We start from the raw sequence: 144,179 nt of genomic DNA, 5'->3' as shown, positions 1-144,179 counted from the left end.
ATTTCTGGAGTATGTAGTAACACTGGGATGGAAAAGCTTCCTTCTCCTTCTTAAATTTCTAAGTTCCTCCGCTTTTTTCTTTCTCATTTCCAAGCAACAATCTGAATAAATTGACTTTTTTGTTTGTGCACTTTATTTTTACTTCTCTTAATAACTTTGTCTTGGGTTCTGGTACTAGGAATGCCTTCTCACTGGAAATTTTGTTTTACAACTATGCTGTAGCACAATAATGGTCAGCAAAATGCCTTCTATAAGAAAGAAACATGTTTCTATATTCAGTTCTGCAGTTGGCATTGCTGGTTCCAACTAGCCTCTCCTGGGAAGGTCCCCTGATCACTGGCAGAACTTGGTTGTCTCAAAGTTGTAGGCAATATTCTGATAGCTAGCTAGCTAGTTTCTTAAAGCAATAACAGGAGGATAGAAGCATGGGAAACAGATCTACAGATAAAAGCAAGAAACAGCATCATTAGTAGTAATTTTATTTTTCATACAACTGTAATTATGCCACAGAAAAGATGCTGGCACAAAACAAGTGGCATCTATCACCTGATTTCAGAAACAGTACTATAAAACAGCTTCGGTAAATGTTGGCGTGGCACCTATTCTTTTTGTCTTTGATACTTAGAAATTATACTAACACCACATAGACAGGAATTGCAGGCCTCTCTTGTACACTTATCCTACTTTAGGCTTCCCCCCCCCCAGTGAGAACATGTGCTGCACTTCTGTAAAGGGGGTAATCTTTTTCCACTACATGGGATTCCTTACCACCCGTTTTACTCCCAGCTCCTGTGCTCAGTTTCAGCTCTCTTTTCTTTCTGGATCCAGGGAGATAGAGCGTATGCCAACAGTCTTGTCTTCTCCACCTTTTATAGGTTTAGATTTTCTTGTAATGCTTCCAAAGTCCTTGTATTTGAAGATGCATTACACAATATCCAATTTTATCATATCACCATAACTGCAGTTACCAAGAAAGACTTTAAAGAGGTAAGTTCACTATTACATCATCATAGCCATGGAATTATTGAAATAAAAGTCTGTTTATTTTCATGTTTCATAATCAACTTTCCTTTTTCCATCTCTCATTTGCAAGCCATTTTATTTTACTTTTATGGAGAAAGAATGAAAAGTTGTTGTCACTTCACAGCCCAGTACAGTGAGGAGTAGGAACTATGGGCTCAAAAGATACTCAGTTATTAGCTATCCTGCTGACAGCAAGAGTGAATAGTGGCTGGCATTCTCCACACGCCCCAGCTTAGAAAAATATACGGTAGACAGGCTGTAGATTGTTGTGCTATAAATAGCTGTATAGAATTGAAAAAGTAAAGGCATTTAAATGTGTACAGCAGGCTAAAGACTGGAGAAACAGATAGGCAGGTGGTCTAAAGAGCTTCTAAGGATCAAACCAGATGCTGATGTTAAACTGCTGCCTGTCTGTCAATGAAATGGCAGAAAGGTATGCTGGCATAGATAGTACTGTCCACATTGCCGATCTATATTCTGCTAAGAGAACATATTCTGATATTCTTATTTTGTGCAGTATAATTTAAGGAAAGCAATTAGTGAATTCCCTTCCTACCAATGATGTCTGCCAGCAGGAAAAAAATGACACCTATCGTTTTTGGAATGGTGTTTATCTACCTGATCAGCTGCCTGACATCAAGTCATAGACATGGAGGTTCTCAATGCTTGTGGTCTGTTAGGCTATTTCTAAACACAAGCTTTTTGAAAAAGCATTAATTCTGTGTTCAAAATTAATATGGTTGATAGGGTAATAAGGGGAGGGAAGGGTCTTGTGTAGTTTAAAGATCGAGTGATTGATACAAGTGACTTTCATCTTCAACTGGTAACTGCAAGTGACCAAGAAATCCAGTCCTGCCTTTATGAACCAGCAACACCCCCAAGTAGCCAGTAAACACAAAGTGTCTGACTGGCATAATAAGAATGGGCATCAAATAATGCCTGGTGCTGTCAAAGCAGAAATGGAAAACAAAATGCTGCCAACCTCACCCTGCTCTCAAATAATCAAAAGAATAAATAATACGTATGGCCACACAAACCCCTCTGTGGTGACCGAACTAGAACACACAACTTGGGCAGAAGAGAGGGTGTCTTCAGCTCATCTATTTGCTTATTTGTACACTCAAACATTCAATAAAAAATATGACGAAACCCTTTTAATGTTGTGAAAAAATAACAACTGGGAAAGATCTGGAAATGGGGGAGAGAAAACTGATAGAATTATATGAGATTGATTGAATGCAGGAAATACTGCTGGAACAATTGATTGCTGAAATGACCAGCTCAATCTCCATTCTAACACTTTTATTTTATGAGGTCTTTGCTGCTAGTCCCTCTCTTTTCTCCTTTTCCGAAACCACCTCAAAAGGATTGTTCCACTGAAAAGCTGAATGTAGTTATAACTTGAAAGTTGCTTTGTTCTCCATTCAAGCTAATCTCCTCTTTTCAGATGAATGTCCTAACAACCATCAATGTTGAGATTGTGTATATTAAGAGCTGGCACAAAGATGGCTAACCACTGTCACTTCATACTTGTTCATTAGTAATTTACTTTGGGGTCAAACACATATTTCCAGATTAGAAACAGAGTATACCATATGAATTTGTATGGCACCACAACATGTTGATATTTGAGGGAGAATAAGACTTCCTCAGCAATTGCCATCCTATTCTCTCCCCGAGATTCACTGATGATTTTTAGTTGGATTCATAAACAATGGACCCCAACAAGTTTAATTAATAATTCTAACATACCAATTCCTGCATAGACTTTTTTTCTGGACATTACCATAAATCTATATAATGAATATTTAAACACTGTCAAGAAAACCAGCTGACTGCTATACATACTTACAGTACAATGACTGCAGCTCCAGCAACTACATCAATTCAAACCCAGCCTCAACTTTGCCAAACATAATTATTTTTTCTAGTTTATTGTCATGTCTAAGTACATGAATTTCTGATTGCCTCAGGGGATAATTATTAGTTATTTTGGTAGTATATGGTACCCTTAGTAGCCATTTCCAAATACATAATTTAAAAATATTTACCTCATTTCTTATACTCACTTTTAGTGTCCAGTTTCACAGTTGTATATCACATTGAACAGATTATTGCTTTAACTATTGTGATCTTTGCATATTGAAATGTCTTTATCCTTCATGAACTTGCCTATTATTGCTTACTATCTAGGATTAATCTTGTCCTTACAACAGCACATTGTCCATCTTTATTCTTGATCTTAAGAAAACAAGGTTACAGTATTACCACTTCATTTCTTTGTTGTCAACTGCAAATGCACTAAACACAAGATTTGATGTTACACTGAGCATGTAGTTATCAATATTCAGCAATTAACTTGGAATTTCCACTGTCCATTTTTATTTTCATAATGAGCTACATGAATATATAAAATTGTTAGCATTTTAGTCTCAGAAAATGGAACTACACAGCCATGCTGCTTTCAGGAACATGTTTAGAACACAGATCCAAAAGATAAAATAATCAATTTGGAGTTTTTCATTCTCCCTCAAGAAATTTTTTTCCTTTGTAGCTCTTTAATGGGAAAGTGAGATCGTTTTACAGTTTTCTCAAAGAAATTAGGGGTTTAAACCAGTGGTGAAATCCAATTTTTTTTACTACCAGTTCTGTGGGTGTAGCTTGGTGGGCGCGGCTTGGTGGGCATGGCAGGGGAAGGATACTGCAAAATCTTCATTCCCATCCCACTCTATGGAAAGAATATTGCAAAATCTCCATTCCCACCCCACTCTGGGGCTAGCCAGAGGTGGCATTTGCCAGTTCTCCGAACTACTGAAAATTTCCGCTACCGGTTCTCCAAACTGCTCAAAATTTCTACTACCAGTTCTCCAGAACCTGTCAGAATCTGCTGGATTTCAGCCCTGGTTTAAACCCCAGCATATATCAGTCCTCCATCTTTTAAATTTGATTTAATTTTGCTGGGAATTGATATCTTTTTCTCCGTTTTATCTATCTATCCATCCATCCATCTATCCACAACACAGATCCCAAAAAGAAAATAAGAGTACATTATTACCTACAACTCTCAGTTACATAAACTATCCTTTAAATCAAGCTCAATTTGTGTGTGTCCTTACAGTTTGCTTGGCAATTGTTCAGAAATAATTTGCCATTATTTTCTCCCTGCCCCCAACTTCCGTTGAATTTCTTCGTAATATAAATAAATCAAAATTGTAACCATATTTGATTCTGGTTATTTCATTTTTTTTTAATTAGGAAAATCAATTTGAACCTACCATCTGGCTAAACTTAAATTACCAGTTAAGGCCATTCAAATATTTCATCGGTGATCTTCAAGGCATCATTAATACAGGTGTTTCCCTTTCAAAAGTCTTAAGTAGTAGATGTACTACTACATAAATAAATGCTTACAGGTAGGCAACTAATCTAAAAGTATAAGTAGCCAGCACATACAGATGCCAAATTCTTTGTCAAACCAAGATTCCATCTGTCCAATATTTATTGTTGCACGTGTGTGCATGCACAGCCCACAGCATTATAGGATGACCGGGAGGAATGTTTTTTAATTTCATTTGAATTTCCTAAGCTAGTAAATTGTTCCATTCCATTTGATTCTTAGCTGTTGATCATTGTCATTGCCATTGTAACTGCAATGTCTGAAATCAGAAATTAAGGAACAATTATTAGCTGATTTTTTTTTTCATTCATTCTCAATGCTTCCCAAATACTGTAACCTAGAGTGTGAGTTAACTACAGCAGTAGGGGCCTCCTCTTGGTGCAGACGATCAAAATAAATTTTGTTATCTATGCTGGTATGTGGGAGAATTTTTAAGGCATGCTTGACCTGGGAGTATGCTGCTTGTAGGTTCAAGCTCTAAATCATCACTATCCTAGGGATTGGGATATTTCTCAACCTAGGCTGTGTGAGAAAAGCATGTTGATATGCTCTTATAGTTATCTGATTCAGCTGGGTGTGTCTTGTTAGACTTTGATATTGATGTTTGTGATTCATCTGAGCTCTTTTCAGGTTTATCTATTAGTAAGTCATTAGTCCTGGTCTGTACATTTTTGAAATCAAATGGTGTCTTTGTCAAATACATTCATTCCATTGGAGGGAGGGGTCCCTCTGGTAGAAATGTGTCCACCAGGCTTCCACGCATTCCATCAGCCGAGGTCACAGGGGAGGGGCGGGGGAGTAGCGGTTATTATTAGAGAAGGTTTTAGGCCGAGGGAGGCCACTGTTCCTCAGACGGCCGGTTGTGAGACCCTCCTTGTGAAGTGGGGTCATGGGGTTCAGATGGGCTTGCTGATCACGTACCTGGCTCCCTGCCACGTGGCAGCAGCCCTGCCCGAGCTACTCAATGTTATCGCCGCGGTGGCGGTTGATACCCCCAGACTTATGGTCATGGGGGATTTCAACCTGCCGTCCGTGGGTGAGACATCTGAGGTGGCTCGGGAGTTCATGGCTTCCATGACGGCCATGGATCTGACCCAGCTAATTCATGGCCCTACGCACATGGGGGGAAACACACTGGACTTGATTTTTGTCTCTGGACAGTGGCTGAGTGATCTTGAGATAGGGGACATAGTCATCGAGCCCTTGTCATGGTTGGATCACTCTCTCCTTCACCTTGACCTTCAAACTGCTGCACCCTGCCGCAGGGAGGCGGAACCGATAAGATGGTACCGCCTCAGGCGCCTGATGGAACCTGATAGGTTCCAGATGGAGCTTGGGCCAATCCCTGAGGTCCTGGCTCACGCCTCAACTGGAGACCTAGTGGCCGCCTGGGATAGGGCGGCCGCTGGAGCTCTGGATCGAGTCGTGCCTTTGCGGCCTCTGACCCGGCGCCGATCTCACCTGGCTCCTTGGTTTACTGAGGAGCTGAGGGAGATGAAGCGCCAGAAAAGACACCTAGAGAGTAGTTGGAGGGCCAGTCGTACTGAATCCGACCGGACACTGGTAAGATCTCATATTAAGAATTACCTAGTGGCGATAAAAGCAGCGAAATGCACTTATCTTGCTGCTCTTATTGCGTCATCAGATAACCGCCCGGCTGCCCTGTTTAGGGTGACCCGCTCCCTGCTCCACCAGGAAGCGCGGGAGGACCCCTTGGAGGGAAGAGCCGAGGATTTTGTTCAGTATCTGTATGACAAAATCACTCAGATTCGGGAAGATCTGGACTCCGACTGGGTAGATCCAGCGGGGATGACAGAGGCAGGTCCTGAGAATGTTATCTGGGATGAGTTTGATTCTGTGACCCCTGAGGACGTGGACAGGATTCTGGGTAGACTGAATGTGACCACATGTTTGTTGGACCCGTGCCCCTCCTGGTTAGTGCTGGCTTCCCGGGAGGTGACGCGAGGCTGGCTCCAGGGGATTATAAATGTTTCATTGGGTGAGGGTGTCTTTCCCGCTGCCTTGAAAGAGGCGGTGGTGAGACCTCTCCTCAAGAAGCCTTTCCTGGACCCGGCAATATTGGCTAATTATCGTCCAGTCTCCAACCTTCGCTTTGTGGCGAAGGTTGTTGAGAGTGTGGTGGCACAACAGTTTCCCCAGTACCTGGATGAAACGACGTATCTAGATCCGTTCCAGTCGGGTTTCAGGCCTGGGGGCAGCACGGAAACGGCATTGGTCGCGTTGGTGGATGATCTCTGGAGGGCTTGGGACAGAGGTTGTTCCTCTGTCCTGGTCCTATTAGATCTCTCAGCAGCTTTTGATACCATCGACCATGGTATCATGCTGCACCGGTTGGAAGAGTTGGGGGTGGGAGGCACCGTGTTATGGTGGTTCTCCTCCTTTCTCTCCAACCGGTCGCAGTCTGTGTTGACAGGGGGGCAGAGGTCGACCCCGAGGCCCCTTATATGTGGGGTGCCACAAGGATCGGTCCTCTCGCCCCTTTTGTTCAACATTTATGTGAAGCCGCTGGGCGAGATCATCCGTGGTTTCGGGGTGGAGTACCATCAGTACGCTGACGACACCCAGCTGTACATCTCCACCCAGACCACCCCAACGATGCCCTTGAAGTGATGTCCCGGTGCCTGGAGGCCGTACGAATCTGGATGGGGAGAAACAGGCTCAGGCTCAACCCATCCAAGACCGAGTGGCTGTGGTTTCCGACGTCCCGATATAGTCAGCTGGTGCCATCGCTGATTATTGGGGGCGAAGCATTGGCCCCCACGGAAAGGGCTCGCAACTTGGGTGTCCTCCTGGATTCACGGCTGTCTTTAGAAGAGCACTTGACGGCCGTGACCGGGAGGATTTTTCATCAGGTCCACCTGATCTGCCAGTTGCGTCCCTTTCTGGATCGGGACTCGTTACGCACGGTCACTCATGCCCTCGTCACCTCCCGTCTGGACTATTGTAATGCTCTCTACATGGGGCTCCCCTTGAGGAGCACTCGGAGGCTCCAACTGGCGTAGAGTGTGGCCGCGCGGGTGGTGATGGGAGCGACGTGGTGCTCCCATGTAACGCCTCTCCTGCGCGAGCTGCACTGGCTCCCGGTGGTCTTCCGAGTGCGCTTCAAGGTTTTGGTTATCACCTTCAGAGCGCTCCATGGCTTAGGACCTGGCTATTTGCAGGACCACCTGCTACCACCAATAGCCTCCCACCGATCAGTACGCTCCCATAGAGAGGGGCTCCTCCGGGTGCCGTTGGCCAAACAATGTCGACTGGCGGCCCCCAGAGGGAGAGCCTTCTCTGTGGGGGCACCTACAATCTGGAACGAGCTCCCCCCTGAGATACGGAGGATTCCGGATCTGCGTACCTTCCGCCGTGCGCTTAAGACGTTCCTATTCCATCAAGCTGGCCTGACCTAAACTTTTCCTCTTTTAAATGGGAATTTTAAATTCGGTTTTAAATTGGGGTTTTAAAATGGTTCAGCCAAATTTATTTAATTTGTTTTATCTCTATTTTAAATTTTGTATTTATATGTTTTATTTTATGGCTGTTCACCGCCCTGAGTCCTTCGGGAGTAGGGCGGTATACAAATTTAATAAAATGAAAAATGAAATGTATGAGGTGAGAAAAGTACAAAGTACTTGATCACAAAGTAAAAATAGGAATCCATTCAAATATTACTATCTAAAAATGGTAATGCAGTATCACAGCAGTTCTCAAACATTTCAGTTTCAGGACTCCTTTACACTCTTAAAAATGAGGAGCCCTTCATATTCTTAAAAAAAAAAAAAATCTAACGATTCTATTATAATTATCTATTGTCTAGATTATTTTATTAGTAATTATCTGTTACATTTCTATATTTATTTATTTGACTTCAAATTCGCTGAAAGGGTCCCAAGGACCCCTCCCCCCCCAGATCTCTACACCACACTTTGAGGAACTTCTGTAGTATCAAGTTAATGCAGTGGTTATCTAGGTAACCATTGCTAATCACAGATGGACAAAGCACGTTGTATTGCATCCTGATGGCATATAATGTATACTCTATCCTGAAATACCATGGGTGATATTGACACTTATAAATTGGGGTTTTAGTAACAACAAGAAGTGAGACTGGCCAGAAAATCTTTCAGCATAGCCATCTCCTTATGAAAAGAATGTGATTGTTCAGATAGTTCATCTACCAGCTGTCTGGATTTCCAGAACCAGAGGCTGTTGAAGCCATTTACAACATTTTATTCTTCTCTCTAGTTCTTTTGCTTTCCTTTCCCAATTGATCCTAAATGTTCCTGACCTAATGGTTCTATCTTTATTTGACTGGATTATTAAAAATCCAATGATTATTTTTTTTTTAAATCAGGCTCCAAAAACCAAGAAAGACATGCAAAATTACTTCTAAGCAGTTTCCTTTATTGTTCCTCATCTATATCTTGACCAACTAAAGCAAATTCTGAGAGTTTTTAGAAAGGAACTATCTTAATCCTATTTCTCTCAACCAAACTCTCTAAACTTTGCTGTCTCTTGGTCTTCTGGAATGCAACTCCTCCTTCCTGGAAATCCATACTACATTCCACCACATCTTTTTAAAACAATAATTTGCAATTTCTTTTTTTTAATAAATTTTATTTATTTAAAAATACAAACAAAACAAAACAAGTAACAACAAAACATACAGAACAGGTAAACAAAAATTCAATATACATCTTATCAAAGTTGTTGCAATTTCTAAGTTATTGATATTTAGACTTGTTTCTCATAGAGGTATGGTCTGGGAAATAACTTGGGGGAATCTGGGTCCACCTTCAGACTCTGAGTGGAAACGATCATGCTAAATGGCCACAGAACCTATGTTTTAGGGAAAACTGGAATACTACAAGAAGGGAGATGAAGAAGAGGCATAACTGCTTGGCTGGAATTTAGCAGAACAAGGTTTAAAGCTACAACTAAACATTGTTCTGCTGAATTTCCAGTCAAGCAGTTATGCCTCTTAGGCACCCTTTCTTTCCTATGTTCCAGTTTAAAATTGCAGTATCAAAATTTACAGGAAACAAGTGTAATGCATATTAGCTTATTGTTTTTCCCCAACTTTTTTCCCCATCTCTTTCCATTAGAATGGAAGAGTTTGAGCTCCATTTCCACATTTTAATCGGAAATGAAGTTGAGTGCATTGGGCTCCAAGATTCATATACTGCCAAGTCGGCTCATTATTGCTTATTTAGTTAGCAGGAAGTCTGTAAATCTGCTTATCAATTGGCATACAGTATTCCTTGGCACTGCCAAGTCTTTCTGAGTGAGGATCTATTCATTCCACCCAGATAAAAATTTATCTTCTGCCTTTAACCTGCAAAAACAAAAATCAGCTGTTATAAATCACGTACGCTTGAACTGAAAGGCACATGGTAGAACAGACTGCTTGTTATGTAAGACTTCTAAAATGGAAATAATTACGATTCATGCCACTGGCAATGACATTTTCTAGTATCATTTTTTGGTAAGAATGTAACTTCAGTTATGCAAGGGTGTTCTAAATTATATGCAGGAGTTTTTGTTGCCTTGATTTAGATTCATGAAATACAGCTTTCCGGGGGGGGGGGGGATATCTGCTATTATATACAGCTTTTTCTAACTTTGTATCATTTTCCTGTTACCTCAGCTATAAGAAAAGCAGTAACTTAGTGATAGAGTTTATGCAGATGGTTTTGGAATACCAAGACACAACTGGAAAAGACTCCTGTCTGAAAGAATACAAAGTCTTCCATCTCTATCCAGTCTGGGTGTCCTCCACTAGCTGGGTGAACTTTAACCCCAGAAATCTCAACAATAGCCAGGTTGGCTAGAGGATCCTGGGAGCTGAAGTGCACAGAGTCTTGGGCAAGGTTGGAGAAAATATACTATGCTAAATGGATCAGTCTGACCTGGAATAAAGTTCTTATCTCCTCATGTTGGGCAATCTAGGCAACTTTGCTTCATGGGAACAAATGAATCCTAATGGGTTTAGAACTCTACATGTAAATTTGCAGTTCTTCTTCAGATCATGACCTTTATTTACTCTATCAAATGCCTGTCTCTGGATAATTATCTGTACCTGCTTCTCTAGATCTCTGGCTTTGTCTCATTTCTTTTGGAATTGACTTTTTGAGTATTTTAGCTGTCATCTCACCACTGTACATATCTCCTATGTACCTGAATTTGACTTACCAAGTTACATGCTCTGTTTCCACCCATGGATAGGGTGTACACCACTGGTTCATTGCACTGCCTGCTTCAAAATGGTAAAAAACTATGGGGAACAGCAACAACAGCCTAAAATTGCCTTTGTTTTTCATGTCTAGAAAAATAATGTATGTAATGTGAAGAATGAGAGCTCTGTCCCACCCACCCCCTTCCAAACTTTCCTGCTCCAGCCTTGCTTCATTTCAGTGGTCGCTACAGGTGTAGGAGTGGGGAAGGGAGGAAAGAGCAGAGTAGAGCAGAGGTCTTGAGCCCATGAGTACCACTTCACTTCTGTCATTTTAATAAGACATTGTTGAAGTAAAATACATTAAAGGGACATTGGTTTTAAGCAGAAGGGCTGGCGGAATACCAGACACAAATGTACTTAGAAAGAGGGTCAGAGGGTAGCATCCCGAATGCCCCATATGAGATTTCTCTGTGAGAATTGAGCCTCTTATGAAAACTCAGTGATCTTCAAGCAATGGACACCCATCCAGACCAGATATCAAGGAGATTTAGGGCTTGTTCTGATGTGAATCTTAGTTGGAAGGAACTATATGAGAGTTTTATTTATCTGTACTATATGAGAGTTTTACTTATAACCTAATAGGATTTTAAAATAAAATCTCAGTATTGCCTTTCTAACCCTAAGATGCAGACTTTTTCCAGGCCTTCTTCATTTAATAATAGCACTGAAAATGATTGAACATCCTGGAAATGTTTGACTTAATATTGCTCAAAACCAACTTGTGTAATCAGAGTGTGCTCTGTGATCTAAAGTAACATTGTGCCATTTCAGACTTCTGGCTTGTATTCTGGCCCTTCCCAGCTGTGCCTGAATGACTTAATTCTGATAAAGACATGAATATGAGGCAACTAGTAAAATCTGCAAACAGGTTTTCACAGGGCATTATATTTGAATAGGACTATGTAGAGAAAATAATTAATGAGCTAATTATTGTCTGTATATACAAATATGGTTCAAGATTAACATATTAGAAGCAATCATATTTCAGAGTTCCCTTTTATTCTTTTCTTTATTCCACAGACTTGGAATAACACATCAGGCAACATCAGGCAAGATGGCCAGGCATTGAATAGGTGGTATCTGGCTCAACAGCTGTAACTGTAAGAGAGATGTAGGAGTCCTAATGGACAATCAGTTAAATATGAGCCAGCAGTTTGCTGCAACTGCCAAAAAAACCATCAAATGCAGTCCTAGGCTGCATCTACAGAAGGAGAGTATCAAGGTCATATTCTGCTTTACACTGCTTTAGTAAGACCACACCTGGAATACTGTGTCCAGATTTGATCAATACAAAATATATTGAGACTCTAGAAAGAATGAAGAGAATGTTAGGGAGTTGGAGGCTAAAACAGTTCATGAATGGTTGCAGGAATTGCCTATGTCTAACAAAGAGAAGGGCTAGGGATAACATGGTAGCAGTCTTCTAATATTTAAGGCGTTGTCACAGAGAAGAGGAGAGCAACCTATTTTCTAAATCACGTGCAGGACAAGAAGTAACAGAAAGAGAGCTCCAACCTAGAATTAAGGAGAAATTTCCTGATAGTGAGAAAAATTAATCAGTGAAACAGCTTGCCTCCAGAAGTTGTGAGAATTCCATCACTAGATTTTTAAAGAAGATATTAGACAGCCGTTTGTCTGCAGTGGTATAAATCTGCTTGAGCAAGGGAGTGGACTAGAAAACTCAAGGTCTAACTCTAATTTGCATGTCATACTCATAACACAGACTCAAATCTATAAAAACATTTTCTGTCATCATCTATCAGGTGCCATGGAGCTCCTGGAAGTTAAACCATTAAGTCAGCAAATCCATTATTGAAACACATATTTATTTTTGTTTCCTAACAACAAATGTTTGCATTACAGAAATAGTTTAGGGTGGGGTTAAATGTTTCTCCTTGTTCCAGAATCATTTGAAGGATCATTAGGAAAAGAATGAGAAAGTAAAACTTCCTATAGAATAATACTCTACAGTATGCCATAGTTTTACACAGGTCTGTGTGATCAAAACCCCCAACCATTTTGCACTTGCATTGACATTACTAAGGGATGGAGCTTAAATCACATTATGATGATTATTGCCGTGACTTTTTTGACCCCCCCCCAGTTAAGACATCCTTCATATTACATATCATTAAACAATATAATTCTCCTATCTGATGTAGAAATGATGGCCAACTTAAATAGTTTTCAAAAGTGGTTAGATAAAACCATGTAGGCTAAACTTCAGCAACACAGGCATTTTGCTTTTCTACCAGCCACTGGACTACAAGCCAGAAAATGTTACTGGGCTTTTGTGTGAAGTTTCCGAAAGATGCCCTAATTAATTCATGAGCCATGAGCCGAACTTCAAAAGAATTCTCCCGAATCGTATGACAGCGAGGCCGCGGCTGAAGATGACCCAATGGTGAGTGGACCCATCCACTCTTTTCTCTTCCCTATACGCCTAACAGCCCCAAAAACAGGGACCCAAGGGACTTTCCAAGTCCTAATAGATTCGGGCTGCACAAAATGCCTGATTAACCTACCCACAGTCCTAAAATTGGGGATCCGAGTCAAAAAGCTCAACCACCCAATCCGATTTGAACAAGTTGATGGATCTCTAGTGGGGGGAACTTACGCCACACACCTGACCGAACCAGTGAAGCTGGAGCTAGCAGATCACTGGGAAACGATTCGGTTGATAATAGCCCCCCAAATGACAGATCCAGTCATACTGGGTCTCTCTTGGCTAGACAAATGGGGCCCCATCCTGCTCATGGCAACTTGAAAGCTTTGCAAGTTGACATTTTGTTTCTGTAAGGTTCTTACCGGGCTTCCTGGATATGAAAATGGTCAAACAAATTCTACTGTGTGAATGAGTGTGAAAATATTTTTTAAAAGATGGACAATCCACTCAGTGCATAACAAATAGAGGGGGCACAACTGATTCATATAAATCAACAATTGAGAAATGTGAGATAGATTAGATTAGACAGACACACAGACAGATAGAAAGATAGCAGTTTGTGTCTATATCTGTGTGCATACATACACATACACAAATGCAGTAGGGTGAGTTAGTTTTTACAAGATGTAAATGTCATTTGCTAAATCTCACATCAGGAGGCCTCTTTACAGTTCATCTCTGTGTCCATAACAGAAGTAGCAATGTGTAGCACTGGTGGATATTCCCCAGGCTTTCTGAAAATACAGTATCACTTCTGAATGTGGGATTTGTTGGCTGCTGTAAATAGCTTAGTTTGGATTTACAGATTTTGACAAGCAGCTATTCATAGAAAGTTATTTTGTTCATCCAAGAGAGGTGTTAGGCTAAAATCAATCAGGATACCAATGACAGCAGCTGAAAATGACACATGCTACTTTTCTTTAGAGTCTGTTTCTTTGATCATTATCAGCATCATTGTCATTTCATGATCTTCCAGGCTCTGTTTTACAGTCTATGCGTTCGCATGAATTACAAGATAAAATTACCCTAGATGGTATCATTTCAGACTGCAAGCAGATACAGAATGTTCATACCTTTCTGAGCTATATTTAAGATACTTCTTTTTTACCTTTAATGATGTGAGCACCTCAACTGGTTCCTTGAGTTCAACCCGAACCATCACCTGCCTTAGAAAATAGGATTTATGGAAAGATGTTGATGCAATCCACAGTAGCTGTAACCAGTGGTGGGATTCAATTTTTTAAACAACTGGTTCTGTGGGCGTGGTTTATTTGGAGGTGTGGCTTGGTGGGCATGGCTGGGTGGGCATGGCTAACTGGTCATGTGACTAGATGGGCATGGCTATATGCACTTATTGCCCCAATAAGGATAGCCAGTAACTCGGCAAGGAAAGAGGGTTGCTCCATTTCATCCTGTGGAGGTTCTATTATCAAGCAAGAAATTCTTCTGGAATGGTAGGGATAGCTCAGACCTCCTGACCCAGACATGGCTATCTTAGACTTATCAATACCCTGAAAAATTCCCAAAGCATCTGGGAATGTGACACAAAGCTTCAAAATCAAGCTGATCATCTTGATTTCAAGTTCAGATCATGTTTCCTCACATGTTGATCAACAAGTGAGGTTCAACATCTTCTTGGTGTGAAAGGTGGCCTCCTGAACACCAGCCAAAACTTTTCCAAATCTACAAAACTAATTTTGCACGTAATCAAGCAAAAGCTAAGATGGGTTGTTTTGTTCTAATTTAGACTGTATATTTGTAGAGTCTACCTTCTTGGATTAAACATGTTTCGTGCCCGGAGGACAGCAGAAAGCTGGCTGAGATACAAATCTGTTACATAAGGATTAAAACCAAACTAATCAGCAGCAGCCTCAGACCTCTGCCAGCTTGGTCTGTTCAAACATGCTTCTTTTTTTTAACCCTTGCACAAGTTTTGTACTCAGGAAGATTGGGCTATTTTTGCTAATGTATATGTCAGGGTTCCGACGGATGCCCTAATTACAGTATACACATATACCATATTTGTAATTCTATATACATACACACATAACATATACATATTATATGCTTTAAAATATTCATTGTGGTTATTTGATATTGTATATCTCTATCTGCACAAGCTTTGTGTTCAGGAAGAATAGGCAATTTTTGCTTACACACACAAAATATATAATATATACATGCTATGTGTTTTTAAATGATTCATTATGGATATTTTTGCAAACAGGTAAGAACTCTTTATATAACTGAATGAATAGGTGAGGTCCCCAAGCAAATACATAGAGCAATTATCTCCCAGTCTGAGAAGTAAAAAGCAACTTTTAAGAATACAGTATGGAGATTGTGCACAATAGGTGCTGGGCGAGGTATCCTGCCCATTCACAGCAAAAAATTATTTACAGAACTCCTTTGAGCAACCCTTCTAGCCTCCCTTCCTCTTGCAGGTCCCTTTCAGTACAGTATTGCCTTTCCTGGGCAGCTGACGCAACTCAGAAAAAAGCACAGGTTTGCAACCACTTCCCATTTTCTTCCCTTTATTAAAATTTCTATGGCATATTCAGGGTACTTTGTGTGGCTTGCAAAGATTTTTTTTGCCCTAGAGGTAACTGTAGGGAAATCTACCGTGTTTCCCAAAAAATAAGACCTTGTCTCATATTTTTTTTAAACCCTGAAATAAGCACTTGGCCTTATTGCCATGTGCTCAAAAGCCTGATTGGGCTTATTATCAGAGGATGTCTTATTTTGGGGGAAACAGGGTATAGGTACAGGTAGTCCTCGACATATGACCACAATTGAGCCCAAAAGTGAGACAGTTGTTAAGTGAGTTTTGCCCCTCACTTAACAACTGTCTCACTTTTTAAAAAGATCTTTCTTGCCACAGTTGTTAAGTGAATCACCACAGTTGTTAAGTTAGTAACATGGTTGTTAAGTGAATCTGGCTTCCCCATTGACTTTGCTTGTCAGAAGATTGCAAAAGGTGATCACATGATCCTGGGACACTGCAACCATTGTAAGTATGAGCCAGTTGCCAAGTGTCGGATTTTTGATCACGGACTGATCACGGAGGCTGCAACAGTCATAAGTGTGAAAAAGGGTCATAAATCACTTTTTTCAGTGCTGTTGTCACTGTAAAGGTCACTAAATGAAAGGCTGTAAAGTTGAGGACTACCTGTACCATGTTCAACCAGGAATGGTTTCAATTTTACAGGGACATCTGAACAGCATATCTGCTGAATCAGAGCAAAAGTTGGACCAGTAGAGTCAAAGGCAGCCGAGTATCAAAATCTGCCTCGTTAAAATAGTTTGGCTAGCATCACTCCTCTAGCCTGCTAATTTTAGGTACCAGGACCTGGAGGAGGAAATAAAGAGGCTGTGGAAAGTCAAGGCCAAAGTGGTCCCAGTCAGTGGTGAAATGTAAAATTTGTTACTACCGGTTCTGTGAGCATGGTTTGGTGGTGGTGGTGGTGGTGGGTGTAATATAACTGAGTGGGCATGGCCAACTTTTTTTTTTTACTTTTAAAACCATCTTTTCTACAACCTCTTCAGCTGAAGAGGTTGTAAAAAAAAATGCTTTTAAAAGCCTCTGACGATTCCAGCTGACTTGCGTGATCGGCAGAGGCTTTTTTTCCTTTTCAAAACATTTTTTCTAGTAGAAAAAAAATGCTTTTAAAAGCCTCTGATGATCCCAGCTGAGCCGCACAATCATCAGAGCCTTCTTTTTTACTTTTAAAAGCATTTTTTTGGCCAAAGAGATTGTAGAAAAAATGCTTTTAATTTTTTTTTAAAAAGCCTCTGATGATTGCGCGGCTCAGCTGGGCAATGGGGGGGGGAGAGATTTTTGCTACTGGTTCTCCGAATCACCCACCTCCATCGCTATTGGATCGGGTGATCTGGTCCGAACCAAGAGCATTTCACCCCTGATCCCAGTGGTGGTAGGAACACTTGGGGCTGTGACTCCTAAGATGGGAGAGTGGCTCCAACAGATCGCAAGAGCAACATCCAAGCTCTCTGCCCAGAAGAGTGCGGTGCCAGGAAAAGATTCCGTGCCGAACCCTGTAACTCCCAGGCCTCTGGTAGAGGACCTGAGATAAGGAAAACAAATACCCCTCATACGGGTGAGAAGGAAATGTATATATCTCTGCCCACATTAGAGTGCAGGAATTGGAAAACTAAGCTGGAGACATAGGGGTTTACTTTACAGCTAATGCGTGTCTCTGGTTCAGGGGAAAAAAACTGAATGGGACATTGTAGACTTAGCCAATGGGTAAACTACCTTTCTGCTCTAATGAATAATTACAGCCTAGGCAGGAGTCCCACTGAACTGGCTAAATGTGGACTATGCTGTAATGTTCTATCCTAGCATGAAGCAGATTATATATAACCATCTGTTATGTAATTGCTTATGTATGGAAGAAGGCTGGGTGATTTGGGGAGAGTTACTTTTTCTTTCTCTCTCAGCAGTACTGTAGACTAGAAAATCAAAAAAATATTATCTACCGCTCCATACTGGATCACCATAGTAGGTTTTGGTATATACTCTTCATTGAAGAGGTCTCCCTCCCCCACTCTCTGTCAGGGCAAGGCAAGAGTGAACGGCTCAGAAAAGGATAAAAATGTCCAATTCTGGTTTAGCCAATACTGGTATGAAATTTGGTCAATCATAAACTCTGCTGACATATAATGCTTTTAATGAGTAGGTCTTTATAGAACTGAAGTTATCATCTTCCATAAAAATTTTGTCTAGCAAGGAAGAATTATAGCTATGGAAAAAAATTGAGAATGGATTGAGAATAGAGAATGAACAAAATTGAACTGAGCTGAGAAAGGCAAATCCAGACAAAGTTATACCCATTGTTTATAAATGCAAGAGGTATTCTGACAAGTAGCATAAATGAATAGATGGGATTGCTCTAACTGTGCCCAGACTTTAAGGAATGTCTCAAATTTTCAAGTCAATATTTATTTTAGAGTAATGCCCCATGGGCCTCATTGTGCTACACCCTAAGCAAACACCACACAAGAAGTAGTTCAAGATACCCTCATAAACAGGAGTTGCTTGATATGTAATATGATGCCCACGGCAACCAGCTAATGTACTTCCAGTTCCCACTTTTTGAATCTGGGGGATAGTCTTTCTCAGTCCAGGTTAAAATGCACTTAAGATTGATTTAGATGCCTTTGGCTATTTGCAGATCTATGTGGGTATGAGCATAGTCATGTCTATTTTTAAGCTGTGTTAGTGCCCAAAGTTGGCAAGCCATATAATCCAAACAAACAAGTATCATCACTCAAATTAGTGTGCATTTTCTGATCAATAATTGAATACAAAGATCTGTCAATCATTTAGTATTTTCTTTCTATCATTCAAGATGGCAAATAGCTGAGTAACCTCACCCTGCCTCATCAGATTCTTTTGAGTCCAAACCTGAACTAGCATTCTGTCCCATCGTCATAGAAAGAAAGTAAATTGTTAGCATGTTCCAGTTCCTATATTAGATCTCTCTACATAGAATTTCATGAGAGTCACTTTCATATAGTGATTAAGGCATCAGACTGGAAATTGTGAAACTGTGAATTTTAGTCCAACCTTAGATGCAAAGTCAGCTGAGTGACCTTGGGCTAGGACCTCTTTCTCAACTCTAGAAAGAAGGCAATAGCAAATCACTTTGCAAAACCTTGCTAAGAAAAACCACAGGAACTTGACCGAGCAGTTGCAAGGAATCAGAAATGACTCAAAATAACCACTACCACCACCAAAAAAGCTTCTCGTATTTAGATTAATGCACTACGCTTGATATGAGATTGCCTTGGAAATGTCTTTGAAACTGCAATCACAACTGCAACACCTTGGCAATGATGAAAGAGGAATAGGTTTAGTAATGATACCCCTATTTTCCTCTTGTGCCATCTGATGCCAAATAGAAAGCCAAGCAAATAACATTTGAAAAACTTTATTGTCATATCATAAACTTACTGGTAATAATTTGGAATTAGGTACTAATTAGCCAGAGAGCACTTGAGACATGGCAAATTGAAAGGAGTGACAATGTGCTTTTTATATCATGAATTGTATAGCTAGCAGGATAAAGTAAGAGCCATAACAGCTGTTTGTATGAATTCATGAGTTGAATTCTACAAACTGGTTCTCTGAATGCAAGGCCTGGAACAAGAGCAACAGCGGCAACCATCTGGATTTGGAGAGTTGGGGCTGGAGACTAACATGGCTTGATTAGGGCTGTAGTTGTTTTCTTTTCTGAAGAAGACATGCTGATTGTCTTTGCTGAACCCTTGGTAGCCATGACATCTGCTTGGATTAAGTACCCTGCCAGAATTTGGCCCCTCGTTATCAGAATGGAGTTTTGTCTCATATCCATTGCCTCTTGAAATTGCTATGTCTTATTGCCTGCTGGCTCTTAAGTCTGAGTGTCTGCCTGGTCTGCCTCTTCAGCCTCTGACTGAAGCATTCAAATGACATATACTAATGTTCTTTGGTTGCCATATCTTCTAGGTTCATTCAAGATGTTGGTTTTCACCAATGAAGCTTTATATGCCTTTGCACCTGATATTTATCGTCTCTCCCACTGAGTTCCACCTTGGCTGATATGTGCACCCTGAGAAATACTGTTGATAATTCCTATCTTCATGGCCTGAGAAAAATGGGATTCCCTATGTTATGGAGTCAAACCCAGTTTATCTCTGTCTAATGCTATCAAACCCAAATTGACTCTCCCTGCCCCCAAAGCCTCCTGAAATCCCATCTAAAGCAGACTAGAAGTCTCTTTGCCAGTTCACAGTACAGCTTGGGAGCAGCTTTTACAAGAAATTGCAGCATAGAAACCCCAACATTTATTTATATTGCAATGATCATTGTAATAAATATGGTTCCTCTCCTCAATGTTGTGTTCCTTCTTCAGACTAAATTCATAGATTAAATTCTAATAGACTAGATTCATAGTCTATTTCTTTAGACGAAACAATTCAGAGGCAACTTCCAGAAAACTGTATCATGGGAGATACATTAAGAATACAAACAAATTCAGAAAAATGTTCAAAAATGTCCTACGCATAATGCAGTAAACATTGACTGCTTTTCATACTCATGTTATTTCTATTGCCAGCATATCAGTATATTCTGCATTTCCTAGGACATTACTATGATTGGGATTAAGAGGTGGAAGAAGCCAATAACACCAGCCATTGGGAGTACAGATAATACAAGCCACTTGATAGTTTGCAGTTTCTGGAGTGATATTCAGCGAACTTAAATGATATTCATTGAGCATTTTATCTAGCAAGGAAAAAATAGCATTGGCGCAAGAATAGGTCAACCCCCCTCCCATGATATTCTGGATTCAGATGAGTGGGTACTGTAGGTGGGATGAGAAATCACTCCAACAGTGGGAATGCATCATCATATGATGGCTGCGGTGGCACAGTGGTTAGAGTGCAGTACTGCAGGCTTCTTCTGCTGATTGCTGTCTGCCTGCAATTTGGCAGTTGAAATCTCACCAGGCTCAAGGTTGACTCAGCCTTCCATCCTTCTGAGGTGGGTAAGATGAGGGCACAAATTGTAGGTTGACTCTGTAAACCACTTAGAGAGGGCTGTAAAAGCACTGTAAAGCAGTATATAAGTCTAAGTGCTATTGCTATATAGAAAATCCTAAATCAGGAGAGGAAAGAATACCTGCCTTATGTGATTCAGGGAAATAGATTAGAACATATTTAGGAAAATCATTGCTTTAATAAAATATTTCTTATTGTATAGGTTTAGTATATTTTAAAAACATTTTAATCAGTAGTGTGAGTTAGGATTGCAAAAGAGCTCACTGTAAAAGAGCAGTCAGTAGAGAAAAATTTAAATGTCAAAAAATGCAATATAATGTGGAGGAAGTTGGAGAAATATTGCTGTAGACTAAGTATAGTTTCAGGTATTAATATCTGCAGATTATTCATATTGCTACCATAACTTTGTTCACTTCCTGATAAGGATCTATACCAGTGAATTGAGATAACTTTCCAAAATACAAATGTAGGTACATGACCTATTTTAGAACATGACCAAGAGGAACCCACTAAACAGAGCAGGAAGTGCTAGAAAGTCTATTAATATAAATGCTGCAGGTTCTTTTGCTGCTATGTATGAGTGAAGATATTTTTTAATTTCAATTTGCATCAAATAATGTACAAAGGTATAATTTATTATTCTTTTGTTCCTCTTCATCTGTTTGAATTTTCTAAGAAATCAATGCAAATCAGCCCGTCCATCCCCCACTTATAGAATATAATAATCATGGGTGTTTCTTCCTCATTTCCTTGGTGTTCCACCCATTTTCTAGTGAATTTTACAACCGGATTTTGCCAGAAAACTTTCCCTAGTCATTTTTATTTTTAATTTCTTATTCACTTCACAATAGCAATCTTCCTGGCTTGATATCCACAGTTTATGCAAGGAAAGTATATATTCTCCTATCATTGTTCCCCAAATATAACTGACAGTATTATAGCTTTGAAACAACAGAGTGGAAACTGTAGTTGTACAACAGATCGGTTACAAATGGAGTTGGGAGAAATTGATTGTTGAGGGGCAGCAATATCAGAAGAATGTATTGCTGTGACCTCTTGAAGAAAAGGCAGAATGTAAATCTAACAAACATGTAATTGTAATTGAAGTGGTTCGGGAATAACGAGAGGCACAACAAGCAAGTGACAACAGCTCTTTAATATACAGTGAGACTTCAGCAAAAACTCAGAGGCTGCAGCCCTCCTTATATACAATCCTGGAGGGACTGTCAGCCAATCAGAACTTAGGCAGGTTTGAAACTCCCGCTGAAAAGTATCAATACATAACACCCCTCCCTTCCCAGAAGGCACTAACATTCAAATATTTACATAAGTACACACAAAATCTCGCAGGTGCCCTGGCCGAGTTCTCGTTCTAGTTGATCTGCGCAGTTCAGTGTTTGGTGGGGCGCCGAGCTGGTCAGAAGGACTTTCTGTCTCTCCCGGCTCCGCCAATGGAACCTCCTGGATTTTGTCCGGGGCGTGGTTATTCCTGGTTGGGAGTGGCGACTCGCTGGGGCAGCGCTGGAACCAGGGCTTGTCAGCTAAGTATTCTCTCGAACCCGGGCTTGAGTTAGCTGTTTTGGGAAAGTTGTTGTAGTTAGGTTCGGAGATGTCTAAATTGATGTTTGCTTCACTGACTATTCTTTTTCTAAGTTGGTCTATGTGGCGTTTCCAGAGTCTGTCCACCCCTACGTCTACCGTGTATGATTTTGGGCCCGTTATGCCCACTATAGTTCCTGCAACCCATAGAGGTCCGCTAGCAAAATTGCGAGCAAACACCGGGGACCCCACCTGGAACTGTCTTAGTCTGGTGGTCTCTCCCTTGAAATTCTCATGTGTGTAATTGGGGTGAAGCCTGTCTAACACGCACCGAAGCTTCCTGCCCATGAGGAGTTCGGCTGGGCTTCTCCCTGTGGCCGTGCATGGTGTGGCATGCTGGACAGCTAGAAATTGGTCTATCCTGGCCTCCCAGCCCCCGTTATCTAGCCTGGACAATGCTTCTTTGGCCGTTCTTACGAAACGTTCATCCAAGCCATTAGAAGCCGGATGGAATGGGGCCGATAGGGCATGGCGGATGCCCAGTCCGGCCAGGTAGCCCTCAAACAGGGTCGCTGTGAATTGAGGGCCGTTGTCAGATACCAGAGTATCCGGTAGGCCATGGGTGGCAAATAGTTTGCGAAGGACTTTGATGACTGCCTCGGCTGTGGTTGAGGGCATTAGTATTATTTTGAGCCATTTCGAAAAGGCATCGATTACGATTAAAAATGTTTGCCCGTGGAAGGGGCTGGCAAAGTCAATATGGATCCTCCCCTATGGCCCTTTTGGTTTCTCCCACTCTCGGATGGGCACTATCGGGGGATCGGGCCGAGACTCCTGACAGGGTCTGCACTTCCCCACCCACTCGGATATGACTTGGTCCATGTTGGGCCACCAGACGTAACTGCGGGCTAAACTTTTCGTTCGGACAATCCCTGGGTGCCCCTCGTGCAGTAACTCCAAGACCCTCGTTCTCAGTTTCGTTGGTATTACCACCCTATCACCCCACAACAAACAACACCCTTGCATAAATAATTCGTTACGTTTGTTAACATAACCCTGGTACTCCCCACCAACCGCCTTGACCGGCCACCCCTTAAGGACCCAACCCATTATGGTACAAATTACAGGGTCCCTAGCAGAGGCTTTCGCCACTTCGCCAGAGGAGATAGATCCCAAAGTCATAGCGTCGATCAGCAGAATGGGGGTCTCCGGCGTGGGGTTGACCAGCAAATTGGGGAGGGGGCAGCGGCTGAGGGTGTCCGCGTGGCCCAAGGTCCGTCCGGGTCGATGGACAAGCTGATATGAATAGGCCGATAGGAAAATGGCCCACCTGGTCAACCGTGGGGACAGGGCAGTGGGGGTGGGCTTGTCACCGGCCAAAAGTCCCAGCAGGGGCCGGTGGTCAGTCACAAGTTCGAATTGACGGCCATAGAGGTATTCATGGAACTTTTTAACCCCCGCAATTGCAGCCAGAGCCTCTCTGTCCAACTGACTATAGTTCCGCTCTGCGCTTGACAGGGTGCGAGAGTAAAACGCAATGGGAGCCTCTAGGCCATTTGGTAGTCTATGGCCTAGGACAGCACCAACTCCTACGGGGGAGGCGTCACAAACCAATACAAGCGGTAGCGCTGCGTTGTATTGGATTAGGAAACTGTCTTTGGATAGAAGTCTCTTTACAGCCTCAAAAGCGGCTGCTTGTGCTTTTCCCCAAACCCAAGGTACATTTTTCCCTAAGAGTTTGTGTAGGGGATCTGCGACTGTAGCCTTATCCTTCAAAAACATTGAATAGAAATTGAGCAGTCCAAGGAAGGCTTGGAGCTCCGCTTTGGTTTTGGGGGCTGGTGCGTTTTTGATAGCTCTCACTTTGCTTTCGGTGGGGTGGATGCCTGTGCCATCCACCCTGTACCCCAAAAATTTGACGGAGGGGACAGCGATCATGCACTTATTTTTCTTTAATTTAAGTCCCGCTTCCCTAAATCTGGAAAGGACGTTCCTCACTCTGTCCCCTAGTTGACGTTCATCCTGAGCGCTGATTAAAACGTCGTCAAAATAGGGCACCACCCCCGGTAGCCCTTGCAAGAGGCGCTCCATGGTGCTTTGAAAAAGGCCAGGTGCGACGCTCACCCCAAACTGGAGCCTGGTGCATTTGAATGCACCCCTATGAGTTACAATTGTCTGTGCCTCTGCCGTGGCGTCGTCGACTGGCAATTGTTGGTAGGCCTGAGCTAGGTTTAATTTGGCAAAAATTTTGCCGGGCCCCAGGGAGTGTAGTAGATCAGTGGTCCCCAACCTTTTTATCGCCGCGGACCAATCAGCCTTTGATAATTTTACCGTGGCCCGCTGAGCGCGCGCAGGGGTGGGGAGCGTTGTTCGCGACGACACATTGATTGTTTATATATCAGATTGTTTTGATTAAACAACTTTTATTTTATTGTATTTATTGTAGAGGCGCAGGAACACCGGGGAGACGTCTTCTGAGCGAGGCGTTTTCTGTAGAGCCGCAGGGAGACTGGGGAGACGTCTGCAGGGTCGCAGGTACACGTCAGCTTTGGGCCACACGTGCGTACCTGCGCGGGGCTCTCTTCCCTGGAGCCTTTGCGCACGGCCCAGGAGCCTTTGCGCTGCAGCGTTCATGTCCCCCGGCCGCTGCAGCGATCATGTCCCCCGGCCGCTGCAGCGATCATGTCCCCCGGCCGCTGCAGCGATCATGGCCCCCGGCCGCTGCATCGATCATGGCCCCCGGCCGCTGCAGCGATCATGTCCCCCGGCCACTGCAGCGATCATGTCCCCCGGCCGCTGCAGCGATCATGGCCCCCGGCCGCTGTGCGGCCCGGTGCCAGGTACTCCACGGCCCGGCACCGGTCCGCGGACCGGGGGTTGGGGACCACTGTAGTAGATGATGCACAATCGGCACCGGATAGGCGCTCGGCTGCAAAGCCTTGTTGATCGTGCACTTGTAGTCGGCGCAAATTCTGATTGAGCCATCAGATTTAACTGGGGTCACTATGGGGGTCTCCCATTTCGCATGGTCAACGGGGACCAACACCCCTTGTTTAATTAATTTGTCCAGTTCCGCATCGATCTTTGGTTTCAATGCGAAAGGCACCCGTCTGGCTTTAAATCTTATTTGGGCTACGTTGGGGTCTAAGTTTAGGGAGATAGGGGTCCCCACATACTTGCCCAACGTGTCCCTGAAGACGTCTTGGAACTCGTTCAGGAGGCTGTCCTTCAGTGACGGCTCAGACATTCGGTGGACGCCGGTGAAACCCATGCCAAGGGCTCGGAACCACCCCATGCCTAGAAGGCTAGGTAGCTGCTTTGTGACGATAGTCAGCGGCAGGTCTTTTTCGTAGTCTCCGTAGGTGACTCGGAACGTGCCCACGCCTTCGAGGGGGACCCAGTTCCCCTGGTAGTCTAGGATGCACAGTCTTTGCTTGGATAGCTGGTCCTTTCGGAATGACAGCAGGATGGTCTTCAGGGTCGCCCACGACATTATGGAGAGAGCTGATCCGGTGTCGATCTCCATCGAGCATGGCTTGCCGTTGATTTCGACCACCGTGCTGACTTTGTCCTCGATCACCGTGCTGGCCTGGTCTATGTATATGCTGCGGCCATCTCGCGGTTCAAATTCGCGCCGTTTCTTCGCGCCACCTTCTCTCATTGGATGCTTCTGGCGCGTCGATTCTGGTTGGCTGCGGCGCTCACGTGGTTGGTGTTTTCTGGGCAGAATGGCTCTACAGACTTGCGCCAAGTGCCCTTTTTTCTCGCAACGCCTGCAAATAGTCTCTCTGTATTTGCAGGACAGTCTATCATGGTGCCCGCAACAGCTGGGGCAGTTTCGCCAAGGGCTGCCTGCTTCTTTTCTGTGGTGCTCTGTTCGGAAGACGTCCTCATCAGACTCGGACTCAGAGCTGGATCCGGCGTCTTCCCTGTGCACTGGTGTGGACTTGGGACTGTCTTTGCTGGTCAGCGGACGCTGCAGCATTTCTGTGGCTTTTGTAGAAGCTTCATGAGCCCTGGCCTCGTCTAGGCCTCCAGCAAGCGTTAAATCAGGCTTGGCGAGCAGACGCCTTTGTAGCCTTATGTCTCGAACACCACAGATTAGTTGCTCAAGCAATGCATCGTCCAAGTCCCTATAGTCGCAGTGTGTTGCGGCTTTACGCAGGCTCGCCATGTAAGCGCTGACTGGTTCTCCCTCTCGTTGTACGCGCTGTCTGAGTTGGTATTGTTGCACGAACTTGGAGGGCACGGGAGCGTAGTGAGCCCGGAGAGTTGCCATCAGGGTGTCCCAGGAAACGGTCTGGACCGGTGTTGGCTCACAAAGTGACTCCGCCATCTCGAACACGTCCGGTCTGCAGTGGCTTAAGAAGAGGGCTCTCTTCCGATTAGCGGAGAGTCCTTGCATGTCGCTGGCTTCAAGCGAGCACTCAAACCGTGTTAGGTACGAGACCCATTTTTCACGGGTCGGATCAAAAGGCTTGGGCGGAACATAGGCAGACATATTCGGTATGCCTCCTGTAGTTCGCCTCGTCGCCTAGCTGAAGCTTGTGGTCTCACTGGTTCGCTTCTTGTGGCCTCTATCCCACCTTCGTCGCCAATGAAGTGGTTCGGGAATAACGAGAGGCACAACAAGCAAGTGACAACAGCTCTTTAATATACAGTGAGACTTCAGCAAAAACTCAGAGGCTGCATCCCTCCTTATATACAATCCTGGAGGGACTGTCAGCCAATCAGAACTTAGGCAGGTTTGAAACTCCCGCTGAAAAGTATCAATACATAACAGTAATATGTTGTCATTGTAATATGAACAGTGACAGTGTGTTCCAGAAATAAAGCATTTGTTGCTTTATTTGCTTTGTCAAATGCACACTGCCCTGTTCCCAGTTAACCTTGAACCTTCATATAACTGTCACCCTGAACATATATTTTTCTTGTTTTTTCTTGTTTATTTGAAATTACGGTAGAGCAAACTAGAATACTTTTTCTCCTATCAGTAATGCTTTGAAGTGTTTCCGCTACTGCTTTTGCCCTTGCCACACTGTAGTTCCCAGCTACTGAGGCACAAGTAAGCTCTTGCTTAAGACCTATTTTAAGCGAAGCTAGAGAAAGTGTATAAGCACCCTTATTAGTGAACCTGATTTAAATCCTTTTAGTCAAGGGGTACTTATTTTCATTGTCTTTATAAATAAGTGGAGTTGTGGTGGGGAGGGGAATGATGGAAAGTAATAAAACATATTCCATGATGCAAACTTTGGCCTTGTGTTGTAACAACTTACAGTATGCGAGTACCTTAGGAGCAGAGCTTGCATCATGCATCGTGACATGTTTGTAATTTTGGTAAGTTCATTACTAGCCTCTGCCTCTGTCTATAAAAAACTTGCCTAGTCTGATTTTTTCAGTATTAAGCAGAGTGCTTCAACAATTTTGCTGGGCTTTTTGTCATTGTTGTTTGATTTTGCCCTTGCAAAATTATGAAATATATACAGCATAAATGTACTGAAAACATGGATGGAGCACATTAATAGTTTATTAGTGCATGTATGTCCATGAGCAGCAGAATTTGCAAGTTGATCTATTGGCCAGCTGAAAGGAGAACTGATTGGCTGCTTGGTTTTAGCATCTGAAAGTCAGCAGGATTGGAAACATCAGAGAGTTGGCTATATACTGGTTATATGGGATTGTTGTGCACCTTACAATTAATTGCACCTTTCAATTAAAGTATCTGGCTCTCTTTCAGGTGTTACACCTTCTTTTGAGAAGTAGACAAAGAGTTTCTTTAAAAAACCCTGATCCAAAGACTTGCCAAAAAAAAAAAAAGCTCAAAACCCAATATGGATGGTCTATATCCGTGATGGCGAACCTATGGCATGCGTGTCACAGGTGGCATGCAGAGCCATATCTTTGGGACATGAGCCATTGCCCTAGCTCAGCTGCAGTGCGCATGCATGTGCCGGCCACCTGATTTTCTGGCCTTCTGGGCCCACTGTACGTCGGGAAACGGACTGTTTCTGGCCTCTGGGTGTGGGAGGGGAAGGCCATTTTCGCCCTCCCCAGGCTCCTAGAAAGCTTCTAGAGCCTGGGGAGAGTGAAAAACTGGCCTTCTGGTCCCACAGGAATTTGGGAAATGGGCCATTTCCAGCCTCCGGAGGGTCTCCAGGGAGCTGGGGAAGGCCGTTTTCACTCTCCCCAGGCTCCTAGAAAGCTTCTGGAGCCTGGGGAGAGTGAAAAACGGGCCTTCCGGTCCCACTGGAACTTGGGAAATAGGCCATTTCTGGCCTCCGGAGGGTCTCTGGGAGGCTGGGGAAGGCAGTTTTCACCCTCTCCAGGCTCCTAGAAAGACTCTGGAGCTGGGGAGGGTGAAAAACGGGCCTTCCTGTCCCACCGTGCCATCATGCATGGAGCACATTGAATTATGGGTGTGGGCACGCACGCATGCAACCCCCCTGCATTCCCCCCACTTTTGGCACGCAATGGCAAACAGGTTAGCCATCACTGGTCTATATAATTCTTAAGAGTCAAGATCAATTCAAAGGTAATTTTATTTTGTTCTGTCCTAAATTTTCCAAAAAATTCTACTGATGTTATGTCACATTTTACTGCCAAGGGTTTAACTGATGAGAACTAACTTCTCTGATAGACCCATTTTATATTACATGCCTTCTGTTAATAATGATTATTTATTTATTTAATTTCTGTAGCTGCCCAATTATGCCAGACATCACCTAAAACTGATATTCCTACAATTCACAACTCATATCTGGGTGCCCCATGGGTTACAAATCGCCTAACCCAGCATATGTACTCGCACATATAACACATTCAGACATACAATACTTTTTATGGTGTGGTTTTCAATGATGAGACACGAGCAAAATAAATATTTAAGTTTCCTTTTTCTAATTCATTGAAATAATTTTTCAAAGTTTCCATGACAAGCATCTATTTTGTAACAGGTAACAGCAAAAAAAAAGTAAAAAAGTTACTAGCATGTGCACTGACATAGAGATGTACAAATCAGATGGTCAGTTTGGCTATCTATTCAGTGAGCCTTCCAAAAGAAAGACTGAAGTAGCAAGAGATTGAAAGGCAAGGAGACTAGGAAGTCTGTCTGAGAGTTGAAGACAGATGTCACACTTTAAAGTACAGAGGATTCCTCTTTTATATTGTAATGAAGTTATCTATTGTTCATTTTCAGGTAGTCATTGAGTAATGTTCAGCAACTGAACCTCAGCAAAACAGAAGGACAGAATAAATGTAAGGACACAGAAATGGAGATTCAAATACTTTTGCAAAATGAGAACTTATCTTACCCTTTCAGATTATTGGCATTTCACATAACATTGGGATTGTCATGAAACACTGAACATAGAAACATAGGGCTTGAAGGGACTTCGGAGGACTTCTAGTCTAACACCCTGCCAATGGCAGGGGATCTTATACAATCCTGGTAAAATGGTGGTTCCCATCTATTTTTGAAATAGTGCACTCACAACCCCAGGAGGCAAGCTATTTCAATTATTAATTATTCTCATTGTCAGAATTTTTTTTTTACTTCTTGGTTGGATCGCTCTGACAATTTCCCATCCATTACTGCAGATTGGAACTGCTAGAGAGAAGCTATCTGAATCCTCTTCCTGTCACCCAAACTTTCAAAACTCTGCAGTCTTTTTGCCTTCTGGAATGCAACTCCTCTATCCTGGAAATCCAGACTACATTCTACCACAGAATGGTATATTTCTATTGTTTCTTTCTATGTCTACTTCTATTTCTCACAGGTTCATGCAGCCAATAGGACTGTGCACATTACCAGAAACATTTGGAGATGCTTCAGCCCAGTTTGATCACTTTTTCTTTATTACAGCAGCTCCTCTTTATTTTTGAGGTTTCTGTGTAAGACTGAAAAAAAGTGCATTAATTAAAATTAAGAGCAATTTATAGAGCAGCTAAAATTATTTTTCAGGCTCAAACAGAAACAGGAAAAAGTAGGAATTACTTTAACTAATAGCCGATAGATGAATGAATTGCCATCAAGTAGTTGTCAGAAGTAGAATGTTCCTATTCTGTTATTTCAATTAGAAGGCAAAACTGTGCAGTGGGAACAATACAGTTCTCGGGTATCATTAATACAGAAGTAGAAACTCAATGTTTAGGGGTGCATAAGCTGAAAGTCTACATTCAGCATGCATAAAATATCTGCATAAAGTGAACATATAAAGTAAGTTTGGGTTTTATCCATTGCTTGGTGCATTTAGCATATTTTTTTGTGAGGTGAACTCCCCCCCCCATTTTAGCAGTTTTCATGATGTCAGCTCTTTATGCATCACTGCATATTGTGCACACACTCAACATACACACACCCACAACCCACACACACGTACACAAAGATAAATTGCAAAATAATAAAAAGTATTTCAGATCATAAGTTGCTGAGAGGAATCCACTCCCACTAAATAATCTTTTGATCTTTAGTTCATTGAGATTGACTTCCTTTCTTCTTCCTCCAGCTGATACTCAGCTTGGTAAATATTTTTTCTATGAAAGAATTGGAATAAAGTAACTTTCCTTGATACTGGAAGCCCAGCTTACAATAAGTAAACAGTTACAATAAGTACCCTTGGCGAGGAGATTTTTCAATCTATACTAAGTATTTTCAAGGAGGCAGGGTTTTCCTCCCAAGAAAATGGAGAGATGTAGCAGCCTTTTATTAGAAAAGAAAACACTCCTTTACTAAAAACTCAATTAAGTGAAGGAAGAAACTGTTCCTGGCTGTAGATTTAATCATCTTAACAAAAACTGATAACATTAGATAACAGATCTATAATTAATGTAGTTCTAATTACTAGAAGACTGGTCAGCAGATAGGCACATTGCTGCTTGAGTCCAGCAATATCTACACCTTGAATTTCTAAACTATTTTTTTTCCCGAGGCAACAATCCCTTCTCACAAATACAGATTTAAAAATAAATGAATTGCAAGTTTTCTTCTCTGGGTAGATCAGTCACTGTTAGGCCTATTCTTTGATTAAAAACCCAAAGTTCAGGAACAAATATTTCTTATACAAAAGTATGGGAAAAGATTTTTATCCTGCATTTCAGCTTGAAGACCATCTCTTCTTTAAAAAATGGAAATGAGAAATTATAGCTCATGAAACTAACTGCCCCTCTTGTGGACAGTTTAGCAACTCAGTTACTAGTACTAGCATAACTGTGGTTATAGGATGGTCTGAGAAATTGAAAAGAATCTCAGGAGGCAATAGAAAACTTCTTGAGTACTAGTGCCAAGAAAACTGCATGGATGTGTGCATGAAACCACTAGGAACCAAGCTCAACTTAAACTTTATCTGACTAACAAGAAGCACACAGAAAAACAATTGTAAGGTAGCCACAGAAGAAAGAGAGGTATCATCCTCTTGCCTTTATATATGAATTTCCTGAATTTATTTGGTTATTCAGAGAAGAAATATGTTGGATTAAATGGGCCTTTATTCTAATTCTGCAAGTTTTAAAAATACGTTTCTAAATCCTACACTTAACAGTAATATTTAATAGTAGAAAAGACTCAGAATATATAGTTGAATACATTTATTTCAAAAATGCAAGATTGCCACCTTGTGGTTATTTCAGTAACTTACTATCCTGACAAGATCTCTTCTATTTACTTGGGAGTAACCACAACTAAATACTGTTTATTTCTTAATAAGGCTTAATTAGTCTGAAAGATATTTTAAGGCGTTTTTCCAGACAAAAATATTTCAGACAGTTTTCTTCCCTAGCCTCTTTTGAGTCAGTGTTAAAACTAAGGTACTTTCTGCCCCAATACTGAACCTAATTGTGAATGCCTCATAGTTTTATGAGATGTAGTGTTTCATTGTAGCACCTTATTGTAAGCAGACTTAGAGGTTTCAGTACAGAACCAAAAGGCAAACTCACGCTTTTTCTTTAGACATGCGAATGGATCCTTTAAACATACGGTATTTTAAATGAATTTATTAAATAATAAAACGTGTGCTAATACACCGTGACTGTAATAGTACCGAAGATGCTAATCTAATTGCAGTTTCACTTTGAGGTACTTATAAACCGTCTTATTTGGCCTCAAAACCCCAGTTTTTGTAGTTATGTAGTTTTGGATTATTTTCCTCAACGAACCAATAAACTAGTGTTTTGAACTCCTGTGTTCAACGGTTGTTTTTTTTAAAAAAAATCTAGTTTTAGGACTTGGGCGGAGAACAGATCACGTTTTCAGTTCATGTTTATGCAGAAATAAGGAAAATTCAAAAGCGTTTACAAAACACTGTAAACTGGGTTAGGCACACTAGATTAGAATTATGGTGAGGGGGAAAAAATCTGAAGAAAGCAGCGGCAAAGTATTCTCTTGAGCAGGGGGTCTCCAACCTTGGCAACTGGCTTCCCCAGCTGGCTGGGGAATTCTGGGAGTTGAAGTCCGCCAGGCTTAAAGTTGCCAAGGTTGGAGACCCCCTGCTCGAGGACTCAATTGAAACCACCAGCAATACAAGAGTTCACTCCTAAACCAGCAAACGCCCGAGGAAAGAGTTCCGCTTTCGTCTTCCGTCATCTCACTGCCTTCACGTCACTTCCCCCCTCGCCGTCCCACGATTGGCTGCACGGAGCCGGATGCGAGGGCGGGCAATCCTTCCCCGTTGCCGCAGTGACAGGACCAGAGCACTCTTGGAGCGGGGGAAATGGCGGCGGCATCATCGTCGTCGCGTCGCTCGCAGCAGCATCATCACCATCACCCCGCTCACCCTCCAAGTCATCACTCAGTCCAGACGCCCGTATCTCCGCCTCGCAGCCCCAACCTTTCTCCCACCGGAGCTTCCCCTCAGCAGCGGCCCACTCTGGCCGGACTCGAGGGCGAGGCCCCCGCCAACAGCGGCCGGGAAGGGACGGCGGGAACCGAGAGGCCTTTTTCTCCAGAGAGCGCCTGCGAAAGCTCCGGGCCTCCGCCGCCTCCGGGCTCCGGAGCCAGCAGCGTCGCCACCACTAGCAGCAGCAGCAGCAGCTCCGCGTCTTCGTCTTCCTCCTCTGCGGCCTCCAGCCCGGCTGCTCCCGACAGCCCCGACCCACCCCCTCCGCCGTTGCAGCCCCTTCCTCCGCCCGTGGGAAGCGGCGCTTTTCGGGAGCTGCTCGAAGCCTGCCGCAATGGGGACGTAACTCGGGTCAGGCGCTTGGTGGATGCTACCAACGTCAACGCCAAAGATATGGCCGGGCGGAAATCCACCCCTTTGCACTTCGCGGCAGGTGAGAGTCCCGTGGGGCGGAGCGGGGCGGGGGGGAACTCAAAGTATAGCGCCGGGCCCGCCGTTTGGTTGAGATGCTTTTGCCACCGGCTCTGAGGTGAACAAACAGCCGCTCACCGTCCAAGGCCTCTAAGGCCAACGGCCCCAACTCCTTCTTGACCAAAAAAGAGGTAGTAGTAAGCCACAATTGGCTTCAGGCTTTCCGTCGCCTGCATGGAGCAAGGAGAAAAGCCTTGCACAGGAGGCAGCAAAAACGACTAGTTTCCTTCTGTGGGAACCATCCCCTCTGCTCTTGTCTGAGCCGCTGAGGGTAAAGGAGGGTTTGCCCTGCTCAGACTGGCTCTTGTACTGTCCAGTGAAGAATGTAGGAGGTTGTGCCTGCCTTCTTTGGCTTTTCATTCTTTCTGGGGGTTCAGGAAAGAGACAAACAGATAAATCAGGGAAGGGGTGAGGCGTTGCGCAGTGGGAAAGAATAGAATAGAATTTTTTATTGGCCAAGTGTGATTGGACACACAAGGAATTTGTCTTGGTGCATACGCTCTCAGTGTTATACTGTTAGAGCAAAGTAGGCTTGCACATTGTATTAAAATCATAAAATAGTTAATTGGTCAGATTTCAACTTAGTCTATGATGTGAATCCAGCCATTGTGTTAATATGGCGAAGGAACCAAGAAAAGTGTGAGGGTTTGGCTCAGAAGGGCTGCCTGGAGAATGCCCATTCTGAATGGATCCTTTGATGAAGAAATGTATAGTTCCTAAGGATGAGAATAAGGAGTTCTTGGAAAAGGATTCTCTATATAACTTGGAATCATTCCTGGAAGGGTGAACAGTCCTGTATCCCTGACTATAGCATTCATTTAAAGAACAAGGAATGTAGAGCGTTTTAGGATTTTAATCCCAGTTTAGCAATAGTTGTTTCTAAGGCTCACTCCTCACATTGTGTTTTTCAGCCTATGGCTTTCATTAAATGTACAGTAATGTGAACTTATAATTATGCAGAAGATGTATCATCAGAAATTTTTATACGGTGTCTCAAAGATCATGTGGTATAGAGTTTCATAAATTAGACTTGGTAAAATCAATTGCATATGAAATTATTCCATTGAGTGGTCTATGTAGTATGAAGTAACAGAAATAAATTTTATTTTATTTATTTTATTTCGAATTTATATACCGCACCTTCTCCCAAGGGACTCAGGGCGGTGTACAGCCAGATAAAAATATGCAATACAAACATTAAAAAACAATTAAAAGGATATATATTAATTTGGCCCCAATTTAAGATAACAAACCAATTAAAAATTAAAAATATGTTAAAAAATATGTTAAGCCAGCCCGGCTTGCTGAAAAAAGAAAGTTTTAAGGGCACGGCGGAAGGCACCGAGGTCTTGGATTCTCCTTATCTCTGGGGGCAGCTGATTCCAGAGGGTAGGTGCCCCCACAGAGAAGGCCCTCCTCCTGGGGGTCACCAGCCGACATTGTTTGGCTGATGGCACCCCGAGGAGGCCTTCTCTGTGGGAGCGCACAAGTCGGTGGGAGGCCATCGGTAGCAGCAGGCGGTCTCGAAGATAACTAGGTCCTATGCCATGGAGCGCTTTAAAGGTGGTAACCAACACCTTGAAGCGCACCCGGAAGACCACTGGGAGCCAGTGCAGCTCACGCAGGAACGGTGTTATGTGGGAGCGCCAGGCAGCTCCCGTAATTACCCGCACGGCCGCATTCTGGACCAGTTGGAGCCTCCGGGTGCTCCTCAAGGGGAGCCCCATGTAGAGAGCGTTGCAGTAGTCCAGGCGCGAGGTGACGAGGGCGTGAGTGACTGTGCACAGGGAATCCCGATCAAGAAAGGGCTGATCAAGAAATTGATTTGCGATTTCACATTCCAAGAAAGAAATGGGAAAAGTAGTGGAAAAGCATAAAAACTTGAAAGTGTGATTCTTGCAATAATTTTACTTAAACAATTATTTATGGAATTGAATGGTTGATTTTGAAGAGCTAACTCAAAGACTGATTACATAACTGGCATTTTTAGTTTTGTTATATAAAATGTGAGAAACAATATGCCCAGAAATAATGGTTTTCTCTTTTCGGAAGCACTGTTTATAATTACAGCAAATGTTTTAAAAGTTTCCAAAAGAGGGACTTAAAGGATAGATCACATGCTTAAATCAGTTTAATAGACTTTGTCCCCCCAAACTGCTATTTCCAGTATTTTCTTGTTGGTCAGTATGAAACAAATACAGTATTATTTCCACAACCACATTTGGTACATAACTGGGAAAAAAATCCTCCCATTTATTACCCTGTTTGGACCAACAATATGGAAAACACATGTTTATGTTTGAATGCAGACTATCCAAAACCAGCTGTTCTCCCTTTATTGGTAAAACTCCACGACTTTTTTAAAAAAAGTTTTTGCTTGCTTTTCTGAGATGCATAAGATAAAATGAGGTAAAGCTATTTCAAATTGCTCCCATCATCTTCCTTCTGTTATCCAAATATTTTGTATTGTCAGTATTTTAAAGAAAAACCTTCTGGAGGTTCTAATATTTGTTCCAGTAATGTAGTGTAGTTTGCCCTGATAGCATATCCTGAATATATAGGGGTGCATAGATACATTAAGGGGGACGGTTTGATGTCGTGATTGTCAGGATAAAAACTGGGAGACTGAATTCTAGTGCTGTCTTAGGCACAAAGCCAGCTGGATAATCTTGGAAAAATCACTTTCCTCCAAGAAGGGAGGCAATGACAGACCACTTCCAAAACACCTTTCTGAGAAAATTGCAGGGACTTACTTATCCAGGCAGTCATTAGGAGTCAAAAACTAGCTTGAAGGCATAAACACATAATAAATGCATTGGAGATGATGCTCTGAGTTTGTATGTAATATTGATTAGGTCTCACCTGCAATAATCTGTGAAATTCCACCCAATCTGCATCAAATAGTTATAGGTTCAGTAATAGGGCATTGATGTGCGAATAGTTTTTTGACACTAGTCAGCAGTGCCATTGTATTAAAAATTACTTTAGAGGAATAAATAATATTAGATTCAGGAATGATATGACTTGTGGTAGGTTAGATTCATACTGGTAATACCAAGCAGTAAAATGGTGTTTTTGATGTGTGAAATAGTGTGGAACACAATTTGTTTTAGGATTACACTGTAATTCTAACCCATGGTATCAGAACCTTTAATCTACAGAGATGTAGGAATAGGTAGCTGAGGGAATAAAATAAACCAGAAATTGGTCAAGGAAACAATCATTATTTTATATTATATTATTTTAATTTACATAAGTGATTAGAAAACCCAAACATTCACGAAGCACAGAAAATGTAACACTCAAAGTGAATCAATTTTTTTTTTTTACTCCAAACCGTGGCAAATAAATTCATGTCCTAAGTTCTAATAATGTGCTTCATAGGAGATGTTAAAAATATAAAGTAAGGATGACAGAATTAATTGAACTGAATGTGCAACTCTTTCTAAGCCTATAGATAGAATAAGGGATGCACTTCAGAAACTAGTGTGAGGAGCCAGGACAAAAACTAATTTAAAGTAATTAGATTTAATTAAGATAACTGTAGATAATATGATTGTTCTAATAAAGTATTTAGTGATTTTTCCCTTCTATCATATAAAAACTAGTTTCGTAAAATTTTTAAGGTCTCTGGAGTTGGATATGCAAGACTTTCAGGGGCTCTTTGGGGTTGTGCATCTCTGCCCTATAATCTTGCTTGAGTGTTACAGAAATAATGTTGCTATTGAAGTTTTGATTGAAGGAATTAAATTCTGATGTACACGATAATGATACATAGCTAGTAGATTTAAATCTGTTTATTACTTGGTTTAGATCAGGGTGGATTTGATTTAAATCAACTCGATTTAAATCATTATTTTTAAAGAGCAACTGTCATTCCTGTCCCCCAGCAGCTCCTCCTCTGACCGATAATCCCAACATTGCAGAATATACAGCCTCATACTACATAACTAAGCTCCATTTCATGCTGAATAAACTAAATTATTAATGTATCTTAAATAGAAAACTATCTTTAGATAGATTTTTTACTCCAAAAGCATTTTATTAAAATAAATGTGATTAAAAAATCAATTTAAATTTTAAAAATCTGATTTTTTTGATTTAAAAAAAAAATCTTGATTTTTATCCATCCTAGTTTGGATGTTATTACTGTAGATGTGCACTTTGATATATAGCTATTTTTAAATAACAACTCTAGAAAGTTTCTGATCTGAATTAAAGTAACAGGCCAGTGAAGTAAATTAGATTATCTTATATATTTTAACACTGTTTGCTGTGGGAAAGGATTTTAGCAAGAAAGAAAAGAGGTTAGAAATATTTTTTGATTGGCATTTGTACACTTTTTTAAAACCAACAAAGCAAAATAGAGCTATACTATTTGCAGTGTATTAGCAACAGAGTAAATTATAAATGCAGTAAAATTTATTTTAGAGAGTTATACTCCTGTGTGTCATATAAAGTGGTAATATTTATGCATTTTATATTGCATTAATTCAACTTCTTTTCTAGGTTTTGGAAGAAAGGATGTTGTGGAACACTTGTTACAAACAGGAGCTAATGTCCATGCTCGTGATGATGGTGGACTGATACCTCTTCACAATGCCTGTTCCTTTGGTCATGCTGAGGTAGTTAGTCTCTTGCTGTGTCAAGGAGCAGAACCAAATGCCAGAGACAATTGGAACTATACTCCTCTGCATGAAGCTGCAATCAAAGGCAAGATAGATGTGTGTATTGGTAAGTACACCTTTGTTCAAAACACCTTAACTGTTTTTTTATGTTAAAAAATTGGTAAATATCAAAGCCAAAGCTCATTTAGAAAATCCATTGAGTAGTCTGTACAAATAATCTAACTGCATTTTATAGCTCATAATCCATGGTTCTTACTGTGTAATACAAAAAATAGAAATAGAATGAAACTTAATCAGCCAAAACAATGAATACATTCAGCACTGCCAAATTCAGTTTAAATATAAAATGCTACCATCTGTGGACTGAAAAATCTTGATATTTGATTCATAGAATGTTTGGGAATAACTTGCAACTTTTCTAAATGTAAGATAAGAGATAGCTGTCTATCCTTACCATATGTAAAATTTAAGAATACTTTTTATAATGTTTTCAGCAGGTTTTGTAGTTGTAATGCTGAATTACCATCATCATAAGACACTAATGTGCATAAATAATATTTGATTGTAGTTTAACCTCTATATCAGTTAGGTTTTGATATTAAACTTAATTTTCCTTTCCTTTATTGATTATTAAATTCTTGATTTGACAGTTTTTTTTCCAGTATAGTAAGTAAGTTTAATTGTAGTCATAGGTCATAAAATATAAAACATATCATAAAATACAATATAATAAAATAACTGGAATACTGTTTGTATTATAGCATGAAGTTATAAAACAGTATCGAATGTAAAAAAGTTAAACAAGATAAATCTGAGGCTACAAATAAAAAATATTTCTAAGTTTTGAATTTTGAATTAGTGATATCTCACTTTACTTTGTGTTTTAGAACAAATATTTGTATTAGCTAAATTGTTAATTTTACTATGAAGATCAAGAATAGATAAAAATGCTTCTTAGTTATCTGTATTATTAAAAGAAAATAGTTTGGGCTTCTTGTTTTTGAAAGTCTATGAGTATTTGGTAAAGTAAAATAGATAACTGCAACTTATTTGCAGAAAGTAAAGCTAATTAAGCTCCTAAAAATCAGCATTATTAGTGTTTTAACACTACAAAATACAATTATCACATACTTATTTGCAATAAAATATAGCAATTTTCAATATTGTTTAGGGATAATTATTGTTAATTTTGTGTTAGCAAAGTGACAGATGACTGCATGTTTATGATGCTTGGTATATTTTAGAAGAATCAATGTAACAGACAATCTGCTTACTCAGAAAACTTTGTAACAAATTATATGTGCATATTTTCTAGACAGTAGATGTGTTCATGGCAAAATACTTTTTGAAACTTTTACACCAAATGTCAGTTAAAGGAGATAGAGAATGTGCTCTGTACATTCATGTCAATTCTGTATTGTCAATAATTAGTTTAGAGAAAATTTGCAGTCTAATAGTAGATTTATGGGTCTAAATTGTTATGTGATATAAGGAGGGATGTTCACCCTTGAGGAAAAACCAGTCAGTAGTTGAATAGTCTATTAAACAAAAGCAGCTTTCTGGATTATGATCTTTGTTGGAAAAAATTGGCAGCATGATCAGTGTATATGTTTATTGGCAGTTGCATTTATTCTATATGCCAAATGTTTGAGAATTATTATTATTTCTTTATTCAGTACTGCTGCAACATGGAGCTGATCCAAATATTCGGAATACAGATGGAAAATCAGCTTTAGATCTTGCAGATCCTTCTGCAAAAGCTGTACTTACTGGTGAGTACATATGATTGTTAAGACATATAATTAGCTTCTAAAATTCTATCTAGATTTTCTGGGATAAAAACAGAACACTGTATGTGTTGATTTACTGCTATTAAGGGATCAAAATCTACTTTGCTTATTGTGTTTACTTTTAGGCATATGATAGGACTTGGAACTTGTAATTTAATGATTTTGGTTAAAGTTTACGTAACTATAAGTATTCTTTAAGAAATCTGCAAAGGTTTAGGATGGAAATGGCACAGAATTGTACAGAAGTGACATTAATTGCATGCGTGGATACTTCTATGGTGTGAGTACAATCCTCATCGTGTTGCGTTATCTCTAAGTGGCTTTCCATATTACTATATCCTGGGCTTTCACCAATGGTTGGGAGTAGGAGGCTGTGAGTTGCAGAAGTTTTGCTTCTTAGACTGTTGGTTCCAATTGGTGATGATAAGGGAAAAGTCCATTTCATTACTCCTTAATTGTGGCGTACCATAGTGGTCAGTGCTCTTTCCTTTCTTCAAGAAACTCAAAAAAATTCATGAAGCCCTGGGTGAGGCCATCTTTCAACACAGGCTCTGATGTCATCAATATATTGATGATACTTAATTTCCCATCTTGACTTTGAGCCAAGCATGTAATACCATTGACGTGTTGTATTGGTATCTAGTGGCTGACAGAGTCTGAATAGAGAAAACAGAGTTATGCTTGGGTTTGGAAGCTATCCAATTCCAGAGAATTATCAGCTTTACTACTGGATGAAATCACACTCCTTCTTATGGAACTGACTTGTAAAAGGGATTCTTCTGGTCTTTTAGGTTCTGCTGGTTGAGTAGGTTACAGTTACGTCCAAGAAAACTTTGTACAATTAAATTTATTGCAACTCCACTGGCTCTAATCATAGTCACGCCTCATTTACTGTTTCACTGACTATACTATCACTTTGTACTCTACAGTGGGCTGTCTTGTAAAGTAATGAGAAGCTATAGTTGGTCTCTAATATAGTGCTATCAGGGCTTCTACAGGAAGTAGTGCAAATTGAAGATGGTTCTGCAAAAAGTGGGACTGACAACCATGGTGAAGAACGGAGAGCTAGCGAGTAGACTGATTCTCCTCAGACAAGAAGAGGATAGATTACCCACATGCAAGACAGCAGTCCCTGGCCGATTTTGAGCACTGGGAGATGATGGGAATAGCCATCTTGCTTGCAACCACGGTCAGTGCCTTTGAAAAAACACTAAGTTTGAAGGCTCTCTTACAATTTAGAAATTATGTTTGGAAATTGCTTGTTAACTACTACTAAGCTATTGAAGACCTTCAGATCAACAAATGTGAAAAATTCAGATGAGTTTGCCTTCAATTCTTAATGAAAGAAAATTTTAATCATAAGCTTAAGTATTTTTTAAAAATTGATATTAACAGCAAAAGCTGAATAAAACATTGATCCTTGAAAGTTATAAACTGATTAATTTTAAGTAACTTTAAAAATTGGACACGAGAGAATTAAATATTTTAATTAAGGGAGACGAATATACAGGCCTGATTGACAGGAAATTAACTAGGACTTATTAAGTGATGCAAAACATAAAGTGAAAGTACTGAAGGACACTTTTGAAAAACAGAATCAGAAGTTGATATCAACAGTGTCAATAGCAAGTGTTTGCTTCTACAGATAGACTATGTCCAAAATATGTTATGGAAGAAATAGCAGATGAGAAACAAGTTTTATTTGACATGATAGAGATGGCATTGAAAATGGATCTATAAATGACATTCTATGAACATGACATGGAAAAGAATGTGCCACTGGACATAACAAATGTGCCACTGGACATAACAAAAGAAACTGGTTGATGTTTCAAAAAATACAAATAATGAACAAGGAGAGTAACCTGAATAATTTTTATATTGGATTTACAAACAAGGATTGTTAAAGCTTTGAGAAGAAGAGGCAAAGAATAAATAAAAAGAAACCATATTTTATTTGATTGGATTAAAAATTAAGACTGTTTAAAGTAAAAAAAAATGAAATTGGTTTATTTGATCAAGGTTAAAATAAAATACGTTGCTATTTTGATAAACCTTAATTCATTAACTTTCTGGTGTTACCAAGACTGAAAATATCATGCTTTGTGGATTTGTCTATAGATAAGAGATGGAATATGGATGAAGAGGTCATGCATTGTAAACGAAGAGGGAATGAGGAGTTACTAAAATTATTTATAATTGAACTGAAGGCTGAAGGTCACCCTTTTCCTTCTTGTTATTATATTCTTTCTTTTTTTCTTCCCATTTTCTGATTTTTCCTTTTGTACCTTTCACTCTTTTTATTTTTTTAGTTTTACACACATACGCATACATACATACTGTCTTTCGTAATTAAGGTCACTTTCATATGAAGAACAGTTGCAGGAATTGGGTATGTCTAGTTCAATGAAAAGAAGGATTAAGGGTGACAGCAATGTTCTAAGGAGCTGCCACAAAGCACCAAGAGGTAGGACAGGAAGCAATGGATGGAAACTAATCAAAAAGGGAACCAATCTAGAACTAAGGAGAAATTTCCTGACAGAACAATTAATCAGTGGAATGGGCGTTGGACTTACCTGATACGCCTCTTCTCTGTCTGGCGCCCATGGCAGTCATGCCTGGGTAATGACACGGCTGTCATCCAATGACCGAGTCTCCTGGAACTTTCAGCACCGCCCCTTCCTGCTGTATTCCAGTTTTGAGGCGAGGCTGTCCAGAAGACTGGAGTGTCTGTAGAGATAAAGCAGATAGTAAAAGCACCTTCCCACCCCCAGGACCCAGGGACGGCCGGAACGGGTGGGGCTGACTGCCATGGGCGCCAGACAGAGAAGAGGCGTATCAGGTAAGTCCAACGCCCATTCTCCTGCAGGGCGCCCATGGCAGTCATGCCTGGGACATACCAAAGCATGGTGTCTCCTAGGGAGGGAGAGGCCGGACCTGCTGTAGAACTCTCCTGCCAAAGGCAGCGTCCGCCGACGCGTAGACATCCAGACGGTAATGCCGGATGAAGGGAGAGACAGACGACCACGTAGCGGCCCGACAAATCTCGTCCAAAGGAGCCTGCGTGGACCAGGCGGCGGTGGTGGAGGCGCTTCTTGTGGAATGTGCTGTAATATTCGCAGGGACCTGTAGGGACTGAGCCTCGTAGGCTAATGCAATCGTAGCTCTGATCCACCGTCCAATGGCAACAGAGGAGACCCGAGATCCCATAGTCGAAGGTTGAAAGGACAGGAAAAGAGCTTCTGACCTCCGAAAGGTAGCAGTACGAGCCACATAAATCTTGAGAGCCCTGCGGACGTCCAGCTTATGCCATATGAATTCCTGGCGACAGCGAGGCGAAGGGCAGAAGTTCGGAAGTGTGAGCTCCTGTGACCTGTGGAAGATGGTGTTGATCTTCGGCACGAAGGCCGGGTCGAGGCGAAGCACCACCCTGTCCGAATGAAATATGCAGAGGTCGGACCGCACTGACAGGGCAGCGAGCTCAGAAATCCGCCTGGCGGAAGTAACAGCAACTAGGAAGGAAACCTTGAACGATAAAAACTTGAGTCCAACATCTCTCAAGGGTTCAAACGGGGGACCCGTCAGAGCAGAAAGAACCTTGTTCAGGTCCCACGAAGGGAAGCGGTGAACCGTTGGAGGACGGAGATTGGTAGCACCCTTCAAAAAAGATCGAATTAGAGGATCTGTGGAGATAGGAGAGGAGGATGAGCATGAAAGGATCGACGATAAAGCAGCCACCTGGCGTCGAAGGGTATTAGGTGCGAGGCCCGCATCGAAACCATGGTGAAGGAATTCCAGAAGGTGAGGAATAGACGCTTCCGTAGGGGAAATCCCTTTTTTTCGACACCAAGAGGAGAACACCCGCCAGGTGGAGCCGTAGATCCGCAGTGTGGATGGTCGGCGTGCGGCCTGAATGATGGGGATTGCCCCCGGAGGAACGTGAGCCCTCACTAAAAGGAGCCGCTCAGTCTCCATACGGTCAGTTGAAAGGACCGAGGATTCGGGTGGAGGATGGGCCCCTGGTGGAGAGAGATCCGATCGTCTGGGATTCTCCAGTGTGGAGCGACGGACAGGTCCAAGAGGTCGGCAAACCACGGTTGGCGTGGCCAGTGTGGTGCCAACAGGAGAACTTCCGCTTGCTCCGCTACTATCTTCCGGACGACCTTGGGAACCAGAGGCAGAGGAGGGAAGGCGTAGAGCAGCTGATTCCGCGGCCAAGGACTCCGAAGTGCATCCACCGCCTCCGCTCCCGGACAGGGGAACCGAGAGAAAAAGCGGGGAAGCTGTTGATTGCCTGGAGCTGCAAACAGGTCCACCGACGGGGAACCGTACCGGATGCACAGGTCCTTGAACAGGAGAGGGTGCAGGCTCCATTCGGCCGGATTGATGAGAGAACGGCTTAAGGAGTCCGCTTGGATGTTTGTAGCTCCCGAAATGTGCTCGGCCCGTAGCGAAGACAGGTGAGACTCCGCCCAGAGACACAGCTGGAGGGACTCCTGCATCAGGTGACGTGAGCGAGTTCCCCCCTGGCGGTTGACATGAGCCTTGGCCGAGACATTGTCCGTGAGGACGAGGACATCCCGACCAAGGACATGAGGCTCGAACTTGAGGAGAGCGAGACGGATAGCCCTCAGTTCCAGGGTGTTGATATTCATGCGTCGTTCGTGCTGGGACCAGAGGCCCTGGGCTATGTGCGACTCCAGATGAGCCCCCCAGCCCAAAAGGCTGGCATCTGTGGTGACTACAGTCCTGAGCTGGTCTCCGAACGAAGAGCCCCGGGATATGGCTGACGATGTCCACCAATCGAGAGAGTCTAGGACCGATGGAGGAAGAGCAATTCTGGAGGCCGAGGTGCTGGTGAACCGCCGCTGGTAAGGAAGTAACAGCCACTGCAGCTCCCTGCTGTGGAGACGAGACCATGGCACGATGTCGTAAGTAGAGACCATTTTACCCAGAAGGGTCGAGAGACCCAGAAGAGAGGCGGAGCCCCGCCTCCGGAACCTCAAGGCCATGTCAGAAAGGCTTGTCTGGCGGTCCTGAGACAGGGAAACTTGGAGAGTGGCTGAATTAATGACGGCCCCCAGATGTTGCAGGGACGTAGAAGGAGCCAGATGGCTTTTGGACCAATTAATGGAAAAACCATGCCTTTGTAGAATGGACACCACCGAAGCTATGTCCTCATGGGCCGAAGGTAGAGATTTAGAGAGGATGAGGATATCATCCAAATAAAAAAGAGTACGAATAGGGATCGAACTAATGTGGGCCATAAGGGCTGCCATCACCTTAGTAAATACCCTGGGAGCAGAGGAAAGGCCAAAGGGTAAGGCAGCATACTGGAAATGCTGACCATTATATGAAAACCTAAGAAATTTGCGGTGGGCCGGAAGTATGGGGATATGGAGGTAAGCCTCCGTCAAATCAATGGAAGACATGAAGTCCCCGGTTCTAATGCAGAGCAGAATAGTTCGGAGTGACTGCATTTTAAAACGGCGGTATTTAACGTGCCGATTTAGAGACTTCAAGTCAAGGATAGCCCTCCAACCTCCCGAAGATTTAGGGACAAGAAAAAGGCGGGAATAAAAGCCCTGGCCACGTTCTTGAGGTGGAACAGGTTGAATGGCTTTAATGGCCCGGAGGTGTTGGATAGCTTGAAAAACTCTAGCCCTTTTAACGGGGTCCAGAGAAACAGGGCAACGGATAAAATGGGTGGGAGGGGAGGAACGAAATTCAATCCTAAGGCCAAATCGAATAGTGTCCCTAACCCAAACGTCAGAGACGGATAAATCCCACTGGTCTGAAAAAAGAGATAATCGGCCGCCCAGTGAAGGATCCGCACGATCATTAGCGTGCCCGCCTAAAGGGACGACCCCTCCCTCCCCGAAAGGGGGACTTAGAAGCGAAACGGGGCCCTTGTCTGACCTGGTTTCCGAATTGCTGGGGAGGCCTGGAGGTAAAGGAGCGGTGAGGCCGGTGCTGAAAGTAGGTGGGGTCGGAACCTCGAAAGGAAGAAGGACGAAAGGAGCCTTGAGATCGGTGATCAGACCTACGAGTCATGGAGGGAAGGATTTTGCGGTGGTCTTTTGTCTCAATTAATAGAGGATCCAGAGGAGCTCCAAATAATTTGTCAGCTGCGTAGGGAGAGGATGCCAGGCGCCATTTATTTCGGGCATCCGCCTGCCAATTCCGGAGCCACAGAAGGCGTCTTGATGTAATAGAAGTGCCAATGGCCTTGGCTGAAATTCGGGAGGCATTAAGTGTCGCATCAGCGGAGAACTCGGTCGCCGCGATGATTTTATTAATGTCCTGGTGTGATCGATGGTCCGAGGCAGGGATGCGATCTTGCAGCTGACGTAACCACAATATAGATGCACGGTTAAAGAAAGATGCGGCTGAGGATGCTTGGATAGACCAAGCAGATGCTTGGTGACCTTTGATGAGGGTCCTCTCAGCCTTCTTTTCATCAGGCCGTAAATATTCCTCCGAAGGACCTGTGGGAGGCGAGGACGTAGCCAATGAGACGATGGCAGGGTCTACCGTAGGAACCTGTAAAAGGGAGGAGAATTCCGATGCCATGTTGTAGAATTTTTTATCTAAGTTGTTCGGAATAGGTCCGGAGCTAGGAGAGGACCACTGGCGTCTCAAGACCTCAGAAAATAATTTTGGAGCCGGAACAGTGTCGGACTGCACCTTAGGTTCCTGGAAGAGGATCGATGTAGGATCAGCCGGCACAGAAGAGGAAGAAGAGGAAGATCCCTCAATCCCTAGACGAGTTGTTGTTTTAGCCTTATAAAGTAAAGATCGAAACATATGGGGTTTAAACAGCCCCACAAAGGCTGGTTGATCAGGTTCCAGCCCTTCATCCTCAGACAAGTCCTGGTCAGGTAACTCCCCTTCCTCAGACAGAGAATCCTGACTAACGGAATCTTGGTCAGAAGCATCGGCAGTGGATTCCTCGAGAGAAGATCGAAGGCGGGAGTGAGAGGACACTCTGTCAGCCTTCCTATTGAAGGAGGAATGCCCCCTGGAAGGATGTTGTTGAAGGCCCTGGGCAATTCCCTGCCGAATGGCCTCTGAAATAAGTTCAGCCAGGGGAGCCTGCATGTCCTGAGGCAAGTTAGTTGCTTGCAAGAAGGCTTGAGGAACAGTATTAGATAGACAGGAACCCTGCGGTTCTTGGTCAGGAAGTGGTGAGCACTCGTTTTGTGCCTGACTATCCACCGTCTCAGATGGGAAGACGGATGCCACCTCCACTGTATTAATGCCATCGCCCTGAATAGACCTGTCAGGCGACAAGTCACGAGAAGAGCCAGAATGGGTAGGAGGTTCAATGGGAGGAGGGGCAGGTTGACCTTGAATTGCTTTGGAATGCGCCCTCTCGAAGGCCTTCTCCATGGCCTTGTGGCGCCTGTCTTCGTCCCTGGTAGGGGCTGAGGACCTAGAGGGGGCAGAACGGTGAGAGGAGGTAGCCCTGATTTTGCCCCTGTGGCCAGTAGAAGGGCCCTCTTCAGGATCGTCATTATGGCGACGCTTCCCTTTAGATTTGGACCGAGAGGGAACGTCCGCCATCTTGAATGACTGCGGCTCTTAAAATGGCGCCGAGACTCTCCAATAAACAATTTTTATGGCGCCGGCTTCTCGCTAGCCTGGAGGCTTGAAGGCGAGGCTCTCAAGTGGCGCGGGGATTTCCCTCGCGCCAACCAGCTGGAGAGGGGAGATTCCGCCCGACTAAAAAAAACCCCTCCGATACCTGAAGAGAGGCTTGCCCTTCTGCTCGGAGTCCTCACACTCACACACACACCGAGCGGAAGGGGCAGGAGCGCGGAGATCAGCGTCGCGCTTGAAGCGAAAGGACTGCTCGCTCGAGTATGCAAATGCCGCCCGGATTTGACAGGCAGCACTAAAAGGGCGCGAAACTCCTGTAGCGCTCGTCAGCTGAGAAGCGCTTTGGGGAGGGGGGGAGGCGCCTCCAATCGCCGTCGTTAAGGGCTCCTTAGTGCGATAATTGCGGCGGAGCCAGCGATTGAGCTCGTGCGCTTGTATAGAGCCCCTCAGCTGTTCAGCGCTTTCAGGGAGGGGGCGCTCCCAACCGCCGCTGTAGAAAAACCTCCTGACGATCCTTGCGGCGGAGCAAGCAAAGCGAGCTCGTGCGCAGGCAATTTTGAGGGAAGCTGCAGTCTCAGTCAAACCCAAACTGCATCAGAAGTTAATGTTTTAAATTAGTAAGGAACTAAGAGAAATCTACAGACACGACTGTCAGGAACAGACCGAGTCGAAAAACTGGAATACAGCAGGAAGGGGCGGTGCTGAAAGTTCCAGGAGACTCGGTCATTGGATGACAGCCGTGTCATTACCCAGGCATGACTGCCATGGGCGCCCTGCAGGAGAACAACTTCTTTCCAGAAATTGTGGGTGCTCCAACACTGAAAGTTTTTAAGAAGAAACTGGACAACCATTTGTCTGAAATAGTATAGGGCAGGAGTGTCAAACTCGTGGTCCACAGGCTGGATGCCACGCCCATCCCCAGTTTAGCAAAGGGAAAAAAGTCATGATATGTCATGTAACGACAATGTGACGCCACGAGTTTGACACCCCTGGTATAGGGTCTTCTGCTGTTGGACTAGAAGACCTCCAAGATCCCTCCCAACTCTGTTATTCTGATATTCATCCTTTGTTTACATAACACCACAATTTTAAGAGTTACACTGATCGTCATCTGACTGAGTGCCATTCAAGGTGGTAGTTAGAATCTTTGGTTTTCTCTAGGCTTGGTTGTTTTCTTGCAGAAATTTTATTACCTAATTAAGTAACATCTTCAGTGTTAGAAGAGGTTTGCTCGTATTTATATACAGTATTTTTATTTATTTGTTTATTTGTCTATTATTTTTACAAATAACTAAAGGTGGTGAACTTACACAACACACCTTCCTCCTCCTATTTTTATACAGTAGCTTTCCTTTTCAGTGTTAGTGGGCAACTCTTTATGGTTCAGGATTTGGATTTTGGCAGTAGTCCTGTCCTCATACCGTAATATAATCAAGTAGGGTGGGCTTGCTCACAATCTTAGTTTCTTTGCTCATCAATTACCTATTTACTCATAAACTGCCATTTTCAAGGATCACAGAGACAAGCCTTCTCAGTTGCTGCCCCCTTTGAAGTCAGCCCTTCAGTATATACCAGACTAGGAAACTAAAATTATGAATGCTAGTACTACTTTTTTATTTTTTTTATTTTTTTTTATTTTTTTATTTTTATTATAATTTTTAATTTTTTTATTTATTTTTATTTTTTTTTATTTCATTTCATTTCATTTTATTATTTTATTTTTTTATTTCATTTGCCACCCTTTTCATTTTGAAGTGATTCTTTTATTATAGGTTTATAGTAATAGAATTTTGTAAGACTAATGCACTTACCCTCTCCTGCCTTTATCTTTAAGGAAACTAGGGATGGTCAATTTTGAGACATTTTCTCTAAATTACTTTTCTGCTTTGTTTTTATTTGATTGTTGCCTTGGTTGCAACTCTTCCTCCTATTTTTTTCAGGGTTATTCTTACACCCCATTACATCTAGACAAAAATATTCCCCTGGATATCTGAATGGCCTGCTTAGCTAAATTCCATCCAGTCACATCCAAACAAATTTTGTACAATTGTTTCAACAAAAAGTCAAAACATTTTATTAAATACATGATTATTTTTCTCCTATAGATTGTCATTTCAAATTAGGGCAAATGGGATTTGTTTGAGAATTGCTTAATATAGGCCCTAAACTCTTTGATTAAAGAAGTCAGTCTTAATCCTAGACAAGGCCCTGATGACACATCTTTCATTTTAATAATGCAGGCCCTAAATCCAACAGATTATCCTAAATTAGACCTACTCGTAGACAAAGGAAACAGTGGAGAGGTATGAAGGTTGGTATAATTAGCCATGAAATTTGATTGATTGATTGATTCAAATTGGAGTAGTCAATGGAAGATAGGGGTGTTAGTACGATAATACCCTCATCTCTCTCTGCCAGTTTTATTGCTTTTAAAGTAGCATTTAGTCCTGATAATAATCATTCTCCTTATTGTGAGTTTAGCTCCCAGTACATTATTAGACAGATACTGTACATGCGTAAATGTGGGATCGGAGTTGCTCTAGTTGAGAATTCTAAATTAAGTGAACTAGTGAGCTTGCAAGTGCTACTTTCCCATTCTTTAGTACAACATTAATCTCCCATTCTGTCCAATTTTGAGTCAGTATTGAGTATTAGTAAGTTATATAATAGAAACCTTAACAGAAATTTGCTGATTGCTTCTGGTCTCTCATGTAGACCTCGTTATGTCACCTTTGGTGATTTGAAAGCAATCTTTGAATAATTATTTAGAGATAATTTATAGAGAAAGTTGATGTATACATCTACAAATTATTACTAACTAGTGCTTCATAAAAATACAGAAATGCAGATCAGATATGCCATTATTTGTGACCTGGAGAAACAATCTGAAATTGTTTGCTTCAATACCTATTCTAAAGTATGCATTCTTGCCACTCATTTTTCAGGGTTTTGTGTCTCATAGCTACCAAAAGAGGCCTTTGAAGAATAGGAATGTTGTCTCTAAATCAAATTCTGCCCTCCTGGCCAGACTGCTTAAAGAGAAAGCTGTTCAGAGAAGCTCTTGATGATATCCTAATCAAAAATATGAAGAAAGCCATGTCCTTAATCACCATCACCACCACCACCAAAAACAAAACAGGGATAGCAGAATGCCCAGTTACACTTCCCATTCTTTCGTCTTTACAGCATTCAAACAGATCTGCAGAAGAGCCATAAAACATTGAGGGTGGGTGATAGTAGAAATCCCAAAATAGATTATGCCAGAATGTCAGGCAGAATCCCTTATTCACTCACAGAAGGGTGGGGGGAGTAACAATTTAGTGAGTGTCTTAGCTTCCCTGTGTATAGAAGATTAATGGAATTTGCAGACAACTAGATTCACATGAAATATCAAATGCATGGGTCACAAAGATACATTTCAAATTTGCCATGCCCCCTTGACATCCCAATCCTCAAGTTTTCATAAGATAACCAAACAACAGCTGATCGTAAAGATCATAAGATGTACAAGCTATCAGATACAGTTGCAAGAAAAAGTATGTGAACCCCTTGGGATTACGTGGAGTTTTGCATGAATTGGTCATAAAATGTGCTCTGAACTTCATATAAGTCACAACAATAGAACAACACAGTCTGCTTAAAATAATACTACACAAACATTAGATGTTGCCATGGTTTAATTGAACATAACATGTAAACATTCACAGTGCAGGGAGGAAAAAGTATGTGAGCCCCTAGCCTAATGACTTCTCCAAGAGCTAATTGGAGCCAGGAGTGAGCCAACCTTGACTCCAATCAGTGTGATGATATTGGATGTGTTGCTGACAGCTGTCCTGCCCTTTAAAAACACACACCTGTTTTGGGTTTACTGGTTTCAAGAAGCACTGTCTGATGTGAACCATGCCTCGCAGAAAAGAGCTCTCAGAAGACCTACAATCAAGAATTGTTGACTTGCATGAAGCTGGAAAGGGTTACAAAAGTATCTCCAAAAGCTTTGATGTTCATGTGTCCATGGTAAGACAGTCCACAAATGGAGAAAGTTTAGCACTGTTACTACTCTCTCTAGGCGTGGTCGTCCTGTAAAAATGACTGCAAGAGCACAGCGCAGAATGCTTCATGAGGTAAAGAAGAATCCCAGAACGTCAGCTAAAGACCTACAGAAATCTCTGGCACATGCTAACATTTTTGTTGACACATCTACAATAAGGAAAACATTAAACAAGAATGGAGTACATGGGAGGACACCACGGAGGAAGCCATTGCTGCTCAAAAAAAATATTGCAGCACGTTTGAAGTTTGCAAAAGAGCACCTGGATGTTCCACAGCACTACTGGCAAAATATACTGTGGACAGATGAAACCAAAATTGAGTTGTTTGGGAAGAACACACAACACTATGTGTGGAGAAAAAAAGGCACACCACACCAACATCAAAACCTCATCCCCACTGTAAAACATGGCGGAGGGAGCATCATGGTTTGGGGCTGCTTTGCTGTCTCAGGGCCTGGACGGATTGTTGTCATTGATCGGAAAATGAATTCCAGAGTTTATCAAGACATTTTGCAGGAAAACATACGACCATCTGTCCGCCAACTGAAGCTCTGCAGAGGATGGGTGATGCAGCAGGACAATGACCCAAAGCATACAAGTAATTCAACAAAAAAATGGCTTCAACAGCACAGAATATGCCTTCTGGAGTGGCCCAGTCAGAGTCCTGACCTCAACCCGATTGAAATGCTGTGGCATGACCTTAAGAGAGCGATTCACACCAGACATCCCAAGAATATTGCTACACTGAAACAGTTTTGTGAAGAGGAGTGGTCCAAAATTACACCAGATCGTTGTGCAGGTCTGATCTGCAACTACAGGAAACGTTTGGTTGAGGTTATTGCTGCCAAAGGAGAGTCAACCAGTTATTAAGTCCAAAGGTTCACATACTTTTTCCTCCCTGCACTGTGAATGTTTACATGTTATGTTCAATTAAACCATGGCAACATCTAATGTTTGTGTAGTATTATTTTAAGCAGACTGTGTTTTTCTATTGTTGTGACTTAGATGAAGTTCAGAGCACATTTTATGACCAATTCATGCAAAACTCCACGTAATCCCAAGGGGTTCACATACTTTTTCTTGCAGCTATAGGTTTAATGAAGCAAGAGCTTCTCTGATTTATACTCCATAGTTCCAAGAATAGGATTAGTGGATTATCTTGGATCTCATGCAAATAAATCACCATATCAAATACAACAGAATAGAGCCCCTTAAGGGGAAAAAAAAAATACGTTGTGCTCTCAGTAGTTTTACTGGAGATGGTTTATACTTTTCTGTCCACCCATCCCACCTATATTCCTTTTATGACCAAGGGCTCCAGGGTTAATTCACATCCCTTAATTTTGCTGTTATCACATCCCAAAGTATTAATGGAAGAACTTGGATTTCAAAAACAAGAGATGAACATCCTTTAACTCTATAGTAATGTTCCGGACAATAAGGGAGACCTGATCTCCATGCCAAAAGAGAGGAAGTAGTTTATATAGCTGCTGATCTTTTCAGGCTTTAGCTACCTGGACCTCATACTTTTTGCCAGTCTTCCCGACCAAATTATCAGGGCCTGCATCAGGCAGTGATCCAAATAAGCTTATCTCACCGGGCATTGAGTCTTTCTCCATTAGAAGTAAAAACATCTTGGCTGTTCCCCTGAGAGATTGGTAAGGTTCTTTATTTCTTTGGACTTGCTGTCTGGTTTATCAATCTGAAATGGGGAAGGGAGTTAGCCTTTCCCATAAGAACTAACATCAGAATGCCTATCTCTGCTGTAGAAAAGGACTTTCATATTAAGTCCACTTGAACCATTTCCATACTTTGATGGCATATTTCTCTCTTTTAAATGGACCTGCTTTTATTCTGTTTAGATGTACATCTTATTTTTTTTGTTTGATGGTATCCCACTGTGTTTTAGCTTTTCAGTCGTATCTATTACAGCTAAAAAAGAAAATTGACATATTGTGAAAGATGAAGGGAAACCTGCAAAAAATATAATTCTGACTTTCCATTCACCACACTCAGCTGACATGAATTGAGTTGAAAATAATACCTATGTGAAATATTAAATAATTTGTTGTGTTATTTTTTATTCTGTTGAGTATAAGATTGACTGATTTTGGAAACAATTGTGTAACATCTATTGTGATAGCATAGGAATATAGTATTTTGTAGGGAAGACAAAAATGAATTGGGAGACACCAGCATTGCTTCCAAAGGAACCTCTCCTTGACATTTAGGATCAGCAACTATACACACTTTTTGAGTCTAACAAGTGGATTGAAAATAACACAGTATACTGGGATTACAGTTTTTCATGTTTTGGAGCCATCAAACCTAACAAGGTCCCTTCCAACTCTGTTATTCTAATCTATTCTAATCTACAAATCATAGCTGTGTATATTTCCCCCAGTGCCAACAAGAATGAAGTCCTGAGTACTCTTTATTGCACTATCAATGACTTGTAAACCACGTACATGTATACATCCGAACTAGACTGTTGTTCCATGTGTCATATAATATATGAGTATATGCATAATTTATATTTATTTATTTGTTTGTTATGTTTATGTAGTGTATATTGGAGGTGGTGACCCTTTTGAGAGCTGAATGCAACAAAATTTCATTTTAATGTATGTCGATTAGCGTGCATTCAAAGTGACAATAAAGTTAGTCTACATGATTAGTTTACCAGAAAGAGTTTTGTGAATACTTTCATTTTGTTTCTCTTGAAAAAGGAGTGCTCATGCCCATAGAAAATACAGGTAGTCCTCGATTTACAGCCATTCATTTAGTGAGTGTTCAAAGTGACAACAGCACTTTAAAAAGTTACTTATGACCATTTTTACACTTACAACCGTTGCAGCATTCCTATGGTCAGGTGATCAAAATTTGGATGCTGGTCAACTGGCATATAATTATGATGTTTACAGTATCCCGAAGTCACGTGATCACCTTTTGCAACCTTCTGACAAGCAACGTCAATGGGGAAGCCAGATTCACTTAACAACCATGTTACTAACTTAACAACAGTGTTGTTGCAATGTCTCCTGTGCCTGACCTGATTTTTCTCCTCTTCCCCTTAGTACACCAAAGAGATTGAAGAGGAAGGGATTATTAAAAAGTAAGCAGGCACACAATGAGGAATATATATTGAAAGGATAGTACGATGGCAATTGGAACTACCAGAATTGTTGTCTAAGAGATCATGTGATGTCACACTATGATCATGTTGCTTAGTAACAGAGTTGCTGATCCCAATTACTGTACTTAAGAGAGTACGACCTGTAATTATATGAGCACCAGGGTGAGCATTGCAAAGGGTAGGGAATGGGACAAAGGAAGGCTGAAGTAAAAGTATAAGCGCAGTCACTGTCATGTGATTTTTCTTTTTTACTTAGTGACTGCATCACTTAGTGGCTATGTTATTGATCCCAGTTTTGGTTGCTAAACAAGAAATATCTGTAGTTGCTTGGAATATTTCCTTCATGCGTCACTCCAGAGAACCTAGATAGTTCCCAGTGATTTCACAAGTTATTTGACTCTATTTTAAAGTACAGAAGCAATCCTATAGACCACAGATGTCAAACTCAATCATGTCATATGACATATCGTGACAAATTGCAGCATTTTTTGCCTTTGCGGAGCTGGGGTGGGCGTGGCCTGCACATGACACATCCAGCTCGCAGGCCACCAGTTTGACAGGCCTGCTATAGCCTTTTAACTCAGAAAAATAGCTAAGAAATGTTTATTTATTCTTTTTATGTTAGATTTATATTCTGCTTTTTAGGAGTTGAAAATGGTATTCATTGTTTTCTTGCAAGATCATTTGGGGATAAATGAGGCTGAGACTCAAAGGCTAGCTGAAAGTTAAACAGTAAGCTGAAAATCAGACAGTAAGATTCCTGACATCTAATGTTAACAAAGATATAACATACAGGTGAAACTCAAAAAATTAGAATATCATGCAAAAGTTCATTTATTTCGGTAATGCAACTTAAAAGTTGAAACTAATATATGAGATAGACTCATTACATGCAAAGTGAGATAGTTCAAGCCTTGATTTGTCATAATTTTGATGATTATGGCTTATAGCTCATGAAAACCCCAAATTCACAATCTCAGAAAATTAGAATATTGTGAAAAGGTTCAATATTCTAGGCTCAAAGTGTCCCACTCTAATCAGCTAAGTAAGCCATAACACCTGCAAAGGGTTCCTGAGCCTTTAAATGGTCTCTCAGTCTGGTTCAGTAGGAATCACAATCATGGGAAAGACTGCTGACCTGACAGTTGTGCAGAAAACCATCATTGACACCCTCCATAAGGAGGGAAAGCCTCAAAAGGTAATTGCAAAAGAAGTTGGATGTTCCCAAAGTGCTGTATCAAAGCACATTAATAGAAAGTTATGTGGAAGGGAAAAGTGTGGAAGAAAAAGGTGCACAAGCAGCAGGGATGATCGCAATCTGGAGAGGATTGTCAGGAAAAGGCCATTAAAAAGTGTTGGGGACTTTCACAAGAAGTGGACTGAGGCTGGAGTCAGTGCATCAAGAGCCACCACACACGGACGGATCCTGGACATGGGCTTCAAATGTCGTATTCCTCTTGTCAAGCCGCTCCTGAACAACAAACAACGTCAGAAGCATCTTACCTGGGCTAAAGAAAAAAAGAACTGGTCTGTTGCTCAGTGGTTCAAAGTCCTCTTTTCTGATGAGAGCAACTTTTGCATCTCATTTGGAAACCAAGGACCCAGAGTCTGGAGGAAGACTGGAGAGGCACACACTGCAAGATACTTGAAGTCCGGTGTGAAGTTTTCACAGTCTGTGTTGATTTGGGGAGCCGTGTCATCTGCTGGTGTTGGTCCACTGTGCTTCATTAAGTCCAGGGTCAACACAGCCGTCTACCAGGAGATTTTGGAGCACTTCATGCTTTCTTCCGCAGACGAGCTTTATGGAGATGCTGACTTCATTTTCCAGCAGGACTTGGCACCTGCCCACACTGCCAAAAGTACCAAAACCTGGTTCAATGACCATGGGATTACTGTGCTTGATTGGCCAGCAAACTTGCCTGACCTAAACCCCATAGAGAATCTATGGGGCATTGCCAAGAGAAAGATGAGAGACATGAGACCGAACAATGCAGAAGAGCTGAAGGCCGCTATTGAAGCATCCTGGTCTTCCATAACACCTCAGCAGTGCCACAGGCTGATAGCATCCATGCCATGCTGCATTGAGGCAGTAATTGATGCAAAAGAGGCCCAAACTAAGTACTGAGTACATATGCATGCTTATACTTTTCAGAGGTCCGATATTGTTCTATGTACATCCTTGTTTTATTGATTTCATGTAATATTCTAATTTTCTGAGATTGTGAATTTGGGGTTTTCATGAGCTGTAAGCCATAATCATCAAAATTATGACAAATCAAGGCTTGAACTATCTCGCTTTGCATGTAATGAGTCTATCTCATATATTAGTTTCACCTTTTAAGTTGCATTACTGAAATAAATGAACTTTTGCACAATATCTTAATTTTTCGAATTTCACCTGTATTTGGATACAAGCTCTCAAAAATAGTCTGGAAAGTCAATGTCTTATTATTTTATGTTTGCTGACTTCTTTCTAGATTACATTTCACTTACCAAAGTTAAATATTATCAGGGTGGATAAAAATCTTTAATTTTTTTTTAAAAAAAAATTAAAAAATTGGAATTTTTAAAATTTAAATTGGATTTTTTTGATTTTTATCAAATTTATTTTAATAAAGTGCTTTTGGAGTAAACATCTATCTAAAGATAGTTTTCTATTTAAGATACATTCATAATTTAGTTTATTCAGCATGAAATTGAGTTTAGCTATCTAGCACAAGGCTGTATATTCTGCAATATTGGGACTGTTGGTGAGTCAACAGCGGGTCAGAGGAGGAGCTGCTGCGGGACAGAGATGACAGTTGCTCTTTAAAAATTATGATTTAAATCAAGTTGATTTAAATCAAACCTTTTTACTGGTGATTTAAATCGTAATTTAAATCGACTTGATTTAAATCAAATCCACCTTGAATATTATGCTATATGAATTTACCAGTTTCCATAGAATGATTTAGGATATTGCCATCATAGGCTTTCCAGTGATTTTCATTTGAAATCTGGATAGTAATTATAACAACAGTTATAATTACTATTATAATATAGTTACAACAATATAACTTGATGGTAATCTGACGAATAAAGATTAGACATATGGTTATGATTTAGTGGTATTAACATAAAGCTATCTTTCTGGATCTAGGAATCTGCAAATATTAATGGGGTGTTTTTAAAGAGGTGTTTAGCTATGTGGAAATGTATATAGATGTTTTTTGTTATATCTGCCAATTTTGCTGCCAAATTTTCATGGAGCAGGTCAAAATACTTTGAAGGAGGCAGTAATGGGATGCTAGAAATGGTAACTAGTTGAATTATTCTTTGTCCTCTTGATTACCAAATTTCCTGTCAGAAAATTTAGGGATATTCTAAGGCAGAGGTCCCCAATCTATGGGCCGCAGCCCATTACTAGGCCATGGCTTATTCGCAAGCGGACTGTGTGAGGCCTCGGCTGGTGTGCATGCATTTGCACCTGCACACAATCCCACTCATGTTAACATTGCGGGGGCTCATGGTCCCACTCGCACGAGTATCGCAGGTGCTCAGGGCCTCACTTATGCAAGCATCGTGGGAGTTCGGAGCCTAACTTGTGCAAGCATTGCAGGCGTTCACGGCCCCACTTATGCGAGCATCTCAGGTGCTCAGAGCCCCACTTGTGGGCACTCAGCCCCACCTGTGCAAGTGTTGCAGGTGCTTGGAGCCCCACTCGCTTGAGCATCACAAGTGTTCTTGGTCCCACTCACACAAGCCTACCCGTCCCACAAAACCATCCCCTCTTTCCCCTCCGCCCCTCCAGGCTGCCAACCTAGAAAGGTTGAGGAACTCTGCTCTAAAGTATATTTTGGGAAGTGAAGAAAGCAAAATCTGACATGCTAACACATATTTCTTCATAATGAATATTGCCTTATAACTATGTTCCTGATTTCTTTGATTTGTTTAAATGTTTAAATGTCTCTTAAAATACTTTTGATGTTTCCTAATTTCAACATTCAACAATATTGGATTTTTTCAAAATAAAAAGTTCACATATTTTGAACCCATCTCAACCAGCGGTCAATGATGGTAATGAATTCAATGCAATGACAATGTTGGATGGTGATCAGTAGGAAGAAATGTTAAGTAGAAATCTGAATGAAATCTGCAGCATTCCTTTCACTGATGGAACTATTTCTTTCAGTAGACCGAAAAGGTGTACAACTACACTGCCATGTGCAGTTTCCTATTGCATTGGAAGTCAGTGCAGTTTATGTCACAAAAGGACAACAGCTGCCTTGGTTGGGCATGCCTGGTCAGCAGTGAAAGGAAGAAGATGGCATAGGTCAGTGGGTGTTGGTGACAGCCATCAGGGATAGGTTGCAGAGGCACAGTGCAGGGAGGCCAAAAGGGCACAAATTTGGGAAAGATAGGCAGGTGGGAGGAATTGTAGGAGACCATAGCAGGGCAGGAGAGGTGTGAGATGCTCACCAATGATGATATAATGATTGCCTAATGATCGCAATCAGAGTTTCTGGAACTGCTGTTGCTAAGTGATTTTGTCACGTTTCGCCTAACAACAACCTTTCTGGAAATTCCAGTCCCCATTAGTGTTTTAAAGGAAGGATTACCTGTAAGGTATAATGTGTTTTGTAAGATGATGATAATAAGAGCCTTGGTAGTACAGGGGTTTAAGGCACCCTGTTATTAAGCTGGTTATTAAGACCAGCTGCCTGCAATTACTGCAGGGTTCGAATCTCGTCAAGGCTCAAGGTTGACTCAGCCTTCCATCCTTTCTAAGGTAAGTAAATTGAGGACCCAGTTGTGGGGGCAATAAGCTGACTTTGTATAAATATACAAAAGGATGAAGGCTATTGCTGAGCACAAACTAAGCCGCCCTGAGTCTTCGGAGAAGGGCGGCATATAAATCAAATTAAAAAAAAATTAAAAAAATTAAAAAAAATTAAAAAAAATGTGCATACTTCTGTAATTTTGAAGCTGCATTTATAAATCAATTTGAAAGTAGTAATTATATTCATTATCTGTGCAGATACAGAAATAGTACCTGACCAGTGCTAATCACACATAAAATGGCTGTAACATTTTATTAAACAAGATCTGAAATATTAACCTCCTACTCTCCCAAATCATATTTGCAATAGCGGCAGTCCATGGTTAGTGGGTCCAACAGTAGTTTTTGTAATTTTCAGATTTTGTTACCTGTAAAAGGGACACAACAAGGCTAAATTATATAGTTTTAAAAGTTAGGTGACTGGATCTAATGTTTTGCGGTCCTGCTTCTTTGTATATACAAACTAAAACAAAAATAAACATTCTTAGTTTTTAAAAATTGTTTTATTTTGCTTTGAGTAAATAAAACAATGAAACTACTTGATTTATCTCTGTTGTGAAAACTGATTGTGTCTAAAGAAACTTTAGTTTAAAATACTTGAATGTCCAACAAGACAACCAAACATTTCAAATCATTAGTAAATTCATGAAATGATTTTGTAAAATGAGAGCAATTATTACCTAACAAGAGAATGTAATAAGGTTGCTAATTACTGTGCTCAACTTGAAAAGATTTCATTTTCCTACCACCCCTCAAAATATGTCCCCTCTAAAATGGGAATGTTATTTTGGATTCACTGAGAATAAGGTGAAACTTGCAAGTAGGAGGTTATATAAAACTGGCTCTTTTTAGACCTTTTTCATTGGAGGGGAACACAGTGGCAAAATCTAAGTTGTCCCAAGAGGGAGGTTAAAGAAGATGCTTTGCTGATTGTTGTATTCCTTATTGCTTGATTTTTTTTTCTTGCAAAATACTTTGCTGCAACATCCAATAATAGTTGAAAGTGTCCCAACATCAGAGTGGCCTATTGCAACCTTACATGAAGTGATTGAACCATGAAATGGAACATTTGATTTCTGTATTGCAATCTGTAAATTTTTCAAGTTCAAACTAGGCTGGCTGAGCAGGACATTTTGACCACACAATGTTTTACACAGCTTTATTTCATAATAATGTTACTGTATGAGAAGAAGCAATAGCTCAGATTGTCATGTATATTTAATATTAATCGACATATTACAATTCGACATCATAGTTTCATATCTCTGTGTTTGGAATATCTAATTAGCTATTTAAATCATAAATAAATCAGAACTAATTTTAAAGTTAAAAAGCAAAAGTGGCATATGTAACAACATATCAAAAATTTTGAATTGGAATCTAAAGACATTTTTTTTCAAAACTCTCAAGAGCAGCCCCAGAAAGCAGCATTTTCTGGAATTTGATATGGAAGCACTACCACTGAAAAACCTATCATTAGTGGTAATTCATCTAAATGGTAGTCCAGAAATAGGGCCTCTGTGAATCTTCAAACATGAATACCATTCATCGACATAAATCATAGTTTTACATATCCTTCAAATAATCAGGTTATGACGTTTAAATATTGAATGGCTGAAATAAACAAATTGGACATGGAAAAACCAACTATCCAGGATTCAGGTATTTCCATTTGGTAATTGAGCTTTCCATGTTCCCTTCAAAATCTGTCCCATACAGAATATATTACAGAAATTAGACTAGTTTCATGCATCTCTGAATTTAGATGGGATCACATTTGTTATATCAACCAAAGCACTTGGCTACCACTGCCATCTGTGATTCCACACAAAAATTCTAAAATTCATCCAGTTACAAATCTGGTTCTTTAGAAATGGGCAACCCCATCCAATATTAGGAATTCTGCAACAAGATTTTTTCCCATTATTATTGTTGGTTGCACAGCCAGATATTCAGACTGTATTTGACATTTGTGTCCACCAATCAAGTCTTTCCCAAGGACCTGGAATAAGCAGATTTGTTTAATAGTACAGGTAGTTCTTGAGTTACAAATGTAATGGAATCTGCCAATTACATTCATAACCTTAGGATTCGTTGGAGTGAATTACATAAAATGAACGTGAAAACTTCCTGCTTTCGCCTACACTTTTGTTAATTGAATGTGCCAGATGTTAAGTGCACATGAAGTGTCTCAGGGTGGGGAAGGCCAAGAGGAGGCCTAGTGATGGAACAGTCCACCTGCTTAAGACCATCCAAGGTCTCCCCGATCCACTGAGATACCTCATACAATTGCTTCCCCCCCATCCTGCCATGCTGGATCAGTTACCTTGTGAAGTTCTAGTGAGCTGTCTCCTCTCCAGCTTCTCTGCAGCGCAAGTTCATGAAATTGCACTGCCTCAAAGCATCCGCAGAAGCGTTCGCAAGGCAATCGGATGCTGGAAGAGAAATTGTTCTGCTCTCAAAGAAATTGCGGAAGAGAGGAAACAAATCTTTGCAAGGTAAATGAGTCCAGTGTGGCAGGATGGAAGGGGCAAAGCAATTGGGAAGGGGGGAGGGGGAATAGTCAGGGTGAATGTTGCAGTGCCTCTGCTGTCGTTCATAAGGGTGAGCAACTACCGTGGTGCTGCAAAAGTCGTAATTTTCCTGAGCGCTGCTCCCGCTATCCATGGCTGGGTTACTTCCTTCAGCTTTGACGACAACTGAGTGAGAGCTAATTTCCCTTTCCTGTAGCCTAGCCACATCCACAATCCCATGATTCCACAGTCTTCACTCAGTTGCTGGCAATCATTGAAGTGACTATTTGAGCTAGTGGAATTTTTATCCAATTTCTTTCCCTTTCCTTCGGGATTTTTCTGTTATTTTTTATTATTTGTTTTACTCTCGGTAAGGAGAAGAGGAGTTTCATTTTATCAGCTGTGAGGCACGCCTGGGGCTCCGGGCCGCCCACGATTTTGCGCTAGAAGGTTTCGGCCGCAGCCGGTCTCCGTTCCTCTCGGGGCAGGTCCGGCTTCGCTAGTAAATTGCGGAAGGTGTGCTGAGTCCAGTGGCCGCCCCCGCCATTGTGGCTCTCCCTCCTCGCTTCCAGCGGCTTCGGAATATCGGGCTGCCATTGTGAACCGCAACTCTGTGTCTCGAGGGACGTGAGTAAAGCGGGCGCCGGCTCTACCTTGGCTTCTGGCGAGCGTCGGGAGAGTCGGGCTGCCGCTTATCAGAGGGAGGCGCTACTCACCTACTGCTTGGGCAGCGCAGCATCTGGTCGGACCTTCGGGCCGCCATTGTGAGTCCGCGGCTCTGTGCCCACCATTTTAAAATTCACGCCAGGAGCGCCGCCATTTTGACGGACTTTTGGGCCGCCATTTTGGACCTGTCTGCGCGGCCGCCTTCTTTCTTAGGCCTCGAACTATTTCCTGTGTGCCTCGAGGGGACTTTCGGGCTGACATCGGTGATTTCGGGCACGGAGAGCTTCCCCACAGCCTTGATTTAGCTGACAATCACCAGTGGGAGGACCGGCAGACCTGCATCGGGCCTATCCTTATTGATCCTTGCCCGCTTCATTCAGGACTCATTTCGGGCAGATACTGTGGTAGTCGCCAGTCACCTTGGGCCTCATTTGACCTGAGCACTGTTACCAGCTTATTGCATCAAGCCTGTAACAGGCATGGCAGACTCACCGCTCTCATCAGATTTGGAACCTGAGGCGAGTCCTCCCTGCAAGGCGGGCAGAACTGCTAAAAAGTCAGCTGGGAAGCGGCCGGAGCGTACCAGCTGCAAACCCCACTCTGACAAGGCGCCACCTGTACAGGACAAGGACGCATTAAGGCGCCACAAGGCCCTAGAGCTCCAGTACTTCAAGGCGCAGAGGGCAGTGGCAACTTTCCCTACCTCGGACAACGGCAGCTCAATGCCTGCTCCTTCCGCACCAAGGGAGGCAGGACCTGGGACTGAGGACCAGGGCGCACCCTTGTTGGACCAGCCAGGCGAAAGGGGTTTCCCATTCTATGCCAGATGTGTCACTGGCGGGTTCATCCGTCTCGCATCGCCGTTCAATTGAAGCAACATTTACTCCAACTGCGGGGGTCTCCGAGCTCCAGAGGGGCCATTAACTGCACCTCAATTGGACCTTCAGGCCATATTTTCATCAGCATTATCATCTCTCCTGGCTGCAGATATGCAGCAAGCTGCGCAGCTTTCATATCAGCCAATGGCCACCCAAGGGGCACAAGAACAATTGCAGTCTCACCCACAAACGTCTCAAGATCAGGCAGTATCATCTGAGGATTCAGATAAAGCAGAGGAATGCCCGGAGGACATTGAGTTCTCTGAAGACGAAGGTCTGATGCCTGATACCCCGTCCTTCACGGGATTTTTTCATCCGGCCTTGTTCAAGTCGCTAGTCCACAAGGCTCGTCTGACGATTAATTTGGGAGTACCCAGTGAGGACAGGTCATCCACCAATGGTTCAGCAGGACCTCACGATGCCCTCTTCAAGACTTCGGAACCGAGGAGAGACATTATTGCCTGCCCACAACTTCACGGACGTGATCCAGACTCCCTGGGGTCAGCCAGGTTTGTTTGTTTGTTTGTTTGTTTGTTTATTTATTTATTTATTTATTTATTTATTTATTTATTCATTCATTCAATTTCTATACCGCCTTTCTCCCAAAGGACTCAGGGCGGTGAACAGTTAAAATAACATACATTATAAAATATAAATATATAATAATATATTAATATAAAAATAATATAAAAATAATATAAAAATAATATAAAAATATAAACAATATAAAAATATAAAATAACAGGTTCTTTAACTACCCCCAGTAGCCAGGACAAGAAGCTTTATTGCTCTGCCCCTGAACTGGAGGAACTATTGGCTTTGCCTTCCATGGATCAGCCAGTTGCAGCCCTATCCTCTACCTCGGAGATTTCCACGGATGCCCTGGATGGCCTCAAGGCGGAGGAAAAGCGGGCGGAAGTAGCATTTCGCAAATCGCACCAAGCAGTGGCTTGGGCCATTAGATCGGCGACAGTGACATCCTTTTTCAATTGAGCGTCTCTCATCTGGCTACAACAACTGCAGGAGAGACTTCCATCTGAGGATACTAGACTGCACCAGGACATAAATAAAATCGTCGTAGCCATTGAATATTCTGCTGACGTTTCCCTGAATTCTGCAAAATTTGCCTCGAGGGCCCTCGCCTCCATGGTTACATCTAGGAGGCTATTTTGGCTGCATCACTGGAAAGCTAACCTTAAGGCAAAAGGGAAGCTGGCAGCAGCACCATACAAAGCGCCCGATTTATTTGGGACGGCCTTAGACCCCATCCTGATTGAGGACCAGGACAAGAGGAAGGTGCTACCATCTTCATATGGAACGGAACGCCGTTACGCCCCATACTCTCAACGACAGCCCTTTCGGTCCAACTCAGGACCCAGTGGGTCCTCCTCTCAGCGTTCCCAGTTCCATGGCGGCGACTGGTATCAAGACAGATAACAGTTCCACGACCGCGGCCGCAACCAACAGTCCAAACGGCCATTTCGCGGGGCTGGATTTGTGACGCCCGGGCCTCAGGCCCCATCGGCAGGAGACTTTGCCTCTTCCACCAGCAATGGGCTCTGTCAACTCAGGACTCGTGGGTGCAGCGCATGACTTCATTAGGACTCTCCATAGAATTTATCGGATGCCCTTCCCGTCGCTTTCTGCGCTGTCCGATTCTGTCTTTCCAAGAGCTCAATCTTCTGATGACCCAGGAGATCTCCCACCTCTTAAGCATCAGTGCTATAGAACCAGTACCTCCGAGCCAACACCGCTCCGCCTTTTACTTGGTCCTTTTCCTGATGCCCAAGGCTTCCGGAGGTTGGAGGGGCATTTTAAACCTGAAACACCTGAATTTGGCAGTCCACTACTGCAGATTCAAAATGCACTCCCTCCGGTCGATCCTAGCCGGTGTGAGACAAGGAGACCTTCTCTAATCGGTCGACCTGCAGGAAGCTTACTTACACGTACCCATCCATCCAGACCACCGGCAGTACCTGTGGTTCGAGTACACGGGGCAGCACTTCTAGTACTGCGCGATGCCCTTCGGACTCTCTTCAGCACCCTGCACCTTCACCAAGCTGGTAGCAGTGGTGGCAGCAACACTCAGGCCACTCCCGGTTCGAATTCTCTGTTATCTCGACGATATCTGGTCCTCTCGTCATCTCAGGTCCAGGCGGTCAAGGACATGGACCTCATACTAAAGGCCTTCCAGGATCATGGTTTCACGATCAACTTTGAAAAAAGTCACCTGGTTCCTTCCACCCGACTCTTTCACTTGGGGGCCGTGATAGACACAGTAAAGGGCCAGGTGTCCTTGTCTCCGGAAAGGATTCGGAGCATGCACGACCTAATTCACCAGGTCTTGTCTCGAGAGAAAGTTCCCTTACTTCAATTATCGTGCCTACTCGGGAAGATGGTATCCTGCTTCAACATCGTACCATGGGCACGCACACACTCTCACTCTCTACAATGGTTCCTGCTTCCTTTCCAATGGGCGGGCAAGTCCAGCTCGAGGCACGAGGTGTTTCTGCCTCCTCAGATTCATCTTTCCTCAGTTGGTGGACGTCTCCCTCTCTTCTCAAGGGCTGCAACTTTCTGGAACCGGACAGACTGGTCCTCACCTCCGATGCAAGTCTGCGAGGATGGAGGGCGCACCTTTGTAATTTGGTAGCACAGGGCCGGTGGTCACTGTGCGAGCAACGCAGCAGCATCAATCTCCTGGAACTTCGGGCAATCAGATTGGCCTTGCTACAATTCCAGACGGCGGTGGCGGGTCATCACATCTTGATCCTCACGGACAATATCTCGACCAAGGCGCACGTGAACAGAGAGGGGAAGACTAAATCTTGGGCCCTGATGTTCCGAGGCCCTATTCAGTTGGGCAGAGAAACACTTACTCTCGATCAAGGCGGACCATATTTCCAGGTTAACCAATGTCAGGGCGGATTGGCTCAGCCGGGAACAGATAGATCCAGCGGAGTGGCAACGCCACCCTCACCTATTTCAGGAGTTCTCCGCTCATTTTGGGACTCCTGTGGTGGACCTGTTCGCAACACCAGCCAACACACAACTGCCTTGATTCTTGTCTCACTACTCATCTCCTCAGGTGGAGGATCATGATGCTCTACGCTACAGGTGGCCCAGCGGTCTTTTGTATGCCTTCCCTCCGATTCCACTCCTGCCTCGCCTCATTCGGAAATTGCTGTCCGAGAAGGCCAACCTGCTTCTAGTGGCTCCCAACTGGCCCTGAAGACCGTGGTATGCCGACCTCGTGGCATTATCCGTAGACCTCCCGTGGGTGATTCCACCACACCAAATATCTCTGTGCCAGGGGGCTGTCTGTCATCCAGAGCCTCAGTGGCTTCAGTTGGCCATCTGGCATTTGAACGGGTCAGGTTAAAAAAGGACAACCTGTCAGATAGGGTCATAGGTACCATTCAAGCAGCGAGATGCCCTTCAACTGCTCGTATTTACGAGGCCTTGTGGCGAGCGTTCTGTAGCTGGTGCTCGAACCACCACGTGGACCCTGCTTCTGCGGTAGTGCACGACATCCTCGAATTTCTTCAGTCAGGGCTAGACAAAGGTTTGGCTCCTTCTACATTGCGTCGTCAGATGGCGGCACTGTCAATGGTGATCAGGTGTCCACCCTACCAATCTCTCTCACACCACCCGCTGATCAGGGGCTTCCTGCATGGCACAGCAAATTTGCGCCCTCCCACAGTGCACTGCTATCCGACGTTGGATCTTCCCCTGGTTCTCCTGGGCCTTAACGCCCCCCCCCTTTGAACCTTTGGGGTCTGTTACACTAAAGTACTTGTCCTTCAAGGTGGCCTTCCTCCTGGCTATCACCTCAGCCAGGAGGGTTTCAGAACTAGCAGCACTATCTATTAGGAAGGACCTTTGTATTTTTAGGGAAAGCACGGTGATTCTACGCCTGGACCCCTCCTTTGTTCCTAAGGTGAACTCGTGGTTTCACCGGGACCAGGAGCTCATCTTGCCAGATTTTTGCCCGTCTCCTCATGACCACCGGGAGAAGAAATGGCACACTCTCGACGTTCGTCGCGCCCTCCGCCTTTACATTCGTCGGACGTCTTCCTTTCGGCGAATGGAGGCGCTTCTCATCTCGTTCAATCCTGCCTCGATGGGTCTGAAGATCTCAGCTTCCACGGTTGGCAGGTGGACCAAAGCCTGCATTGCTCTGGCCTACGACTTGAACTCCAAACCATTACCGGACAGGATTCTACCACATTCCACTTGTAGTGTGGCCACCACTGCGGTCTGGGTGACACAGGCGTCGGTGGCGGACATTTGCAGGGCGGCGACCTGGTCGTTGTTTCCCCCGTTCATTCGCCACTACAAGATAGACGCTTATGCCTTGGCTGAGGCATCCTTTGGTCGTTGGGTGCTCCAAAAAGGTTTGTCGGACGGGACACTGGAGGGCAGTCAGCCTCCCACCCTTGAGTTTGAGCTTGGGTATATCCCAGCCATGGATAGTGGGAGCAGCGCTCAGGAAAATGGACGTTGTCTTACCTGAACGTCCCTTTTCTGAGTGCTGCGAACACTATCCATCCCCTCCCTAGTTTGGCTTCCTGCCTAGTTGGTTCGTTGTTGCTGTTTCTTTTTGTTAATAAAAGTTATTTGTTTTACCTCATAGCAGGGTGGATTTGATTTAAATCGAGTTGATTTAAATCACTAGTAAAAAGGCTTGATTTAAATTAACCTGATTTAAATCATAATTTTTAAAGAGCAACTGTCATCTCTGCTACTCCTTTGACCCACTGTTGACTCACCGATAGCCCCAGTGTTGCAGAATATATAGCCTCATGCTACATAACTAAGCTCCATTTCATGCTGAAAAAACTAAATTATTTATGTATCTTAAATAGAAAACTATCTTACGATAGATTTTTACCCCAAAAGTTTTTTATTAAGATAAATTCGATAAAAATCAAAAAAATCCAAATTTAAATAAAAAAAATCTGATTTTTTTGATTTTTTTAAAAAAATCATTGATTTTTATCCACCCTGCCTCATAGTTTGAAGTTTTGCTGCCCCTTCGTATCAGACTGGGGAACCATGGGATTGTGGGTGTGGCTAGGCTACAGGAAAGGGAAATTAGCTCTCACTCACTTGTTGTCAAAGCTGAAGGAACTAACCCAGCCATGGATAGTGTTCGCAGCACTCAGAAAAGGGACGTTCAGGTAAGACAACGTCCATTTCAGGACTGTGTTGTAAATACTTGTGGAGGTGTTATCACGTAACTTCGAACAGTCACTAAGTGAACTGTCATAACTCGAGGATTACCTGTATTAAGGTCCTATTGCATGATGCAAGTTATTTCAAGTAAAGTTGCTTTTTGCAATCGATAGATGCGGATTTTGTTAATTTTGATGGTGTTCAAGTGATATTCCAGATGTTTTGAGATTATATCTAAGGAACCTATTACTATTGGTATTACTTTTGCTTTCTTGTGGCACAGTCATTTTACTTCTCTTTTCAGGCCTTTATGTTTTATGATTTTTTCCCCTTTTTCCCTTTCTTTTTCTTCGATTCTGCTGTTTCTAGGTATTTCAGGTAATCCCTGAGATACAATTCACTTAGCGACCATTCAAAGTTATGACCCCCCCCCAGCACTTACAACCCAGTCCTGAAGTTATGAATGTTGCAGCACCAAGGCCGTCATTCACCCTTACAAACAACCGTAGAAGCACTGCAACATTCGTCCTGCCTATTCCCTCTCCCCCATCCCCCTGCCAGGTCTCCAAAGGCAGGTCTGTGGAGGCACACTTATCTTTTGAAGATCTAGCGACCTGTCTCCTCTCCAGCCTCTCTGTTTCTTTGCCTGCTCCCGGCGAAGAGCAGAGGGAGAGCAGGACAAGTGCACCCTGCTCGACTTTTCTGATACACTGAGGCTGGCTGCCGCTTCCAGAGCAGCAGGCAGCCTCGGTAAATCTCCTCCAAAGGCTTCCAGGCTTGACGTGGAAATGGGTGCCTGAAGTCCTCATGGGCACTCAAACATATTTCACCCAGACGGACACTGGAACCTTCTGGGGGTCATGGTGTCGTATGACTTCAAGCACCCATCCGCTTTTGCAGAGAATGGATGCCTGAAGTCACACACGATCAGGGCACCCAGAAGCTTCCAGTTTCCAGGGAGAAAAGTGTTTGCACACCAACGAGAGACTTGAAGCAACATGACTTCGCTGCCCCAAGGCCTCACTTTGGCATGCAAATACTTTTCTGCACCAAGCCTGGAAGCCTTTGGAGGAAGCTCACCGAGGCTGCCCACCAGCCCAGAAGCGGCAGGCAGCCACTTCTTATCAACAGTTGTTAAGTCTGGGGTGATATGTGTCAGATGCTTGTCTGTTTGAATTCTAAAGTCCCAGAGCACTTTAACTTCTTCATTTTCTATTGCTTTACTCTATTTTGTCATTTGACCAGTTCCTGCTTGCATTCCAATGTGCCATTGTTGCTACTTTTTAATGCAATTTTTTGTAATCGGTCTGTGTGACCTGCTTGCAGCAGCTAACTAGGTGGTCCACAGTTCTTCAGCTTTTTTGCAGAGATAACATATGCTATCTATGACTGTCTTCTTAATTCTGGATTTATATGCATTTGTTCTTAAGGCTTGATCTTGGGCAGCTAAAAAAAGCATTTTATTAAAATAAATTTGATAAAAATAAAAGAAATCTGGTTTTTAAATTTAAAAAAAAAAATCTTTGATTTTTATCAACCCTGCTTCCAATTTCTAGTAGTAATGTTTCAAAGGGTAATTTAAGACTACACAAAATTCAAAGATATATGGTTTAAAATTTGTCTTTACTAACATGTTACAGATATGAATTACAGATATTAGGTATGGAGAAAAGAAAGCAAATCATATTTATTTTTAAGCACATGTCAAGGGGAAAAACAGAAAAAATAAATTGAATGAAATTGAAAAAGAAAGAACACATTAAAGATTCTCAAAATCCTAATAGGATCCAGGAAGCAGGCCTTCTCTATCATAGTACCTATCTTCTGGAACTATATCCCCAAAGATATGCTCGCTCAAATTCTGACCTCATTTAAACAAGCCATTTTTTCCCTTCCTCCCCCAAAGCCTTAGGCTAGGATAGGTAGCAGGCCCCTTGTGCAGTGAATAATTCATCAGAAGCTATGTTTTATTATTATTTTTTAATTATTGTTTTGCACAGTTTTAAATTGTTTTAATGTATGTTATCCAGAGTAATTTTATAAATAAAATATAAAAATTACAAAAAGAATTTACAAAATATTCACACAAAAAATAAAAACGAGCTGCCATTATTTTTAACTAGTCACGTTAGATTTGAAAAGATATAATGATATGAGAGTTTAGGACTTTAAGAACTAATCAATTGACAAATGAATAACAACTAACCTAAATCTCTAGCAATTAGGAGTCTGAAGCAGTCTATCTTTAACTTTATAGTCAATCAGGTAAAGTTCCATCTTTTAAAAACTTAAATTGAAAGAAATCCTAACACTGAATATGGTAGAAAATTATCTGTAAATGTATTGTCCATAAAATGTTTCTAAATTAAATTAAAGTCAGCATCAGGCTTATTTTTAGATATGAAGTTATTTTTGGCATTGATATATACTCCCAAAGCTTAATTTGCCAGTCCTCTCCTGAAAGAATTTATTGTAACTTTCAGTGACAAGCATAGAGAATCCTGATAGTAGTTATATGTAAGGATGTAGGTATGCTTTATAGAAATATAAGGCTTGGTAACAAAAAAACCAGCTGGCCAGAAAAGTAAATCATTATTTGGAATTTGTTTCATCTTATGAAGAACTATCTTTCAAAATTGTTGAGCTTTGTGATATGACAACCAAATATGGAAGAATGATCAAATCTATGAAGATTCTAATAAGTTTTTTGTTGTGTTTGAATTCAGTGTTACTTAATCATGAATCTCGGACTTCAATTTCTGAATCATGTTTCAGTAAGAATGTATAAGTTCTAGTAAGTGACCTGAATTTTGTGTTACAAACATTTCAAATACAGGCAAGTCTCTAAATATGTAACATTGGTTTTGTAGTTGTTTTTGAAAAGTTTGCTTATTTTAATATATTGTTCTTTTTTTGTGACAGAAATCTGTCATTATTTTGGCTTCTTAATCATGATAAATATTATGTATCAGTGAGAGTAAATTCTAACTGCAATTCATATTCCTCAGAGTCATAAATATGAAAGTCCATTTCAGTTTATCAAAAACTTTCTTCATATCATGAACATTTGTGAATACTTTACTTATTACTTTTCTGGTTGATTTTATCAGTGGTAAAAATATGTCTACAATTGTTTCATATATCTTTGTGATAAATTCACTCTGAGCTGGATAAATTAGGTTTCTATTAAAAAGACACTTAATTTTTCTGCGAGGATAGTCATGAAAAGTTTAGTCTATCTTCAGTAAGGAAATAAATCACATGGCTCTAGATGGATTGGATTGTTCCACTCCTTGTAAATTAGAAACACATTTGAAGGCAAAAGTACTCCTCCATTTTTTCCTACAGAATCCCAATTTGCTATGGAATAAATTGAAATTTATGTCATCACCATTCTTTATCTTTGATGTATAATTTAACATATTATTGTAAATAATAAAACAAATGAAAATGGCATGGATTTAAGAATTGGTACCTAAAATGTTAAGACATTGGATTTAGTGATCTCTCAACCAGACTATTTTAATTGGTATCACAAATGCCTTCAGTCTCATAATCAATCACTCAGCCAATGTGAATGGAGAAAAGTACTGAGGGATTTTGTGTAATTGTGTGCAGCACAGTGAACATGGATAAGAGAAAGAAAAGCAGTTGTCTGTGGAGGAAATGAAGAAAGTAATAACCAAACACAGTAAAGGCTCCAAAACCATCTCCAAAGAGATTTACATTCCTGTGACTATGATTATTAATATTATGAAGAAATTTAAGATCCATGGGACTGTAGCCAACCTTTCTGGACATGGCTGCAAGGGGGAAAATATCCCCAGAACAAATAGAAGGTTAGTTGAAATTGTGGAAGATATAACAACAAGATATAACAACATCAAACTTCACTACCTATCATTGTTGATAGATTTCTAGGTGAAAGACCTAAGAAGACCCCATTTTTGAAAAACAGATACAAAAAAGCTAGACTGGAGTTTTCTAATTTGAATGCTGACAAGCCACAGTCCTTCCCAGCCAGCTTCCAACAGGCAAAGCCAGTGGAGGAAGCTGGATTTGCTTAATAACTCTGTAATTGTTTTAATTGTAGTGATTCACTTAACAACCATGGCAAAAGTCATAAAATCAGGCATGACTCATTTAACACCTGCCTTTCTTGGCAACAGAAATGCTGCTTCCAATTGTGGTTGTAAATTGAGACTACCTTGAGAGAAGAAAACTATCCAATCTCAGACCACTGGAGCAGATTGCTCAAGAAGAATGAGATCAATTGCTAGTTGAGAAGTGTAGTCTTATTCAGAGTTATAGGAAATGCTTGACTGCAGTTATTGCTCAAAAGGGTGTTTCCATGTCATTTTCATTTATTATTTATCTTTGGACTATGGAATAAAGCAGGGGTCACCAACTTTTCGGACCTCAGGTCCGAATTTAAAATTCATAATTTTAAATCCCGCGGACCACAAATACGAATCCAGCACGCCGCTTGCTGAAGCACCTGGACTCCCAGTGACGGGATGGGGTCCTTCAGGCACTTAGTTTGGCTGCCTGTTTCTGCAACCTTAAACACTCAAAGGGCCATTTGGACCTGTTTCCCACAGAAAACAAAACACTGGGATCTCTCATCTCTCTCTCTCCACCCTCTTTGACTGTCTGCCTGTCTCTCTCATCTTTCTTTCTTTCCCCCCCTCTTTGTCTGTCTGTATCTCTCCCTCTCTCTCCCCTCTCTTTGTCTGTCTGTCTGTTTCTTCTCTCTCCCCTCGCTGTCTCTTTCTCTCATCTTTCTCTTTCTCTCATCTCTCTCCCCTCCCTCTCTGTCCCTCTTTCTCTCTATCTCTCTTTCCCCTCTCTGTTTGTCTGTTTCTCATCTATCTTTCTCTCCCCACTCTCATCTTTCTCTCCCCCCTCTCTGTCTCTTTCATCTCTTTCTTTCTCTCTCTCATCTCTCTCCCCCCCTCTTTGTCTGTCTGTCTCTTCTCTCTCCCCCCTCTTTCTCTCTCTCTCATCTCTTTCTCTCTCCCCCTCTCTCCCCCCTTTGTCTCTCTCTCTCCTCTCTCTGTCTCCCTCTCATCTCTCTTTCTCTCATCTCTCCCCCTCTGTCTGTCTCTCTTTCTGTCTCTCTCCCCCTCTCTTTCTGTCTGTCTCTCATCTGTCTTTCTCTCCCCCTCTCTCTGTCTGTCTGTCTCTCTCTTTCTTTCTCTCCCCCTCTCTGTCTCTCTGTCTCTCATCTCTCTCCCCCTCTGTCTGTCTCTCTTTCAATCTCTCTCCCCCTCTCTTTCTGTCTGTCTCTCATCTATCTTTCTCTCCCCCTCTCTCTGTCTGTCTCTCTCTCTCTTTCTCTCCCCCCTCTCTCATCTCTTTCTCTCATCTCTCTCTCCCCCTTTCTTTGTCTGCCTGTCTGTCTCTGTCTTCTCTCTCTCTCCCCTCTGTTTCTCTCTCTCTCATCTCTTTCTCTCTCTCTCTCATCTCTCATTCTCTCATCTCTCTCCCTCTCTGTCTGTCTCTTATCTATCTTTCTCTCTCCCCCCTCTGTCTCTCTCTCTCTCTCATCTTTCTTTTTCTCCCCCTCTCCCCCTCTCTCTCTTTCTTTCTCTCTCCCCACTCTCTTTGTCTGCCTGTCTCTCTCTCCTCTCTCTCTCCTCTCTCCCCTCTCATCTCTTTCTCTCATCTCTCATCTCTCTCTCATTTTCTGTCTTCTCATCTCTCTTTCTCTCCCCCCTCTCTCTTTGTCTATCTCTCATCTCTTTCTTTCCCCACTCTGTCTCTCTCTCTCATCTTTCTTTTTCTCTCTCTCTCTCCCTTTGTCTGTCTGTCTCCTCTCTCTCTCCTCTCTCTGTCTCTCTCTCTCCCCCCCCCTCTCTCTCTCATATTCTGATTCTCCAGCGCTCTCTGGGTCTCGTGGACGCTTCTTCAGCCTTTGTTGGTGCTGGATGCACCTTGGTCACTTGGGGAGACACATGACCTGCTCTCTGCCCCGAGACACTCATCCGACCTGGCTGCAACTGATGCTCTGCGTTGTAATGGGCTCCAGGAGGAGAAGGGGACGCTGTCGCCTCCATTGTGAAGCACGCTAAATTTAACTGCGCTGCAAGAGCAACAGGCCGGCCATGGAGGTGCCAACAGCAGCAGCAGAGAGAAACAGTCGGGTCAGGCCAGGCCAGTGTCTCGGGGCTGAGAGGAAGTCGCACATCTCCCTGTCCAACCGAGATGCATGGAGCACCAACAAGGGCTGGAAGAAACGCCTGCAAGACCCAGCAACAGATGAAACTTCGCTCCTGGTCTGGAATATGGAGTGAATCTCCAGCCTCCGCCCTTCCCTTCTCAGGCCAGACGAGGAGTGATGGGGAAGGGAGGGCGAGGGGTGGAACCAGTCATTGGTGGGTTCAGCTGACAGGAAGCCACAGCAGGGTGAAGAAAGAGCCTACACTAATTGCTTTGGCCCACCTGCGTCACCTCCCCTTGCACCATTACCTTGTTCCGGTCGGCGAGGGCTGTGCTACTCCTTGCACGTTTCAGCTCCTGCAAAGTTTCAAGTTGCACATAGCTCCCTCTATGGTGAAGATTTCCAGCCCCACCATGAGCTGCCTGGCCGATCCCATATTCCAGAGCTCTAGTCACAGGATGTTTGATAATGTTGTACCTTGTTCATCACCCTAGTTGATGAAAGCCTGGAGTGATTTTCATCAACCTACCTGCAACATATGACACTGTTAACCATGGAATATTGCTACACAAGTTAAATAATATCACTGGAGATATAAGCTTACCAGGATCATTGGCAGCTTCCTCCAGAACCAGAAATTTTATGTGCCTCTGAATGATAAGAACAGCAACAGTAACAGAGTTGGAAGGGACTTTGGAAGACACCTAGTCCAACCCCAGTAGATGGATGATGCAGAAGAAGGGGCTGCCACAAGGAAGTGTATTGTTTCCAACATTGTATAACATATATACAAATGATCAACCAGACCTCGATATCACTCATCTATTCATCTTTGCAGATGATACAGCAGGGGCTACTATGCAAGAATCAACTTTTTTATTTATTTATTTATTTTTTAAACATAAAATATAAAATACATCTTTTTAGAGCAAGAATTTGATCCGGTATAAAGCAACTACAATTACTCACATTCCCTCAACCAATTTTGTTCCAAATTTTATCCATTTACCTCTTTAAAAAAAAAAATCTTATTCAAAACATTTAAATTTTAAACATTCTACTATGTCACCCTAAATTCTAAACAATTATTTCCAAATAGACATCATTCCAAATCTTTGTCATTTTAACAATATTTCATATATATTCCTCTTTTCTAAGACCCATTTCATCGAATCTATATTATACCTCTTTTAAATGGTAACTAGTATCCATAACCTTGACAAGGAATATTTTCCTCCTCTCTTAATTGTTTCTAAATCAATCAACATTTCCATCTAAAATTTGTCACTCCCAAAATACTTTATTTTAAAGTATAACATTTAACTGATTCATAATTTAAATAACTATTTCCCAAGAGTGTTTCCCGCCACTTCTATCTCTATTTATTTAACTGGTTCACAGTTTGACTTAACTATTCTCCAGTATTGCCTCCTCCACTTCCTCCTAAGTTTATTTTTGGCTGGTTTGCATCTTAATCAGTTGCTTTCCAGCGATGCTTTCCTCCACTCCTAACCTTACTTATTTGAGCTAGTTCACAGTATAATTTTAACCAGGGTGGATTTGATTTAAATCGAGTCGATTTAAATCATGATTTAAATCACTAGTAAAAAGACTTGATTTAAATCAACTCGATTTAAATCATAATTTTAAAGAGCAACTGTCATCTCTGCTACTCCTTTGACCCGCTGTTGACTCACCGATAGTCCCAGTGTTGCAGAATATACAGCCTCATGCTACATAACTAAGCTCCATTTTATGCTGAATAAACTAAATTATTTATGTATCTTAAATAGAAAACTATCTTACGATAGATTTTTACCCCAAAAGTTTTTTATTAAAATAAATTCAATAAAAATCAAAAAAATCTGATTTAAATAAAAAAAATCCGATTTAAATAAAAAAAAATCCAATTTTTTTATTTATTTTTAAAAAATCATTGATTTTTATCCACCCTGATTTTAACTGCGTACTAACATTATCTCCTTAGATCCTCCTAAATCTATTATGAAACTGGTTCGCAACTCAAATAGTTACTTCCCAGCAATGCTTTCTTCCGCTCCAACCCTTGTTTTTAACTGGTTCACAACTGTATTCAGTTTATTTATTTATTTATTTGTTTGTTTCAATTTCTATACCGCCCTTCTCCAAATAGGACTCAGGGCGGTGAACAGCCAAAGTAAAAAAAAAAAACAGGACATACAAAATTTAAAAACAGTTTAAAATAATTAAATATTTTGGCCGTAAATTAAAACAATCCAATTTAAAATCAATTTAAAATTTAACTCAAGCCAGCCCAGCTAGTTGAAATAAATAGGTCTTCAGGGCCCGACGAAAAATCCAGAGGTTTGTTATTGTACGTATCTCTGGGGGGAGGTTGTTCCAGAGGGTGGGCGCCGCCACAGAGAAGGCTCTCCCCTGGGGGTCGCCAGCCGACATTGTCTGGCGGATGGCACCCTGAGGAGGCCCACTCTGTGCGAGCGTACTGGCCGGTGGGAGGCTATTGGTGGCAGAAGGCGGTCTCGTAAATATCCCGGCCCTAAGCCATGGAGCGCTTTAAAGGTGGTCACCAACACCTTGAAGCGCACCCGGAAGACCACCGGGAGCCAGTGCAGCTCGCGCAGGAGAGGTGTCACATGGGAGCGCCTCGTCGCCCCCATAATCCCCCCGCGCGGCCGCGTTCTGGACCAGCTGGAGCCTCCGGGTGCACTCCAGGGGGAGCCCCATGTAGAGAACGTTGCAGTAGTCCAGGCGGGAAGTGACGAGTGCCTGAGTGACTGTGCGTAGGGAGTCCCGATCTAGAAAGGGGCGCAACTGGCGTATCAGGTGAACCTGATAAAAAGCCCCCCTGGCCACGGCCGTCAAATGATCTTCTAAAGACAGCCGTGCGTCCAGGAGGGCGCCCAAGTTACGAGCCCTCTCCGTGGGGGCGAGTGATTCACCCCCAATAGCCAGCGATGGCATCAGCTGGCTATATCGGGACGCCGGAAGCCACAGCCACTCGGTCTTGGAGGGGTTGAGTTGGAGCCTGTTTCTCCCCATCCAGACCCGCACGGCCTCCAGGCACTGGGACATCACTTCAAGGGCATCGTTGGGGTGGCCTGGGGTGGAGATGTACAGCTGGGTGTCATCAGCGTACTGATGGAACTCCACCCCATTCAGTTGCTCTCCAGGTATATTTTCCTCTACTCCTAACTTTTTATTTTTTGGCTAGTTCACAGTTTTGCTTTAACTGTTACCTAGCGTATGCTTTCCTCCACTCCTAACTCTAATAGCTGGTTCACAGCTTTACTTTAGCTGTTTTCCAGCCCGCGCTTTCCTCCGCTCCTAACTCTTATTTTTATTTTTAACTGGTTCCCAGTTTTGCCTTAAATGTTCTCCAGTATGATGCTTTCCTCCACTCCTACCTTATTTGTAAGACTAGATCACAGCTTTACTTTCACTGTTGTCCAGAATCATGCTTCCCTCCACTCCTAACTTCATTTGTTTAACTAATTCATAACATTTTATTTTAATTATTGTCCAGCTTTGTTTTCCTCCATTTCTACATCTCTTATTCAATTATTTAACTTTAAATTAATTCACAATATATTTATAACTCATATTCATTTTTTTAAATCCATTCTCCTCCATATCTTTAACTAATTTAAAATAATAAAGTATATCAACAAATATCTTAGCTCCTCTTCTCTCCTAGGTTTTCTCCCATGCCATATTTATTTCCAGTGAATATCAACATTTTAAATTGCTGTAAAATCAATTTTCTATAATTATTAAACCTGTAATTAATATTCTTCTTAATATCCAGCACCTTAGATAACATTTTCTTCTAAATTATTAGGTCTGTAAATAGAGCTTAAAAATTCCAGGTTTTAAAAAGGTATTAAAACATCCAAAAATCATAATTTTCAATCATTTATACTCATTTTTTCCTAATCAAATTATTGTATATTCATAAAATCAACTTGGGTAAAAATAATAGTGAAAACAGAGAGAGAATAGTAACAATATTAATAATAGTTAGACTAAAAGCAAAAAAAAAAAAACAAGAATAAAAGTAGGAAAGAGAATAGAAATATAACATAAAAAAATTGAAGAGAGAATTAAAAAAAATAGAGAGGGGGAAAGGGACAAAAGAAAAAGGAATAAAATAAAATAAAATAGAATTGAGAGAGAGCCCAGAGAAGAAGGAAGGTATCTCCTAAAATTATTCAAAGATCAAACTCCCAGACATCATTACATCCATTTAATTCAAACTGTGGTATTTTGTTAACTTGTTACTTTATATTCCATTTTTTTTCCTTCTCCAATCTATCTGACTATATTTATTTTCCATTTCAATGTTCTCAGAGTTATAAGTTCTATAAAGTTAGTTCTAAATTAACTATTCCATATATGGTATCATCATGTTCTTCTTTTGTTGCCATGCCCTTTTTCTCTTGTTGCCACGCTTAATAAATCAGTTTTCATTATTCCATTTAGTTTCTTCTTTCTAATTTTCAATATCCTTCAATACACAGATTATATGTCCAAAGACAAGCCTCTTGAAATTTTTCTGGGGGTAATCCCCTTTAAGTAACAAGCGACAAAGTTTCTCTTTCAAGTAACAAACAGTCTGGAATTTGCACTTTCATTTTTCAGCTGGCAGCCATCTTTTCCATCTTCGCTTGTCTTTTATCTTTACTTTTAAAAGCATATTTATTACCTCTTCTCCTTCCTCTCTCTCAAATATAATCCAGTCTTGTTTAGCCACAAAAAATAGACATAAAAATAAAAAAAGAAAACCAAATCCGTAGTAAAATCATTTCCAAAAAGTCTAAAATTAGCGCTATCTATCAACAGGTCTTGTTCTCCACCATTCATTTGAGTCTTTTTGCCCCGATATTTCTTAGCCGCTGTTAAGGCTGGGGCACACTTTTTATAATCCAATATTTACGGGCAGTTCTCGCCTAGGCAGAAGTCAACTCACCCAGCTTTCAAACTCCCTGCTCCGCTCTCTGCTTTTCGCTTCTCCTCCTCTCCTCCAGCACAATCTTTGTTCCCGGTTGCTGTGGTTTCGGGACAGCCGCCATGGCTGTCGTTCCACTGCCGCCAGCGTGAAGGGAAAGCCTCTGGCCCCGAGGAACCTGCCCGTTCTTCTCGGCCACCCAAGAATCAACTTTTGATGAGGTAGCTGGGAAACTTATGGTAACACTCGAAGAATTAGAACATTATTATACCATCAATCATTTAAAACCCAACCCAAACCAGACCCAAATGTGTGCTTTTCACTTCTGAAATTGAGATGCAAGGGAAGAGTTTGATGTTATGTTGTAAGGGGAACCAACTACAAGACTGTCCAACACTGAAGTATCACTAAGGCTAAAGTCAGCTTGAGGAACAATATCATCAGGAAATTGATAGACTATTCATGGGGGGAGTTCAACCAGCTATGTTGCACACATTAGCTTTGGTGTTGAGCGTCTCTGCAGCAGAGTGTGCTGCGCCAGTGTGGGGCACATCTGCACATGTGAAACAAATTGATATTGCCCTCAGCGAAGCAGTACACTTAATGACATTTCTCAAACCTACTCCAGTGGAGAAAATATATCCTCTCACTGGCATCGCCCCACCTAAGATCAGGGGAGAAATAACAGCAGATGCCAAGAGAACTAAGCAAGAAAATGATCCTCTACATCCTCTGAACAGATATATGCCTCAAGCCCACTGACTCAGATCTAGGAACAGCTTTATGGAAAGAAGAAACATTCTTGAGGGTACACAAGAACAAACTTGAATTAAAAGATGGAGGAAGAAGACTATCAAGCAAGGAATAATATTAAAGGAGGATATGGCTGAAGGATCCGACCTCCCTTACACCACTTGGAGAACCCTAAATTAGTTGAGAGTTGGAGTTCCTAAATGTAAAACCAATATTCTCAAGTGGAAGCTCTTGCTGGATAGCAACACGCTATGAGATTGTGGAGAGACACAGAGCCCGGTTCATCTGCTGGTATGTCATCTACTACCAGAAACATATACCGATAATAACTTATTTTTGGACAGCGACAAAGCCAAGCAGGTGGCTTCATTCTAGCAGTTTAAAGTTTGATCTAGACATGGAAAAAGAAGAAGCCTAGTTAATGGTTTCACCAAACTTAATTTAAACTTAATTTTTTTCACTGCACAAAAATGCAGTACAAATGCATCTGGTCTTGGAGATTTATTCAATTTTAACTAAAGTGTTACTTCCTTTGTTTCATTTTTTGTAATACTGTAGCCTTGTTAAGTGATTCCTTTTGCTGATGTGTACATTTCATAATCAGCATCTGAGTACTCTGTAATCTCTTCAAAATTTCATGTTAGTTTTTCAAATATTTGAGAATTAAATTTAATAAAATTCTGTATCATCTTATCAGTAGTTCAAACACATGCTACTATTCCTTAGTGAAGTGATAGTTCTTTTTCTCGTTGGGTAAAATAATAGTTTCTTTGATACCTTTCTTGAAATTCACTTTTTTATAACATATTTGCTTCTAGCAGTTTATAAATAATTTAAATCTTTTATATAATATCAAGTATTGGTTTCTGTTTTGCATTGATTTTAATAGTTTTGAATCATTTGTCTATCCATCCATTTCCATAAAACAAATATAATAAAAGTACATCATAAAGCCCCCCCAAAAAATACACAATAAAAGAGGCCAGTAAAATAAAAAAATAAAAGATGGTGACATTCTTTAACTGACTAGAATGCTCTCTGAAGTTTTCCTTTCTATTTAATGCCAAAGAAATAAATAATACTCTCAGAAATGTTTTACTGGATTTCCATACTGTGAATAAAGAAACATCAACAGCTGAGTTTGTTTGGAAGATGCTTTTTAATTCAGGTTGGCACTTCAATTTGATAGCTTGTTGTAATAATAATAGGCTATTCAATTCTACTTTTTCAAGCTAGTGATTCTTTGGTACAGAATTACTTTTTGAATTAAGTGTTGCAACTTCTTCACATTTCAGTAATAGTGAATTAAACATCAACTGCATATCTATCCTTGAATTAATGTTAAGAGAAGGGGAACAATATGTATATTTTTTTCTCTAAAGGGTATGTCTTTAAACATCTAAGGAAGAAAGTAATGACACATAATCTATGATATTTTTGGCAATTTGCAGAACTCTTTGATATGAACCAAATTTATCGACATTTACGTAAAGAATTTTGTCAATATTTCCAGGAATCAAAAAATACCTTGCAATTTCAAGAAGAAATTGAAAAAAATCACAAGTTATTCTCTATAGTTATCTTTTAAAGCATAAATTGAAGCAATTGCAATTTTCCATTGTTCAGTTTGAAACGTTAGTAATAAAAATATTTCTATTTCATCTGGAATTTTGTGCTTTATGATAAGTTCCTAATATATATTAATACTCTATTGTTCCCACATGATTTTGACCTATGTTTACATTGTAACATATTAATACAATCTTTTTAAAATTGTATTTTATAAATACCTACTGTCTGCTTTCTCATTTTTTTCTTTTCCTCTCCTTTTTTGAATGTGCTATTCAGTTTCTTAATCTTTGTTGATTTTTTAAAAAATTAATCCATGAAGTCAGTGATTAATTAAATATAAGGGTAGGAAAATGTCTGATCCAATTTCTGTCTATCAATTTCCATTTTTTCTCATTTTGTTGTAGTTCATGACTCAAGCATTTTCTTAGCATCTTCTATGGAGAGTATAAAAGCTTTGCCATTCATAAAGACCCACAAATGAAATGGAGTAATCCACCTACATTTAATATTTCTTTCTTGGAGATAAGCTTGACTTATAAAGACTATTCTGTTTCCTTGAATTCATAACTTTTACTCTAAAATGTCTCCCCATTCTAGATAGAATAGAATGCAAAATTATCTACTACATTTTTTAATAAAGATTTCAAAGACTAAAACATTAAAACTTTCAAAGGCAGTATACTTCAGATATTTAGTGAAGGACATGGTAGTGAGATAGAGTTAAATTTCAGGGTATTAATTTTTCATTCTTTCCAAAAGATACAAAAACAGACAACCATTTTAATGGCCGATTTTAAAATGCTATTGTCAGAAAGAATACTTTTGTCTTTCCCCACATGTTTTATTATGGTGCACTGGTTTTCTTAAGGTTACAAACATATACTTTGGACACAGTTTTAATCACCTCTGAAATAAATCTATTGCAAGATAATTTTGAGGCTACAAATACTCCAGACCTTATTATGTGTACCTTTAAAAAAAAGTCTTGGGGTGTGTCAGTGCCTTTATGCTATACTAGTGTGCTAAGAGACTGAATAGGAAAAATGGGGGAGGAGACACTGTACTCAGCTGCCATGCTGTTATCAGAGGGATTGTTTCTGGACAGAGGTTCAGCATTCATTGGTTGTCTGAAGAAAGCCATTTCATCTGAGGATTGGATAAGAAGCTGCGTCAATTTGCTGCCCGTCTCCAAGGCACTGGTGATGCTGCCTTCACAAGCTGACTAACGTCACAGCTCCATCACCCAGCGGGGTGTGGGCTTGCTTGTCGCCCCCCCTCCTGTTCTCTGTTTAATTCTGTATTTGCTTTCTGCTGCATTTCTTCATCTGTCTTCTGCCAAATGCTAACAGCATGATATTTTGCAATCATTTAGGTGAATACAAGAAGGACGAACTCTTGGAAGCTGCTAGGTAAGTGCTGTTCAGAATACAAATGTATTGTTTTTGAAGAGAGGTGGTAGAAATCAGGGTGAAAATGGGTTTTTATGATCTGTCATGTTGTCATTATCTTTTTATAAAATTGGGCAGATAAGCAGTCCTTGTTAACATGAGTCTTTTGGATTTAACTACTTGCAAAAAGCTAAATAGTTGCTTGTTACAGTATAGTTACAGTTGAATTTAGACAGGATGCATTTCAAATTCTGTTACGTTTAAAAAGCGATTTTTAATGAGAAATTATGTGAGGATATTTTTTTTATTCTCTACCTTATGAATTAAAGGCACATCCTTCATTTACATATATGTTATAGAAAAGCTCAAGCAAGAGGCTGGAAGCTATTTATAGTGGCTTGAGGAATATTGCAACAATTTGGGAAATGTATATTTATTATATTTAAAGTACGATAAATTATTCTATTGTATATGTTTATATAGGCATATTTTAAAGGAAATAATTGAAGCAAAATTTTTCTAAGTCAAAATGCACACAAGGTGGATTGTGAACATGATGTTAATGTGAAACTCCATTTCATATATTCTATAAGGGACTTCCTCTCCCTTCCATTTCTTCTTTGCAGGAGTGGCAATGAAGAAAAACTAATGGCTTTGTTGACACCTTTAAATGTGAATTGTCATGCAAGTGATGGGCGAAAAGTAAGTCTGTAAATATAAATTTGTTGTAATTTTTTTGGCAGCTGGTCAGCATATCTTAACAATTTAAAAATTTGATAAGCAACCAGTTTTGTGGATTGTAATTTGGGTCTCATCACATAAGATTGAATGATGTGTACAATATTGACAGCTTGACAGAGATAGTGGAACATACAGTTGACTGACTGCATTTTAAATGACAGCCTGGCTTTGTGCTTTAGAATGTTTGTTAATAAATATAAATTGTGAGTTTGGGTTTGTTAATAACTGTAAATGAACAGTTTTCTCTGTGTGAGTGTTCTGGCTGTGAAAAATAGGGTTTCAGTCCTCTAGCTTATTATAGCCAATTTCAGATCAATTTCATTAATCTTGTTGGATATTCATTCCAAATTTTTATAGTCTCACTTAATTGTCTAACTGCAGCTTTACATAATGGGGAATTAAAATATATTAATCAGTATGAAGTAAGAAAAGGAAGAACTTACATATTCAGAATTTTAATTAGATGTTTCATTAATTTATGTATTATTATAATCTGAGGTAACAGATTCTAGTCTCATAGTTTACCTGGGTTCACACAGCATGGTTATTTTGTGTGTTAGTGCTTCTTAGGATTCATCAATTCTTAATAAGTGTCTGAAATGGGTAATCAGGTACTTCAGCTTCTGTGACTGAAATCTCCCCAGGTAATTTGGGGGCAGGACATGAGAGATATAATTTGGGACAGATTGTGGCTTGTACGCTGCCAGCAGACTCTTTGGGGTTTAAATTGTTCAAAGAATTTGATTAGTAATTCAGTGCAGTGAAGATTTAAAAGAATATTTTGGATGCAATTCACAGCCTAAACACATTTTTCCATAATTCAATATTTATAGCTCTTACCTTATACTCAAATGTTAAGTATGATTGGTTAATTATGGATATATATGTACATATATATATATCCTGTTAAATGAAGCAGAATTAAGTAATCGACACTTAGCCAGTTTTAAATTTCGTATTTCTTCTTCCTGTAAAATAACTGACTAGTTGTCTTAGTTTTATTTTTGCATTAGAATAACCATCAGTTTAATGCTCAAATCATGAGTTTTGAAACTGTATGGTTCAACTCCTGGGTATTTCAGTTTTGCCACCAGGCAAAGCTAGGCTCTGTTACACCATATTTTTGCTCTGCCTTGACAAACCAATTGTCCATTTTGTTATCTGGCCCGTCTTTTTTTTTTTTTTTTTTTTGGTCACAGTGATTGCCCCTGTAAAAGGTGGTCCCCACACTTCTTAGTCTCTCAAGCCTGCCACTGCCCATTTTGCTCACCTACTCTGTCTACCACCACTGTCTTTTATTCTTCCTCCAGCAGAGTAGCAGCTAAGGGCCCAGAGTTTTGACAGCAGTCAGAGCATCAGAAATAGAAAGGAGGTGAGCAAGAGTTCAGCTTTTTCATACTTGATTATGCAGTGTCAATTGCTTACAAGACCAGTTGCTATTGTAGATTGCTGATATCTGGAGGCCCTGGGCTTTTGCTTATATTAATAATTGCTAAATGAGATCCAGAGCAGCACTTAAGGACAGTATTAATTGTTCAGTAATCAATAACACAACTGAATGTTTAAATAAGGGAAGTGTTTAGGTGTTAGACTGTTTAAAAAGTGAAGCTGTAGCAGAATATAAATAGATCTAAAATTTCTGCCAGAGAACAGAAATAGCTTTAAAATTAATTAATGGATTTAATAGATTAATTAAAAGATTCAATTAATGGGTTAAACAGTTACAGTTAAGAACTTTTAACAATGTATCCCATGTTGACAGTTCTAATGATCTGATATGTTAGCTAATTTGACTTTTTAAATTATTATTATTAGAGCAACAATTTTATTTCTAAAATTAAAGCTGAATCGGGTCTTCCTGTTGCTTAAAATCATATTGCCCATGCAGATTTTGGATTTGCTCATTTGATTCCATCTGCATAATGTTTGACCTATGTTTTGTCAAGGAGAGAACTCTTTTGCTATATACATGAGCGTCCATTTGTAATGGATGCTCATGCATAGTCTACTCATTTTATTATAAGAGTGTTGTTGCATATATTGAAGAAATATACATTTAAGGGAATTGGTCTAAACACAATTACTGCAGTGATGTCTGGAGTATATGAAAATGTTATGTGGATTTGTAGTTTGTTGGCTGAAGGAAAGAGAATGCAATCCACAATCTTTACTAAAAGACTGCCTGTTTGTAAGCGTGGGTTGTCCATAAGTTCCGTAAGTTGGACTTTCTTAACTTGAGGACAACCTGTAATCATTGGGGTCCAACATTGAATATCTCTCAGATCTTCTAATAGAACATGCGAAAAGCAAAGTTCTTTTTACTTTCAGATTAAAGATAGGGTACCTTTTAAAACACTATACTGGAAATGTGGCTGCTAATAATAAAATAATAAATGTAGAGAATGATTCAGTTCAACAAAACGTGATACACAAGGTGTTAACTTTTGGGTACCACAATAAAGAAAAAATAGAATAAAGTTTCAAATTGTTACCAAACTAAATAAATTAAAATACTGCATTGAAATAAATTTCCCACCCAGTAAAGGCAGCCTGCCTGCCTTCCTTCCTCCCTCCCTCCCTCCCTCCCTCCCTCCCTCCCATTTTGGGGGTGAGATTTCAGAAGTCATCTGCCATTGCCTGCTTCCTAAGGCTGAGAGATGGGAAGTGGCCCAAGGTCACCCAGCTGGCTTTGTGCCTAAAACAAAACTTGAACTCACAGTCTCCTAGTTTCTGGCCTGGTATTTTAAACACTACACCAGATTTGGCTCTCCAATCAAGTAAAGGAATTACTTCTTTTAAAAAAGGAAACCATGGAGACCCTAGCTGTCCCAAGAAATCTTTTTGATTGACATAAAGCCAAGCTGTTTGATCTTCAATGGAATCACACTTAATATTTTAAAAACAATTCCACTTCATTCAAGTTTTTGAGGGTTTTTTTAGTTCTTACCCAAGGATGCCTTATCTTCACTGATAAACCAATTAATCATTCCAAATTTTATTGCTATTTTTCATCTATATTATAAAAGATTATAACTCAAGAGTTATGCTAATTTACTTTTTTTATTTATTTACTTTTTTATTTATTTATTGTAGGATTGTAGAATCCTACAAGACAAATCATCAGGATTTGTTACACATATGAGAGATTTTTCTTAGGCTTCTGGCTTGATTTTCACACCTTATCACTTAAATGACAATCATATATAAATGTTTTCTCTCCCTCTCCCCTACAGAGTAAATCTGTATGTATAGAAGCCTGGTATATCAGGTGGCAACAAGCCTAGAGATCTTCTTCTTGATACCTAGAATTCTGTGCCAGAAGCATTGAGTCTATGAGTTATATTGGTGTGTTAAATTATGCATAATCTTATATGTAGTCTCAAGTGATATAATTAAACATGGGTTGGTTATTTAAAGCTTTTTTAGCCATTAAACTAGATCCCCCCCCCCGATACTATTTCCAAGATGTCTTCCAATCCTTAAATGTTTATGGTGCAAGATGGAGTTTACAGAAAATAAACTGCAATATCTCTGCATTATTTTGTCTACTTGCTTTACCTTTCTGAAAAGGATTTTTCTCATATTACTGCACAGTGGTAGAAATTAGAAAATAAAAGCAGCTTGAAGCACAAATGAATGTTCTTTTCATGCTGAATATACTTAATAATAATGTAAGCCCCTAAGTATAAAGGAAAGACCATAGGGACCTGGGGCCATCCCAATTTAGCGCCAAAACCTCTCGTTACCTTCAGTGGGCAGTGGATCTCAGTTCAAAAATTCTTCATTGTTTTTCTTTAACTATTACTTGGGAAGGGGAAACCATTTCATCTTTCCTCAATTACCTGATAGTAATTAATTCAATTTCAAAAAAAATCATTATTATGTGAAGTACTAGTTATTGTGATTTTGTTTGAATGGCCTTCCCCTTTCTGCATGTTATATAAATACAATTTATTTTAATTTTAATATTTTCTGCATACCCTAAGGATGCTTATGAAATATATAATACTCTATTGAACTTCATAACTTCCCTATCTCCTCCAATGAAGATATACTATTTGTTATTTGTGTTGCATAAACTTATGCGCTTGGAAAACTAGAATAAAATTACACATGGACATAAGGACATACTGTATGTACAAAATGCACATACTGGTATTTTGAAAAAAATTGTAAGGCAACGGACCTGATTCTTCTGCCATGCAAATAATCCCCCCCCCCCCCCCCGGTCCCAGCTCAGGGCTGAGGTTTTTAGTATAGTTTTTGTCTTTCAGTCTGTGATGACTCAGTGAATTTCAGGATTGGAAGAGTAACAGAATAACACAGTTGGAATGGACCTTGGAGGTCTTCTAGTCCAACTGATGAGAATGCAAAGAGAAATTTAATATACAGTACAAACACTTTTTGCATATAAATTGTCAAACTTAATTTTTAAGGGAAGCAAAAGAGGGGGCCCATTCCAAACATTCTCAGTGAATCATGTTATTCTTAACTGGAAAATGTTTTGCTGCGGGAGATTCAAGAATCCTGTAAAATAGTCCTTATAGTCATCAAAGAGATAAGATGATATAGTGATCCTAGTCGTGATTCAAATTTCCAATCAACCATGTAACATTCTGAATGATCTTGAGCCAGTTACTATCTCAGCCCTGCCTTAGAAGATTCCTTGATTAAATAGTTGGAGGAAATCTGGAAGAAAAACAAGATATAAATGTTATACATATTTAAATTCAGGCAGGAAAAATTGACTTCTTTTCATTCATTCATTCGTTGTGGTATTTCAAGTCTTATCTGCAAAGTAGAAAACTTGCTAATTTATACCAGTTATTTTTAAAATAACAATTTGTATAACTTGTTACTGGCAACTTCCCAGTAAAATACTAATTAAAGTTTCTCTTTTGTTAAGATGATCCTGTTTCAATTGTGATTCCTTAATTTTGTGTTCATTATTGTTTGAGTCCCAATTACTAATCTGTGAATAGAGGGGAAGGCTGTTTTTTTTTGCTTATTCTCCCTACATCTCCACAAAAGCTACTTGGAGATTTGGAGAAATATGTCTGAGATGGTATTAAAGGCTGCAGTGGGTAATGGAAACAGGTAAAAATATCTGTTCTTTTAGCCAAAACTTCAGCTGGTTCTTGATCGCTTCCATGAATAGATTTTTTTTTAATTTTTTCAAAGTTGGAGGAAAGTTGTTCAGCAGCCCCTCTTATCAGGCAGTTATCTTGTCCTGATGCAACTTTTCTGAAGAAAGAGGTTTTCTTTTTTTTACCATTGATGTTAATAGCATACTATACTCAATCTAGTGTTCTTGAGATGTTTTAGAGACTGATAATCTGATACTTCGGTTATGTTGTTTTACGTTGGTCAAGTTGAATTTGTACACACCATGCCCTTAACTAAAGTACAGTCCACAATCTATAGAGTATGGTCATTTTCTAGCAGTTGAATTCCAATTCAAATGGCCAGCCAGTTCAGTCTACAAATTTATTTACTGCTCTACATTTTTCCTCTGTTTTTTATTTTCTAGATGAATGTATTATCACCTGATGTCTCCTGAGTATACTTATGGGATCAGTTTACACAGAGGAATTGCTCTTTAATGTACCTCTTGTTTCTCAGTGGTCCTGTCAGAAATCTATTTTAATCTGTCAGTAGTCTTGGTATTTAAACTGAGGTGTTGTAACAGATGGTTATTCTGTTAGATTTATATTCTGTCTTTCCTCCATTGGGAAGGGTAAGTTGGGCTGAATGACTGTCCCAAAGTCATGCAGTGAGAGCTCTCTTTATTTAGGGTAGATTCAAGCCTATTACAATCCATATTGTCTCTACCACACTGGATGTTGTAAATCAGGGTTGTCAAACTCATGGCCCATGGGCCAGATGCATCATGCACTGGCCATCCCCACCCCCATTTTAGCGAAGGGGAAAGTTGCGATATGTCATGTGACAACAATGTGTCGTCATGAGTTTGACACCCCTGTTGTATATTATTTGCATGGCTTACTTGATCACACCTGTTGAGGGTCATGTATTTTTCATTTCTTGTCACTTGCCCTAATATCCTACTTCCATCTGCTTCAGATTGAAAAGTTACATTCTGTTATTTTCAAAATTATTTTTCTACATATTTAGGTTTCTTTATCATGGTATATAGCAGTGGTGGCGAACGTTTTAGAGACCAAGTGCCAAACTGCAACCCAAAACCCACTTATTTATTGCAAAGTGCCAACACGGTAATTTAACCTGAATAATGAGATTTTACTAATTAAAATAATGATAAACAAGTAGAGTTCAACTAATTGTTCTAAGAAAAACATGATAAATGCACTTTTATGCCTTTCATTTTTTTTCTGCTTTTGAAATATTACATTTAGCATTAAAACAATAAAAAAAACCTTTTGTAATATCATTTTTCTCTTTCCCCCCTGTCTTTCTCTCTCTCTCTCTTTCCCTCCCTCCCTCCCTCCCTCCCTCCCTCTCTCTCTCTGTGTGTGTCTCATCCATCCATGCTCTCCTGTCCAGCTTCACATGTCATGTGAATCCAACCACTTGGGCTGTGGAGGGGAAGTGGATGCTGGCAGGCGAAGCCCAGCGTTAGAGATCCACACAAAATAAGGCAACTCCAACCTGGATCTTGTCGGGGAGATCCCCCCCCTTCCTTCTCCCTCTCTCCCCCCGTGGGGGGGGCAGCCTGAGCACTGCTCCCTCCTCGGAGGCAACCAGCAAGCAAACAAACATGGTGCTTTGGCTGGGAGGCAGCGGCATGGAGCCCCACCCTCTGGCCAGCGAGAGTGGAGCAGGCAGGGCACGCTCCTTCCCCTCTGCTGCTATGGTGCTGGAGCTGGCCGGGAGGGACACACGAGCCGAACGTTTGGAGCCACACTCAGTGGAGTTTGCAAGTGGGCTTGGTGGGGCCACTTAGCAGGGAGACCCTGGCCCGTTTGGTTGCTTCAGCATGGGGTGGGAATGCAGAAGGCAGAGGAAATCCATGGCTCTCGGCGTTTAGCCGAGAAGACCCCTTTGGGGTGACTTTTTCTGCTTTTGAAACATTACATTTAGCAACAATAAAAAAGAAAAACTTTTCTAATATAATTTCTCCTTCCCCCCCTCTCTTTCCCTCCCTCCCCCCCCCTCTCTCTTTTTCCCGTCTCTGTTTCTCTTTCTCTCCCTCCCTGTCTGCTTCCCTCTGTTTCTGTCCCCCCTCCATGGGAAGATACCCCTGAACTGGTACTGGGTGGTGGGAATGACGTCCAAAGGCCGACTAACCCAGGAGCAGCATGCCCATGCTCAGCTGGCTGGCGGGGAGGCGGGGCATCCCAACACAGGCAGCCAGTTCTGCAGGAAAAGAAACTCCTTTCTTTTTCCGAGGCCGATGCAGGGTTGCATTGTGGCTCCACGTCCTAATAGGCTTCAGGAGGAAGGACGGGACCCCATCTCCCCCATTGTGAAGCGCACAAGTGAAAACATTCACTCAATGAATTTCAACTTTGTGAGATCTTTTTCTTTTGCGAGAAGTTGGAATTGATTGAGTGAAACGCGATGGAGAAACGCGATTGGAGCTGGGCTGGGGTGACTTTGTGTATACCCACAGAGAGGGCTCTGTGTGCCACATTTGGCACGCGCGGGTGATCACGGGAGCGACATGGCGCTCCCATATAACACCTCTCCCGGGCGAGCTGCACTGGCTCCCGGTGGTCTTCCGAGTGCGCTTCAAGGTGTTGGTTCTCACCTTTAAAGTGCTCCATGGCTTAGGGCCAGAGTATTTACGAGACCGCCTGCTGCTACAGATAACCTCCCACTGGCCAATACGCTCTCACAGAGAGGGCCTCCTCAGGGTGCTGTCGGTCAAGCAATGTCAGCTGGCGGCCCCCAGGGGGAGAGCCTTCTCTGGGGGAGCACCCGCCCTCTGGAACGAGCTACCTCCCGGAATACGGCTGATTCCGGATCTCCGCACTTTCCGTAAGGCCCTGAAGACGTTTTTGTTTCAGCAAGCCGGCCTGGCCTGAATAGGTTTTATGGGTTAGTTTTTTAATTGTATTGCTAGGGGTTTTAAATTGGGGCGTCCGTTTAATTTAATTTATTTTTAATTATTTTAACTTTTATATTGTATGTTATTTTAATTCTCAGCTGTTCACCACCCAAATATATATATATTTGCCACCATGGGATATAGAATTGGAAGAAACAGTCTAATTCAGTGATGGCTAACATTTTTCGGACTGAGTGTCCAAAACGCATGTGCATGCCCGAACCCCCAAAATGCAATGCATGTGCGGCCCTTGTGCATGCGAGTGTGCCCCCCATGCGCCCCGCCCCTGCACATGCATAGCAGAGACTCGAACTGCCAGCTGGCTGGTGGGAGGCGCGCATGCATGTGCAGCAGAGCTGAACTGGGATGAAGGCTTGTGTGCCATCAGAGAGGGCACTGCGTGCCATAGGTTCACCATCATGGGTCTAGTTAATAGATGGTGTCGAATCTCATCCTCTGCAGAAATTTACCATATTTTTCGGAGTATAAGACACACCGGAGTATAAGACGCACCTTAGTTTTTGGGGAGGAAAATAAGAAAAAAGCTGATTGGTGGGTGGATGGACTTCCTAGAATACCCCCAATCAGCTGTTCCCAGAGGTGAATTTTAGCAACAGGTTCGTTGGTTGTGAACTCTGTGCCTTGCTTTTTTTTCTGCCTCTGAAAGCCTCTGAAACAGCTTCAGAAAAAAAGCCTCTGAAAATTTGTTTCAGAGGCTTTTTTTCTGAAGTTCTGTTTCGGAGGCTTTTTTTCTGAAGCTCTGTTTGGAGGCTTTTTTTTTTCTGAAGCTCTGTTTGGAGGCTTTTTTTCTGAAGCTTCATTTCTGAGACTTTTTTCAGCCTCTGAAACCTCCGTTTGAGAGGCTAGGTGGGGCTACATTCAGAGTATAAGACACACACAGATTTTCACCCTCTATTTTGGGGGGAAAGGTGCATCTTATACTCCGAAAAATACGGTAAATCAGGCTCATCCAGTCTTTACTTGAACACTTCCAGTAAAAGATAGTTTCAGATTGCTCTTTCTGAATAGTTGATTGGAGTATCAGCCGTCTTTTACTATTTTTTTCCCCTAACAGTCAAGTGTTCCTCTAAAATGATTGATTTGTTTCAGGTCCCACATCTTGGGACAATAGCGAACAGGTTTTGGTTTTCTTCTATATAGCATCCCTTCAGGTATTTGAAGAATGGAGAGAGGCAAAGGTTGCATGCTACCTTACAACTTTTAAGATTTTTATTTGTTACAAGGACTAAAAGGCTTATATATGTGGCACATCAATTCACAAAAGTGGAGGGGTGAGTTAACCCAGAGCAAAAGCCTATTATAAGGAAAGATGTGTGCTACAATAAAGCACTTTGTAGTTACCTTTTATGCTATGGTGTTTCCAGTCCTTGGAAAACATAGAATCCCCACATTCTCCTTCATTAAATGTAATTCTTTTATTTTCTCTTGACCTGTCAAAATTGTTTTATTTTGCTTTATTTTCTGGGGTTTGGCTCCAGATGAGATGTTTGCCCTTTCTACTTCATTTCAGTTTTTCTGAAATCATTTCTGCAGTTCTAACTAACCTACTGTCTTGATTTCTTCTCTTTGTAAATTCTGTATGTATCTTTTTAAATTTGTTTTATTTATAGTACCAGACACATCAGTGTATCTCCCCCCCCCCCCCATTTTTCATAGCAGCCACATTGGCTTTTTCAGTATTCTATTTTTCTCTTCTGGGAATTATTTGTTATTCTGCTTCTAGTACCTCCTTTTATAGGAACTCCAGTCCATCTTGTGCTTCTTTTCCCATTAACTTTTTCTTGGGCAGAATGTTCCTTAGTATTACTCTATATTTACTTAAATCTGCTTTTCTAAAGCTGAACATAGGATTTTGCTTATATCCAGTCTAATTTAAAGTCAAAAGCTCAGGCATTACATAATCAGTTTTCCCAACATTTCTGATTTTTCCAATTCATTGATCTACCATCTTCCATTAGCTAGTCAATGATAACTGTTCTGAGCCTTCTACCACCCTTTGGAGAATAAAGTTATCAGCAAGAAAGGTCAGGAAGAATGATGGAAGTGCTTTTTTAAAATTGTCTTACAGGCCTCAGTTACTTCACTATTGCTCTTCTGAGCTCCAGACTCTTGTTTGTGTTGATTAGAGGAAACATCTGGAGTTGTTTTGTGCTATATTGAAGGCTGGAATGATGGGAAGGGAAGGGGAGGAAAAAAGAAAGAAGGGAAGGAAAGGAAAGGAAAGGGAGAAAGAAGGAAAGTTTTCCTCTTCCTTGCCTATTCTGAAGTGGTTAGCACTACATGTTAATGTTGCCTTGAATTAGTTATTTATCCAGATAATTACGTTCAATCAGAAATCAGAAAGTGTTGAATGGTGTTTATGAAATTAGTTTTATTACTTTTCTATGGTGTGCGAAGCAGATTTCTAGTTCTAATTAGGGACATTATATTACAAACATCTGTGATCTTGTTGCTTTAGAGGCTTTGTAAAAAGAAAAAAAAATCCCATCCCTGCTACTTGATAAAATTCTCGACTTAGAGGATTTTGTAGCTCTTCTCCTAATCCTAATTGTGTCTGCAAAAGATAAGGCCCAATTGAGATCCCAAAGTCCAGAAACCTGTGATATAGAATTCCTTTTCTGAAATTATAATTTATTCATTTGTGCTTAAATATTTATAACTATAATTGAAAGATTTGTCAGTTCATTTACTCAATTAACATATAGCCTTACGTTTTAGGGAACTGTATATAAACTGAAATTGATCATTATTGCTTTCAGTGTTGTGTCATGGGCTTGCTAAATCTTTATGGATTCCACATTTACTATGTGCCACATTTACTATGAGAATGATTAATAATCAAGTCATAGTATAGCTTTTTTTCCAAGAGGCGAAATCCTTAAAGACGAGACCGCTCAAAAACATTAAATGGAAGAAATACTGAAAATTGCAGCTTCTTGTGAAAGATTTTTGAAGTCAAGTTTCTGTGGCATTGCTTGGCATGGCAGCTCTATAATTTTGTACAGGCTGAGAGGAAGAACTTGCATGGAAAACCCAGTGTTATCGTGATCCTGATACCTTGAGTTTTTATACAGCATGCTGGTTATGGAAGCTATTTTAGTCTTGGTGCCAGAAGCACAATACTGTAGTTGCCGAATAGGCAAAAGGCGTCCTCAGAGGATAATAGCCGAGTAGGACTATTGCGTCTTGAATTGCAGAGAAGAGAGAAGTTTATATTAGCCACAAATACCATAAACCAGGCACAGAGACTGTCTTGACTTGATTGCCCTGTAATTGAGTTTGTTTAGGGACCTTCTCCCTAGTCTTTCTGTAGGATAATCCAGAGAAATAAAGCCTGGTATTCTGGAGAAACCTGGCAAAAACAAGAAAGAGAAACCTCAAGAAAAATATTGGCTACCATAAAATAGCAGCATTTAAACTAAGTTCATGTTATTCAGTACTAAGTGCTTAGAATTTTATTCTTCAGATTTTATTCTTTATTGTTTTGAAAACAATGACAGAAAAACAGAAAATAGTGAAACCCCAAAATAAAAATACATGGACAAAGAAAAAAAACATACATAGATTTTTTTTTAAAAAAAGGTAAAAAAATACAAAGAAAAAAGAACATTATATTACTTCTAGCCTTTGGTAACTCCACCCACCCCGTTTTGTCCAGCAAAAGTATTTTGCTATACAGGATGAAAAGCTGCAATTTGAGTTAAGTATTTTGATAATACATACTCAGCTGGCATTGTTATTTGTAATTATTGTATGTCAATGTAAAGATTTGGTTTAACTTGGAATATGCTTATGTTCTTTAATTACTGTTTCTTATTACAGTCTACCCCATTACATTTGGCTGCAGGATATAACAGAGTTCGTATAGTCCAGCTTTTACTTCAGCATGGTGCTGATGTCCATGCAAAAGATAAAGGGTATGTAAAATTGTATAATTTGGTTTTGATAGTGCTAATATGATGGTAGAGGAGTATGGGTGAAAGCATCTTTTCAGAATGACATTCACAGAATAGGTACTATTTTGAGGCCAGGCAAAACTCTTCCCTCCCCCCTAAATCATTTAAACCTGGTTGCTTTTGTTTAAATTTTGTGTATATTTGTAATTTCTGTTTCCTTCATTATTCTCTGATATTGTTTTGATTTCCATCTTAGCATATTTTGTTGCAGTGTATATTTGCATGAGTAATATTCTGTGAGCCATTCAGACGAATCTAGCATGATTATCAGTAAATATAAGATTGTGATTTGGTTGATTTGAAAGTTTGAACTTTTTCCAAGAAGCAAATCATGTTTCGCTTTTAGATGGAATATCACTATTCTAACTTGTTTGAAACTGGTTCATGGAAGTTGGCTTATTTTACTCATGGTTTTTTATGTCTGAAATTTTGAGTGGAATAAAAATATAAAAACTGTGAAATAGTCCTTTAAAATATTTGTAAAACATGTCCTTTAATGAAATGTAACTGTGTACACGCAGCAGTTAGACAAACAATAAGCCCAAAAATAGAGAAAAACAAAAGAATCCCCAGAAAGATACCACTCCTACACTTATACAAGCCGGAAACATTAGAACTGTGCAAAGCTTTAAAAATAAACAATTTGCCAAATACATTAGCCCAAGCAAAATATTAAAGCAGATAAAATATATGGTGCAATGTAGTGAAGAATTATTTTTCTGAATAGTTAAACAATGTTTTTTTTCCCCTTTGTTATAGTGGACTTGTGCCGCTACACAATGCTTGTTCCTATGGACATTATGAAGTTACAGAATTGCTGTTGAAGGTGGATAAGTTAATAATTATGTAATTATATAAAGACTGTCATTAACGTGAAGGGTTTTATTCTGTTTACAAATTGTACATTGTATTGCATGTGAGATAATTTGTATGCCTTTGTGATGTTGATAAAGAAAATATTTTTGAGCTCCCTGTTCCGTATTAAAAAGGCCACTTCTTATTTGAAATAATTCATCATTAAAAGAAAACTAAAAGTTGTCGCCAATTTTGTTAAATTATTATTTTTTTTTAAAAAAAAAAGCACCTCCTTTTACTCTGGTTTAATTTTAATAAGTCAAAAATGATTACATTCCTATTCTATTTTTCTCATCTAGATTGTAGGACAGATTTATTTATTTAGAAAATTTACAGGGCTGCCTAACCTAAGTGAATAACTACTAAAAATAAGAATGAAATTAAATAGCCTGTAGTACAGTGGACTAAAGCACTGTTATTAACAGATTAACATCTGCTGCTTGCAATTACTGCAAGTTCAAATCTCACCAGGCTCAAGGTTGACTCAGCCTTCCATCCTTTCAAAGGTAGGTGAAATGAGGACCCAGATTGTGGGGGCAATAAGCTGACTTTGTATAAATATACAAAAGTATGAAGGCTATTGCTTAACCCATTGTAAGCTGCCCTGAGTCTCCGGAGAAGGGCGGCATATAAATTAAAGCCCCCCCCCCCCAAAAAAAAAAAAGAATATAAAGAGCCAAGGTATTTTGCAAGTAACTCATAGCCCCTGAAACACACATTGTGGATTTCTTTAGCAGTCATAACCCCTGAAAGGGAAGCCAGACTTTGATGGACTTTTGCTTTGGTATGACCTAAGCATAATTCATAAAATCATCTGCTACAATGTCCTACCTGTCAATGACTACTTCAGCTTCAACCACAACAATACACGAGCACACAATAGATACAAACTTAAAGTGAACCGCTCCAAACTCGATTGCAGAAAATATGACTTCAGTAACAGAGTTGTTAATGCCTGGAATGCACTACCAGACTCTGTGGTCTCATCCCCAAACCCCCAAAACTTTAACCTAAGACTCTCTACTGTTGACCTCACCACATTCATAAGAGGTCTGTAAGGGGCGTGCATAAGAGCACCAGCGGGCCTACCATCCCTGTCCTGATATTCCCTTTAATTGTATTCATTTTATGTATTCAATTCATGCTTATACTTATATATATTATCTAATATGTACTCGACAAAATAAAATAAATAAAATAAAAATAAAAATAACCCAGCAAGTCAGGGCCATCCAGTTTTTGGGGAGGAGTGGAGAAGAAGTCAGAGGGGCTGTTTCATTGGGCAGGCATCATGACAGCAAAGGGATGTCTCCTGAATCCCACAAGATGGCACTGTTTCATAGAACAGGCACTACCATACTTGCCCCAAGCCAGTCATCAGGTTTGTGTTATTTCAAGTTGAGAAATAAACAAAAGACTCTCAAGTGCTATTATATCAAGATTTATTGTAATTGGTCTGTTATACCAATTAATATTTGCAAACATATCTCATGTGTTAATCTCGCTCTTTCGATATCAAGCAGAATACATTTGTTCAGATAATGAAATGAAATGATTAAATTTCTTCATATATGTTAGCTAGAAATTCTAATATGATTTCCATCACGTAAGACAGATAATCCAACCTAGTGTATTTAAAACTAAAAAAATAATTATAACCTTGGCGCAACATAAAATGCCCATTGTCTTTTCCTCCTGTTACATTTGTTCCTTAGCATGGAGCCTGTGTTAATGCAATGGATCTCTGGCAGTTTACCCCATTACATGAAGCCGCTTCCAAGAATCGTGTGGAAGTTTGTTCTCTGTTACTCAGCCATGGTGCTGATCCAACATTAGTCAACTGTCATGGCAAGAGTGCTGTTGATATGGCACCGACACCTGAGCTCAAAGAGAGGCTCACCTGTAAGTATGACTATGTGCAAGGTGTTATCATTCTCAGCAAGACCACAGAATTCATTCTTTTCTACAGTATTGAAAACAATATTCTGTTCTTTTAAAGGAAGACTAATCTGGTATCTCGCCATCAGTTGATGAATTTTTGGTAACATTTGAGAAATTTAAAGGATTTATGCCTATGCATTTTACTTTATTTAATCTTACTTATTAATCTAAATTTATTTATGTGGCCACCCATCTCAGTACTATGACTCCAGGAGGCTACCAAAAAATTAAAAAATACACTGTAAGAAAAAATAGATATCAGGACCAACTAAAGCATAGAGTGGCTACCAAAGATACCACATACCAGCAGTATTGGCTCAGTTGCTTTCTCAACTCCTATGCTCAAAAAAACAGCCTGGTTTTCAAGACTTTCCTAAAAGTGAGCATGGTCGGGACCAACCTAACCTTGTCTTTTACAGAGGTAATGTTTTAATTTATACCATAATTCCCGATCACCATCACTTCCTCATTATTGGGAGCTTACAAAAAAGTTTTATTTTGTAAATAAAACTTACAAAATAAATGCCTAGGAACTTTGTGGAATTTAAGACGTTTTTGGTCCAGCTGACCATTGCTCAATCACTGCTAAAAGGAAGCCTATCAGTACGAGTGTTAGCAGTGTTCTGCCTAATGTTTTCAGAAGTGCTATTATCTCAGGTACTGGAGCTAATATTTATAGATATCAAAACTAGTAATCATTGAAAACATTAATTTTCCATGAATTTGTCCTTCCATACTTTTCTAGCTAACTCATTTAGGTATTGCTATGTATCTGTGTGACAATTTTTATAATTTCATAAAGCACCGAGTCAGTTGGTGATCCATTTTCATTGTAGTTTTTCTCCATTCAGTACATAATTGTGTATATTGATGTTATGGCCTCTATATCTTGTTTACAATTTACATCTTTTCTGGCCTAAAAACTCCCAAATGAAAAATTTGTTGATAGGATAGGTCCACTATCTCTTTGATTATCTGCTTCCTTTCCATATACTACACCAGGGGTGTCAAACTCAAGGCCCGTGGTCCAGATTTGGCCCACGGTGCGCTTATCAGATGTACGTAATGCTTGTGAAAGACAGAAAAAATAGCACTTTTCTATTTCCAGGCCACAGGGCCAGCCTGGAAATAGCAAAGGACCGGCCCGTGGTGCCTCTGGCAGACAAAATGGGGCACGGGGGGCAGTGTGTGCCCCCCCATGCCCCATTTTGGCTAGCAGGGTGCTGCAGGAGACATCTGTCTCATCTCTTCCCTCCTCCCCTCATTGGCCTGCGGAGGAGAACTACAATGCTGATCCAGCCCTTAAAGAAATCCAGTTTGACACCCCTGTACTACACCCTCTCATTTAGCAATCATATTCCAATGACTTGGGCATTAAGAAAAATGATCACTAAGTGATTGAGAGAGAGAGAGAAACACAGTGAAGATCACTAGTTGCTGCTGTTTCATTCAGATAAAGTTATCTTGTATAATATCTGTTTCTCCCCTTTGGTCAGAAAATGATTTTTAATATCATTTATTACTATATTTTTATATTTGCAAATGGTTGCTAATCAAGTAGCCACTAAATGAGGAATGGCTGTATTTAACACTGTGAAAGCTGTTTTTGAAATGTGTCAGCTTGAATTATATATATATATATAATATTTTAAATGTGACTATGGAATAGAAAGACATATTTGTAGTTTTTATTTTCATTCTTTTCCTAATGAATCCCCAATGTGGGATTTGTCTTTTTCATAGTTTAGCACACTGAATTTTAATTGAGTTGTTTACTGTTTACTACAGTCTCAAGATTCTTTTTTAGATTAGAGATTCAATCTAACCTCAGTCAGGTTATATGTGAAGATGTTATATTTTTTCTTTCTTTTTGGCATTTGCATACCCTGAGCCACATTTGCAATTTTAGTCGCTCCTTTTCTGTTTTAAAATTGTTTGCCATCCATTTTTGTTTTGACTACCTTATTTATTTGAAGTTGTCAAAAGAATTGAAATAACCTTCAGAGACTATCAGAGAAACTGTATCTGCAGTAATGTTATTTTGCACTGAAAACTATTTTGATTAAAAACTGCCTTTACTTCTTAAATCATGGATGTTTTTCTGTCTTTCACAAGAATTATTTGAGATAATATATTGGGACAGTCCACTAGAGATTTTTTTCCCTTCTACATTATTTTTCTGCACCACTGTTATAAATCTGGTTTTACAACAGATATTTATCACCCATAACTATGTCTTTTTCCCTTCTGCAGATGAATTCAAAGGACATTCCTTATTACAAGCAGCAAGGGAAGCTGACTTAGCCAAAGTCAAGAAAACACTTGCTTTGGAGGTCATTAATTTTAAGCAGCCACAATCTCATGAGACAGCACTGGTGAGATCATGGAGTCACTCTTCCGCTTTAGCTGTGTATACATTTAAGATTTTCTGGTACAGTCATACCAATAGTTATACATAGAGTTTCACCTCTTAGAAATTAATGCTTGACCTGCTATTGATTTAATGTCATGTTAAGAAAAAAATCTGATGGAAACATCTCTTCCATTGACCCAAAACATTTTTTTTCTTTTTTCTCTGAAATGTATTGTGCAGTCCCTTCAATATTTTATCTCTTCTGTGAAAGTAATCTGTTAAAATGTAATCACACTATAATTAAGATATTGGAATAGTGTTGAGGAAATCCAAGTCTAAGGCTACCTTTGGCTATGGAAATTCAGTGGGCAGTTTGAGACCACTCATCCTTCCTGTACAAACTTCTACTATGAGATTTTGTTATAGGATAAAATTAAGGGAGACATCCTTGTCAGGGACCTATAGTCATTTGAAGAAAAAATGGGATAAAAACATAATGTTGTTATGATTAGTGGAAGTAATGGTAGAGAAGGCTATCTCTTTATAATAGTTCTTTGATTCGGTGCATGAAAAAAGGAAGGAGCTGAAATGAATATTTTACCTCTCATTCTCTCTAAATATGGTAAATTCCGATTGAAATCTTGCTCCCTCAGATACAAAACCTAACAGATTAGCTCCTTTCCAGAAAAAATAAAAATAAAAATAAAACCAGTCTAGGTAGTAAGTATTAGACCTATTCTAATTTGTTCATAATGCCTTTGAGGACTGCTGGAAACTTGCTGACTAAATGTATGTGGGATTTTGGTGGTTGTTCTCTTGTGCTTATTCAATTTACTATCTACTATTTGAGACATGTAAGCCAGGCTGAAATCAACCAAGGATATTTAAAAAGTGACTGAGAAAGATTTGTTCACATGGCTCATGTGGTACTAATTTTTGAGGAAAGATAAGAGAGAGCTAAGAATAGGGGAGATCACGTAAATTATGCTTTACTAGATGGGTTGGACACGACTTTGCAACTACTGTAACAACAACAACAAAAGTGCCATACTCTTAAGTTAAATGAACATATTTTTATTTTGTTTATGTATTTATTTACTTAAATTTCCATGCTACCCATCTCACTAATACAGCAACTCTGGGTGGCTTACATTTTATTATATTATATATTACATTATATTATCATCTTCTCATACAATGCTGTCTCTTTTGCAGCACTGTGCTGTGTCTTCTCTTCACCCTAAACGGAAACAAGTAACTGAATTACTGCTTCGGAAAGGAGCCAATGTCAATGAAAAAAACAAGGAGTACGTTTATTCTTTGAAATTGCAATATTTGCATTTAGATGGAACAGGCAAGCTTTGAGAGCTGTTAATCTTATCTCTTTTCCAATCTAGTTTCATGACTCCATTGCATGTGGCTGCTGAACGAGCACACAATGATGTTATGGAAGTTCTTCATAAGCATGGAGCAAAGGTAAATATTGTTCTGTATTTTAAATAATGCAATGGATGGGAAGAGTGGTGTGTGATCTCTCGTGTGTGTGATAAGCACCTATGACTCCTGCTTATTCTAATAGTAACATGGATACATCTGGTCCCAGTGACCGACCCAGATTGGATCCAGTAGCAGGGATAGCTGTTTCAGGAGTGGATGCTCAGCATTTCGTCTTGTTCCTTACAGAATATGAATAGATAGTCTTTGGAAATATTATATTGTATATATTTCCTGGTCAGATTTATTTGTCATATGTGTTTCTGAAATTATCTACTATAAACTTCTAGAGACGTGGGTTTTGGGAGCGGGGGGAAAGGTATTTAATTTTATTCCATCTCTACTTGATACAGAATTAATAGAAGTCTGTTTTGACTTAAAAGAATTCGGATAAAACATTTCCTTTTATTTTTCTGTTAAATTCATTCATAATGCATTAGATTTAATAAACAAAATCCTATGATTATTTTCCTGATATTGCCATAGCAGTGTTTGATACAATAACATAGAAAGAGTACATCTTCATCATAGATTCTAATCTGCTCCCATTCCTGACATTTCTTTCCTGACATGCCTTTCTGTTCCAATCAAACAATATGCTAAGTAAATGTTAATTAAATCATTGGGATCATGTGATAGTAAGACTTTTTTTAAAAATGAGATATGTGGCTGTAATTCTCATTGTGAAGGTTGTTATCCATTTCCTTTTAGTACATTTTAAGTGAAATTCAATAAATTAATCAGTAGGATTTTCAAAGTCAAATATATGCCTAAGATCTGGTATATGTCTGCAACTCCTGCCATTCTTCATAACTTGGAAACTATGCAGAAGCTATTGCATTTATATGCCTATGTAGAGTGAAGCACCTTTAAATCTTAAGACTTGCGCAGCTCTATTAGTCAATAAATGCTTATTTATTCTGTTAGGTACTTGGGACAACATATTAGAAAAGAATATTTTTATTCAGTTAATGAGTGGATTTTTAGAGAAATGGATCAGTTTATCATATTTATTGAAGTATCCTTCAGAGGAATTAAATATCATTCCATTCATTGATTTTGAACCAAGTATAGGCTTGCTAATAATTCTTTCTAATGGAATAATTTAATTTGAGAGTTTAAGTTGTCATTAGATATATGGATGCTGTAACTGCATTTATAGTAAGCATGGGAAAAAACATTTCACAGCATCACCTATTTTATGTGCTCCTAAATTTCTTCAATCTTTTCTGGAAAGCTGACTTACTCACAAGCCATACTTCCAGTATGTTCAGATTATTATTTGAGATTATATATAAAGTTTGAGTGAGATGCATCAGCATCTAGTGATGATATCTAACCAACAAGATATTAGATAACTCAAAAGTTTTGTGATAACTCACAGTTCTACTATTAAAAGTAATGTGCTTAGCTAAGATTACAATTCTTAGATACAGTTTACTATGCATGAGAGTATGATAAAGTAAAACTGTTATCTTGGATTGTAAATGAAGGAAGAGAATGCACAATTCAGCAGTGGCCAGGATGTTTGCAGTTTGCATATAAAATAAGTATTTGTCTATCCAATATTATAGCTTCTTAGAGTTTTAACTTCAACAATGCTTTAACTGTTTGTAAGACAGGTGCACTATAATTTAGGCATGTATTATACAAGTGCTATTCTCCAGCTTTCTGTTGTAGACATTGTTTTAAGCAGGTTTTATAGGACCATAAAATACTTTGCAAGTGTATTGGATTTCTAAGCAGCTGTTTCCTTTTTCTATTTTTCTGTGGGGAAGCATTTTAGGAAAGATTCTTTGCACTTATTTAAATGGCAAAATGGTTCTGTAATTGTTCATTCAGGTTGTTAATTATAATGCGTTTCCCAAGTGAGCTTCTTGCTGATTGAATACCAAGTCTAGCCACTGAATATTTAACTGATGATAGTGAATTTTTAGTTTATAGTCTCATTAATATAAAAGATCACAAAATTGATTTACTTTGTGCTAAGTACAGATATAGCAAAATAAATTCAAATAGTCATAAAATCTAGTAATTAAAATACAAGAATATTTTTAAAATTGGAAGGATATCATATGTTTTAAAAAGCCAGGCAAATTAGAACTTTGCTTAATGCCAAAATGACAGTGCGGTCCAGTAACATGATGCCTCAACCTATGACCATAATTCTGAGCTCTATTATGGCCATAAGTCAAGGACTACCTGTAAAGGAAGTAGTCCACATGCAGACAATCTTTTTGCATCCAGACGCTGCATTGCCTGTATGCTTGCTTATTAGTGGCTATGGGAAGCAGTGAGCAAAGTTAATGTCATACAAATGGGGAAAGATGGAACTTATTGATGTATAAATATTGGTGGAAAGGAGAAATTACATTAGACCTTGAGCCCTAGTGAGGACACGCACATTTTTCATCTTAGCAGAGGTTGAGGTAACCTAATGCCAATATCACTCCCAGGAATCCCTAAACATGGAAGAGGGCTTTTACATATTAGGAAGTCTGGTTTCATTCTTTTTACACTGATAGGAACTTAAAATTGTGATGTAGGTTTCTAGTATTTTGCCATTTTTGTTTGCTTAGCTTTAATAAGGTCACATTAAATCTCTGTTGGGAGGCTTAAATATATAGGGAGAGTTGTGCATTGTTCTTTTTACCTTGCTCCTTAGGTAACAATCAGTCATTTTCTAATATCTTGTCTTCAGTATCCAAAAGAAACTTCCAGTACAACTTCTTGTCATCTATCTGAGGAGAAAATACTTGAGAATTTCTCTTTATATCCTCGTCTCTAGAAAACAAATAATTTGGAAACTGTTGTTTCCACTGCTAAAGTGATACAGATGTTGGCAGAACAGAATGCTATTCTGTATACTGACAGTTGCATTGCTGCAGAATAACATACAGATTGGCCAAGAATTTTGGGACATAAAAGTTAAACACATCTTATAGGCATCAGATGGGAGAAGACTGCTTTAAATTGTGTATGGTATCATAAGAAAACCAATGGGACATTACAGACATTTTCATTTAATGACATTTCATTTTCATTTAAGACTAATGAATGTGACCATGTTATCCCTCAATCTGTTTTGCTTCTGTTAGTTGGGAGTTTTAATTTAATATCATCTTAAGTGCTGAATTAATTTTGAATAGGCAAAATGCAGAATTAGTGTAGATATGAAGTGTCTTTTTAAAAATTAATTAAAGTTTATGTAGACGAATAGTTTTGATTGGGATATATTCAGCAAGAGGCATAAATTGGTTTTGCGCTATCATAAAATATTTTTATTTTCCACTGTCCATTTCATAGCAGTTGGACAGTGTTCAATTATTATCAGTAATATTGTAATTGAGAGCTCATATTTTGAACATTTAAATCTATAGCAAGAATAGTCCTTATTGCTAACAAGAAAAAGCAGAAATTGTTTTTGCTTTCTTTATTTGGATATATTTGGGTATATATATATTCTTCCTTGTTTTCTTCTTCGTTTCTTTCTTGCTTTTTTCCTAAATGGAAATTTAGGGGAAAAAATCATAAAAATAAACAACAATGGAGAGAATGATAGTGTCTATTGCCTTTAGCAAGAAAATTACTGCCCAACTTTCTATTTTAAAGGCATATAGCTCTAATTTAAATATGTTTGGCTTCTAGTTGAAAACAAGATATCTGCCTTAATAATACATTATCTCCTTTTTAAAGATAAAGTTAATGATTTGTGTTACATTCCTGACAGAGGCAAATAATTTCCAATTAAAAAAAAAAACACCACATCATGATTTTTTTTAAAAAATACTCTTGATTGTGAGCAAGATTTTGTGCTATTAGTGGTCTTTGGTATGTACCAAAGATCAAAGAAACTTTAATGGAATATACTTAGAGTAAGGGTCCCTTTAATATATGGAGGCCTAATGCAGTGCTTGGAACATTTCAGTTTTCTTTACAAATATGTGATTTTTCATTTATAAAAAATGAATTCAGTGCAGTGGTGAAATCTAAATTTCTTACCTAACGGTTCTGTGGGCGTGGCTTGGTGGGGTCATGTGACTGGGTGGGCGTGGTTATGTAACCATGTGACGGGGATCAAAAGACAGAAACAATGTCCTGCTGGAGCAGGGTTGGACTAGATGACCTCCAGGTCCCTTCCAACCCTGGATTATCCTCTGAAGCTGCCTCTAGTGCCAGATTTGTAGTCCGTCCTTCCTTCCTTCCTTCCTTCCTTCCTTCCTTCCTTCCTTCCTTCCTTCCTTCCTTCCTTCCTTCCTTCCTTCCTTCTTCTCCCTCCCTCCCTCCCTCCCAAAAATGAACCCCCCACTTCCCATTTTTTGCCTACATCACCCATTTTTTGCTTCAGGCTTCAGCTTTTTTACCTTTTAAAAAATGCTTTTAAAATGTAAAAAAAACCCTCTGACGATCCCAGCTGAGTTGCCTGATCGTCAGAGGCTTTTTTTTTTTTTTTACTTTTAAAAGCATTTTTTTTACAACCTCTTCGGCCGAAGACTTTTAAAGAAAAATGCTTTTAAAAGTAAAAAAAAAAAAGCCTCTGATGATGCTCGGCATGGGGGGGGGAGGGGCAGGGATTTTTGCTACCCGTTGTCCGAACCACCCGCCTCCATTGCTACTGAATCGGCCGATCCGGTCCGAACCGGGAGCATTTCACTCCTGATTCAGTGGTAGGAAAATACAATATTTGTATTGTAAGAAAACTAATTTGAAATATGAAGAATTCTTTTACCGGTTTATTTTATGACATCCTCCAAATATATAAATGGAGTTTTGTGTCTAAATTATATATTTTACTATGTTCATAGTTTCATGCTATATTTTTGTATCTTATAGCTTGCCTATATTGAATGTCATTTTCCTACTATATTAACATCTTTTTTAGAAAAAAAGCAAACAGATAAAGAGCAATATATTTAAGAAATTTTAATTAGAAATCTGCTTTTCTGTTTTCTAATTCTGTCAAGTTAAATGGAGTGATAGATGATAAGTATCAACCGTTTGTGTTTGTAAGTCTTTGTGTTTGTAAAATGAATGCTTTTCAGCTGTGACACTGGATGAAACCGTTGAGAATACCTTGATCTATGAGAAGACTGTCATTCAATATAGAATGAAGTAAAACCAGCTGTTCTCAATGCACTGCTTTGTTACATTGTTACTCTACAGTATATCTGACTGCTACCATACTTTTCTTTTAATTTATTAAATTTGTATGTCGCCCATCTAACCACAAGGTAACTCTGGGCAGCTTACAATATTAAAAAGAATAAAACAATATAAAAACATGTACATAATCAAAATGAAACACTGTAACATACAAATTATCAGCTATAACTAAAAAATAAATAAATAAATAAATAAATAATTTTATTTCTATACCGCCCTTCTCCCGAAGGACTCAGGGCGGTGTACAGCCTATTTAAAAACACAAAAAACACGACAACAATTTAAAATTTAAAATCATTAAATAATTAGGCTCCAATTAAAATCCCAGAAATTTAAAATACCCCAATTTAAAACGTTATGTTAATAGCCCTGCCTGGCGGAACAACAGGGTCTTCAGAGCGCAGCGAAACACCCGGAGGTCGGGAATCTTTCGTATTTCGGGGGGCAGTTCATTCCACAGGGCTGGGGCTCCCACAGAGAAGGCCCTCCCCCTGGGTGTCGCCAGCCGGCATAACTTGGCTGATGGCACCCGGAGGAGACCCTCTCTGTGGGAGCGGACTGGTCGGTGGGAGGCTATTGGTGGCAGAAGTCGGTCTCGAAGGTACCCAGGTCCTATGCCATGGAGCGCTTTAAAGGTGGTAACCAACACCTTGAATCGCACCCGGAAGACCACTGGGAGCCAGTGCAGCTCGCGCAGGAGGGGTGTCACGTGGGCGCAACGGGTTGCACCCATAACCACCCGCGCGGCCGCATTCTGGACCAGTTGGAACCTCCGAGTGCTCTTCAAGGGGAGCCCCATGTAGAGAGCATTACAATAGTCCAACCGGGAGGTGACAAGGGCGTGAGTGACCGTGCGCAAGGCGTCCCGATCCAGAAAGGGCTGCAACTGGCGAATCAGGCGAACCTGATAAAAGGCCCCCCTGGCCACGGCCGTCATGTGCTCTTCTAAAGACAGCCGTGCGTCCAGGAGGACACCCAGATTGCGAGCCCTCTCTGGGGGGCAAGGATTCACCCCCAATAGTCAGCGATGGCACCTGCTGACTATATCGGAGCGCCGGAAGCCACAGCCACTCGGTCTTGGAGGGGTTGAGTCTGAGCCTGTTCCTCCCCATCCAGGCCCGCACGGCCTCCAGGCAGCGGGACATCACATCAAGGGCATCGTTGGGGTGGTCTGGGGTGGAGATGTACAGCTGAGTATCGTCAGCGTACAGATGACACTTCACCCCGAAACCACGGATGATCTCACCCAGCGGCTTCACATAAATGTTGAACAGGAGAGGCGAGAGGACCGACCCTTGCGGCACTCCCCACGCGAGATGCCTCGAGGTCGACCTCTGTCCCCCTGCCAACACAAACTGCGAGCGGTCGGAGAGGAAGGAGGAGAACCACCGCAAAACGGTGCCCCCTATTCCTAACCCCCTCAACCGCTGCAGCATGATACCATGGTCGATGGTATCAAAAGCCGCCGAGAGGTCTAATAGGACTAGGACAGAGGAGCAGCCCCTGTCCCGAGCCCTCCAGAGATCATCCACCAACGCGACCAATGCCGTTTCAGTGCTGTACCCCTGCCTGAAGCCCGACTGGTACGGGTCTAGATAGATAGCTTCATCCAGGTGCCGGGGAAGTTGTCGTGCCACCACGCTCTCAACAACCTTTGCCACAAAACGAAGGTTGGAGACTGGACGATAGTTGGCTAATTCAGCCGGGTCCAGGGAAGGCTTCTTGAGGAAGGGCCTCACTACCGCCTCTTTCAAGGCGGCAGGAAAGGCACCCTCACTCAGAGTAGCACTTATAATCCCCTGGAGCCAGCCTCGTGTAACCTCCCGGGAGGCCAGCACCAACCAGGAGGGACACGGGTCCAATAAACACGTGGCGGCACTAATCTTACCCAGAACCCTGTCCACATCCTCGGGAGTCACAGGATCAAACTCCTCCCAGGTAACATTCTCAAGACCTGCCCTCGTCTCCTCCCGTGGACTCATCCAGTCGGAGTCCAAGCCATCCCGAATCCGAGCGACTTTATCATGCAGGAATTGCACAAAATCCTCAGCGCGACCCTGCAAGGGATCTTCCCGCACTCCCCCCCGGAGGAGGGAGTGGGTCACCCTAAACAAGGCGGCTGGGCGGTTCTCTGCAGATGCGATAAGAGCGGAAAAGTGGTTAGACTTTGCCGCTTTTATCGCCACTAGGTAGGTCTTGATATAAGACCTCACCTGTGTCCGGTCGGAATCGGATTGACTAGTCCTCCAAATGCTCTCTAGGCGTCTTTTCCGATGCTTCATCTCTCTCAGCTCCTCAGAGAACCAAGGAGCCAGTTGAGATCGGCATTGGGTCAGAGGCCGCAAAGGCACGACGCGGTCCAAAGCTCCAGCGGCCGCCCTTTCACAGGCGGCCACCAGCTCTTCAGTCGAGTCGTGTGTTAGGGTCTCAGGGCACGGCCCAAGCTCCGTCAGGAACCTTTCGGGTTCCATCAGGCGCCTGGGACGGAACCATCTAGTTGGCTCCGTCTCCCTGTGGCGGGGGACGGCGGTAGGAAAGTCTAGTTGGAGGAGCGAATGATCTGTCCATGACAAGGGTTTAATATCTAGGTCCCCTCTACCAAGATCATTCAACCACTGACCAGAGACAAAAATCAGGTCCAGAGTGTGTCCCCCTATGTGAGTTGGGCCTTGAACTAACTGGGTCAGGTCCATGGCCGTCATGGAAGCCATGAACTCCCGAGCCGCCTCTGACGCCTCACCCGCGGATGGAAGGTTGAAATCCCCCATGATGATAAGTCTGGGGGTATCAACCGCCACCCCGGCAATGACGTCGAGTAGCTCGGGCAGGGTCGCTGCCACGTGGCAGGGAGCCAGGTACGTAGTCAGCAAACCCATCTGCACCCCACGGCTCCACTTTACACAGAGGGACTCACATCCGGCTATCTGAGGAACAGTGGTCTCCCTCGGACAAAGACTTTCCCTAATAATCACCGCCACTCCCCCACCCCTCCCCTGGGCCCTTGGCTGATGAAATGCACGGAAACCTGGCGGGCACATCTCAACGAGGGGGACCCCCCCCTCCTGGCCCAACCAGGTCTCCGTAATACCTGCCAGGTCTGCACCCCCCTCCGAAATAAGGTCACAAATGAGGGGGGCTTTATTAACCACCGACCTGGCATTACACAACAATACAATATTTGTATTGTAAGAAAACTAATTTGAAATATGAAGAATTCTTTTACCGGTTTATTTTATGACATCCTCCAAATATATAAATGGAGTTTTGTGTCTAAATTATATATTTTACTATGTTCATAGTTTCATGCTATATTTTTGTATCTTATAGCTTGCCTATATTGAATGTCATTTTCCTACTATATTAACATCTTTTTTAGAAAAAAAGCAAACAGATAAAGAGCAATATATTTAAGAAATTTTAATTAGAAATCTGCTTTTCTGTTTTCTAATTCTGTCAAGTTAAATGGAGTGATAGATGATAAGTATCAACCGTTTGTGTTTGTCTTTGTGTTTGTAAAATGAATGCTTTTCAGCTGTGACACTGGATGAAACCGTTGAGAATACCTTGATCTATGAGAAGACTGTCATTCAATATAGAATGAAGTAAAACCAGCTGTTCTCAATGCACTGCTTTGTTACATTGTTACTCTACAGTATATCTGACTGCTACCATACTTTTCTTTTAATTTATTAAATTTGGCATTACACAACATCAGCCGCGGACCCAGGGCCTGAGACTCTACACAACCCAGGACACGAGTCACGCATCGGGGGCCGGAGTGCGCAATCGCTCGTAAACAGCGTATGCACACCCCCGACACTTGATATGGCCCCCTGCGTCTGTCATACCTGCCCCTCCCACTCATTATTTCAATTTCACAGCCCTTCCTGTCATCCCCCTGCTTCCCGGTTAAATTTCCTTTCGCGACCCTCCTGCTGCAACTAATCGACCCATCATCCCGCTCAGTCGCTATCTGGACCCCCCCAGGTCCGCTTTTACAACCCCCCCCCCCTCCCTCCCGGGTCCCCTTAAAAAATTTTTTAAAAATTTTCCTAAAAAACCCCTCAACCCCCTCTTCGCTACATGCCATCTCTCGGGGTTCCAAAGCCCGTCATCAAGATCAAGATAGGCCCTCGATAATGTGGAGGGCCAGGCCTGCGAGAGGGGGGAGTCTCGCAGCGCAAGAAGGTCGGCTTTTTGGAGCATCAACCGAACCAGAGATGGGAAAAAGGCCAGTCCGGGGGTCTATCATAGTCCAAAGGGATAACTGAACATAAAGATCACAAAACGTCCATTTGTAGAGCTGGACTCCACTGTCCTCTCACGACAGGGAGAAAGTCCAATGTTCTTTTTCTCCAACAGAGGCTAATAGCCAACCATCCTCTCACGACGGCCGGTCCCGTTACAAGGGTTAACGGGAACAATGTTCTATCCTCCCCGTTGGGATACAAAAATCTCTCAGTTCTTTCAAATGGTGTTCAGTCTCTCCTACCAGCGAGGGCGTGAGTGGAACATAGTGGGGGGGGGGGTCCAAAATGTCCAGAGCGTAATAGTTCGTAAAAGATGAGGAAGGAGGATGAGTTTGGGTGTGAGGGGAGAATCTATTATTAACTACCTCCAGCATTCTCCTTCATCATTAGAGCCCCAGGCCAAGTGGCAGGAGAGTGGGAGCCGACCTGATTTCAGGTGGAGGGTGGGGGCAAGATGTTCCAAAGGGCAGGAGCGACCTCAGAGAAGGCTCTTTTCCTGGACCCCAGCAGATGGAATTCCCTGGCTGATTGGGCCTTCTTGCATGTCTAAGACACATATCTAGCAATCTGAAAAATCTGTTCTTTTTTCAATAAGGTTAATCTTTAGATTAAGGTCTAAGGGGGGGAGGGCATTTTTCTTTTCTGAACACATGATACTATAATTGCTATAAGTAGTTTTTAGTAGCATCATTATTCCATTACTAACAATCCCATTATGTCACTTATTGTGCATGAAAGAAACACTATCAAAGTAGTATAGGTAGCAGCAGTATAATCATTTATAATCTTAAATGAGTTACTGCAGTTTGAGGGCAACTAAATGAATATCCTATATAATCTCATTTAACTTGGTTTCTGTCTATCACATGTAGGTTATGAAGTGAAATAGAAATAATAAATAAGCTTGCAGTGGAAAATGTTATATAAATACTCCAAATTAACACATATGTATAAATGAACATATTATTCATTTTTCCCTTTAGATGAATGCACTGGACACACTTGGACAGACTCCTTTGCACAGGGCTGCTTTGGCAGGTCACTTGCAGACATGTCGCCTCCTGTTGAATTACGGCTCCGACCCCTCCATCATCTCCTTACAAGGTTTCACAGCAGCACAAATGGGCAATGAAGCAGTGCAGCAAATACTGAATGGTAGGTATTTTTGTTGTTTGACAACAGAAGAATAATTTTGATTTTCAGAAGAAAGTCTGGTTCTAATTTTAGTTTTTTGAAATTCATTTTAAATATCTTGCTCTGCATTTCTGCAAAATTATTATCAATTTAAAAGTGTGAAAAAATAACTTTAAAATAAAAATATGAGTCAATTGGTGGGCCTTAATTTCTCTTTTCGTAAATCTGCTTATGTCCCTCTATTTTTATTAAAGAACAAAATAACGTTAAAAATCTGGACAGAAAATGTGCATGACTGTTTCCTGCTGCTTGCTATTTTCTGCTACATAAACCTAGTGGGCCTTAATTTCTCTTTTTCGTAAAACTGCTCATGTCTCTCATCTTTTATTATTAAATAACAAAATAACAATAAACATCTGGATAGAAAATGTGTGTCTGTTTCCTACAGCTTGTCACTTCCAGCTATTTTAAATGCATGGTTCTGATTATATTATAGAGGAATACAAAAAATAGGCAATCAAACAAACTGTTCTAGTTTTAAGATTATTACAGAGACTGAGCTGAGAAATTTTTCTAGACCAGGGGTCCTCAATCCTTGGGCCACAGCCTACTACTGGGCCGTGGGCTATTTGCAATTGGACCATGTGACTGGCAGGCTGTCGCTCGTGCAAGTCAAACTGTGTGTGTGTGCCAGCCCATCGCTCGTGCAGCCCAGTTCCCCTCTCTCCCCACAGCCGGGCCGCCAAGCCGGACTCTGTTCTAGACTGCATGTTAAGCATGCAGTGATGCATTTAATCATGTTTTTTATTTGGAATTAGAGGTCTTGTTCATTACATTTGGATGGTCCTGTTGTGGTTATTACTGCACTGTTTTATCTACCTTAAGGAAAAGGAGTTCCTAAGAAAAAGAAAAAGACCACCTTTATTACATCTTTCAACAAAATGTATATTCACACAACTTTATCAAAAAGTGCCTGACCATTCAGCCCACTACAGCACAACCAACACAAGCTATGAAAAAGATAAAAGATATTGCAAACACATGACAACACCGTAGCACAGAAACCAACCAACCAGAGCTCTCCAAAACATCTTAAATAACCCTAAAGACCTGGTAGCCCTAAAAGGAAAAAAAGGAAGTCATCTTCAACATACTATGTAGGACATCTGGGAGGAAGACTAGCAGAACACATCCATGAATACCAGCTAGCAGTCAGAAGACACAGTGAAAAGTCCTTAATCTCACAACACATGGTCAGATTCAACCATAGTTTCAACTGGGAAATCGTAAGCATACTAGACCAAATTAAATCTAAAATGCTAGAGAATTCCTAGATTTTTGACATTCAGACAAATTGGCTATCAAAAGGCATATATAGGTAGACCACATTTACAGACCATTCAAAGGAACGATAAAAAGCTAAGAAGGAAACAAAAAAGACCAGAACACATCTTCTCCAGCAACCAACAGGGATTAACACCAGAAAAACAAATAAGCAGTAAAAAATACCCTAATTAAGGAACTACCAAGGAGAAAACCACATCTGCACTAACACTGGCAGGCGAAACTACTTTATATAAACGGAGCAAAACCCCCACTCACTAGCACTGAAGATGTTACCTTGTCAGATAATTAAACATCTGCAAGCAAACAACCTTTCTCAACACCACAATTTAACCCTGGGCAACGTATGTTCCCTTTTGTTGGCACCAGTAAAAATAATTCAAAATAAAAGTGATTCAGTTTAATTGGGATGAAACAAATGAAGGAATTTGATTGCTTGTTGTTGCCAGGAGGGTTGGGGTGGGGCTATTGTTTTTACTCCTTATATATTGGATTTTCATTTTTTTTGAAGCCTCCTAAAGGCACTGAAAGTGAGTGGGCAGCCATATAAATTCTCTAAATAAAATAAAATAAAATAAAATACCAGTTTTCTTTTGGGTACAATTCAAGGTGCTCATTTTAACCTTTAAAAACCTTCATGACATGGGACTGGGCTATCTGAGGGACTGCCTCTCCCTGGTTATATCAGTCTGCCTCATTAGATCTGACAGAGAGGCATACTGTAGGTACCATCAACTATGAACCTGTATTTGGTGCGTCTCAGGAGATGTGCTTTCTGCGATGTGCCTTATGGAACATTCTTCCTCCTCAAATTAGATTAGCTCCATCCCTTTTGACATACCAGAAGGTCTTCAACACCTGCTTATGTTACCAGCTTGTGGGTCCTGGGGAACTACAGACATGCTTAGATCCTGAGCTGGTTATGCTTATCCTCTCTTCACTTAGGATTTATGAATCTACGCTTTTTATAATATTTACTTTTTAAAATTATTTGTATATGTGGTTTTACCCATTTGTTATACATCGACTAGAGTCATCTTGGGTGAAATGGGTAATTCTGTAAATTAGATAAATAACATGGTAGGAAGAGTATTTTAGAGTTTGGAAAGTATAATTGTGCTATATCAAAAAGTAAAATTGAACAAGTGCTAAAAATTTTGGTGTCCAAGAAAAAAAAACATTACAGTCATAATAGCTGTTAGAATGTTAAAAATTGGTAAGGATATAATTATAGATATTAGAATGAGCTTGTCTTATAAAGAGGCTGTGGGATATTACTATGCATATGTGAAGAATGTATCTATGTCTGACAATTAGAAGAATGTGATTTTGGTTTCACTAAAAAGGAAAAAGTGTGAATGCAAAAACTACAGGAGATTAGTTTATGTTTGTCTGGGAAGTATTTGGTAGAGTGCTGATTACAAGAGTGCAAGAGGTGCTAAGGAATAAAAAATTGGGAAGTGCAATGTGTAAATCTCCAATTTACACATTTTCCTACAGGTGTAGTACAATGAATGATGTTGTTGTAAACTAGATTTAATTACATTTCCTTCTTTTTTTTCAAAATGTGATGCCCTTCATTTCTTAAGTTGCTGTTGTCCATCTAAAAAGGAATGGCATGGTTGCTGCATATATATGTATATAGAGTTAAATGTTTTAAGTATTAGTAAGTTAGCACTATTAAGTCCTTTAATTATACTTACTTTGATCTACAATATTGGGTCTGATGCTAAGTCCATGAATTTATGCATGGGATGAGATTTGAATTGGGAAGGTTCATATATATAGCTCAGTTATAATCACAATGCTAGAAAGAATATACTGTTATACTGAGCGTTAATAATAGTTTCTAACCTGAATATGTCCTATAAAGTCACAATGCTTACTGTTTTTTCATCTTTAAATAGAAAATACTCCAGTACATACTTCTGATGTAGATTATAGACTGTTGGAAGCATCTAAAGCTGGAGATTTAGAAACTGTAAAGGTATGTTGGAATTTAAGAATTATAAGAAATTGAAGATAAATATGGCCATTTGAAATACAATGAGGAATTTTTTTTATGATGATAGTCTACAGTGGTCATTGGACTTAAATGCTTCTGTCCTACAATTTTTAGGTTGTTAGAATTTTTATTTTTTTTATTAATGCTAATTAGTATTGCATTCCTGCCTTATACCCTGATTAGTCTTAATTGTGCTTAACTGTTACTTTAAGTTAGATTTTTTTTAAAGCAGAAATAATTAACCACAATGCATCATCACTTTGGGATAAAGTTATAAACCATAATTAATTATCTAATTCTGGGTTTTATTTGATTGACCAAACTAAGTAATAATTTTAATTAGCAATTTTATGATGTTTGTGTGTCTATATTTTTCTTGACTGTACACCGCCTTGAGTCCTACGGGAGAAAGGCAGTATAGAAATATAATTAATTAATTAATTAATTAATTAATTAATTAATTAATTAATTAATTAATTAATGAAAACAGGAAAATCAAGCTTAGAGGAGAGTATAATATTTTGTGCTAAAGCAGTCTTTGACATTAAATATATATGTAGTAGTTAATATTGTGAAAAGTAATACAGTAGAACCTCTGGTCACAACCATAATTCGTTCCATAACTTTGGTCACAAACCAATTTGGTCGTGATCCGAACCTAATTTCGGAAATTTGACGCTTACAAAATAAAATGGCATGGAAGGGGAAATCGTCTGCGGAAAAAAAAAAAGAAGTGAATTTTTTGGTTGGAACCCAATTTGGTCATGGTCAGAAGCATTCGTGACCGTTCTACTGTACTGGGTTTGAAACTTTCCTAACTGAAAAGTGTCCTATTCTTGAATAAATGCTATTTACCGGATTTTTCAGACTATAAGATGCACTCCCCCCCCTCCCCCCCAAAAATGAGTGGAAATGTCTGTGCATCTTATAGAGTGAATACGAGCCTGTTTTTGGCCTCCCAAACCCTCCACACATCCTGTTTTTGCCCTCCCCGGTGTTCAGAAGTACTCTGCAGGCTAAAAACAGGCCTGTTTTTGGCCTCCCAAACCTTCCGCGCGTCCTATTTTTGCCCTCCCTGGCATCCAGAAGCACTCTGCAGCTAAAAATGGGTCCTCTTTTGGCCTCCCAAACTCTCCATAGGTCCCATTTTTGCCCTCCCTGGTGTCGGGGAGGCTGAAAACGGGACACATGGAGGGTTTGGGAGGCAAAAAATGGGCCTGTTTTTCTGTAACAAGTACCACATATATTTATGAGCTATTCTGCTTCCCTATTTGGACATTTTTCTGATCATATTAGCTGGCCTTATTTAACCATTCAGGACAACTCTACACCCCCCTACTGCTCTCAGATACCAATCCTCCTACAACATACAATGTTGCCAGATTCTGTGCTGAGCACTTAAAATATGCCAGAAGATGAAATATGCCCCAAATCAGTTTTATTATAGAGTGTTTTGTATTCAATTTGTGATATTATTTGTTTAGATAGCCATGTTTGCCATGTTTTTTTTTATGTCCATGCGTAGTTTTTAACCCTCCTGTTAGGTTATTAATGGAACTACAGTTTTTAAATAGTTTCTTATAAAACTCCAAATGATTAATTTTTCTTAGTAAAAATAAAAGATGACATATTGATGGATTTCCACTTCTTTGCACTACTTTGTATCAAATGCTATATTACCTTCACATGATTGGATTTTTTTTTTATTTCTGAAAAATAAACTGTATGGAATCTTAGTTATTTTATTGTAAGATAATTTGCACCCAGAGCTTTAGTTATTTTTTATATTGTCCAGGAATCTTTATTATTCTTACTATAATGTCTTGAGGTGTGAAATGTCTATTTGAAATGTCTGTGGTGAATTCTACTATGGATGTTTTCCTTTCTCATTTTTACATAGCAACTTTGCAGTCCTCAGAATGTGAATTGTAGAGATTTGGAGGGACGTCATTCAACCCCCTTGCACTTTGCTGCAGGTTATAATCGAGTTTCAGTAGTTGAATACTTGCTTCATCATGGAGCAGATGTTCATGCAAAGGATAAAGGGTAATTGAGACCATGCAATTTACTGTTTTATATATGGGTAGAATGAACTCTTTCTCATCTTTAGAAAACTTCCTTGATCTACCTCACCTTGTGAAATACATTATTTCTTCCCTACAGAGACAAATCAGTTACAATTTGGTATGCTACTTCCAGCAATATCTGCTCATTAAAACCTTGGCCAAATTCAAGCAGAAGATCAAGATATCTAATCTGATAGAGCCAGTATCTATGAGAGCCGTTTCTAGCTCAGTTAAGGCAACAGGCTAGAAACCAGGAGATTGTGAATTCTAGTCCCACTTTAGGCATTTAAAGGTGGGATAAAAAAATAAATAATAAAATTTACCATCTGTGCTGTAGTGCAATTTTCCTTTCATCCTGGACTATCCCTAGATACTTTTAAACATTTTATAAGACCTATTGTCTTCCTGGCACAAATTGATGCTGTTCCCATTAAGGTGACAACTGGCAGATATACTGGCCTTCCTGTGCTTGCTTCCTAGAGCTTTTAGGTGCAGTTTAAGACTTCTTCATTTATTGTGTTTTTTTATAGCCAAAAAAGAAAAAAGTAGATTAAATTCACATCTGTTCAATCTTGCTCAGTATTAATGTGTGCAGAAACTGAGATTGCTATCCCTCCATCTTGGTCATTTCAACTTTATCCTTGCAGTGGTTAGATTATTGCCACATTTCTCACAGTTATGAAAGCTGATTCTTCTTCCTTGTAAAATGAGCTCCTGGATGTAGACAGTTTATAACCTCAGTTAAAATAACTTTACTAAAATAGAAAAGCAAGATGGCAGTTATTTTGAAGGATAACTATATTTTTTTGTTTTTAGATCTTGATAAATACTCTTAATTTTTTTTAACTTATCAGTGGATTAGTACCTCTACATAACGCTTGTTCATATGGACACTATGAAGTTGCAGAGTTATTAGTGCGACATGGGGCTTCTGTCAACGTTGCTGATTTATGGAAGTTTACACCGCTACATGAAGCAGCAGCAAAGGGAAAATATGAAATCTGCAAACTCCTCCTCAAAGTATGTACTTTAAATTGGGTTTTTTCCCCACAAAGAGTCTTTGTTTACTTCAGACTATGACACATAATAACACATGCAACAATTCTGTGTAATTTTCTTCAGAATAGAACTCTTCTTGGGATAATAATAAACAGTTCTATTGTTTTTTAAGGAAGGCATTGTACTCTAAATTTAGATTGCTGTATAGCTACAAATTGAAATATTTCTGCAAAGGAATTGTTTGCATGTATGCTGAACAGTATACTCAATCATCTGCATATCAGTGCTGGTTTGTAATCTGCTGCAAAACTATTAGTAACAATTAGGATACAATGCTGCCAGTAAATTTTTCAGAGTGGAGAGACAGGGAAGCAAAGCCAGCTTCAGTCTGCCATTGCTTCCCCAGAAATCCATAATATTGCTTTTTTCTAAATGCTTTGATTTCTCAGACTATCAACAGTACTGTTGTCATGAACACAACCAGATTTATTGTCAATTTCTCTGTCCCACTAACAATTTACTTTAGCATTTCATTTTCCCCAAAAAATGTTTCAAAAGGTGGTTTTATAAGAGATTTGGGGATGCTGTGATGGTCATAAGCATGAGGAATGGTTGTAAGTCACTTTTGTCAGTGTCATTGTAATTTTGAATGGTCACCAAATGGTTGTAAATTGAGGACCACCTGTAACTGCCTGCAGAGATAATGCATTGTGGGATACATTTTCAAATAAAGATACGATTCTCAGCATATTACTGCCCTTTGGAGAATGAATCAGAAGAGCGTGAAATGAAAACTGCTTAAAGTTAGATATTAGTTATAGCACGGTATCTGTTTATACCTTCTTTTAAATTTGGAAAACATGTTCTTAAAGCAAGTGTCTTGTTTGCTTATACTGTTTTTAAAGCACCTTGATAGCCCTATATAACACTAAAACATAAATGGCATGGGTACTATGTTTGGGGGCATGGAGGATAAAGTTTTCAGTTGTAAAACAGTAGAAATGTTGTTTGCAGCATGGAGCAGATCCAACCAAAAAGAACAGAGATGGCAACACCCCTCTGGACTTGGTGAAAGAGGGAGATACTGATATCCAGGACCTGCTGCGAGGTGATGCTGCCCTGCTGGATGCTGCTAAAAAGGGCTGCCTGGCACGAGTTCAGAAATTATGCTCTCCAGAAAACATCAATTGCCGGGATACCCAGGGCCGAAACTCCACCCCATTACATCTTGCAGGTAAGTGAGCAATTGGGTTAATTTATTCATAGGAAATCCTCCTTGGAACAGATTTAAGAAACTTTTAAAAGTACATGTCTTTTTAATAATTTCTTACGGTATTTGGTCTACGATTCCTTCATTGCTGAGTTTTCATTCATGCTGTGTTTCTTTTTACACATAGCTGGTTATAATAATTTGGAAGTTGCTGAGTATCTTCTAGAACACGGTGCTGATGTTAACGCTCAAGACAAGGGAGGATTAATTCCACTACATAATGCAGCATCCTATGGGGTAAGCATTAATTAATAATCTCAATGTAGTCAAGACGTCCAGCTTGCATTACACTAACAAGTATAAAACAAGTAGAAGAAACCAGAGCAACCAAAAGTGAATAACAGCATAAAATTGATTTTATTTCAGTCTTCTACAAAATGTTGCTATAATATCTCCAAAGGGAATTGTAAGATTTGTACCAATTGATGAGAATATTTGTAACTCGGTTGAATTGAAGTCTTTGGTGTTCTCTGAGCTTGGCTGTTTTCTTGCAGACATTTCATTACCCAACTAGGTTACAGGACAGACCAGTTGTGTATAAACAAAGGGCAAACTCCATTCCCTTCTAGCACTGATTTTACTTACCGTAATTGGATAATGAAACTTCTGCAAGAAAACAACCAAGTTCAGAGAGCACCAAGGACCCCACAGTATAAGATCTGTCTTGCTACTTGATTAAAACACACACACACACACACACACACATAATTGTTTTAAATAGTAATGTGAATATCATGTTATCTCTTGGTAAATATTTCTCTATTATGAAGGTGAAAACTAAGACTAGATTAAATGATGTACAGATCAAAAGTTCTGTCTTCTATTTTCTGTCTTAGTTGTAATTGGTGTTACCTTTTTTCATTTTTTGCGTAGAAAAATAAAAATGACAAAATGCATCTCCCATATTAAGGAAGTTTAGATCGTTGAAGAACTGAAAGTTGCATATTTTACATACTGGCTAACTAGTATGCTTGTTGCTCATAGATCTCTTTGTATAGAATTATCTAATTATATCAATTATTACGTTTACAGTGCTGCATACATCCAGCTCTGTCATAGCTTTGAATATGTAACAAATTGTTTAACAATGTTTGCTTTTCTCTTTTTAAATTGGGAATTCTTCCTATTTTTTTTTTCATTATTCCTCAGCATGTGGATATAGCAGCTCTATTAATTAAGTATAATACCTGTGTAAACGCTACAGATAAATGGGCATTTACGCCATTGCATGAAGCAGCACAAAAAGGAAGGACGCAACTCTGTGCTCTACTTCTAGCTCATGGAGCAGATCCAACAATGAAGAACCAAGAAGGCCAAACCCCTTTGGATCTTGCCACAGTAAGTTGGTTTTTTAAAAATAATGACTCTTATTTCAGTATTTAGATCACCTGATTACATTTATTTCCTTCATTGACTACATTTACCATATTTTTCGGAGTATAAGACTAACTGGAGTATAAGACGCACCTTAATTTTGGGGGAGGAAAATAAGAAAAAAAGAATTCTGCCTCTGCCTTCCAGCATCAGGATCACCGGCGTCCTCCCTTTCATTTGGATTTTGATAACAAATAGCAGAGATCTTTTTCTCAGTTTAAAACAAATCCTATCTATTTAACTGAAGTGAGTAGGGTGGGGTGGGGGATGATTTTCATGGGGGCAGAAATCTCAGGAGGTTAAGGAGAAGTCTGCTGCTGTAGGGAATGGGGATCTCCAGTCCTCGCACAAGTTGTGAAGGCAGCTGTCAGAACTGCTGGAGCTGCTTCCAGGCAGACCCTGAGAAAACTCAGAGCTCTCGGTGGCTAAAGAGGAAGAAGAAAACTCTGGGCATGTTGAGAACACACACACTTCTGTTGCTGGAAGAAGGGCTGCTTCTCCTGCCGTTTCCCCCACCCCCACCCCCCCGTTCTTGCGCCTACACTCCTCTCTCCTCAGCCACCTTCTCCTCCCAAACGGTCTTCGTGCCCAGAGGGGCTCCATCCACAGTCGAGGTTGGTTTCCTTCCCCCCCCTCGCTCTCTTAAACTGAACTGCACTGAGTAGCTTGGGGGGGGGGGGGGCGGTGTGAAGGAGAAATGTCTCAGCTCCCCACATTCACTTGGCATTTTGACCACCCAAAACGGATCAGTGCCACATCCGCAGTGGCCAGCTGCTACTTTCTCCCAGGATCATTTATCAATGAGTCAGAAAAGCAGTGCAGTTCATTTTAAGAGAGTTGGGGGGGGGAACCAACCTGGACCTTCTTCCAGCAACAGGAGAGTGTACTTTCTCAACATGCCCAGTTTTCCCCTTTAGCTACCAAGAAGGAGGAGGGTACACGGCTCTGCAAATTGCATTGGAGAATCAGGGAGGAAAACGCCAGGAAATGCGATGCATGGAAGCAATGCTCTTGCAAAGCGGGCGCTTCTGCGTGGAGTGAAATATAGTGAAATATCTCAGTAAAAGTACGGAAATGGATTTGACCTGAATCTGTTTCTTTAAACATTTTGAGGAGCTAAGGTTGTTTGTACAGTATGCTCTATTATCATCCAGTAAACAATACAGAATACCACACAATTTATTATACCACATTGGTTCAATATATATTGGATGTTTGGTAGGGCAGGATAAGAAAATATTTTTTGTTTGTGCAGATTGAATGCCTGATTTTTGAATCCATTGCTTCATTCAGACGACTTATAGTGTGTAATGTGGTTGCAATTACTATTTAACAAATTGCTTTATTCCTTTCATTTTTTATTGCTTGAACTTTATCTGTAATTTCCAAAACAAAGTGTTTTTTTTTAAATGCTTGGCATATGTGAACACCTAAAAATTTATGTACACATAAAAGAGAACTGTCTGAGGGTAAACTATTTTGTAATATTTCAAAGTGTTGTGGAAAGTAAATGTTCTTCAAACTCTATGTTACTACTTCCAAAAACAGGAATTGTTCCAAAGATTGATGACTTGAATATTTGCAAATATTCAAATATTCTTTGAATGTTTGCTTTTGAGTATAGAGATAGTTATCTTGTTTAAACTATTTCTTTAAAAATGATTGATTTTGGTTTTATTTTTTAACTCACCATTTTATTTCCAGGCTGATGATATCAGAGCCCTGCTTATTGATGCAATGCCTCCTGAAGCCTTGCCAACATGCTTTAAACCTCAGGCCACTGTTGTTAGTGCCTCTATCATTTCACCAGCATCCACTCCATCTTGTTTGTCTGCTGCCAGCAGTATAGATAACCTTGCAGGACCTCTGGCTGAAATTGCAGTGGCGGGCCCATCTAATGCTGGAGATGGAGCAACAGGAACAGAGAGGAAAGAAGGAGAAGGTACTCTTCCTGATTATAGGAAATTGCCAAAGTCACAGCCCTAACTGTGCATTACGAGAAATAATCTTTAATCCTATTTTTTGAGGAAATAAGTCTGTTTAGATCATGACTTTTAAGGCTCTGTAAAAAAAACCCTAACACTTGAATATGCATAATGGGAAATCATCTTTAATATTAATTTTTGAGGAAATAAGTCTAAGGTCCTTATTTTGATCATGATTTCTAAAGCTTTGTTGGGAAAAAAATCTTAACACTTGAAGACATAGATAAAACAGATTTTCCCTTTGGACTAATGATTTTTCTGGACTTTGTCTTTTTAAATTTGGGACTTTAAGTTAGTGAACATATAGAGAGATACTTCGTCTTTGTATAAATTTGATTGATATAAGGCATATATAAAACTATAGTCAAAATCATAAAAACTGTAGGATGATGGATGTTTGGAGAGAGAAATATCTTTTGGTGTTTGTTATGCTACCAACCAGCATGAGTAAGTTACTCATTAAGTTATATAACATTAAAGAAGGAGGAGGTGGATAGAGCAGAGAAAAACGGAATGTGCAGATGGTAGCTTTATCTGCCACATGTAACCCTTAATGCTCATTAGAAGAGACTTGATTAATAATGAGAATTCATACTATCACCCATAAAAAATCCCATACATGTCTCTTGTTTATTCTTTATAATTTTTTTTCTAGTAAAGATTTTCTTTCTTGTAGAAGATGCAATAAGAGGAAGTATTTCAGATTGAAAATATTACAGTTAAAGGACTAAGGATTTAAATGGTGGATAGTTTGTATTGATGACTTACATGAAGGTTATTTTTGTTGTAGTTGTTGGTCTTGACATGAATATCAGCCAGTTCTTGAAAAGCTTGGGTCTGGAACATCTCCGGGATATATTTGAAACGGAACAGGTAAAAATGGTCCTAAGCTAGTATTGCATTTATTCTTCTATTTCAGTTCAATAATGTGCATTAAATGGAAAGTTATGATGGCTAGCATCCAAAGAATCTCATAGCTAAGTTTTCTGTGAGAGAGATTTGATTTTTTTGTTTCTAAAGCAAACATACACCTGACATACTTTATGGTAAATTGACTTTCAAATAAAGCAGATATGGTATGAACCCTGTTTTTATAGAGACAAATTTAAAATGATCTACTGAGAAGTTATCTGGAATCAGCTATTTGATTACATTCAGTTTTACTTAAGCTGAGCAAAGCAGTTCAGTCGGTTTATTTCTTCTTCAGCCCTATTGCCCTCTTTTTAAAAATGCAGGTATCAACATCTTGTATTGTATAGCATTAGGTCCAGGGGTGGGTTCTACTTATCTTTACTACTGGTTTGTAGCGGGGCCGCGCACATGCTCCTCTGCACATGTGCAGAAGCGTTTTGGTGATGTCGGGGTTGGTGGGTGGAGCCTCCCGCCGGTTTTACTACCAGTTCTATAGAACCGGTGTGAACCGGGGGCAACCCACCACTGATTAGGTCTATTTTGTTTCTTCTCATTTCAATTAATGTGCAAATAATTTGCCTAAGTTCTATCTTAAAAACAAAAAAGGAATAAATCTTGGTGCTTTTGTTAATGACCTAGCATTTTTTCATCCATTGTTTCAGCAGGGGGAGTTAAAATTACATTTTTAAAAACCCAACACACACATGAATAATTATGTCCCCATTTCTGCTCTCTGTAATTATTCTCTATGTTGGGGACATGAAACCCAAATTGTGCTGAAAGTTGAAGAGAGAGAGAAATGCTTGGTGCTTGCTATACCAGTTATTCTTCTCCTGTCTTCAGCTGCTCCCAGTACAATTTATCTGACCAGCCAGCTGGGTCCTTAATCTTCCTAGATTGCATTCCCCATCTCTACTTAAAATATATTGATGCTGTCTTTCCTATGTTCAAGGGGACTAATGAAAAATGCTACTTTTTCCTTCTGTCTGTGCTGTTCAGATTACCTTGGATGTACTAGCAGACATGGGCCATGAGGAGCTGAAAGAAATTGGCATCAATGCCTATGGACATCGTCATAAGTTAATAAAAGGTGTAGAGAGGCTTCTAGGTGGGCAACAGGGTAAGTCTCTTAATCTATCAAAAATCAATTTGAGATTCAGCTAAGAAGTTAGTTCCACGTGTGATCAGCCTCTCCCATGTAATGTAGCTCTTGTCACTGTTCAGATTCAGGGACGTTGTTTTAATCTTCCAAGATTAAGGAATTGCCATCCTGTTTTTTTTTCTTTTTAAGACTTATAATCAATTATGAGAGAGTATATTTTCTGAGTACTCTAGAATCTTAGGTCTTGTTTAATCTCTACGGACAAAGAGATTGCAAACCTTAGAAAATAACTAATTTAACTTCCTTTTTAGAATCCAGCAATTTTTAAATGATGGCAGTGGACATTCGATCCTAGTTTTATAGTTGGTTCTTCTTGGTGAATTTATGTGAATAAGAGTTTAACATATTTTCCTTTTCAGGCACCAATCCTTATCTGACTTTTCACTGTGTCAGCCAAGGGACAATTCTTATAGACCTTGCTCCTGATGATAAAGAATACCAATCTGTAGAAGAGGAGGTAAAAAAAAATCAATTTTTAAAAAAACTTTAGATAGGTCTTTGAATATAATAGAATTGTTTCTTTTTTTACAAACATTTCTGTACTATGCAGCACCCAGGTAGTCAGGTAATTCTAGATAACATAGTGAAATTTTGTACATATGCAATCTACTTTGCAGGAGACATGAAATCTCCTTAATTTCACAAAACATGGAAAAGCTTAAGCTTGTTTCAGAGGTAGGAAACTGAGAGCATCCTTAAGCAAGCTAAATCCAAAAAATGCTAATGAATTCCTGGATGCTTGACAAATCAGCCATCAAAAGGCACATAGAAGTAAACCACATTTACATACCATTCAATAGAGACAAAAGGAAGCTAAAAGGGAAACAAAAGCAGAACATCTTACCAGCAATCAACACCCTGATAAGCAGGGATTAACATTAGACAAACAATCAAGCAGGAAACAGCAGCTTAACCAAGGAACTACCAAGGAGAAAGCAACACCTCACCAACATTGAGAGGGCAAGCTACAATATTTATTTATATGATACCCTTCTTGGTATTACAGCAACTCTGGGTGGCTTACAGGATAATAAAAAGTGAAAAAAGTAGTACAAAACACTTAAAATTAGAAAAATTAAATAAGAAACAAAAATCAAGAGGACAGATGACATGGGGATTGGGATCTTTTCTCTACCCCAGCAGCTACTGCCAGCCTAGAACACCCCTATAAAACGCCACTCCCTTCTAGCATTGGAGATCTAGTTGGGTAACTAAATATCTGCAAGCAAACAACCAAGGTCAACGAGCACCAAGGACTCCACAGTTGACTACTGAGCTTCAGGTATTCTCTCCTATCGGTAGCATAGTCCAAGATATACAAAGAATGGAAATCTAGGGTGGAAGTTTGTCACATCTTTGAGTCACTTTCATACTAGAACATTCTCTTTTCACATAGAAATATATTTTTTCTTACATGTATTCTTTGCATATTGCTAGAACGAATGTGTGGCTTATTTAAGTTCTTCTGCCTAAAAAGGCTTTGCCGCATGAAAAGTTTAGAATTTTATGGAAGCATTACTTTCCCTCAGTCTGAAGAGATCTTACATGCCTCTTTCTATTTCCTGTACTTAAAAAGAAATCCCTATTAAGGATAGTTTGCAATCAGGATTTAATGCAATAGATATAATTAAATATCTACTGAAAGCAGATGGGGAAACTAGAAATTTCAGAAGTAGCAGACAGGGAAAAATTTAAACATTTTTCCTTACATCTAGTCCCAAACCCACTGACCCAGTGATAATTCTGTTTAGAAGGACTTATCTTGTGTAATTTGCTTTTTTTCAAAATTTTTCTTTGCTTATAATACATTATGTGCAGATAGAGTCTTGTGAGTTGACCAGGTGTAGAAATAAGTCTGGAATGAAGTCTTGGTTTTTTTTTTTTTTATTTGATTTATATGCCGCCCTTCTCCGGAGACTCAGGGCGGCTTACAATGTGCTCAGCAATAGCCTTCATCCTTTTGTATATTTATACAAAGTCAGCTTATTGCCCCCACAACTGGGTCCTCATTTAAGCTACCTTAGAAAGGATGGAAGGCTGAGTCAACCTTGAGCCTGGTAAGAATCGAACCTGCAGAAATTGCAGGCAGCTGTGTTAATAACAGGGTGCATTAAACCTCTGTAGTACCAAGGCTCTTCTGGTACTGGTTATTGCTGAGAGAAGCCAAAATTGCACGGCTAGTCTCATACAACCCAAAGTTTGAAAGAGTTTCTTTCTTTATGAGTCAGAAGGTGGCAGCACCCAGCTGATGTCCTCTGCGCTTGTAAACTAAGCGAAATCAGTCCAGGCTGGCTGGTACTTGGGTGGGAGACTTTCAAGGAATACTAGGACATAAGCTAAATGTGGAGGTGAAAAAATGTAACAGAAACGGTAGCAAACCTCTTTTTTATTGTAATCAAGAAACATACATGGATTTATACAGAGGTGTGCTAAATTGGAGCTTGCTAAGCAGCCTCTTGCAAAATCAAAAAAGTAGTTTGATTTAAATTAACATTGCAACCATGAATGGTTGTGGCAAGGTGAAGTAGAAAGGAGCATATGGGAAGGATTTGCAGGGGTGAAAGCCTAAGGCAGTTCCCATAGCAGCCTGCTGTTAGGTCCCAAGGAGGTGTGAGCATTTGAGGTATACCCTAGAGAGGATGGGCTGATGCACTGTTGCCTAGCAGCATTAATCACTCTTATCTCTCTTGACTGACTTGGTTCCAGATAAACAGCAGGAAAGAGAAAGCGAGATAAACAGGATGTCTTTGTTTTTCCAGATCACCACCAAGTGAAGACTGTTCTCTCTACTCCTCCCCACCCCCCATTAATTTATTGGCAGCCCATCTATACTTGTCCATTACCTCAATAAACTGAATTGAAATAGAATATCGGAAGCATGCACCTAGGTTTATCCAAGAATTTTATCAACTAAAGATTTTACATTTACTTACTTTTCCGTTTGATTGTTTAACAGATGCAAAGCACCATCAGGGAACATAGAGATGGTGGTAATGCTGGGGGAATCTTCAATAGATATAATGTCATTAGGGTAAGTTTCAAAGGCTTTATATGCCTAGCTCAAAAATTATTGATGGAAACATCAAATCAGTTGATCCCAGCAGAAGGAAGTAGCAATGATACTGTGTTCAGTTTCTTGATTTTGAAGCTCTTTTGACTATCATCCAGGGTGGGCAAAGCATTTGAAAGAGATGCTTTACAAAGTACATTAGTAATGGCCTTTTTGCTGCAAATGAATAAAAATGAACTGGTGACTTCTGGATTTACCAATGTAAAAGGGCTGTATGGGGAGAAGGGAAGGTACATTATGTAATTTTGAAGAGGGAAAACTCTATTAAGTATATCTATAACTGCTGGAAATCACTTTAAGTGTTCTTTATTCTTTTTCTTTGCTCAGTTGTTTTCAATAGCAATAGCACTTAGACTTACTGTATATACCGCTTTACAGTGCTTTACAGCACTCTCTTAAGCAGTTTACAGAGTCAGCATATTGCCCCCAACAATTTGGGTCCTCATTTTACTAACCTCGGAAGGATGGATGGCTGAGTCAACCTTGAGCCTGGTGAGATTTGAACTGCCGAATTGTAGGCAGTCAGCAAAAGTAGCCTGCAATACTGCACTCTAAACACTGCGCCACTGAGGCTCAGTACTTTTTTCTTTTTCTTTCTTTTTTCTTACTTCTATATTTTTCGTGTTTATCTTTTAACTTTATAAAAAAATATTTAATAAAAATCATGTATATATAAAAATGCAAGCGTCTTAATGCAACCAAAGCAAGGCTCTTTGAAGCAACTTCACCCTTTGCATATTTGTGCAGCTGCCGCAAAGGCTGTTCTCACATGTCTGCATGTGCATGCACAGATCATACTTCTGTGGAGCCAGGCAGCCAAGCAAAGAGGCTGGAGGCAGCTTTTGAAACAACTGCACCAGCCCTTGCAAAGGACCAAGCTAAGTTCACTCTTGGATGACAGCTGCTTTGTTTATATGAACATTCACCTCTGCTTGGAAGACTGCACGTTTCAAGCACTTTTCATCTCCCTTGGTGGCTTTAGAAGATTAAGTCTTAAATTATTATTTTATATAGTATATATATAATATACATATGTACATTATGTACATATATAATATATAATTTTTATTATATTGTATATTGTCTTTAACTGATCAGAATTAAAAAAGGATATGTGTATGGGGATTTCTTTACTTATCTGCAAGGCTATCAAATTTCTAGTTCAGGTTCTCCCTTATTTTATTTATTTTATTTTATTTATTTCTTGTGGTTCCATAGAGATAGGATTGCTTTTTGCATTTGATTCTGTTGTCTTTCAAAGGGGCAACTACAGAAATGTTCCATTTTCCTACTTATGAAAAATTCTGCTTTGTTTATTTAAGATGGCAAAAATAGGTGCAGTTTTAGTCAAGAACAAATATATTTTACTCCAGTGAATAAGTGAGCAACTTAATTTTATCCAAATCGTGGAGTTCTGGGTGCTCTTGAGTTTGTTATTCGCTTGCAGGCATTTTGTTACCAGATTAGGTAACACCTTCAGTACTAGAAGGGAGTGGGGTTTGCTCTCTCTTCTAGCACTGAAGATGTTACAGTACCTAGTCTGGTAATGAAACATCTACAAGCAAACAATCAAGCTCAGAAAGCACCAAGGACTCCACCATTCAACCTGGAGCTACATACAGGTGAAACTCGAAAAATTAGAATATTGTGCAAAAGTTCATTTATTTCAGTAATGCAACTTAAAAGGTGAAACTAATATATGAGATAGACTCATTACATGCAAAGCGAGATAGTTCAAGCCTTGATTTGTCATAATTTTGATGATTATGGCTTACAGCTCATGAAAACCCCAAATTCACAATCTCAGAAAATTAGAATATTGTGAAAAGGTTCAATATTCTAGGCTCAAAGTGTCCCACTCTAATCAGCTAATTAAGCCATAACACCTGCAAAGGGTTCCTGAGCCTTTAAATGGTCTCTCAGTCTGGTTCAGTAGGAATCACAATCATGGGAAAGCCTGCTGACCTGACAGTTGTGCAGAAAACCATCACTGACACCCTCCATAAGGAGGGAAAGCCTCAAAAGGTAATTGCAAAAGAAGTTGTATGTTCCCAAAGTGCTGTATCAAAGCACATTAATAGAAAGTTATGTGGAAGGGTAAAGTGTGGAAGAAAAAGGTGCATAAGCAGCAGGGATGACCGCAGCCTGGAGAGGATTGTCAGGAAAAGGCCATTCAAAAGTGTTGGGGACTTGCACAAGGAGTGGACTGAGGCTGGTGTCAGTGCATCAAGAGCCACCACACAGAGACGGATCCGGGACATGGGCTTCAAATGTCGTATTCCTCTTGTCAAGCCGCTCCTGAACAACAAACCGCATCAGAAGCGTCTTACCTGGGCTAAAGACAAAAAGAACTGGTCTGTTGCTCAGTGGTCCAAAGTCCTCTTTTCTGATGAGAGCAACTTTTGCATCTCATTTGGAAACCAAGGACCCAGAGTCTGGAGGAAGAATGGAGAGGCACACACTGCAAGATGCTTGAAGTCCAGTGTGAAGTTTCCACAGTCTGTATTGATTTGGGGGAGCCGTGTCATCTGCTGGTGTTGGTCCACTGTGCTTCATTAAGTCCAAGGTCAACGCAGGAGATTTTGGAGCACCTCAGGCTTCCTTCCGCAGATGAGCTTTATGGGGATTTCATTTTCCAGCAGGACTTGGCACCTGCCCACACTGCCAAAAGTCCCAAAACCTGGTTCAATGACCATGGGATTACTGTGCTTGATTGGCCAGCAAACTCGCCTGACCTGAACCCCATAGAGAATCTATGGGGCATTGCCAAGAGAAAGATGAGAGACATGAGACCGAACAATGCAGAAGAGCTGAAGGCCGCTATTGAAGCATCCTGGTCTTCCATAACACCTCAGCAGTGCCACAGGCTAATAGCATCCATGCCATGCCGCATTGAGGCAGTAATTGATGCAAAAGGGGCCCAAACCAAGTACTGAGTACATATGCATACTTATACTTTTCAGAGGTCCGATATTGTTCTATGTACAATCCTTGTTTTATTGATTTCATGTAATATTCTAATTTTCTGAGATTGTGAATTTGGGGTTTTCATGAGCTGTAAGCCATAATCACCAAAGTTATGACAAATCAAGGCTTGAACTATCTCACTTTGCATGTAATGAGTCTATCTCATATATTAGTTTCATCTTTTAAGTTGCATTACTGAAATAAATGAACTTTTGCACGATATTCTAATTTTTCGAGTTTCACCTGTATATTAATTTCTGTTTGTTCTCTTGTTTATCCCAATTATATTCATGCAGTTAATAATCTGCTAATTTGAACTGTGTAGGGAAGGATAAGCATTATCTACTAGATTTTTAAGAATACAGTAAAGATACAGTGCATAAAATAACGGGGAAAAAAAACTAATTGGAGTGATATGATGTTTTGTGGTAAGTATGAATCTTAAGTAGTTAAATCGTATCCATTTCATAGTTCATCAAAAAATTGAGCTACTTGAGGTTGCCTGAGATGTATGAATTTACGTTCGTAAGGTATATTTGTGAGCCTTACTAGCAGGAGACAAAGCTGTCAAAAAAGAAGCAGCAAATTAAATTAGCCTTTAATTATTCTGGTTATCATTACTAAAACTAAGTTTTTTTTAAAACCACAGAAACCATTTTAAAAATGCAGCTTATAGAGTCATACTGACTCAGGCTTTTGTATTTTGGTCTCAATGTTGTTTTTTTCATTCTTCCATAGATTCAAAAGGTTGTGAATAAAAAGCTAAGAGAGAGATTTTGTCATCGTCAGAAAGAAGTCTCAGAAGAAAACCATAACCATCACAATGAACGCATGTTATTTCATGGTATGTAAGGCGGCCCTCTAAGAATGTGAGGTTGCAGTATAACAAAACTGGTTAAATGTACATAAATTGTACTTTGGTTTATTTACCATTCTACTGTTTGATTCTGGATTCTGGACTCAGCTCCAAGAAGCCAAAAATGGACCTCTGGCTGATTTTTCATCCCTTATCAGTACAGATGTTCTACTCCACCTCCTATAAGGCTCTAGAGTATTTTCCAGCTCCCCAAAGAAATGGGGAGGAGTCCATGAATGAAAAGGAAGGAGAAAAGTTCTGCTATGAAAGCAGTGTTCCATTGTGGAAGAAATTCTATCAGGAGCACTGTTTTGTCCAGGTTTTTTTAATCCAATCTCATGAAATGTGATAGAGATGCAGGTCAGGAAAAGAACAAGAGAGGCATGCCAGGCAATCCATCCTTCTCCACAGACAGAAAAAGGAATCTACCACTCAAGAGAATCTTTAAGTGCATGTTGCTTAGCAATAAAAAATGAATACGTTCATAAATGTTAACCAGTGCTGCAATTGCTTCCTATTAGAAAAAAAAAATTAGGCGTCACCGCTGCTGTCTTTAGTTTGTACAAGGAATTGAAGATTCTCTCTTTTCTGAGAAACCCAGCTTAACACCTGGGTTGAGATGTGTGGAAATGTCAACGGAAATGGCAGGAAAACATGCACACACGGGCATTCCCATTTGTGCGAGCAGTGGATCAATGCGTGCACCCTCCATTTGTGTGAGCGGCAAGCTTGTGTGCATGCTGTTTGTGCAAATGGAGCTGCGCACTTGCGCATGCTTGGCCACTCGCAAGGAACCATCCCCCCCCCCCGGTTGGGGAACTCTGGTTTATATGATTGAACATGGATAAATTATTTTGCTAATTTTATGTTAAGATGAAGTTACAATTCCTATAGTACATATATATATATATATATATTTACATGCTATATTTTTATTTTAGGATCTCCTTTTATTAATGCTATTATTCACAAAGGATTTGATGAAAGGCATGCATACATTGGAGGGATGTTTGGAGCTGGGATTTATTTTGCAGAAAATTCCTCTAAAAGTAACCAATACGTATATGGAATTGGAGGAGGCACAGGCTGTCCTACACACAAAGACAGGTCCTGCTATATCTGCCACAGGTGAATTCTTGATAAATTGGAGTATCTGGAAAAGCAGGTATAATGTTTCTTTAACTGAAAGAATGCCAAATTAGAGGAAAAATTGGAAAAAAGACAGGATACATTTCTTAGTTTTCTAGCTTGGAGGAATATGAATGCTGAAATATGAATACTCCAGAGATTCTAGGAAGCTTCTGCAAAGTCAAACATGATTCAGAGAACACAAGAATAAAACACCATTTTATTGCAAGGAATTATCATTGAACAGCTTCTGAGTTCATGCTTGCTGTTTCTAATGATCAAACAGAGAGTTGAAATGATAAAAATGATCTTAATAAGTCTGTTCTTTCAGTATGCAAACTGCAGTGGCTTGAGAACCAATTATTTGCAGACTGTATTGATATTCTGCTTAGCCATTCATGCATTTGTGGGAAAATCATTAGTTTTTCTGAACTAGCTCCTGAACTGTCATTAATCTAGTCACGAGAGAGAGAGAAGCCATTAGTTCCAAGTTGGACGGGGGGTGGGGGGAGAAGAACCATACTAACATGGTCCTAAGAGCTGATGATTAAGCAAAAATGAAAAATTCACCCTTTTTACTGATTTAAACAATGTTTAAGAAATGAAAATTGATCAGTTGTACAAACTTTAGGTCTCTGACATGATGCATATGAAATATTTTGCTGCAACTGAGTTCACTTTTTAAGTTATTTTCTTCCTATCTTCTTTTAGACAAATGCTTTTTTGCCGTGTGACATTGGGAAAGTCCTTCTTGCAGTTTAGTACCATGAAAATGGCCCACGCCCCTCCCGGACATCACTCTGTAATTGGCAGGCCAAGTGTCAATGGGCTCGCCTATGCTGAGTATGTCATCTATAGAGGGGAACAGGTAGGTGACATATGAAAATGGCATCTGTCTTCATTGGCTCACTGAAATCTTTGCCCTAGGTGTACATTGTTAAGCACCACCAAAAGGTGTCAGAGTTACTTCATATTTTTAACAATAAACTCTGGTTGGCTTGAGCATCACACCAAATTACTATGACAAACTACATGTTTTAAAAGGCTGCATGATTCTTTCATGCTTTACAGTGCAAACTGCCTTAAATAAGGAGCAAATGAAGACTTGCTTTGGTCTTCCTGCAGTCTGAAGACTCCCCCAAACCTGTTTTAAAATTTTGATTAAGCAAATACTACCTTCTGCCATCTGCAGAGGCACAATTCTCTAACACTAATAGATTTCACTATCCATAAAATAAAAATATTTTTGAAGACACATTCAGATATTTTGCATAAAATCAGCCATGCCTTCATGTTACTAAAAATACATCACTGTATTAAAAAAGCCAAGCAAGAAATAAACTGTATCAAAGGCCTATATGCAGCCACTGAATTTTTCTCCAGAACAGTATGCACCTATGGTTTGTGGTAGACTAGTTCAGCAATACTGTACTCTGTGAAAAATAGTGGCTCCTGCCTTCAGAAGGACATCCTTAACACTTTTTGAAAATTAGAAATTGGAGTAGTTGTACTCATTCAAATCTAGGAGGGTTCTTAATTGTTTATATTTTATACTATATCATACATATGTAATACTATGAAAGGATCTTATTTAAGCTCTTGTTTAAATGCTCTTCCCTTGATTTCATGAATAAGACTGTGACTGATGCTTCCAAAATTTTCATCACTTTCCATGCCATCTGCTTTCTGCAAAAGAGGAAAGGAACAAGCATGGCAGAGAAGAGTGTAGTAACACTTTGAAGATGGATATATGTCCACATCAGATACACAGATTTTGAGGACAGTCTGGCGTAATTCCCACAATAGACTTAAGAACAACAATACTTCTTCCCAAAAATCAGACAAAAAAATTGCTTCCATCAATTACACATCATTGTCTCACCTACTGTGGCCTTTGCACTCCCTAGAAGAGTTCAGTGCAGTTCCTGGTGATCAGTTTCTCTTCAAACAATATTTAGGAAGATATTAGATGCTGACCTTGGCTTTTATACATCTCTTTTGCCCCATTAGAGTATGCTATTTGCCCCCAAATAAACAAAGAAAGATGTTATATTTGAAGTCATGGAAAAGTATCTGTTCTACATAACATGATAGATATTAAATGGATTGTGTTAGAAGCAAAAATATCAGAGAATCGTGGCTCCTAAGACGGAAGTAAAAATTAAGTAAAATGAACTTTTTCTGTGTTTTTAATTATTTTTGTATAATGTGGAGTAATTTAAGTGTATCTGCTTATTTGTAGGCTTACCCTGAGTATCTCATTACATACCAAATTGTAAAGCCAGATACTCCCTCACAGACAGCAGTGGCTGCGGAACAGAAGACCTAGTAGATGCTGGTTCATTGAAGTAGATTACGTGATTTACGGACTGGATGGTTGAGATTAGTTTCAGAACATCAAAAATATATGGAATTCTCATCATTCTGGAACTGCTTTATGTGTTTTATAAAGCATTGTTCTGTAAATGAATCTGAGTAACTGATACGTACTCAACTGCTACTATTCCTTTTGAGGAAATGTTTACAAAGATTTGCCTTTTAACATCCTATCTCAGGCTCACTTTCCCTGCAGTTGCCATGTGTGTAATGAGAGCATCACTGCTTCAATCTGGATATATGGAAATGTAATTTGTAGTGCTGTGCTACAACCTTTTTGAAAGAACAGCAGCAACAGCTGTAGTGAAGTGCAGAGCCTCTATTGAACCATACCATCCTCTCAACATTCTTTTTTTTTTCTTTTTAGAAGTCTTTAGTCAGTTATTTATTTGCATTTTATTCTTCTGTTACAAAAATGAGCCAGACCCTCCTCAAGGATATTTTTGCACAAAGTCAAGTTGACTAAAATCACTTCACAATGCAGTAGGAATTTCTTATCCAAGAAGGTTTTCGAGATACAGTTCTTTGGTCTGGGATTCTTTTTGCACTTTTTAATGAATTCTTTTATGTTGCAAGGAACATAACTTTAAGGTAGAAGTCCTGCTTTTTCCCTATCAAGTTTCTCTTTCTTTATAAGATGTTCATACTAGCATCCATGTAGCAGCTTCTTTGGAAAATGGTCTCTGTTCCTCTGTTTTGTTTTCTTGTTGCTTTCGTGTGCCTAATATTCCAGTAGCAGAGTTTGGATGTGTCTGATAAAAGGCATAGGAAACATTTGTTGGATGAAACTGAATAGACACAGGATCCTGTTTTCTCTCTGCCCTTCCTAAGTGAAGTTGTAAGCAAGTTAGTGAAATTCCTCAAGGAATTGGATGTCTTCTGTGGGTATTTGTTCTGGGTTTTTAAAATATTTTCATCAGATAATGAACAGCAAGGGAGCAGAGGTATGAGCCAGAAACCTAGTCCAGTTCTCAATGTGTGTGTAAACTCCAAAAGGACCATTTTTACACAAAGGGCCTATTAGAGTATAAAAGTTAACTGTAAAGCTTGCTTGAGGTCCTTTTTCCTTCCATAGGAATATTATGTTATTCCTTATATTATGTCTGGATTCATTCATAGGTTGAATTCCATGCAAATATCTTCCAACACCTTATCCCCAGTAGACTAATTAGACCAGTTAGGCTGGTTATATCAAGGAATATATATGTTTTATTGCAGAAGACTGCTACTTAGTTTCTAATTGATGTCTATCCATTAAATTCATCCCCCCCAGATTTTCTTTGTGGCGAGTCCACTTACATATCATCATTGTCATCATCATTAATATAATAATATCAAAAATCTACCAATGAAAACAATCTCCCTGCCCTCCCCCAAACATCATTTTTAAACAGTTCAATGACTTTCAGGGAAAAACACGTAGTAGTAGAGATCTATAAGTAGAATATATAACGGAGAGAGACTGCAATATTGCTTTGCAAAATCTTTGGTAATTAAAACAGCCAAAGAAAGTTTGCTTATAATATAATTCTTCCATGGAAGTTTTTTATTCCTTGAAAGTAAAGGTATTATATTATGAAATCTACTGGCATCTGCTTGGAAATGGGCAACAGTCTTACCTGATGAACAAAGCCACTACCAAAAATCTTCCTCCAAAGAAATTTCTAATATATATTAGAAAAATATATCTAATGCATATTAGAATAATGTACAGTTTACAAGAAAAATCATGTAAACATTTGTCAGATTCAGCACTTGATCCAGGAGACGAAACAAGGTAACTTGCTGTGAATCTTTCAGTTTTGCTTCTGTTGTTTGAGGTCACTCAGTCTTCCTGGATTTCTCGGCACATGATGTCATAAGGCCCAAGCTCACCAAGATCATTTACCTGTAAAATAAATATCTTAAGTTTGGAAAGGATCCAGATGATGAACATTCACTTAGAAATGTTTTTAAGCACAGCTCTGGGCAAAGTGCTAACTACAGTTGAATTGCAAATAGATGTGAAAATCTACATTTTGACAACTTCACGTGGATATGAACTGGGACTCTGCTGTTTTTCACATTTAATCCAAATGGTTAACATGGATGTGGAAGCCTAATGTTCTTTTTCTCCAGTAAGAGAGAATATTGATTCTGTGGTTGTCTTTTTCCTCCAGTGTGATGGTTAACCTGATGGGTAATTTAAATCCTAAATTCTGAGAATCTCACATTGCTCCTGTTTTGTAACATGTTTCGTGTAGACTAAAAGGTGCTGTCCAAGGAATTCCATTTTCAGTTACTTGTGTCTTGTAGTAATGTGATTTTTGTTACTTCTTTCTGGTCAGACTTTGAAAAATATACATGCACTCAAGTCTTCAGAGATCTAAAAGCCTAATAAGGGGCATCCTAAAAAAAACCTGCAAACATAGCATTTAATGTCATTCAATGTAACACAACAGTTAATGTTCCCACATACAGGAGTTGAGAATTGCTGCAAAGGACTTGTACACTTGATTCTGAAATATATTTCTTTGAGATAAGACTTAAACTAATATATGCAGTAGATTATCTTTCAATATGTTCTGAATAGAAAACCTGATAAGTGCTTTGGTCATATGTGCGCACAGTCTTCAAAATAACAAAAGTGGTGTTAGCCTTAAATAAATTATATTTGGGGCTTCCTTCAACCCACTGGGATGAAAAATCCCAGCCGCATCAAGAGATATTAAGATGCCATAAATATAGTGCCATTCATTGGTTTTGTCCCACTCCAAGTTATATGTATAGGTTGAGACTTTTTCAGAAATTAAAGTTGATGGGCTTAATGTCACAGTACAATGTTGGATATAACCTTAGAGCATTATCTACAGTATGTGGGTTTGATTCTAGCATTTGTAACCATAATTAGGAATTTTAAGTACCCCAATCATTTGTGACGGTTACACCTAGTACAAATAGCAGTAAATCTGCTTGCAGCAACATATAGTTTTGAAAGGGACCCTACAACCAATTCATTGATGAATATGTTTATATGATGTATGTATTTGCAGCAACACATTTGTTGTATTACATGTTTAGGTACATATCTATAAATATAAATTCGTGAATCTGTTGAGCATATTTTTTTTAAATTACAGACCTGGGAATTGGGAAATGGGGGTTGCAGCTACAATAATGTCTTTGGCTATTTTTGGTTGCCCTAATGTCATTGTGAAGAAAGGAGGAGAGATTGGCTAAGCCTTGTTTGTTGCTGGGATTTACAAAAACAAATAGATGTAGAATTTGGCTTTTTCTCCAAGTTAATCATTTCATACAAGAAACAAAGGATGGGGTGGTCTCATAGTTGCTCTCTCACCAGACTATCATATAAACTGGAGGACAGAAGTGGAATAAAAAGATTTTTTAAAATAGCCATCAATTGAAAAATACAGAATATTTTAAAGTTTCCATCCATTGAAGCCTCTGAATTTTCTGAATATATTATTCATAACTCTGAAGTGCAAAATATATTACAGCTTTCTTTAGAAATCCCAACCCATTCAGAAATGGTACCTTATGAATAAAATATCTTAAGACTATTTTTATGTAATTTCCAAACCATGGGATATTTGGTTTCAAATGTTTTGCATACCTTTGATTTAAATAAGGTTAAATCTTTCTCCACAAACCTTGAAAATTTGATGCAGAGGCTAGGAAGTGCTAGGAATCTTGGGAATGGTCATCATTTTTATTGTCGTATAATCCTCAGCATTCTTGAATGCCTGAGATTGCATTACGAATTGCTTTCTGTCATGGTGATATTCCAGTAGTAATGTTTTTTTTTTCTTTTCTGACAATTATCTGTCAAATGTCAGAAATAACAAGTGACAATATTAAACAGATACAAAAGAACATTTTATTGACCAGAGGCAAAAATTTCCAGGTTGGAATCTCCAAGTAAAGCAGCAGTTTCATACGAGATCTTTGCGCCGATACCGGTATATTGAGCTATTGTAATGTGCATACTTGAATTGGGGAGGATGTTCAGGCCAATCACTGCAGCTGCCTATTTCACACTTTCTTTTGTCCGTTGTAGGCCAAGCAGCAGTTCCAAGAAGGCAATTTTCAGTTGGGAAATGTCATAAAGAGAACAATTTGAAGGATTTCCCCTACTTGGAAAATGAAAAACTGGAATGTTAGTTAGTTCATAGATCTTCCATGATATATGTTTCAGACCTTAAGGAATCAATTGAATAAATGCAGGGATGACTCAGCCGGTAGGTAGAAGATTGAGATTTAAAGGACAACAAATAACCAGCTATTTATTTTCTCTCAGTATGGTGGGAGAATTTTCTCCCTAGGCAGCAAAACATTTTCAATTCTATCTGCCTACTAAAATACTAAAATTTTTACATATGCCTTCAACTTGATATACATGCACAACATTCTGATCTCTCTTATTTTAATACTATTTTCTTAGCTCCTTCCCCCAAGCCACAACTGCATATTATCATATCCTGGTGTGACTAAGACACAGCTACATAAATAATGAACCAAATGCAGTCTGTTGAAGCATATTCTCATGGCAGCATAAAACATAAACAAATATACCATTTGAACTCTAGTTCCCGTTTACAAGAATGAAGCCAACGTGCAAAGTCCACTACTGGATTGTCCCATCACCTTGAAGGCCTGACTACATAACTTCAATGATTTTTGTGATCCAAATTTCTTGCTTTGTGGGTAGTGTCTGTGTATGGGCTATTGTAAATGTGGACAAAGCCAATGAAATTGCCATCTGCGACCACATTTTATGCTGATTTAGCTTGCAATTACTGTATCTAGTTCAGTGGGTTGCTATCTAATATAGAAGAGTTAACATTTCTAGTATTTCCTTGCACTACATGATTGCAGCAGCTTATGGAAAAGTATAACAAGGCATTCTACCACCAACCCTGCAGCTGATTTTTTTAAAACAAGGATATAAACTATGTATGCAAAAGAAGCTATATTTTTGCTGGAAACCTTATTTCCAGAATTCAAATACAACTGTAAGCCATAATGGGGTTGGTTTGTTTTTAAATTACTGTAGCACAATACACAAACTCATCCACCATGATTCATTTCTTGGATAGGTTCATATATTGTTCTAAAATAATGTGTGTGTGTGTGTGTATGTGGGTGTGTATATATATATATCGGTATATATGTATGCATACATACTAGTATGCATGCATGCATACATACACACACACCTTTTTCTAATAACAGCTTCTCAGTATTTTGCAGCCAAGAGAAACAAGATTTACATATGCTGTACTTTTTTCAGAACCCTGGAAAAATATAGAACGGAATGGGAACTGCCTGGCTTCCTAATCGTTGCATCTCCATAAATTGTGTAGCTACTCAGATTACAAATATTTTATGTGAGAGAACAGCACACATAGCTAAAATTCTAGAATCAAAATTTCTAGGGCTTGAAAGCAGGGCTCTGGTGTTATTCATTTCTTGGGTACCTCCTCCTATAATGCCAAAATTATACAAATTATTCAAAAAAATAGAATTTGATAAAACAGTAACAATTGGTTATGTTTTATTTATAGAATTTATACTTGGTGCCAGATGTTATTTAGAGTAAGGTGTCAAACTGGTAGCCCCTGGGCCAGATGTGTCATACACAGGCCACAGCCACCCCAGCTCTGCAAATGGGAAAAACGTCACAAAATGTCACGTGACGGCAATGCGACGCCGCGAGTTTGATATCTGTGACATAATTGTGTTTTGCACAAGAGTTATGTGATGTAGTTTCCTTCATGCTTTATTAGATGGGGAAAACATGAGGCAAATCAAATAACAGAGCAGTTTTCAAAGAAGTGGCTGTACAACATCTATTGTATCAAAGTCTTGTACCAGCTTAAAGGCTGACAAATACATTATACCATTTGCTTGTTTGTGGAGCAGAAATGTTCCATAAGAGTTTGTGCCATAATGTAAGGCACAATTTTTCTCTTCCTGTCTTCCATTCATGTTCCTTTTAGTCTGTAGGTTTGAAGAAAAAAAGACTAAATGTGCATCTAAATATCTGTATGCCACTGACCACCATTTTTGTAATTTATTGATCATAAAATAGATGTTTTTGTGTACTGGTTCTGCAGAAAATGGTTACTGGTAAAAGGTTTTAAAGACTCTGTTTATAGTGCAATTTCAACAATATTTTTTAATTTATTTGTAATGCCTTCAAGACTTCCAGCAAGTTTTCAGAATTGGTGACTTTGTTTATATAGGTTGATGGCCTCTGCCAAAATATATATATCTTTAGATCATCTTGGCATCTGTTATGTTCATAGGCATTAAAGTACTAGCTTTGCATTTTAAAAATAATCTTGTGTAACTTGCTTGCATAGCTAGCCTGGTATTTTTTATTTCTTTTGGCAATAGAAGAACACACAAAGTCTCAGTATGTTTTCTTCATTGTCTGTGAGTTGGAGTTGGTTATTTCCTTTTTTTCTTTAAGAGTTGGATTCTCTTAATTTAACATTGTGATGGAATTTTGCATAAAGCCAATGTAACAACTAAGTTAGCTCTTACTGTGCTTTCATTTAATGTCAGACATATAGTACCTTGTGACAGAATCAATAAACTCTTTTTTAATACTTGAACATTTGTACTTTTATTATGACATATTAACCATAAAACTATTCTCCTATAATAGTAGTATAGTGTTGGTCATAATAGCAATTTCCTTCCTAGCTTACTATTTCATCTTCTCTTCAAAATGCCTTTTGTTCACCGTATTCCCCTCTTCACTGATAGTGTATTTTAGTGCATTATGTATTTGGCCAGACATATTCCTGGTTTACTCATATAAACCACAGGTCCCCAACCCCCGGACTGTGGCCTGGTACCAGGCCACTGGGCTGCACAAGTGGTGGATGAGTGCACGTTCCACTTGTATGAACGGCGCACACATGCACACATCTGACGCTCTCACCGAACCATCCCCTCTCCCGCACCACCAGTCTGTCAAGCCAGAAAGGTTGGGGACTACTGATGTAAACCACCTTTTTATCATTGTTCCCTTATAAACAGGTTTCCCAAATGAAAGTGAAATTATATCTTTCAACTCAAGTTTGCTTGGAATAAAGCAAAACAACCTTGAGTACTTGAGAAAG

At 40.0% G+C, this 144,179-nt stretch overlaps 1 protein-coding gene across 1 annotated transcript; it reads left to right on the top strand.

The window, feature by feature from the left end:
- Positions 1–32,915: 32,915 nt before the first annotated feature.
- TNKS (tankyrase) lies at positions 32,916–140,061 on the top strand. Its single transcript, XM_070938478.1, has 27 exons — positions 32,916–33,474; positions 38,022–38,246; positions 39,817–39,912; positions 83,577–83,613; positions 84,219–84,294; positions 96,209–96,303; positions 97,102–97,168; positions 98,913–99,099; positions 101,392–101,513; positions 102,707–102,798; positions 102,889–102,967; positions 113,382–113,553; positions 116,784–116,863; positions 118,782–118,927; positions 119,802–119,967; positions 120,961–121,180; positions 121,344–121,453; positions 122,366–122,554; positions 124,295–124,532; positions 125,366–125,448; positions 126,487–126,607; positions 127,009–127,106; positions 129,606–129,680; positions 133,425–133,530; positions 134,484–134,670; positions 135,382–135,538; positions 136,913–140,061. Exons 1-27 carry the CDS (start codon positions 32,916–32,918, stop codon positions 136,997–136,999), a joined length of 3,870 nt encoding a protein of 1,289 aa, XP_070794579.1. The 3' UTR covers positions 137,000–140,061.
- The last annotated feature ends 4,118 nt before the right edge of the window (positions 140,062–144,179 follow it).

The sequence above is a fragment of the Pituophis catenifer genome, unplaced genomic scaffold (assembly GCF_029215685.1).
Source record: "Pituophis catenifer annectens isolate HBS135680 unplaced genomic scaffold, rPitCat1.0.hap2 SCAF_2, whole genome shotgun sequence".
Taxonomy (NCBI): Eukaryota; Metazoa; Chordata; class Lepidosauria; order Squamata; family Colubridae; genus Pituophis; species Pituophis catenifer.
This window is presented reverse-complemented; position numbering and strand designations above follow the sequence as displayed.

Coding starts and splice junctions, on each gene's coding strand:
- TNKS (XM_070938478.1), top strand. CDS start 32,916: ATGGCGGCGGCATCATCGTCGTCGCGTCGCTCGCAGCAGCATCATCAC. Junction 33,475..38,021: donor CCCTTTGCACTTCGCGGCAG/GTGAGAGTCCCG, acceptor CTTCTTTTCTAG/GTTTTGGAAGAAAGGATGTT. Junction 135,539..136,912: donor TCATCTATAGAGGGGAACAG/GTAGGTGACATA, acceptor GCTTATTTGTAG/GCTTACCCTGAGTATCTCAT.